General features: G+C 35.5%; 1 protein-coding gene across 1 annotated transcript; it reads right to left on the bottom strand.

The window, feature by feature from the left end:
• Positions 1–48,329: 48,329 nt before the first annotated feature.
• TACR3 (tachykinin receptor 3) lies at positions 48,330–116,630 on the bottom strand (the record flags this gene model as incomplete). Its single annotated transcript, XM_082610915.1, has 5 exons — positions 48,330–48,683; positions 50,107–50,303; positions 88,601–88,751; positions 90,499–90,687; positions 116,086–116,630. The coding sequence occupies 5 exons, from the start codon at positions 116,628–116,630 to the stop codon at positions 48,371–48,373; spliced, it is 1,395 nt and encodes a 464-aa protein (XP_082467041.1). The 3' UTR covers positions 48,330–48,370.
• Positions 116,631–144,179: the final 27,549 nt, after the last annotated feature.

The raw sequence follows: 144,179 nt of genomic DNA, 5'->3' as shown, positions 1-144,179 counted from the left end.
GCCCCTGGAAGCCAAGGGTCACCCACTCCTCCAGGCGCGCGTGAAGCGTGGACTGGCCGCACATTGCTGGAGCGGAGGGGCCATAATAATTTATTTATTAGAATTTTTTGTTGGGGTACAGTTGATTTACAATGTTGTGTTACTTTCTGCTGTACAGCAGAGTGAATCAGTTATACATATACATATATCCATTCTTTTTTAGATTCTTTTCCCATATAGGTGATTACAGAGTATTGAGAAGAGTTCCCTGTGCTATATATAGGTCCTTATTAATCATCTATTTTACTTTATTTTATTTTTTATATATAGTAGTATGTATATGTCAGTCCCAATCTCCCAATTTATCCCTCCCCACCCCTGCTGTCCCCTCTGGTAACCATAGGCTTGTTTTCTACATCTGTGACTCTGTTTTTGTTTTGTAAATAAGTTCATTTGTAAAGTACATAATAATTTTAATTCTGATTTCCAATATATGAGTTGCTATGGTTACACTTAAGAAAGAGTCTTAAAAATACTCTGTGTAGGAGAAGTGAATTCAAATTTTCTTCCAAAACATAGAAGCATTTCCTCCAACAATGAATGAGAGTCCTGTTGCTCTGTATCTTCACCAGTAATTATATTGTCAGTTTTGGGGATCATAGCCATTTTATTATTAATTAATTAATTAATTAATTATGATTATAGAGCAATTACAATATTTATTAAATATCAAGTTGTATTATACAGTTCTATATTTCTGTCATCTGAATTATTTTTTCAAATCGAAATTGGTTTTGGTCTTTTCACTGCTGGGGAAATTTATATGACCTCATGCTTAGTAGTAATTTAATATATACATGTCAGTTTAAATCCTCACAGTCACCATCGTGTGAAGTCCTTTTTTCTCTTTCCCTATCACTTCATGGAGGGTCTTCATCTTCCATTGGATTATTATTATTTTTTAACATCTTTATTGGGGTATAATTGCTTTACAATGGTGTGTTAGTTTCTGCTGTATGGCCATTTTAATAGATGTGTGTGTAGCTGTATCTCATTGTTGTTCTCCTTTGCAGTTCCTAATGACAAATAATAGTGAGCATCTTTTAATATGTTTGTTTGTTGTATGTGTATCTTCTTTGATGAAGTGTCTGCTCAGAGCTTTTGCCTATTTTTAAATTCAGTTGTTTCTGTATTGTTGAGTTTTAAGAGTTTTTTTGTATATTTTGGATTCAAGAGTTCTTTGCAATTTTGGATATAACTCTTTTATCAGATATGTGTTTTGAAAATATTTTCTTCCAGCCTGTGGCTTATTTTCTCATTCTCCTTACAGTGTCTTTTGCAGGGTAGACTTTTAAACTTGATAAAATCTAAAGTCAATTTTTTCTTTCATGGATCATGTTTTTGGTGTATGCAAAACTCATCACCAAACCCAGGGTTATGTAGATTTTCTTCTATGTTTTCTAGAAGTTTTATAGTTGTGCATTCAACATTTAAACCTAAGATTGATTTGGGGTTAATTTTTGTGTACAGTGTAGACTTATAAGTTTTTGACTTGGGCAGCTAGGTATGTAATGGTAACATTTACTAAGATGGAGAAGACTGAGAGTAAAGTCAGTTTGGGGGTTGGAGATCAGAATCAAGAGGTTCAGGTATGTACATGTTATATGACCCCGTTTGACAAACATATGGTTATGTCAAGTAGGAAGCTGCATAGAGAGGAGTCTGATTCTCAGTTGTCCACTCTCAGATGTCCATTCCTAATATCAGGAGGTTCAGGAATCTGGTTTATACCTTAACCAGCACCTTGAACTACATTCTTCCTCACCTCTTCTCCTTCCTAATGTAATTGAGACAAGGTTCCAACTTTCTGTTTTCAAAAATTTTGTTGCTTATATAAAGTATGAATAAGTTAGAGTCTCTCCCATCTGAGTCCTATTTTGGTGCTTAGTATGTGCTAGAGAAGCATTGACTAGTTGGTGAAATTTGACCTTGATGAGCCCTATGGGATAAGAGCAAACCTTCCAGATACTGGGACAGGTTTAACCCAGAGACATAAATCTTTGAAGGTTTGCTGTTTCATCTGCTGGTGAGGGGACAAGAGTGGAAGGATACTCAGTCAAACTTGTCAGGTGCTTTTGGATTACAGTTCTTTTAACACATGAGATTTGCTCTGAGGAATAAAGAGATAACATGTGTAGAGCACGTGGTAAGCTCGCACTAACTGGTTGGTTCTCTCTCCTTCCCCATACATGCAGCAATGTGTGCTCAACATCTGAAGAGCAGTTGTTCAAGTGGAAAAGAGTGGCATAATAGATTTCAGATCAATCTTAGGAGTACAGTGGGAAATGCGAGAAGTACTAAAAGCTTAGCTGCAAAGATACAATGAAAGACGTTTGCTGTAGGCAGCAACTGAATATATGAGGAGAATATTTTGGTACAATCATGGGATTCCTGTGGCTCAATTATGTTAGAAGTAAAGTATAATTTCTGTTTCTATTTATATATTAAAGTAGAAGGATACTATGCTTTAATTAATAAACTTGTAGTACATATTTGTATAGTTGTACTAATGGCTTGGTTTGTCACAACTTCTATTTTTGAGGGGTTATTGGGACAATACAGGTACTTTAACTACAACTTACATTGCTCCATATATACCCATTAGTAGAAATAGTTTGAGAATGAAAAGATAAATTTCTTTTTACCACTCAGTGGAAGAGCATTTAACTGTTAGAACTCATCTCATGTATCCCTGTGGCTTCAATTTTCTTTTATATCTACCACACTCATATTTTTCTTTCCAGCTGAAATCTCTTTTCTGAGTTCCATACCTGTATAGCTATGTACCCACTAAACATCTCCACTTGAATTATTCACAGCCATCTTAAACTTAATCTGTGCAAAATGGAACTAATATTCTTGGTGTTTAAATTTGCTCCTCAGTGTTCCCTGTTTTGCAAATTGCATGACCATTTCCATTCAGTAGCTCCAACTGGAAACTTATGATATATCACTGACTGTTCCCTCTTCTTTAAATCCATCAGTTGTTCCAGTTCTTATTATGCTCTACAAGATTCTGCATAAAATATCCCTTTCTCACTTTTCCAGTTAGAGTAAACTAAACCACTATAACAGGTAGACCTCCAAAACTAAGGCAGTGGAAATTTATTTCTCAGTCTTATAACAGTCCAGGGTTTGTATACCAGGTGAATTCTGCTCTACACTGGGACCCATGCTGATGAACTCAGCAATCTCTAATGCTTGACTTCCAAGGTTGTTCTGAACATTGCCTGGCAATGATGACTCCTGAGAGCAAAAAGTGTAGAAAAGCATGCATGGGGTGTTTTATGGGTAAGGCATGGAAGTGGGACACCGTTAGAAAGAATGTAGCTACATACCACACTTCATTCCAAGGGAACATGGGAAATCTAATGCAGTTGGGCATTCATATATCCAGAAACTATGGGGAAAAAGTGGAGAATGGCTTTGGTGAATCACTAGCAGTCTCAGCTCCATTTGTTGTTCTCTCCTTCTTCATTCCTTGTGGTCCAGAGACATTGTTTTAGTTCCTTGATTGTTCTTTCCTTCCCTAAGGGTTTAGCATATGCCATTCTTTCTGCTTCATAAACTTTCATCCTCTTCTTCACAAGCTGAAAAATATTCAGAATTAAGAGTACTTTATGTACCTGCAGAAAGTTGCTGTCTCCTTTGTAACACTAGGAGAACTTTAATAACTTGTTCAATGACTGTCTGCCATGGTGGAGTGTAAGATTCAGGAGTAAAAGAACTCTCAGTCTTGTTCTCCACTGAATCCCCAGCATCTGGCGCATAGCAGTTGCTTGATACGTATTTCTTGAATGCATACATGGATGGATCAGTGCAAACATAGGTAAGTTTAGGGATAAATGGGAAATAAGCTAATACAACTCCAGTGCAACATCTTTGGTTTTTGCCTATGAATGATAACTGCAAAGGAAGCGTAGGTGGTTGCTGGAAGAAAAATTGAGAAGACTGGTAAAATTTTATATAGTTACAAAGAAAAATGATGAAGGAAGATTAATGAGTAAAACAAAAACTAGTTGGCCAATAATGTCGAGTATTTAATTGTGGTTGAAAATCACAGCTCTGTAGTGGTAACTAACCATTATAGTTTTCTCCAGTACTGTATAGTTTCAGAGACAATGCATTTTAAAGACAATATGGTTAATAATGGCTACAATATATTGATTCAGGTGTGAGCTTAGCACTTTATATGTAATGTTTCATCTAATATTTTCAACATTTTCCTTATTTTATAGATGAGAACACTGAAAATCAGGAAATTTAAGGCTTAAGCACATGCAGTTATCAACTAGAGAAGGTTTGATTTGTACTCAAATCTATCAGTCCTCCAGGATACAGATTTACAAAGCAGGCTGGCAGAGGTGTGACTGTCACAGGAGAGTAACAACAGTGCTGTGAGGATGTCCTTGAAGTGCTGGTTCCTAGGGTCAGTTTGTGTAAAGAAGTTATAAGTTCTCATGGATGCTTAGTGGAAAGAGATAGTGCTAGAGGTGTAAACATAGGTGTGCCAATTATATTTTCAAACTTCAGATGAATTTGGGAAGATGACAAGGCCCAAAATATAGACCTTAATAATGTTTTGTCAGAGGGGAATGGGAGTGAAGTTTGTTAGATGGAATTGGTGGAATAAAAGACTATAATCAGGATACTGAAGGTGTTAAAAGAAAGTGGAGGCTAGTTAATGGCTGGGATGAAAGTAAGAAGCACAGGGTATAGCTGAATTTTTAGGGGCTCAAATAAGGAAGGATTTGGGGATGAATATTAAATGTAATTTGAATGTAATTGCAGTGGGTAAACAGGAGAAAGATGAATGTATCTTCTCACTGTGAAATACAAGGAGAATTAACAGCTTCTGTGGAGGACCTTTATATCATTAGAGGAGAGCCAGGTTATAGTTAGGGCAAGAGGCAGAGGGAATTGTCAAGATGTTGTGTATTATAGAGGAGTTTCTTTAAAATAAGATGGGATACCATGTAGTTCCAGTAAAAAGAGGTGGAAATAGAATCAGCAAGATAACGATAGCTCTGGGAGGGAAAAGATATAAATTAGATGGAGGGGTTTGCAATGTGGATTATAGATCAAAGGCACTAGAAAGGCAAGGAATAGAGAGGAAGTATTCCTCTGTATTGAAAGTAGCTAACTAGCCTCAGGGTTCCAGCTGGGGCTTTGATGGCAAGTTGTTTTGTTGCCACTGTAAATTCAGATCCAAGCATCCTGGGGGAGCTAAAGAACAAGAGGCGAATTGCAAAATAATATGAAGGGCTACTAGAGTGACAAGAAACTAGGATAAAAATAGAGATTTACATTTATCTAGGTTGAATACTTTTGAAAAGGGCGTGGCAATTTGAGGGAAAAATGAGAAAAATAACACAATTTTGGTAGCTCTTATTAAGCCCAATGTGCTTCTCATAATGTATCACCCATTTTCTCCAGCTTTGAGGCATTAGCCGAAATTTTGATAAAACAGGAAAAGTTCTATTTTCTTCAACTGCAAATTTGATTGTAAATTTGTTCCTCCTTATCTTCTAAGTGTACAAACATGCTTAATTTTCATTTAAGTGTAAATAACTCACAAAGGGAAAAATTGGAAAAGATAAAAGAGAGATTAGAAGACAAACTCCCATGAAAACAAAACAAACTTGGAATTCCCTGGTGGCATGGTGGTTAAGAGTCCGCCTGCCAATACAGGAGACACGCATTCCAGCCCTGGTCCAGGAAGATCCCACATGCCACAGAGCAACTAAGCCCATGCACCACAACTACTGAGCCTGTGCTCTAGAGCCCATGGGCCACAACTACTGAAGCCCACATGCCTAGAGCCTGTGCTCTGCAGCAAGAGAAGCCACTGTGATGAGAAGCCCATGCACCTCAACGAAGAGTAGCCCCTGCTTGCCACAACTAGAGAAAGCCTGTGCACAGCAACAAAGACCCAAAGCAGCCAAAAATGAATAAATAAATAATTAAATTTATTTTAAAAAAACAAATTTAAAACTTAGTCTGCTGCCCTGCTTGAATAAAATGTCACAGAACTGGATAAATGTCTAAGAATCAAAGATTAGGTTATATAACCTCTAAAAGGCATTCAAATATTATTTTAATTACCTTTAAATCCTTTTTATCTTTATTTCACAAGGGTTGAGTTTCATATAATTCTTCTACAAATCAGAGAGGTTAATGTACTAAGAGAAGCTGAAAAATCAAACTCTGGGTGTGATCACCCTAGGACACCAATTGGAGCATGCTAATGGTCTGTTCTGCCCTAAATAAGAGTTTGTTTTGCAGGGAAACACATCACTAGGGTCAATTTTTAAAGCAAATCTGATTTAAAACCTATTTGAGAGTTGATATTTCTTCAGGTCCCACTGTGTGTCAGGCTTTGGCCTGCCTATAGAGAGACAACAGCAGAATGAGACCACCAACAGCACCAGGCTGAGAGAAGCAAAACACTGATGGGGAAGAATGACACTAAGCAACCGTGTGGCTGACAGGGTCTTGGTGCTCCAGCCAGGGGTCAGGCCTGAGCCTCTGAGGTGGGAGAACCAAGTTCAGGACATAGGATCACCTCCCAGCCCCATGTAATATCAATCGGCGAGAGATCTCCCAGAGATCTCCATCTCAATGCTAATACCCAGCTCCAATCAACGACCAACAAGCTCCAGTGCTGGATACCCCATGGCAAATAACTAGCAAGACAGGTACACAACCCACCCATTAGGAGAGAGGCTGCCTAAAACCATACTCAGTTCAAAGATACCATAAAACACATCAGCGGATACGGTCCTGCCCACCAGAAAGACAAGATCCAGCATCATCCACCAGAACACAGGCACCAGTCCCATCCACCAGGAAGTGCATACACCCCACTGAACCAACCTTACCCACTGGGGGCAGACACCAAAAACAGCGAGAACTACAAACCTGCAGGCTGTGAAAAGGAGACCCCAAACACAGCAAGTTAAGTAAAATGAGAAGACAGAGAAATATGCAGTAGATGAAGGAGCAAGGTAAAAACCCACCAGACCAAACAAATGAAGAGGAAATAGGCAGTCTACCTGAAAAATAATTCAGAGTAATGATAGTAAAGATGATCCAAAATCTTGGAAATAGAATGGAGAAAATACAAGAAACGTTTAACAAGGACCTAAAGGAAATAAAGAGCAAAGAAACAATGATGAACAACACAATAAATGAAATTAAAAATTCTCTAGAAGGAATCACTAGCAGAATAACTGAGGCCGAAGAAAGGATAAGTGACCTGGAAGGTAAAACAGTGGAAATAACTACTGTAGAAGAGAATAAAAAAAATAAGAATGAAAAGAATTGAGGACTGTCTCAGAGACCTGTGAAGCAACATTAAATGCACCAAAATTCAAATAATAGGGGTCCCAGAAGAAGAAGAGGAAAAAAAGGACTGAAAAAATATTTAAAGGATTATAGTTGAAAACTTCCCTAATATGGGAAAGGAAATAGTCAATCAAGTCCCGGAAGTGCAGAATCCCATACAGGATAAATCCAAGCAGAAACACGACAAGACACATATTAATCAGACTATCAAAAACTAAATACAAAGAAAAAATATTAAAAGCAACAAGGGAAAAGCAGCAAATAACATACAAGGGCATCCCCATAAGGTTATCAGCTAATCTTTCAGCAGAAACTCTGCAAGCCAGAAGGGAGTGGCAGGACATATTTAAAGTGATGAAAGGGAAAAACCTACAACAAAGATTACTCTAACCAGCAAGGATCTCATTCAGATTTGATGGAGAAATTAAAACCTTTACAGACAAGCAAAAGCTAAGAGATTTCACACCACCAAACCAGCCTTACAACAAATGCTAAAGGAACTTCTCTAGGCAGGAAACACTAGAGAAGGAAAAGACGTACAGTAACAACCCCAAACAATTAAGAAAATGGTAATAGGAACATAAATATCGATAATTACCTTAAATGTAAATGGATTAAATACTTCAAAAAAAACATAGACTGACTGAATGTATACAGACACAAGACCGGTATATATGCTATCTACAAGAGACCCACTTCAGACCTAGGGACACATACAGACTGAAAGTGAGGGGATGGAAAAAGATATTCCATGCAAATGGAAATCAGAAGAAAGCTGGAGTAGCAGTTCTCATATCAGATGAAATAGACTTTAAAATAAAGACTATTAGAAGAGATAAAGAAGGACACTACATAATGATCAAGGGATCAATCCAAGAAGAAGATATAACAATTGTAAATATTTATTCATCCAACATAGGAGCACCTCAATGCATAAGGCAAATGTTAACAACCATAAACGGGGAAATCAGCAATAAGACAATAATAGTAGGGGATTTTAACACCCCACTTTCACCAATGGAGAGATCATCCAAAATGAGAGTAAATAAGGAAACACAATCTTTAAATGATACATTAAACAAGATGGACTTAATTGACATTTATAACACATTCCATCCAAAAACAATAGAATACACTTTATTCTCAAGTGCTCATGGAGCATTCTCCAGGATAGATCATATCTTGGGTCACAAATCAAGCCTCGGTAAATTTAGGAAAATTGAAATTGTATCAAGTATCTTTTCCAACCACAACACTATGAGATGAGATATCAATTACAGAAAAAATCTGTAAAAAATAAAAACACATGGAGGCTATACAATACACTACTAAATAAACAAGAGATCACTTAAGAAATCAAAGAGGGAATAAAAAAATACCTAGAAGCAAATGACAGTGAAAAAACGATGACCCAAAACCTATGGGATACAGCAAAAGCATTCCTAAGATGGAAGTTTATAGCAATACAATCCTACCTTAAGAAAGAAGAAACATCTCAAATAAACAACCTAACATTACACCTAAAGCAATTAGACAAAGAAGAACAAAACAACCCAAAAGTTAGCAGAAGGAAAGAGATCATAAAGATCAGATCAGAAATAAATGAAAAAGAAATGAAGGAAACGATAGCAAAGATCAATAAAACTAAAAGCTGGTTCTTTGAGAAGATAAACAAAATTGATAAACCATTAGCCAGACTCATCAAAAAAAAAAAAAGGGAGAAGACTCAAATCAATAGAAGTAGAAATGAAAAAGGGGAAGTAACAACTGACACTGCAGAAATAAAAGCATCCTAAGAGACTACTACAAGTAACTCTATGCCAATAAAATGGGCAATCTGGAAGAAATGGACAAATTCTTAGAAAAGCACAACCTTCCAAGACTGAACCAGGAAGAAATAGAAAATATAAACAGACCAATCACAAGCACTGAAATTGAAACTATGATTAAAAATCTTCCAACAAACAAAAGCCCATGACCAGATGGCTTCACAGGTGAATTCTATGAAACATTTAGAGAAGAGCTAATACCTATCTTTCTCAAACTCTTCCAAAACTTAGCAGAGGGAGGAGCACTCCCAAACTCATTCTACAAGGCCACCATCATCCTGACACCAAAACCAGACAAAGATGTCACAAAAAAAGAAAACTACAGACCAATATCACTGATGAACATAGATGCAAAAATCCTCAAAAAAATACTAGCAAACAGAATCCAACAGCACATTAAAAGGATCATACACCATGATCAAGTGGGGTTTATCCCAGTAATGCTAAGATTCTTCAATATACGCAAATCAATCAATGTGATACACCATATTAACAAATTGAAGGAGAAAAACCATATGATCATCTCAATAGATTCAAAGAAAGCTTTTGAAAAACTCAACACCCATTTATGATAAAAACCCTGCAGAAAGTAGGCATAGAGGGAACTTTCCTCAACATAATAAAGGCCATATATGACAAACCCACAGCCAACATCGTCCTCAATGGTGAAAAACTGAAAGCATTTCCACTAAGAGTAGGAACAAGACAAGGTTGCCCACTCTCACCCCTCTTATTCAACATAGTTTTGGAAGTTTTAACCATAGCAATCAGAGAAGAAAAAGAAATAAAAGGAATCCAAATCAGAAAAGAAGAAGTAAAGCTGTTACTGTTTGCAGATGACATGATACTATACATAGAGAATCCTAAAGATGCTACCAGAAAACTACTAGAGCTAATCAATGAATTTGGTAAAGTAGCAGGATACAAAATTAATGCACAGAAATCTCTTGCATTCCTATACACTAATGATGAAAAATCTGAAAGTGAAATTAAGAAAACACTCCCAGTTACCATTGCAACAAAAAGAATAAAATATCTAGGAATAGACCTACCTAAGGAGAGTAAAGACCTGTATGCAGAAAACTATAAGATCCTGATGAAAGAAATTAAAGGTGATACAAATAGTTGGAGAGATATACCATGTTCTTGGATTGGAAGAATCAACATTGTGAAAATGACTCTACTACCCAAAGCAATCTGCAGATTCAATGCAATCCCTGTCAAACTACCACTGGCACTTTTCACAGAACTAGAACAAAAAATTTCACAATTTGTATGTAAACACAAAAGACTCTGAAACACAAAATACTAGCCAAAGCAATCTTGAGAAAGAAAAATGGAGCTGGAAGAATCAGGCTCCCAGACTTCAGACTACACTACAAAGTTACAGTAATCAAGACAGTATGGTACTGGCACAAAAAGAGAAATATAGATCAATGGAACAGGATAGAAAGCCCAGAGATAAACCCACGCACATATGGTCACCTTATCTTTGATAAAGGAGGCAAGAATATACAGTGGAAAAAGACAGCCTCTTCAATAAGTGGTGCTGGGAAAACTGGACTGCTACATGTAAAAGAATGAAATTAGAACACTCCCTAACACCATACACAAGAATAAACTCAAAGTGGATTAAAGACCTAAATGTAAGGCCAGACACTATCAAACTCTTAGAGGAAAACATAGGCAGAACACTCTATGACATAAATCACAGCAAGATCCTTTTTGACCCACCTCCTAGAATAATAGAAATAAAAACAAAAATAAACACATTGGGCCTAATGAAACTTCAAAGCTTTTGCACAGCAAAGGAAAGCATAAACAAGATGAAAAGACAACCCTCAGAATGGGAGAAAATGTTTGCAAGTAAAGCAACTGACAAAGTATTAATCTCCAAAATTTACAAGCAGCTCATGCAGCTCAATATCAAAGAAACAAACTACTCAATCCAAAAATGGGCAGAAGACCTAAATAGACATTTCTCCAAAGAAGATATACAGACTGCCAACAAACACATGAAAGAATGCTTGACATCATTAATCATTAGAGAAATACAAATCAAAACTACAGTGCGGTATCATCAATAAATGCTGGAGAGGGTGTGGAGAAAAGGGAATCCTCATACACTGTTGGTGGGAATGTAAAATTTTACAGCCACTATGGAGAACAGTATGGAGGTTCCTTAAAAAACTAGAAATAGAACTACCATATGACCAAGCAATCCCAATACTGGGCATATACCCTGAGAAAACTATAATTCAAAGAGTCATGTACCACAATGTTCATTCCACCACATATATGCCATGGAATATTACTCAGCCCTAAAAAGAAACTAAATTGAGTTATTTGTAGTGAGGTGGATGGGCCTAGAGTCTGTCATACAGAGTGAAGTAAGTCAGAAAGAGAAAAACATATAGTGTATGCTAACTCATATATATGGAATCTAAAAAAACAAAAAAATGGTTCTGAAGAACCTAGGGGCATGACCGGAGTAAAGACGCAGATGTAGAGAATGGACTTGAGGACATCAGAAGGGGGAAGGGTAAGCTGGGACGAAGTAAGAGAGTGGCATTTACATATATACACTACCAAACGTTAAATAGATAGCTAGTGGGAAGCAACTGCATAGCACAGGGAGAGCAGCTAGGTGCTTCATGGCCACCTAGAGAGGTGGGATAGGGAAGGTGGGAGGGAGATGCAAGAGGGAGGGGATATGGGGATATGGATATGTATATGGATAGCTGATTCACTTTGTTATACATAAGAAACTAACACAACAATGTAAAGCAATTATACTCCAATAAAGATGTTTAAAAAAAAAAAAACCTCTTTGAGAACATTAGCTGCTTTCTGAGTCTCTTAAGACTCAAACAAACTAGAAAAGCCACATTTATTTTCTCTTTAACTGCCAATAAGCTTATGATATTTCTATTCTGGTCTTTCCAGTGTCCTGTGAGCTTGACAACTCTGGGCAATGGACCCCAATTAGGGCTTAATGAAGCTGATTTCTGCATCCATTTAGGATGAGATTTTGACCTGTGTGGGTGTGGGTGTGAACATCAGTTTATTTCTCTTGCATAAAGAGCCAGTAGAGGGATTCTTGAGTCATATAGTGTGTTTTAACTTTATAAGAAACTCCCAACTGTTTTCCAGAGTGACTATGCCTCATGCATATTCTCCTTTACTTGGATTTTTTTCTCTATACCAATCATATGCTGATAACGAGGACCTCACAAGAATAAGAGAATTATGATAATGAGGACAATGCTGTCTGCAGGATAAGATTAGAAGGGACAGACAGAAGCTTTCCAGAGGTGGGTTCCTTGAGCTGCAAGCAGTATAGCAGTGGAAAATATATGCCCCTCATTTCCAGGTTAGTTCAGACTTCAAGCACGGACATAGCCACTGTTTTTTGGCATCCAAAAGTACTCTGCTAAATTTTCTTTTATAATAAGTAGCACAAGAATTATTATCAAATTATGTACATTGGATTTTTTGTGGTGGAAGACTATATTATTTTTTAACTTAACATCTTTAGGCCTGGTTCAAGATCCTGCAATACACATTTAGCCATAATGAGGGTTTATCTTGGGACTTATTAACTCAAAGTACTCAAAATTCGTAATTATATAAGTATGCTTCATCTATAATAGAGTTCCATTGCATGGAGCTCCTTTAACTCAAATTAATGAACATTTACATAATGCTTAACAGTTTCACCCTTCAAAATAGTCATTTTTGTTATTATCTCTTCTTGTAGGAAAAGTAAAATTTTGGCTCAAGGTAACATCTGCTTGGAAGTCTAGCTGCAGGGGTCTAAGGAGGGCTAAAAGGAGGCCCTGACAAATGAGAGCTAAAGTGTCAATTGTTCACATTGTACTCACATTTATATGATCTTTAAGGGGAAAAGGATGATAATGATTTCTGCTAGATCCAACCAAGTTCATCCATGTAAGACATCAGATTATGGTCTAAGGTACAAAATCAAGGCCATCCCCATGCTTAAATCCTTTACTCAAAGAAAGCCAGCTTTTACTGCAATTTTCTTAAAATTCTCCATGTTCATTTGGGGGTTCAAATCACCTTGTTCTTGCTGTGGTGCTGCCTTCCCCTCTTCTCTCTGGCTAATTCCTTATTTACCATGTTTGATGGCAGAGCCCAAGTTAAGCTTCACAATGAAGCCTTAGCTCCTCTGCAACCTGACCATGTGCTTATTCATATTGTGATCTAACTTTGATTTCTACTTGGTGACATTAAGATTCTGTGTAGTATTGAGCACAAAATAGCTAGTCATTACGTGTACGTTGAGTTCAAGAAAAAAATACCACTTTCAAGACAGTCTCCAGTCTTTCCTCCTTTGCTGAATAACATCAACTTCAAGTTGCAAGAAAACAAACACACAAACAACAACAACAACAAAAGAAAAGGTTGGGGATAAGGTCTATGTCATTTCTACTTCCAAGCTTTGGTGAATGATAAGGGTATTTAATTTAACAGCTTTCTATAATTTGACTCATTATACTTCATAAATATCCCTATTGTATCTTTGAATATCTATGACTAGTCTAGAAAGGTACTGACTAGAAATGAGATAGTATTTGAATCTTTATTCCAACTTCAGGTTTACTATGGCCCCCTTGGCTGCCTAGTTTTTCTCTCTGCCAAAGACTACTGGTAAACTATTGAATACATCTTTCCCTCAATCTCTTTAGATTTACACTAAGTTAAAAAATGACAAAAAGTTAATTTCCTTAGCAATTATCTTCTCATCTTAAAATTACACCTTTTGCAGAATGAAGTTATCCAGGGAAGCACAAGGTAATACGTATCAGCTCAGATCAATATGTAGGCTTATTAGTAACTTTACTAAAAGTTTTAATTTCCTAAATTAAAGTAATAACTTTTAGCTTTCTGTGAAGGAAATAATTATTGAATTAAATTCATTAAATACAAAGAAATAATTGTGTCTGCAGTTACTAAAATTTTAATTTTAAAATGTTAATCTCCATGTAGTAAAACTATAATTGACGAAATCTGCTTAAGAGGCTGTCATATAATTCTTTCTCTTTTAGTAGAAATTGCTTTAGTATATATTTATTATAACACGAATCCTAGTGAAATGCAATAAATTAATCTGCAAAGATCATAAAGTCTTAATTCAATTTGGAGGCATCCTCAGTTAGACGACTGATTAATTAGTATCAGCTCATTGGAGTGAGGAGTTCTGGAATTTAATGCTCTGAATTTTACATGCCTATAATTTTGTGAATTTTGAAACACCTATTTTCTCTGAAACTACTTACTCTAACTTTTATTTCAGATGTTTTTCTGGAGGATAAATTAATTGATATGTTGATAATCTTTGAATATTATTTTCTCCAATAAAACCATTCCCTTGCACTGAAATGTGAGATTGATATTATCATTTTTCCTATTTTAGACATAGATTTCTATCAGAGTTTTCAAAATTTAATGTCCAGATCTCTCAGGAAAGAAAAACAGGAATGGTTGTGTATCAGTTATAATACATTTGGCCTCAAATAACAGAGAACCTGATTAGTAGTGTCTTAAAACATAAGGATCATTTTAAGTCTCTTTAATCAGAAGCTCATACATAAATGGTCCTAAGGTTGGTTCAAAGGTGTATTTGTCTTTCTCTGTGTGACTTATTTTCACTAAGCATAATACCCTCTAGCTCCATCCACATTGTTAATAGCAGAATTTCATTCTTTTTTAAAGACTGAGTAATATTTCATTGTATACATATATACCACATCTTCTTTATCCATCAGTGCTCAACCTGCTGATGAGCACTCAGATTGTTTCCATGTCTTGGCTATTGTAAATAATGCTGCTATGAACATTGAGATTCATGTATCTTTTTGAATTAGTGTTTTTGTTTTCTTTGGATATATTCCCAGGAGTAGAATTACTGGATCATATGGTAGTTCTATTTTTAGTTTTTGAGAAGCCTCCATACTGTTTTCCATTGCAGCTGCACCAATTTACATCCCCACCAACAGTATACAAGGCTTCCCTTTTCTCTACATCCTCACCAGCATTTGTTATTTGTGTTCTTTTTGATGATAGCCATTCTGAAAGGTGGGAGGAGATATCTCATTGTGGTTTTGATTTGCACTTCTCTGATGATTAGTGATGTTGAGCATTTTTTCATGTGCCTGTTGGCCATCTGTATGTCTTCTTCGAAAAAATGTCTATTCAGGTCTTCTGACCACTTTTTAATGATTTGTTTTTGATATTGACATGTATGAGCTGTTCATATATTAACCCCTTATCAGTCATATCATTTGCAAAGATTTTCTCCCTTTCCCTAGGTTGTCTTTTCATTTTGTCAGGTTTTCTTTGTGGTGCAAGAGCTTTTAAGTTTAATTAGGTTTCACTTGTTTATTTTTGCTTTTGTTTCCTTTTGTCTTAGGAGACAGATCCAAAAGAATATTGCTGTGATTTATGTCAAAGAGTGTTCTGCCTATGTTTTCCTTTAGGGGTTTTGAACAAAAGACTCAAGCCAGCATTTCATAAAAGAACAGACCTGTATGACCAATACATTTTTAAAAAGGTACTCAACTTCATTGGTCATTACTAAAATACAAATGAAAACAATAAAGGAGGGCTTCCCTGGTGGTGCAGTGTCCGCCTGCCGATGCAGGGGACGCGGGTTTGTGCCCCGGTCCGGGAAGATCCCACATGCCGTAGAGCAGCTGGGCCCGTGAGCCATGGCCGCTGAGCCTGCGCGTCCGGAGCCTGTGCTCCACAACGGGAGAGGCCACAGCAGTGAGAGGCCCGAGTACCGCAAAAAAAAAAAAATAAATAAATAAATTAAAAAAAAAAATAAAGGACAGCTAATGTGAAAAACAGACAGTCCCAAAGTGGTTGAGGACGTGGAGCAAATGGGACTTCTGTAGACTGCCAGTGAGAATATAAATTACTGCAACCACTTTTGAAAACTGTTTGGCAGTACATACTCAAGCTGAACTTACATATGTCCTACAGCTTTATGATCAAGGTACCTAGAGACAAATATGAGAATATTTCTTTCATTCTTACTCTTTGTAATGTCTCAACACTGTAAATACCCCAATGTTCAACCATAGAACAATGGAGTACTACATATACAGCATTAACCAATTTCAAATCTCATGCAGCAAAAGAAGGTGAGTGGTTGCTTTCAAATGTTACTTAAAGTCTTGAATCCACTGTTGGGTTTTATTTTTGGTGGTGAGCTATTGGACTTGACATAGTCTTATAACATAAAATAGAACACCTTCTGTCATCATATAGTACATCATATGTTATATGTTGGAGGTGGTGTGAAGGAGAATAATTTGGAGGAAAATGCTCAACATCTGACACATGTTTGGTTTAAGTGTTATATATAAAACCATAGAGACAACCATGTTTCATGACAAAATTAATTTCCGTATTAACAAAGTTTGTTAAATACATATTATGATCATTTCTCAATAATGTGAAATACATAGCATTTGCAGCTCAAAAGAGTGAGACAAGTTAAATTGTCTTTCAACTTTTTAAAACTGTGTGTTAATTTGCTTCACTCTTGTGATCCCAAGCATCTATATAAATTTTCAATGTGGCACTACAGCACTATGACTTTTGTATATTTCTACACAATTGTACTGAGGCTTAAACATAGTTTGAGAGACATGATTTAAAATAAACAAGATTACAATTCAGTCAAATAAAGTGTAAAGGGAGCACTGCCTCTCTTACATGCTTCTTATTTACAACTTACTTATTTTGCTATAATTTGAAGAATAGATTTTAACTAGAAGCTAAGGAAGTTATACAGTTTCTATTCAATCCTCTTTAAAAAACTGTCTAAAAAAACTGTCTAGTAATTGAGTAATCTGAGTGAATTAGAATTTTGTAATTCTGATTTTACTTCCTTCTTCTGTGTGTTGTCTCAAGATTTGTTAGAAGCTGACTGAAGCAGACCATGTCTGTTTCATAACCGTTTTTATTATTATGTAGGTCCTACATTATAGGAATTGTTTAGAAACATAAAACTCCTGATATCTAATTTAATTCCCAGGAACCCCCTGTGAAACAGTTATTATTCACATTCTACAGAAGAAAACTAAGATTCAGAAGGATCACACAGCTAGTGGGATTGGAACAATGGCCTGTATTAAGCTGAACTTTATGCTTTAACAACTGCTTTCCTTTGCTTCATTCATTTGTTCTTTTAACCATTATCTATTAATTTCCCATTATGTATCAGGCAAGACCCTGGATACTGGTAAATAAGCCAGTCAAGGTACTTGCTCTCATCAGCTTCCAATCTGGTTCAGGAGACAGATATCAAGTAAATGAGCAAATAAATAAACAAGAAAGATATCAGATAGTAGATGTATGAAGAAAATTAAAATAAGGTGATATGGTGGAGACTGAGAGATCAGGGAATATATCTAAGAAGAAATGTTTTAACTGAGATCTGATTGACAGTAATTAGCCAGCCATGACAAGATCAGAAGGAAACTCATTCCAGGCAGAAAGAACAACTAATTTTATATATTTATTTATTTATTTAGGCTGCATTGGGTCTTCGTTGCTGCACGTGGGCTCTCTCTAGTTGTGGTGAGCGGGGACTACTCTTCATTGTGGTGTGCAAGCTTCTCATTGTGGTGACTTCTATTCTTGTGGCTCATGGGCTCTAGGGCACAGGCTCAGTAGTTGTGGCGCACGGGCTTAGTTGCTCCGCGGCATGTGGGATCTTCCTGGACCAGGTCTGGAACCTGTGTCCCCTGCATTGGCAGGTGGATTCTTAACCACTGCACCACCAGGGGAGCTCAGAACAACTAATTTAAAAGCCCAAAAACAAGAATTCTAGGGAGAGATGAATAATTTAGTTTTGTGGTTGAAAGAGAGTGGGTGATGCATAGCATAAGACAAGATGAATCAAGGAAGAGAGCAGAATCAAACAATTTAAGACTTTGTAAGCCAGGAAAAGAATTTGTATTTTGTTTTAAGTGTGATGGAAAACTACTAGAATTTTTTTAAACTGGCTATTGTGTAAATAATGAATTTTTCATAGTAAGAGTAAAGGCTAAGAGTCCAGATAGGGGGTCACTGTGGTGATATAGGTGAGAGATAATATTAGCTAAATATAGGAGGTAATGCAGATGGAAAGAAACAGACAGTTTTGGGTTACATTTTTGAGACAGAGTTGACAGGACTTTCAAACTGATTAAATCTGGGTAAGAGGGAAAGAAACGAGTAAAAGACAGCTTATTGACTTAAGCAACTTGCTGGATGGTAGCACTATATATTGAAATGTAGATCAGAAGGAGTTAGTTTCGGGGGTATTATGATGACTGCCTATTCATCCTGTGGCTGAAGGAGAGGTCCTATGCCCTAAATCATAGAAGGTAGTCAAATATACAACACTGACACTAGACAGATGACATCGACAAGTTATTAGTCATGTATTCTCACAGCCCAGGGGAAGAGGATAGCACATGCCATGCCAGGCCTAACAGGTGTTTCAGTCAGAGGCACAGTGAACCAGAAGGGAGCGTTTGTCACAGAGATCCGTTCCTTCTTGTAATATGATGAGAGTCTCTGTGGAGTTGTGGGAAATGGAGAGGACATTGGATATTTTTTGTTGGTCCTCATTTAGAGTTTAGTGAAACTGGTAGTGTCTACTGTTCTCTAGCCTCTAGTTATTGTTTAATGTTGACAACAACAACAAATTCCCTGTGGAATCTAAGTCACACAGATACAGTAAATAAGCATGGAGTTTCCTTCCATAGGAAGTTAGTCTCATCTCTCTTTCAGAGATCGATGTAAGAATTTGTGGGTTGGGTCTTATCTTATAAGGTAAGTATTTATCACCTGGGGAGTCACAACAGGCAGAGGTATAGCAGCCAGCACATGGCCTTGCTTTCCTTTCATGTCATACTCCCTCAATGTTTACTCTGGAGCCTTGATAACCTTTTAGTTTCACAAACAAGACAAGTTCCTGCTTCAGAGTGTTTGTATACACTTTTTTCTCTGCTTGAAAAAAGAATCTCCCATTTTTTCTGGATAATCTCAACAGGATCACCTTAGGTTTCTGTTTAAATGTCTCCTTTTCGGGAATCCTCCTGCCCCTCTCAAATGAGGTTTCTCTGCTCTGCATTCTCACTGTGAATTTTTCTTTCACAACTCTTCCATGGTAATAGTTAAATTGCATATCCATGTAATTATTTGAGTACTATCTCCTCCACTTGCCTCTAAGTTCTATGATGTCCTAGTCTCTGTTTTGTTCTTAATGATATTGCAAGTGCTTGGCACAAGTGCTGGTATAATGTGAATGAAAAATAAGTATTTTGATTATTGTCTTCTCAGTCTTAAGTGGAAATGGAAGAGATTCACTCAACAGTAAGGATAAGGACAAAACCCATTCTAAATATTTTTTTTCATTTCACCTTATGCCTAGGATAACTTTTTAAAAAATTGAAGTATAATTAACAACGTGGTGTTAGTTTCAAGTATACAGCAAAGTGATTCAGTTGTATGTATATATCTATTCTTTTTCAGATTCTATTCCATTATATGTTATTACAAGACATTGAGTATAGTTCCCTGTGCTATACAGTAGGTCTTTGTTGTTTATCTACTTTATATATAGTAGTGTATATATGTTAATCCCAAACTCCTAATTTTAGGATAGCTTACTGGAATAATTTTATTGAAAATATTAATATGTACTGCTGAACTTCTGTGCTGAACTTCACCCTTTAAAAAAATCTATTTAAAGTGTGAACTGTAATATTGAATTAAAAAATAATAATTCCAAGGAAGACTACCCTAGTTAATATGATTCTTTATCAAAGTTATTTTATCTATTTATCTCCCATCTCTCTTTGTAGCTATTTTTATATTGCATCTATCTGCTAAATATTAATAAATGACAAATATAAGGAAATTTTATTGGTGATGGAATAGTGCCTCAGAATTATTTCTTTTGTTATTCCATGGACATGAATATTAGTAATCTACTCTTGAGCAGTACAAAAAGTTCTGAGGAAGGGCACTTTGACCCTGGGTCCATTACCTTTACTCCATACGTTGTCCTCACTCCAAATTTAACTCATTCTGAACTTGATGTCATTCCATTCTTGATCTCTGTACCTTTATTGCCTCCACCTTAAGCCCTTTATCTCTTTATTCATACCTGACTCTCATCTTTTCCTTCAATTCATCCCTGACCTTAAGTAGTTAGTCTCAGACATGGAAGAAGCACATCCGTTTTAGATATTAAATGACAATAAAAGAAAGCTGAATATTTTATATTAAAGTCTTCCTGAAACAAAAATGATTGTGTTAATGTTGTTGGGTTAAAATAAAATGTTATGTATCCAGTAGCTCCAACAGCTTGTACAAATAGTGTAAAATAATTAAAACTTTTTTCATTACTTTTATTGATTTAGGAAATACACTGCACACTGAGTTTGAACTAAAATGTTACAGACAGGAAATGCCTTGATCATTTGTAATCAGATTAGTGTCCATTCTTATGACTTTGATGCATGGTTGGAAGAACCTAAGGAGGATGTGAGGAGGGTGCTTTGTGTGAATCTAAATTGATGTTATAAAAGGTAACTGGCTCTGCCTGGCAGAAGTAATTTATTATTTGACATTGTCAAGCCTCAAGATAATTTTAGTGTTGCCTAATGATGTACCATTAGCTTTTTTTACTTTTAACTTTGAAAATAATTTAGCAGTTAGTGGGGGAAAATGTGGATTTTTTAGGTCTCCTTGGCCCTTACACTCTGTTCTCTATGCATGACTTTTTCTTCTCTTTGGAAAAGAGATTTATCCTTCAGGATTCAGTTCAAGCCCCACTTCTCCTGTGAAAGTTATTCTCTATACATTTCTTTTTTCCTCCCAATTTTCCCTGGCAGACAGAGGTGCTCTCCCCAGTCTGTTCCCAAGGCACCTTATACATATATTCTTTAATCATTTGCTATATTGTAGTGAAATTATTTGTTCACAAATGTAACTGAGGCTCAGCATTTTGAGGATTCAACAAGATAGATTCAAAAGAATAGATGCTATATTCATCAACAGTGCCTTAGTCATAGATAAGAATTGTCCAAGGAAAAACATATAGAGAAAACTAATAAAAGAAAATGACTATATTATAACCCTTGTCCAGATTCCATGCTCAATCAATTTCCTGAATAATTGTTTCTCCATGTAGGAAGCTAATATGCTAGTTAGCCAATATTATGATATCTTCTCCAGTTACCTGTAAGATTTACTAATATTACTTAACTAATCTGATTTAGAGTCAATTCTGGGACACCACAGGCTTAGAATAAGAACCAGGACTGACATTTATTCCTTGGAATAACTAGACCTCAGAAGATGTCTCTCCATCTAACTGGTCAGGATCTTCTCTGAAAATACTACATGTTTTGGTGTTTGGTGGTAGTAGTTCATCTACTTCGAAACCACCAAATGCAATGTATACTATCCACACTTTAAATATTACAATATCAGAATGTGTCAAGATTTTTTGTTTCCTAAGATTGTATCAGCATCAGAGACAGACATACCTGGCCTTTACTGTACCAGGTTTATGTGGCTGGATCTCACAAACTACTAGTCAAAGGTGTAGGTAGCTTCTGGAGTCAAATTCCCTGGGCTCAAAGCTTAATTTCACCAACAGCAAGCTGTGTAATTTGGGGAAGATTGCTTAAATATCTGTGTTTTAATTTCTTTATTAAATTAATAAATAAATATGGAAGTACTATTCTACTTCATAAGGCTGTATAAAAAATTAATAAGCTATGCATGATTTAAAAATACAGTCTAAGTGCTTAAATTGGTAATAGAGGGTAAAGCTGATTGAAGATGATGATGAATATTATTTGCTGAAATAAATGTGTTAACTTTAAAACATTTTTTACTAAATTGAACACGATTTTCCCTTGCCTTCACACAAATATTTTCTGTTGAAAACAGACAAAATAAACTGAATAATTTCTAAGTCTACATGGCAAGGAAATCCTTATATCCTTGGTATAATATTATGGGCTATTGTGAATGTTCTATGCCCTAATAGTCTGTATACACTCACATTTTCTGAGGATGATCAAAATGATAAAATGAAAGATTATGGTTGTCTCAACTCTACTCTGAAAAATGAAATTTAATATGATCACTGAGGGGTATTAGCAAAGCAATTATATAATGTTTAGATAATTTTTAGCTGCTTTCACCTCCATCCATACAGGGCTATCCTTAATAGTCAGCACTTCTGTTATCATATGAGGTAGGTGGACTACATTTTATACTTGGCCATGATCTTCATGGACTCTGACAGGCATAAAAGTGAAATGGTTGATTCATGTTTGCTGGAGTTCCTTTGATTCCTGAGAGAAATCACGAGGTGAAATCTAAGAGAAGTTAAGCCATAGAGAGGAAGCAGCTATCTCTTTGGACTTGAGATGGGGTGATAGGTTTTTCAGCCTGAAGAGAACAGCTAGCATGTGTACTTTAGTTGTCATACTCAGGGTCAAAAGAACTTTCAAAGCTGTTGCTTGATTTTGGCTCACTATGAATCTGGAGCTCCAAGTCTGAAAGAAGGTTTCCCATAATCCAAGGACAAAGAAGGATACTTCCTATAAAATCCTTCTTGTATTCATACTTACAAAACCTAAAAACAAAACTTTCTGAAATATTTAAATCTTCTATATTAAAAGTTTTCTTCTTCAACATTTAGACAAGATGTTAAAATATTTGTTAATAACCTAAGAAAGTACAGTACCTTTCAGTATGTAAGCATAAGTGATCGAATTGCAGAACAGAATATTAAAGGAAAACTTCTGCATAGTTGGTGAAAAATAAGTATAATTATTAATTATTTTGTATGCTTATACTCTTAAGGAGTATTTTTACTTATTTTGTGTTTTAACATCCATAGTCAATAGTAAAGGAAGCTAACAATATCTCATTTTTCCATTTGATTCTATACATATGTTTGTGATACATGTGTTTTCAGATGACAGCCATTAAAATCAGATACTGAAATACTCCACTGCCAGGAACACACAATACTTTTCCTCTAGAAATCCATCATTGCAAGAACCAGTGCCTGCTATGTGCTTCCATTCTTCTCTTTTTTAAATTTAAGTTTGTAGTTATATTTATTCTGTCCCTTCTCCACCACTGTGTGTTGAATGTGGGGTGGGACAAATAGCTTGTCATTTTAGATTGTAGATCACAGTACCAGGAATAACCCCATGCAGGTCAGATGAAGAGGGCTACACACCACCTGGATATCCTGATCTTTGAGCTGGATGCCATAACTGGGTGCCATTTCGTGATGTCTTCAATGGGGTGTGTGGGAAGTACATTCTGTGTTGAGCACAAATAGTGCTCATAGACATTTAGTGGTCAGATGGGTCATCTGTGTCTGAGGCTAGATTTCCATCAAAGAGTTATGCTGTTCTCCCATAGTGCAAAGCTGTTGCTGAGGAGTAGCTGCCTAGCCAAGGTCAATATTTCTCTAGCTCCCTTGCATTTAGGTGGTACCACGTATCTAGCTCTTGTCTGTGGAATATAATTGGGAATCAGACATACCCAAACTTGTTTCCCTCATTCTTTGATTCAAGGTAACACACTCACTTTGGAAGCTGAGTTTTGAAGATACCAGTGCCACAGAGGGAAAGAGCTCAGTTCATTGACTCAGCCTGGAGGAGAACCACATCTTCTAAAGTAGGAATTCTATCTTTAAACTTCGTGTGAAAAATAAACTGTTTAAAGATATACATTTTTGGTATCATACATTTAATTGATCATTACGTAAACTAATGCAAATATGTGTTTGATATTTAGAAGTCAAATTCTTCAAATAAATACATTATTTAACTTTTATTTTTTAGTGACTGAATTGACTATGTTTGTGAGGACTATTTTCAATTTTTGTCATTAAATGTATAGCACATCTGATTTTTAAAATGATTGTTCACTTTTAAATTGAGGTAGTTAAGCTATCAACTTTAGCAAATTCATCACAGATCTATGTTTTCTATACTATCACCTTGTTCTTTATATTTTAGAGGACTAAGAAACCATTTGTCCCTCATGTTCTTTCTAAGGCTTTTGAGTTTGCAGACAACTATCTCTTTGTCATTCCCACTATTAGTATTGCAGACCCCAGCTTGGGATAGTGTAAAGGTAGGATAAAAGCAGACCACTGACTTGCCCAGGGGTGGTACAGGATGTCTGGGTGGAGGAGATGCAACATGAAATGATGAGGTGGGATGAGATGGAATTCCTATGCAGCGGCAGGGTCTACTTTGGTGAGTAGGGAGATAAATTTCACAAGTTTTTGGAACACATTAGCCTGAATGACTATTCTTTTTTTTTTTTTTCTGCTGTGCACAATGTTAATCCTAGTGTCTTCCTTTTTTTTTTTTTAACATCTTTATTGGAGTATAATTGCTTTACAATGGTGTGTTAGTTTCTGCTTTATAACAAAGTGAATGAATGACTATTCTTAAGTAAAAAAACAATGTTATTCCTACCTGTACTTTCAAGGCCTTGAAATGAAAGGGTAAAGATTACTGGCTGGGAAGTTATGTTCTTCTCATGCCTTCATTGTGTATGCAGAAAAAGTTTAATTTCAGTCAAATCCCTTCATTCTTTAGTAAGTATCTGTGTTTGTCAAGATTTGCATTTTAGCATCAATTCTTTGAATATATGAAATATTTTGAAGTATGCAAAATTGTTTTTGAGATGCCTGGATTCTTCCCCTAATACCCAACATTTTTGCCTCAGTTTCTCTTGCTTACAACCCTCATACTGCTTTTCACTGATCCAAGGTCCCCACTGGACCCCCACTAGGTCTGTTGCACTTGGTTTCAACTTGCCTAATTCAGGTTCTCAGTATCTTCTTGGGTGCTCAGCATTTGTTGCTATCATCAGTGCATATTTTGAGATCAGTTCATTCATCTGAGCGTCTTGCACACTGTCTCCACCCACTACACTTGTGTATCTAAGTCTTCTTTTTTTTTGGCTGTGCTGTGTGGCTTGCGGGATCTTAGTTCCCCAACCAGGGATCGAACCCATGCCCCCTTCAGTGGAAGCGAGGAGTCCTAACCGCTGGACCGCCAGGGAATTCCCAAGTATCTAAGTCTTAATAGCGCTCTGCTAAAAAAAAGGGCCACGTACTTTTGGGGTCTGCCTTTTAGGAACACAAAGCTGAGGTTTTGCATGTTTCAGTGCTTTCCCTAGCCTGGTGAATAAGCACATGCTCAGGGGTTGAATCCATTTAAAATGCATTCGTCCTCTCAGGCTAACTAGGACTTACCACACAGATCCACTTTTAGGGTATTTGGAGGTTGGAGGAAGAGGAACCCAATAATTGAGACCTCTGGTACAGTTGACAATTCTAATATAGAACATAGGACAATATTCTGATGCCTTTTGATTCATGCACTAGAATCCTTTTCTACATCCTTTCCAATATATTTTAGAATGAACTGTGGGCATCTTGTTATAAACTGAAAAGAACATTTCATTGGTAATAAAACATAAAGTTAATTAAAAGAGGTCTTCATCTCATCCTGCTGAAATCTCAGACCAGGCAGAAGTTCAAATTCTTTAGGAGGAGATTGGGCCATTCATCATTGCTTGTTTGGCTTGTCAGAGTCACAGGAGTTCCTTTGTAATTTATACAGTGCCTTTATAATGTGACATTTTATCTAGACAGTATGTCAATTTCCCCTAATTGTGATATCATTTGACTATCAAAAGCCAAATATTCTAACCTTTAAAAACCTGTAGCAATTGTTTTACAAGTTTGCAAAGCATGGTAACAATAACCTTGAAAAAATAGAGACATTTCTTGTGAATTCAGTTAAAATAGAAAGTTTCACTCTTTTCCTCAGTGTAATACTCTTAAAATTTTTATTACTTGTTCCATGTATGCTTACAAGGGAAAATATGGTTAACACAGAACAATATAACAAAAATCGTAAGCTGTGCTTCTAGTAACCAAGAACATCTACATAATATTTACGTATATTTTATTTACTCAAGGCACTCATAACAGACATCTGCTGTTCTTACTGAACGCCTATCTATGTTTGGGGAATATCCAGCTTATGAAGCAGATCCTGCCTCCTATTTTAGAAACACAAAATCCATTACTCATTTTCAGCTGGCCTTGGAGTTAAGGGCAAGCACATAGCCTAGGCTACACCAATTTAATGCAGCCATCCTGGGCTTTGGATTGAAAGTTATTGAAGCAAAGCAGCAGAGATACAGGAGAACCCACCCTAATGAGGGTGGTACCTCAGTGGCACCAACATCCAATTTCCAGAGGCTGAAGCAGCAGTAGTACTAGCGGCAGCACCGGGTGTCCGGTTTTGGTGATGAAAGTTTTTCAAGTAACAGTGATTGTGCCCAGCAGTTCTGGTGGCCACTCTAATGGTTCTGGGATATTATTTTATATATTGCTAGTGACTACACGGCCCCAGGCTTGTTCTTCCAGCTCTCAAAAGAGAGTTTGTGGGTTACCTAATATGTTTTATAAAATTTGTTTTGACTAAGATTACCTGAGTTAGCTTCTATTGCTTGCAACTAAAGACACTGAATCAGTGGATTATTCTTTTTCTATACATATTTATTGGAGTATAATTGCTTCAGATTATTCTTTATTATATGATTGGAATCATATTTCAAAATGATCCTGAGTCTGGGGTAAATTCTACTTATGGGCTAGGATTTTTTGAAGGAAATTCTTATGTTCAAGTTCAGAGTCTTTTGGGTTCCTGGACTCATTTCCCATGTGCGTGTGTTGGTGGGGGCTGGGTGGGGGTGGGACTTTACACATAACACCAAGCAATTCTCAGACACCAGGAGAGTATCTGAGAATTCAACTCCGTCCTGACACTGTCTACCCAAAGATAATGTCACATTCCACAGGTAAAGGGATCAGTTCTAAAAGACTGATCTCCCCGACCTGAGCACATGCTCCAGCTTCAGTCGCCCCCTGCAAGCCCAAAATGTTACTTGTGCTTCTGACCCACTGGCTACACCCTGGAGGTACCAGCAACCCCCTGCAACTCAGGATGCCAATCACAAGTCCAAGTTGTTTCCTGTCCTTCTAACTGACTAGCTATAAATGAGAAATTCCCATGACCTCCTCCCTTGGTTTTGATTAATTTGCTTGAGCAGCTCACAGAACTCAGAGAAACTTTTTACTTACTAGGTCCCCAGTTTATTATAAAAGGATATAACTCAGGAACAGCCAGATGAAAGAGATGCGTACGGAATGTATGGAGAAAGGGCAGGGAGCTTCCATGTTCTCTCCAAGTACTACTCTCCCAGCACCTCCACATGTTCACCAACCAGAAGCTCCTTTTGGGCTTTTTATGGAGAATTCATTACATAAGCATGATTGATGAAATCTTTGGCTATTGGCAATTGATTCAACCTCCAGCCCTTCCCCACTCCCAGGCGATAAGGAGGTGGGACTCAAAGTTCCAATGCTTTTATTACCTAGTTAGTTCTGGCAACCAGCTCCCATCCTTAGGTGGGGTCCAAAAGATAGCTGATTAACATAACAAAATAACTTTTTTCAGTCTCATCACTTTGGAAATTCCAAGGGTTTTAGGAGCTCTGTGCCAGAAACGGGAATGAAGACCAGATATATATTTATTATAAATCACAATATCACACAGGGTTATGGCCATAATAGAGCAAACATTATAAAAAAGTCAGTTGCATTTGTAAAAGAGGAACCAATCCTTCCACTGTTTTGTAAGTTGCCTGTTGAGACCTGTTCAATCAACTGTTTTTGTGGCTGATTTGATGGATTTTTAAGGATATAAATATAAATATAAAATATCTTTTAATGATATAAATATTGATTTTCCCATTAGACTTTTTGTCCATGAAATCCCTATCCTTTTCAGTTTTTAAAGCAGTTTTATTGATGTATAATTTATACCTATTTAAAGTGTACAGTACATTGCTTTTTAGTATATTTACAGAATTGTGTGACCAACACAATAACCTAATTTTAGAACATTCTCATCATTCCCAAAAGAAACCTGTACCTATAAGCAATCGCTACCCATTTCCATCCCTTCCTCTCCCATTTAGCACTAGGCAACCAGGCAACAGACAATCTACTTTCTTTCTCTATAGATTTATCTATTCTGTTAATTTCATATAACTAGCATTATACAATATGTAGTGTTTTGTGACTGGCTTTTTTCACTTAGCATAATGATTTTGAGGTTTGCCCCTGTTTGTAGCACAAATCAATATTTCACTTCATTTTATAGATTACCAAATAATATTTGACTTTATTGAAATACCATGTTTTGTTTATTAATCAGCCAAAAGGCATTTGGGTTGTTTCCACTTTTTGATTATTATGAATAATGCTGCTATGAATATCTATATACAGGTTTTGTGGGGACATATGTTTTCATTTCTTTTGGGTAGATACCTAGAAGTGGAATGGCTGGAATACCATATTTAGGTATTTACCATACCTAAATATGGTAACTCTATATTTAACATTTTGAGGAATTGCCATAATGTCTTCCACCACAGCTGCACCCTTTTACTTTCAATTCAATTTCAGTTTATCCACATTCTTGCCAAAGTGTGCTATTGTCTACTGCTATTGTTTTTTATTGTTTCCATTGATGGAACAAATTTTCACATATTGAGGTATGGGGAAGTCATTCTGGCTTATACATGGTATGGCTTGAACTTTATGCTAACTGGGACAGCCTGTCTTATGGCTTGTCAAACGTGCATTGCACATCTGCTTTAACCATTAAAGAAAAGAATGAATTTAAAAATCTTTATGGCTCAGACATTCAAAATGGGTGGCCATTGTGGATGTGGTTGCAGACACATTCTTGAATCACTAAGAACTTGAATTTTCTGAACTGTATCAAACTCAAGAACACTACCAGCCATTTTCAAAAAATATCTGCTAGCAGCTGCCAGCTGCAACGTTATGGTCTCAAGCTTTCCCCCTGTAATGGTGTAACTATTTTGGACCACAACCAATACCTGCTTAACAAGCACCCTTACTTCTTGCCAGCTCCAATCCTAATTCTTAACAAACAATTTATGTAACTTTGAACTTTTTGCTTATCTAAGCCTCCCCTATTTGGTAGTGTGGCAGAACACAATTCAAGTGCTTATTGGCTTGAATAAAACTCTTCTATTCCTATTATAGATTGTTTATTATTTGCATCTACACCATCCTAGTAGTTGTGAAGTGGTATCTCATTGTGGTTTTGATTTGCATTTCCCTAATGATTAGTGATGTTGAACATCTTTTCAAACACTCTTTGCCCACTTTTATATCTTTTTTTGGGAAATGTCTATTCAAACCCTTTATCCATTTATAAACCGTGTTGTCTTTTTGTTGAGTTATAGGAGTTCTTTATATATTCTGGATATTAAACCCTTATCAGACATATGATTTGCAAGTATTTCCCCCCATTCTGTAAGTTGTCTTTTCACTTTCTTTTTTTATATTTGAATTTTATTTTATATTATTTTTTTATATAGCAGGTTCTTATTAGTTATCAATTTTATACATATTGGTATGTATATGTCAATCCCAACCTCCCAATTCATCCCACCACCACCACCACCACTACCACCCCCTTCTTTCCCCGCTTGGTGTCCACACATTTGTGCTCTACATCTGTGTCTCTATTTCTGCCTTGCAAACCAGTTCATCTGTACCATTTTTCTAGATTCCACATATATGCGTTAATATACGATATTTGTTTTTCTCTTTCTAACTTACTTCACTCTATATGACAGTCTCTAAGTGTCTTTTCACTTTCTTGATAATGTCCTTTGATGCACAAAAGTATTTAATTTTGCTGAAGTTCATTTTATCTATTTTGTTCCTTTGTTGCTCATGTGTTTGGTGTCATATCTAAGAAATCTTTGCTAATTCCAGTGTTATGAAGATTTACCTCTATGTTTTCTTCTAAGAGTTTTATGCTTTTAGTGCTTATATTTGGGTTATTGATTCATTTTGATTTAATTTTTGTGTATGGTGTGAGGTAAGGGTTCAACTTCATTCTTTTGGGCATGGAAATCCAGTTATCCCAGCTCTACTTGTTAAGGAGGCTATTCTTTCCTCATTGATTTGTCTTAACATTCTTGTCAAAAATCAACTGGCCATAGAAGTATGAGTTTATTTCTGGACTTTTAATTCTATCCCATTGGTCCGAGAAGATATCTATTCTTAGGGCAGTACCACACTTTTTTGGTAACTATAGACTTGCACTAAGTTTTGAAATTGAGAAGTGCGATTGGGGCCCTCCAACTTTGTTCTTCTTTTTCAAGATTGTTTCATCAATGTGAGTCCCCTGCAATTCCATGTGGATTTGAGGATTGACTTTGTCATTTCTTCAAAAGAAGGCTGTTTATAATTTTGTTGAGGATTGCATTGACTCTTCATATTGCTTTGGATGTATTATGTTAATATTATGTTTTCAAGCCATGAACATAGAATGTCTTTTCATTTATTTGTTTGCTTTTAACTTCTTTAAGCAATGTGTTGTAGTTTTCAGTGTACAAAGTTTTCACTTGCTTCATTAATATGCTGCTGGATTCAGTTTGCCAGGATTCTATTGAGGATTTTGTGTCTATAATCATAAGGTACATTAGTCTGTAATTTTCTTGTGGTGTCTTTTCTGGCATTGATATCAGTTTATTGCTGGCCTCATAGGATGAGCTAAGAAATAGTCCTTCCTTTTCTATTTTTTGTAAGAGATTAAGATAAAATGCTATTATTCTTTAAATACTTGGTAGAGTTTACCAGTGAGGTCATCTGGTCCTAGTCTTTTCTTTGTTGAATTTTTTGTTTGTTTTTAAATTGATTCTATTTTTGTTCGTTATAGGTATGTTGAGTTTTTTTTTTTTTACTTTTTTACTAAACATACTCTACTTACAAATGTGTATAGTGCAAGGACTTAACACATATTACAGCTAATTTTAATGATGTTAATTAATCTTTTGTTCTTAAGAGACCCTAAGATAAGTATAAACTCTATTTCATTTATTCTCTTCCTATCAAATGTAATTGATGTTTTTTTATTAGTTTCTGCTTTATAACAAAGTGAATCAGTCATACATATACATCTGTTCCCACATCCCTTGCCTCATGCATCTCGCTCCCTCCCACCCTCCCCATCCCACCCCTCCAGGCGGTCACAAAGCACCGAGCTGATCTCCCTGTGCTATGCGGCTGCTTCCCACTATCTATCTACCATCCGTTTGGTACTGTATATATGTCCATGCCTCTCTTTCGCTTTGTCAGAGCTTACCCTTCCCCCTCCCCATATCCTCAAGTCCATTCTCAAGTAGGTCTGTGTCTTTATTCCTGTTTTACCCCTAGGTTCTTCATGACATTTTTTTTTAATTCCGTATATATGTGTTAGCATACGGTATTTGTCTTTCTCTTTCTGACTTACTTCACTCTGTATGACAGACTCTAGGTCTATCCACCTCATTACAAATAGCTCAGTTTCGTTTCTTTTTATGGCTGAGTAATATTCCATTGTATGTATGTGCCACATTTTCTTTATCCATTCATCCAATGATGGACACTTAGGTTGTTTCCATCTCCGGGCTATTGTGAATAGAGCTGCAATGAACATTTTGGTACATGACTCTTTTTGAATTATGGTTTTCTCAGGGTATGTGCCTAGTAGTGGGATTGCTGGGTTATATGGTAGTTCTATTTTTAGTTTTTTAAGGAACCTCCATACTGTTCTCCATAGTGGCTGTACTAATTCACATTCCCACCAGCAGTGCAAGAGTGTTCCCTTTTCTCCACACCCTCTCCAGCATTTATTGTTTCTAGATTTCTTGATGATGGCCATTCTGACTGGTGTGAGATGATACCTCATTGTGGTTTTGATTTGCATTTCTCTAATGATTAATGATGTTGAGCATTCTTTCATGTGTTTGTTGGCAGTCTGTATATCTTCTTTGGAGAAATGTCTATTTAGGTCTTCTGCCCATTTTTGGATTGGGTTGTTTGTTTTTTTGCTATTGAGCTGCATGAGCTGTTTATAAATTTTGGAGATCAGTCCTTTGACAGTTGCTTCATTTGCAAATATTTTCTCCCATTCTGAGGGTTGTCTTTTGGTCTTGTTTATGGTTTCCTTTGCTGTGCAAAAGCTTTGAAGTTTCATTAGGTCCCATTTGTTTATCTTTGTTTTTATTTCCATTTCTCTAGGAGGTGGGTCCAAAAGGATCTTGCTGTGATTTATGTCTTAGAGTGTTCTGCCTATGTTTTATTCTAAGAGATTGATAGTTTCTGGCCTTACATTTAGGTCTTTAATCCATTTTGAGCATATTTTTGTGTATGGTATTAGGGAATGATCTAATCTCATACATTTACATGTCCCTATCCAGTTTTCCCAGCACTACTTATTGAAGAGGCTGTCCTTTCTCCACTGTACATTCCTGCCTCCTTTATCAAAGATAAGTTGGCCATATGTGCGTGGGTTTATCTCTGGGCTTTCTATCCTGTTCCATTGATCTATCTTTCTGTTTTTGTGCCAGTACCACACTGTCTTGATTACTGTAGCTTTGTAGTATAGTCTGAAGTCAGGGAGCCTGATTCCTCCAGCTCCGTTTTTCGTTCTCAAGATTGCTTTGGCTATTCGGGGTCTTATGTTTTTCCAAACAAATTTTGAAATTTTTTGTTCTAGTTCTGTGAAAAATGCCAGTGGTAGTTTGATAGGGATGGCATTGAATCTGTAGATTGCTTTGGGTAGTAGAGTCATTTTCACAATATTGATTCTTCCAATCCAGGAGCATGGTATATCTCTCCATCTATTTGTATCATCTTTAATTTCTTTCATCAGTGCCTTATAATTTTCTGCATACAGGTCTTTTGTCTCCTTAGGTGGGTTTATTCCTAGATATTTTATTCTTTTTGTTGCAGTGGTAAATGGGAGTGTTTTCTTGATTTCACTTTCAGATTTTTCATCATTAGTGTACAGGAATGCCAGAGATTTCTGTGCATTAATTTTGTATCCTGCTACTTTACCAAATTCATTGATTAGCTCTAGTAGTTTTCTGGTAGCATCTTTAGGATTCTCTATGTATAGTATCATGTCATCTGCAAAGAGTGACAGCTTTACTTCTTCTTTTCTGACTTGGATTCCTTTTATTTCCTTTTCTTCTCTGATTGCTGTGGCTAAAACTTCCAAAACTAGGTTGAATAAGAGTGGTGAGAGTGGGCTGCCTTGTCTTGTTCCTGATCTTAGTGGAAATGGTTTCAGTTTTTCACCATTAAGGACAATGTTGGCTGTGGGTTTGTCATATATGGCCTTTATTATGTTGAGGAAAGTTCCCTCTATGCCTACTTTCTGCAGGGTTTTTATCATAAATGGGTGTTGAATTTTGTCGAAAGCTTTCTCTGCATCTATTGAGATGATCATATGGTTTTTCTCCTTCAATTTGTTAATATGGTGTATCACATTGATTGATTTGTGTATATTGAAGAATCCTTGCATTCCTGGAATAAACTCCACTTGATCATGGTGTATGATCCTTTTAATGTGCTGTTGGATTCTGTTTGCTAGTATTTTTTTGAGGATTTTTGCATCTATGTTCATCAGTGATATTGGCCTGTAGTTTTCTTTCTTTGTGACATCCTTGCCTGGTTTTGGTATCAAGGTGATGGTGGCCTCGTAGAATGAGTTTGGGAGTGTTCCTTCCTCTGAAATTGTTCGGAAGAGTTTGAGAAGGATGGGTGTTAGCTCTTCTCTAAATGTTTGATAGAATTTGCCTGTGAAGCCATCTGGTCCTGGGCTTTTGTTTGTTGGAAGGTTTTTAATCACAGTTTCAATTTCAGTGCTTGTGATTGGTCTATTCATATTTTCTATTTCTTCCTGGTTCAGTCTTGGCAGGTTGTGCATTTCTAAGAATTTGTCCATTTCTTCCAGGTTGTCCATTTTATTGGCATAGAGTTGCTTATAGTAATCTCTCATGATCTTTTGTATTTCTGCAGTGTCAGTTGTTACTTCTCCTTTTTCATTTCTAATTCTATTGATTTGAGTCTTCTCCCTTTTTTTCTTGGTGAGTCTGGCTAATGGCTTGTCAATTATGTTTATCTTCTCAAAGAACCAGCTTTTAGTTTTATTGATCTTTGCTATCGTTTCCTTCATTTCTTTTTCATTTATTTCTGATCTGATCTTTATGATTTCTTTCCTTCTGCTAACTTTGGGGTTTTTTTGTTCTTCTTTCTCTAATTGCTTTAGGTGCAGGGTCAGGTTGTTTACTCGAGATGTTTCCTGTTTCTTAAGGTGGGATTGCATTGCTATAAACTTCCCCTTAGAACTGCTTTTGCTGCATCCCATAGGTTTTGGGTCGTCGTGTCTCCACTGTCATTTGTTTCTAGGTATTTTTTTATTTCTTCTTTGATTTCTTCAGTGATCACTTCGTTATTGAGTATTGTATTGTTTAGCCTCCATGTGTTTGAATTTTTTACAGATCTTTTCCTGTAATTGATGTCTAGTCTCAGAGCATTGTGGTCGGAAAAGATACTTGATACAATTTCAATTTTCTTAAATTTACCAAGGCTTGATTTGTGACCCAAGATATGATCTATCCTGGAGAATGTTCCATGAGCACTTGAGAAAAATGTGTATTCTGTTGTTTTTGGATGGAATGTCCTATAAATATCAATTAAGTCCATCTTGTTTAATGTGTCATTTAAAGCTTGTGTTTCCTTATTTATTTTCATTTTGGATGATCTGTCCATTGGTGAAAGTGGGGTGTTAAAGTCCCCTACTATGAGTGTGTTACTGTCGATTTTCCCTTTTATGGCTGTTAGTATTTGCCTTATGTATTGAGGTGCTCCTATGTTGGGTGCATAAATATTTACAATTGTTATATCTTCTTCTTGGATCGATCCCTTTATCATTATGTAGTGTCCTTCTTTGTCTCTTCTAATAGTCTTTATTTTAAAGTCTATTTTGTCTGATATAAGAATTGCTACTCCAGCTTTCTTTTGATTTCCATTTGCATGGAATATCTTTTTCCATCCCCTTACTTTCAGTCTGTATGTGTCTCTAGGTCTGAAGTGGGTCTCTTGTAGACAGCATATATATGGGTCTTGTTTTTGTATCCATTCAGCCAACCTGTGTCTTTTGGTGGGAGCATTTAGTCCATTTACATTTAAGGTAATTATTGATATGTATGTTCCTATTCCCATTTCCTTATTTGCTTTGGGTTCATTATTGTAGGTGTATTCCTTCTGTTGTGTTTCTTGCCTAGAGAAGTTCCTTTAGCATTTGTTGTAAAGCTGGTTTGGTGGTGCTGAACTCTGTCAGCTTTTGCTTGTCTGTAAACGTTTTAATTTCTCCATCAAATCTGAATGAGATCCTTGCTGGGTAGAGTAATCTTGGTTGCAGGTTTCTCTCCTTCATCACTTTAATTATGTCCTGCCACTCCCTTCTGGCTTGTAGAGTTTCTGCTGAGAGATCAGCTGTTAATCTGATAGGGATTCCCTTGTGTGTTATTTGTTGTTTTTGCCTTGCTGCTTTTAATATGATTTCTTTGTGTTTAATTCTTGACAGTTTGATTAATATGTGTCTTGGCGTATTTCTCCTTGGATTTATTCTGTATGGGACTCTCTGTGCCTCCTGGACTTGATTAACTATTTCCTTTCCCATATTAGGGAAGTTTTCAACTATAATCTCTTCAAATATTTTCTCAGTCCCTTTCTTTTTCTCTTCTTCTTCTGGAACCCCTATAATTCGAATGTTGGTGCGTTTAATGTTGTCCCAGAGATCTCTGAGACTGTCCTCTGTTCTTTTCATTCTTTTTTCTTTATTTTGCTCTGCAGCAGTTATTTCCACTATTTTATCTTCCACCTCACTTATCCGTTCTTCTGCCTCAGTTATTCTGCTATTGATCCCATCTAGAGTATTTTTCATTTCATTTATTGTGTTTTTAATCGATGCTTGATTCATCTTTAGTTCTTCTAGGTCCTTGTTAACTGTTTCTTGCATTTTGTCTATTCTATTGCCAAGATTTTGGATCTTGGAAATAGAATCTTGTATCAGCTTGACTATCATTATTCTGAATTCTTTTTCAGGTAGACTGCCTATTGCCTCTTCATTTGTTAGGTCTGGTAGGTTTTTATCTTGCTCCTTCACCTGCTGTGTGTTTTTCTGTCTTCTCATTTTGCTTATGTTACTGTGTTTGGGGTCTCCTTTTTGCAGGCTGCAGATTCGTAGTTCCCGTTGTTTTTGGTGTCTGTCCCAAGTGGCTAAGGTTGTTTCAGTAGGTTGTGTAGTCTTCCTGGTGGGGGGACTAGTGCCTGTGCTCTGGTGGTTGAGTCTCGATCTTGTCTTTCTGGTGGACAGGTCCACGTCTGGTGGTATGTTTTGGGGTGCCTGTGGCCTTATTATGTTTTTAGGCAGCCTCTCTGCTAATGGGTGGGGCTGTGTTCCTTCCTTGCTAGTTGCTTGGCATAGTGTGACCAGCACTGTAGCTTGCTGGTCGTTGACTGAAGCTGGGTGCTGGTGTTGAGATGGAGATCTCTGGGAGATTTTCGCTGCTTGATATTATGTGGAGCTGGGGGGTCTCTTGTGGACCCGTGTCCTGAAGTTGGCTCTCCCACTTCAGAGGCACAGCACTGACTCCTGGCTGCAGCACCAAGAGCCTTTCATCTACCCGGCTCAGAATAAATGGGAGAAAATGTAGAAAGAAAGAATTAGTAGAAGAAAGAAAGAGAGAGAGAAAGAAAGGAAGAAGGAAAGAAAGGAAGGAAGGAGGGAAGGAAGAAAAAGAAAGGAGAGAGGGAGGGAGGAAGGACGGAAAGAAAGAAAGAAAGGAGGGAGGGAGGGAGGAAAGAAAAAGAAAGAGTGAATGGAAGAAGCGCGGGAGGGAGGGAGGAAGGAAAGAAAGAAAGAAAGACAGGAGGGGGGGAGGGAGGAAGGAAAGAAAAATAAAGAGTGAAAGGAAGAAGGGTGGGAGGGAGGAAGGAAAGAAAGACAGACAGGACGGAGGGAGGGAGGGAGGGAGGAAAGAAAAAGAAAGAGTGAAAGGAAGAAGGGAGGGAGAGAGGGAGGAAGGAAAGAAAGAGAGAAAGAAGGAAAGGAGGGGCGGAGGGAGGGAGGGAGGAAGGGAAGGTAGGAAAAAAGGAAAGAGCAGGTAAAGTAAAATAGAATAAAGTATAAAATATAGTAGCATTATTAAAATTAAAAAGTAATTATTGAAAAAAAAAACGGACAGATAGAATCCTGGGACATATGGTGGAAGCAAAGCTATACAGAGAAAATGTCACACAGAAGCATACACATACACATTCACAAAAAGAGAGCAGGGGGAAAAATCGAAAATCTTGCTCTCAAAGTCCACCTCCTCAATTTGGGATAATTCGTTGTAAAAAGAGGTAAAGGGGGAAAGATCTGGAATCTTGCTCTCAAAGTCCACCTCCTTAATTTGGGATAATTCGTTGTAAAAAGAGGAAAAGGGGGAAAAGTCTTAAATCTTGTCCTCAAAGTCCACCTCCTCAATTTGGGATGATTCGCTGTCCATTCATGCACTCCACAGACGCAGGGCACATCAAGTGGACCGTGGAGCTTTAATCCGCTGCCTCCGAGGCTGCACAGAGAGATTTCCCTTTCTCTTCTCTGCTCTCACAGTGTCTCAGCTTTGGACCTGGCCCCGCCTCTGCGCGTAGGTCGCCGGAGGGCATCCGTTCTTCGCTCAGACAGGACGGGTTTAAAGGAGCCGCTGATTCGGGGGCTCTGGCTCACTCAGGCAGAGGGGAGGGAGGGGCGCGCAGTGTGGGGCGGGCCTGCGGCGGCAGAGGCCGGCGTGATGTTGCACCAGCCCGAGGTGCTCCGTGCGCTTTCCCGGGAAAGCCGTGCCTGGGTGCCGGGACCCCCGCAGTGGCGGGGTGCACAGGCTCCCCGGAAGCGGGGTGGACAGTGACCTGCGCTCGCACACAGGCCTTGTGGCGGCGGCAGCAGCAGCCCCAGCGTCCCACACCCGTCTCCGGGGTCCGCGCCTTTAGCCGCGGCTCGCGCCCGTCTCTGGAGCTTCTTTAAGCAGCTCTCTTAATGCCCTCTCCTCGCGCACCAGGAAACAAAAGGGAAGAAAAAGTCTCTTGCCTCTTCGGCAGCTCCAGACTTTTTCCCCGGACTCCCTCCGGGCTAGCTGTGGTGCACTAACCCCTTCAGGCTCTCTTCCTGCCGCCAGCCCCAGTCCTCTCCCTGTGCTCCGACTGAAACCCGATACTCGAGCCTCAACTCCCAGCCCCGCCCGCCCCGGCGGCAGAGCAGACAAGCCTCTCGGGCTGGTGAGTGCCTGAGGGCACCAATCCTCTGTGTCGGAATCTCTCCGCTTTGCCCTCCACACCCCTGTTGCTGTGCTCTCCTCCGCTACTCCGAAGCTTTCCCCCTCTGCCACCTGCAGTCTCCGCCCGCGAAGGGGCTTGTAGTGTGTGGAAACCTTTCCTCCTTAACGGCTCCCTCCCACTGGTGCAGGTCCCGTCCCTATCCTTTTGTCTCTGTTTATTCTTTTTTCTTTTGTCCTACCCAGGTATGTGGGGAGTTTCTTGCCTTTTGGGGGGTCTGAGGTCTTCTGTCAGCGTTCAGTAGGTGTTCTGTAGGAGTTGTTCCACGTGTAGATGAATTTCTGATGTATCTGTGGGGAGGAAGGTGATCTCCGCGTCTTACTCTTCCGCCATCTTCCTCCGGGGGTATGTTGAGATTTTCTATTTATTCTCGAATAATTTTAGGTAATTTGTGTATTTCTAGGAATTTTTCATTTTAACTAGATTATCAAATTTGTTGATGTGCAACTGTTCATAGTGTTCTCTTATAATCCTTTTTATTTCTGTAAGGTCAGTAGTTATGTCCCTGCCTTCATTCTAATCTTATTTGCATCGTCTCTCTTTTTTCCTTGGCAGTCTAGCTAAAAGTTTGTCAAATTTATTGATTATTTCAAACAACAAACTTTTGGTTTTGTTGATTCTCTCTGTTGTTTCTCTATTCTCCATTTCATTTATTTCCACTCTAATCTTTATCATTTCTTTCCTCTTGGTAGTTTTGGGTTTAGTTTGCTCTTATTTTAATAGTTCCTCAATGTGTAAAGTTGGGTAATTCACTTGAAATATTTCCTCTTTTTTAATGTAGGCATTTATAGCTATAAATTTCCATCTGAGTACTGCCTTCACTGTACCCCATAAATTTTGAAATTTTTTTTTGTTTTCATTCATCTCAGATATTTTCTAATTTCCCTTGTGATTTCTTCTTAATCTTTTGGTTGTTTAAGAACATGTTGTTTAATTTTCACATATTTGTGAATTTTCCAGTTTTCCTTCTGTGGTTGATTTCCAGCTTCATTCCATTGAGGCTGGAGAAGATGATTTGTATGAGTTCAGTCCCTTTAAATTTTGAGACTTATTTTGTGGCATAATTTAAGGCCTTTCCTGGAGAATGTTCTATGTAAACTTGAGAAGAATATCTATTCTACCGCTGTTGGGTGGAGGGTTCTGTACATGTATGTTAGGTCTAGTTGGTTTATAGTGTTTTTCAAGTTCTCTATTTCTTTATTGATTATTTGTCTAGATATTCTGTTTATTATTGAAAGTAGGGTATTAAAGTATCCAACTATTGCTATAGAACTGTTTATTTCTCCCTTCATTTCTGTCAGTTTTTAATTCATATATTTTCGGGCTTTGTTTTTAGGTGCTTATATGTTTATAATTATTATATCTTCTTGATGAGTTGAGCCTTTTATCAATATATAAAATCCTTCTTTGTCTCTTGTAACAATTTTTGACATAAAGTCTATTTTGGTTATTACATACATGAAAGATATTTTTCCATATTGAGTCATTTCTTGTTTTCAAAATTTTCTCTTTATCTGTGGCTTTCAATATTTTCACTTTGCGGTGTCTGCATGTGGATTTTCTTTTGTTTGTACTACTTGCAGTTCACTGATCTCTAATTAATTTATTTTTCAATAAATTAGTAAATAAAGTTGGGAAGTTTTAAATCATTATTTCTTTAAAAATATTTTTTGGACCTATTTCTTTCTCTTCTCTCCTTCTGGTACTCCCATAATGTGTATGTAGGTGTGCTTCATGTTATCTCACTTTTTTTCTGAGACTTTATTTTTCTTCACTTTTTTTGTTTCTATGTTCTTTAGGTTACTTAATCCCTATTGCACTCAGTAAGTTCACTAATTCTGTGTTCTGCCAGCTCAAACATACTGCTGACCCTTCTAGTTAATTTTTCATTTTGTTTATTATACTTTTTAACTATTGAATTTCTATTTGGTTCATAACTTTTATTTCTTTATTGATTTTACCTATCCGTGCTCTTCCTGTCATAATCATCATTACTTGTTCAATTGTAATCCTCAGAATATTTGGGATTTTCTCTTTTGACAGTGCACATTCTTTCTAGTGAAAGGCCACAGGTCCTCTGGGGAAAGGCTTGAATGTATACTTGTGGTTGTGTTGCAAGGTTCTTCCTCAAGGGAAACTGTCTTCCTCTTTCAATGAACTGTGAACATAACTGATGTTGTAATTCTGCAACCCACACAGTTAAATTTTAGGAGTAATTTTTAGTCATATCTGCTCTGTGGTTGCCTAAAATAAGAAGTTATTTTAGGGCCCTCTTATAAGACTGATGGTCTTCCAATAATTACTTGTGATAAAAGTTTAAAGGCCTAAGCTCTTCATTTTCACTGTGTATGTTTTCTAGTGTAGATATTATTAGAAATACTACTACCTCCCCTCCTCAGTCATTGTAATTAATAATCCCACAATAAATAAGTACAGCTGCCATTTAACTTCCCAAAGTCTTGCCTTCAGTAGGCCTTTCATCCCAAGTAACAAAAGGTGATAACTTAATCACAGTGACATTGCATGCCATTGATTATTAATGCCCAACTTTCCATTGATTGGGGGTTCAGATGGTATTCGAGATCAAAGACATAATTAAACTAAACCAGAATCCAAGAAGTCCAGTAAGGAAAAGGTAAATCACATTAGGTATTTCAAGCAGAGGTTTTGGTTCCATAGATGTTAGAAGTCTGAAAGAGCAAAAATCAGGTCTTGATACAATGCAGAAATTCATACTTGCTGTGGAATCTTGGGATACAACAAAGTAAGAGGAGATATTGCTAGACTCTGAGAACTCAGAAGAGGACCTCAGTGGGCTGGTGCTTGGGACTCTGTGAAAGTCATAGACCTTCTGGTGAGGGAATGTAGTGTGGTTGGTATCTGATCATTAAAGGGGCACAGTACAGTTGCTACTGTTATCTTGGAGTGTGCATGGAAAGCTAGTGCTGGGGGTGTTGAAGAAGGTAGAGGTTTGCTGCTGCTGGAATACCACTGACCAGAATTTCTCCCCTTCTACACTCTGAGTCCCTTCTAATGACTCCCATTGCAGAACCTAACAGAAAATCAGGCAATAATGGAGTCTGGAGAGTGTATTTTACAAAATACCAGCCCTGGCATCACAGTGAAGAGTGTACACAGGGGGCTTGATGGTATGAGACAGTAGGAAAGTGTCATCTGACATTGAGAAATGATGGCTTTATGAAGAACTTCAATCTCCACTATACCTTGCATCAAAACTTTTTTATTCACTCATTCATTTAATGATTATTTAATGAGCCCATTCCCTTGTCAAGCTTGTACATCTATTCAGGGGAGTAGATACTAAATATAATGAATAAGTTATATGGTATTCTAAAAAATGATTAATGCTGTGAAAAAATAAAGAGCAAGATGGAAAATTGGGAGGAATAGTTTGGGGTGGGGGCAAGGATTTGCTATTTTAAATAAAGTAATCAGTATTAGCCTCACTGGGCAAAGATTTGAAGAAAATGATGGAGTTTGTCATGCAGTTATCTCGGTGGACAACATTCTAGACAAAAGGGATAGCCAGTTCCAGAGTCCTGAGGTTGTAGCATGCTTGGCATATGCTAAGAAAGAAGTCGATGTAGATGGATCCATGGATCTCAGTGAGCATGGAAGAGAAAAGCAGAAAAACTAAGAAGGGCCACATCACTAGGCCGTTGTAAGGATTTGGGCTTTTATTCTGAGTGAAATGGGAAGCCACGAGAGGGTTTTAAGCAGAGGTGAGAGATGATGTGATGCAGTTTTAAAATAATCTCTCTGGTTGCTTTCTTGAGAATAAACTTTAAGGAGAGCCTGGGGTGGAGGCTATTGCAATAATCTAGGCAGTAAATGATGGCAACTTGGACCATGTTTGTAGCAGTTGATATAGTGTGAGTCAGTAGAACATTGGATATCTTTTAAGAGCTTAGAGGATTTCCCAATGCTTCAGATGGGTGGTGGGCTGGTGAAGATCCCTTGCTCTTTTCTCTCCTTCCTGCTTCTTCAATGAGTTGGTAGGATAGGTTAGGGAATGCTTGTATCTAAATGGGGTTGAGGGACTGAATCAAATAAGATGTCCTTGCAGCTGGTGGAAATGGAGAGTCAGTGTGGGTCATTGCTGCCACCTTACCTGGAATTGTCCCTGAGCACTCTTCCTCAGAGCATGGGGGAGGAGGCCCTGAGAGAGCAGTCAGTGATGCTGCCAAGGAAACCAGAAAGAAAAATTTCTGCTTTTCCTCCGTCATCTATAATCTTCTGAAGTTCAACATTTTTATTCTTCAACCTAAAATGGCTGCACCTTTCCTAAGAAGTGAGTTTAGTTTCACATGTCTGAAGCTACTCGTTCTCTTAACTGGCCATTTCTAACCCTTCACCTGTATAGCTTTCCCTGCTCAGGGCCCATGGCCAGATGGCAAATTTCTAGAACACTTATGCAATCCCTGAGATCTTGTGGGGACTCTGAAAACAGCCCAGGGCTCAGGGATAGGAGACTATAGGCTTCTTATGCCCCTCAAAGAGCTTTGGATGGGGGCAGAATCATATGGGCAACAAGGGTTTCTTTAATCTCCCCATGCACACAATGATACTAGTGATGTTTTTGAACATTTATGTAATGTTTGGCTCTGCCTTATTCATGCAGTAGCTCATTCAGTCCTCACGTTAGCACTTTGAAGAAATTATTATTTTCTCTTTTTTATTGATGAGTGAAATGAAGCTCATTGCAGAGAATCACTTGCCCCAGGTCCCCCAGCTAGCAGATGGTGGGGCTTGGATTTAAACTGCAGTCTGTCCGTTGTTATAGCTCTGATGCCATGGCTCTAAGATGCTCTGCTCTATACTCAGCTACATGCACTTTTCAGTCTATGTTCCAATTAACCTGCTGCTGCATACTACTCAGAGTATTCTTCTGCAGTTTGATACCTTTGCTCTCCATAGATGCTTTTTCCGAATCAAGGTAATTTAGGAAAACTAGACATTTTTATGAAGAAAAATAAAGTAGGAAGCACAATATAGTTTTGAGGGATGGTTAGGTGAGTGTGTTTAGACAAGGTAGGACTTTCCATTACATATGTTTTGCTAACCAGTAGGAAAATATTGACTGCTTTTATTTTTAATATTATTTTTAATGCTTTTAAAGGAAAATAAAAAAGAAATCAAATCTGTTACATATTACCACACATACAAAGGGTAATGAATGTATTAAATCTACTCAGTATAATTATCACAACTTGAAAATACGTTATTCACTAACTACAAACATTATATACATTTATTTCTTATGTACACAGAATTTTTGCCAAGCTATTTTACAACACACAGTTACTGAACTTGTTCAGAACTATTGGACATTATTCTCCATTCCTGCTTAGCCCAAAGGAAAATATTACAACCTGGCCAGTGTCATGCTTGAATTTTCTTAACTTTTGGCACACGGACAAAAATAAGTGGGAACTCAAATTGTTACTGGTAAATGTGAGAAATTGTTATAATTTTCCTGCCTTTGTATTTGATGGAGTAATTTACCAGACACTAATCAGAAGTTTTCTGATGAAATTCTGCATTAACAAAAATCAAATTCAGATTCTGAGCTGGCCAGCATTGATTTTTCACATTTATTTTGTTCTTCTGAGGTATGATACTAAGCTTCTTGGCGTTCTGTGTGCATTGTAAGGGTGGAGTTCACTTTGAAGTGCATAGGATCTCTGTTTATAAGAGACTGGCAGGATCTGGAAAAGAATATGAATTTGGCTGCTGGGTCAGAAATGTCATTGTCATGAAGTTGGGAGATAGAAAAATGCAGCAGCATACTGAGCTTGCTAAAAAAAATACAAGATGTTTGATTGGATTCTATAGTAATCATATTTGCTTTAATTTTTTCTCATTCGGGGAATTTCAAAAACAATTTGTCCAGATGCAAAATAATGAAAATACAATGTTTATTATTTTTGTCTTTAAAAATAGTATTTAAAATGATGCAAGGTTTTTTGAGTCTTTTAGAATTCTCTCAAAATAGTTTGTATTTTTCTGCTGTTGATCTAAGTACAAAAACACCTAGGATGTTTTGACCATCTGCCTGGTATTTCTAGCCACTGTTTGCCTACAAACAGTGAAAAAGATTCACAGTGAAATTGAACATCAGAGGGTAGAGTGAATTTTGGAGGCAAATTCTTCCAAACCCTGACAAATATGAAAATATACTGGCACAGCTTTATTTAATATGACTCCTACTAAAGCTGGTTTCCATGTGTATTATTCTACAGTTCTCAGTGTCAAAATTCAGACAAAAGGACTAAAATCTTATCTCTTTCATTTTTTCATATTGTATTCATTCATTTTATTATTATTGCTTTTCAAATTTTTGAACCTAAAATATTCTGCTTCATAAGGTCTTGGTTTAAGAGTCATGAGTATTGAGTAAATGATGTCAGTTTTCCCTAAAAAGTATTAAAGATACTCTCTGGACCTCAGGTATTTGCATCATGCCAGAAGGATGATACTTGGCAAGCAGAGCAACAACAACAAAAAGAATACAAACAAAACAGCTTATTGGAGCAATATTTTTCCTTAGATGTCCTGCTAAATTATACTGAGTTTCTGTAATGTGTGAAGGCAGGAGTTATGTTTTTCAGATGTATTAAAGTATTTTTTTAACATCTTTATTGGAGTATAATTGCTTTACAATGGTGTGTTAGTTTCTGCTGTATAACACAGTGAATCAGCTATACATATACATATATCCCCATATCTTCTCCCTGTTGCATCTCCCTCCCACCCTCCCTATCCCACCCCTCTAGGTGGTCACAAAGCACCAAGCTGATCTCCCTGTACTATGCAGCTGCTTCTCACTAGCTATCTGTTTTACATTTGGTAGTGTATATATGTCCATGCCACTCTCTCACTTCATCTAAGCTTACCCTTCCCCCTGCCTGTGTCCTCAAGTCCATTCTCGATGTCTGCGTCATTATTCCTGTCCTAAAAGACAATGCTCAGAATGGGAGAAAATATTTGCAAGTGAAGCAACAGACAAAGGATTAATCTCCAAATTTTACAAGCAGCTCATGAAGCTCAATATAAAAAAAACAAACAACCCAATCCAAAAATGGGCAGAAGACCTAAATAGACATTTCTCCAATGAAGATATACAGATTGCCAACAAACACATGTAAGAATGCTCAACATCACTAATCATTAGAGAAATGCAAATCAAAACTACAATGAGGTTATCACCTCACACCAGTCAGAATGGCCATGTCAAAAAATCTACAAACAATAAATGCTAGAGAGGGTGTGGAGAAAAGGGAACCCTCTTGCACTGTTGGTGGGAATATAAGTTGATACAGCCACTATGGAGAACAGTATGGAGGTTCCTTAAAAAACTACAAATAGAACTACCATATGAGCCAGTATTAATGTATTTTGGTGAGGGATGATTACATTGATTTTGGGGGTCAGACTTCACGTTCCTATTCTACAGCTGAATATGATCCCATGTATCTAGAGCATTCATTAATGCTAGTCCCACAATCATTTATAAATTTAAGAAGAAGAAATGCTTGCTTTAAAATATTAGGCTTTTTCTTGACACCTTCACATTATATGATAAGCATTTACATATTTTGGAATGAACACTTAAAATATTGTATTCAATGATTAGGTACTAAATGATAATACATTTGCTTATCTAAAGCTTGCATACAAGCTTCACAGGCTTTATTGAACTGTTTGTGGCAACTCTGTAATGGCCACTACTATTTCAGCATTCAATTTTGAATTTAATTCTTTGAAGTTCTTACATACATTAAACAGACTGTATGTGTATACACAGTTGCATGTATGTGTATGTATGTATGTGTATCTGTTTGTTGGTGTAATCAGAAGAAATTCAGCTTAAACACATATGATGAGGGGTGTGTAGACTTTTTTAACACCTTGTAACAATTTAAATATTTCTGACTTCAGGTCCAAAACAGGGGGTAGGATTGGAAAATTTGATGTTGTAGGAGCAATAGACCGTGATATTCTCTTGAAATAATTGCTTTTATCTTGTTCTTAAAAAAAATAGTCGGTCCTGTATTGATGGAGGCATAAAAATCCAGTAAAGTATTATAGGTAATTATTTTAGCTGGATAGCTTTAAAAATCTAACCGACTATTTTAAAGGAGAAGTCTGTACTATACAACCACATTCTCAGGAGGTTTCTGCTTTCTTGAGCAGGAGTGACAGTATCCCTAATTCAAGAAAAGATGGTTTATAAGCACTGAAGTCTGGAAGATAAATTCTACGCTTAATGGTGTACTTTATTTTGTTATGGGTTTCAGAAATGTGTCAGTATATTTTGGCTTGTAGTAAAACAGATGCTTCTTTAGGACCATTAGCTCATTTCTTTCTGGAGGAATTTCTGAATTATCTAAGCAGACAAAAGGAAGGCTCTCTCTGTGGAAAGGTGTATATTATTCTCATTCGCCTGGTATTAGTTCACATTTATCCAAGTATTGTCCAGCTTTCTATTCTAACAGTTGATTCAGCTTTCTACATCTTACTTGATTTACTTATAGGTACTAATTTACATATAGGCACTACATAAACTTTTTGTCCTAAGGCTTTGTATCTGAATATATTTTCTGATACTTTCCCCTAGTCCTTACTCTTTTTGCAGTGGGGGAAAGGGAGAGAATAAGGGCACTGTACAATTATTAAGTTGACATCCACCTTAAACTTTTTCCTTGGGTTATGCAGGAGAAACACGTTTCCTTTTTGGAGCTAGTAGATGTTCTTGTCTGCTGTCATAACTATGAATTAATATCTTTAATTCTTGCCTAAAAATTGGTAGTCAGAGATTCTTCCCTTCTCCATTAGAAAGCATCTTTAGTGTTTTGTAATCGACCTACCTTTTAAAAAAATTTTTAAATATTTGTGAAAAATAAAATAGGGAGGATCATAAGGATTTGCTTTGTCATTTTAAGGTCCTAACTTTGTTTCTTAGCTTGGCACTTTAATATATGTAATGGTCAAAAAGTAAATAATTATTTTTTTTCTTTTGACGCCACTTTCCCAGATAAAAATGTAAAGAAAATAATATGTACAGATGCCTAATAATTTGATTAGATTTCTTTTTCAGTTACATTTCTTGGAGAAAATATTTAAATCTCAATAAAATGTTATGTTTATTAGTTTATTAGAACTAATTAGAATTAGTTCTCTTTTGCAAAGATTTTCATTAATTTTTACTCCTGGAGGTTAATTTTCCATCATTCTAGTGGTAAAATTAGTCATATAACTTTTTTTTCTGTTTTATAGCTATAGATGAAAACGTTTCATTTTATATAGGTTTTGTTTTAATTCATTCACATAATTATATTTTAAAGGTTCTTTAAACTTTTGGAAAAATCATATGTCACCTTAGTGTCACAAATGTATATTGCAGTTTTTCAATGAGAAAAATGGAACACTCTACAAGTATTTTTCAGTATATTTTTCTGTTACATAAAATAATTCAGTTTTCAAAGAATAAATTTAAAGGCCATTTTACTTTTGAGGGGGCAAATATCTGAATAGTGTCTTTGTTACACTTACATGCTACGTTTCTCAGTTGAAACATAGTTGCCTAAAAATTGCCCTTCTATTTTCAGAGAGTATGTAGGACAGGGCTGACCGACAATCAGGAGGGTGTGGGCCTATGGTGGCACCATGATGGCCTCACCCTACTCTTTCAGCTGAGGAAATGGATTTAGGAATATTCATCCACAGAAGTATAGGGTGAGCTTATGAAACTTGAAGTGGTAGAGGCAGATTTGGAATTCCGGCGGGAGCAGCCGTTGAAGCTTGGGTCTCTTGGAGGCTCTCTCTTCTTCCGACTGGATTTGGTCTTATCCACATCATTGGGGTCAAACACCACTGTCATGGACTCCATCCTGGTCACAGTGTACAGACTGCTTTGCCGAGTCGGGTGAAACCTGGTGGTCTTGAGCTCCAGCTCATCATAGCTAGAAACTTTGATGAAAGGACAACAGCGGAATGCTCTCTTGAAGCCAGCTCGAAATCTGAGGAGAAGCAGGCCATGGGAAGAAAAAGTCATGTTTTCAAGTGGAAATTTCCTTCAACTGGTGCAGAAAGCCCTACTTAATGCAGTTAAGCCAATTCAGTTTTTTAATTTAATTTTCTAGTCAAACTCTTAGAATTTATGCCACAGTATTGGTACTAGTCTTCTACGTTCTTCTTGTTTGAATTGAATCTTAATTTTCCATCAATGAGAAGCAAGTCATCATATAGTAAAAACACAGTATCAGTAATAAATATGCCAAAGAAACAGTGTATGTTTCTTCAATAATTTTATACATTTACATAAGTGAATTAAGTTTGCTGGGTAAGGCACTTAAAAATGACATATTTCAAAATGGCTTCTTACAGAAATAATTACACATTTATAAAGTCTCATTTAATATTAAAATTAATTGCTCATCTGGATGGTTTTTATCTAATCATATATGAAAGTGCAAAATCCTTGGCTTTGTAAACCATTAAATGAGGTTGACTAAAAACAGATGTACTGCTTATGGGGAGGTTTGAATTGATATATGGCTTATGCACTTACTGAAAAAAAGTAAGAATTTAGTAGTTTTTAACAAACTTGAGGAACGGTGTGGTAGAGGTCCAACTGGAAAGCGAGCTTAGGATTTAGGTCATGTAGTTACTTCCATGAAATTCACTTTCTGCTTGTGCTAAACCACATTGGTTTATTAAGGAAATTATTGACCCTATGAAACTTAACCCTTCTCCTCCATGTGCTGACCTTACAACTAAGGTGTTTTTTATCTGGAAACCACAGTTTACCTTTTTATTTCCAGTCTTAAATTTAACTGTGAATATTTCTACTTTTCTTTCCAACTTCACTTTAAAAAATAGCTCCCCCTCCACCAGAGGCTGCACCCTGTCTAACTCGCTGACCTCATTATGCTGGAAGGAGGATTGTCATTCTTTTCCTTAGTGTTGCTTCTGTTGCTCTCACAACACCTTCTATTTTGAAGTCTATTTACAAGTCATCCTTTTTAATAGAGTCCACTCACATATGCCATCATCTCTCCATCTGTGCATTTCTACGAAGTGCCTTCATTTCTTCAAGGACTTGAGCACATTTTCAACTCTCCTCCTTTAATAACAGGGCATTTCTTTTTCTTTGGCAAGTATAATTCTAAAGGGTTTGGAGAGAGAATTTGGCCTATATAAAACCCACCCAGTTAGAACCCCTAAAAGCATTGTTTTGAGGAGGTAATTGTTAAGGTGAGTTATTTCATTAAATAGGGAGGAGTCTAGAAAAATATCTAGCTCTGTGTTCCTCTCAGTGAATTTTTCATTTTTTCCTTCCTTTTGAATTTTAAATGTGCATCAGGGAGCTGGAACAGCATTATATGCTTTCACTGAAGTCAGAAGAGAAAAGGAACTTGCATTTGGTAATCTTGTGTTTACCTCTTATTCAGACAGCAGTAGATGATGGGGTTGTACATGGTTGAGCTCATTGCCAGCCAAAAGCTAGCCAGGTAGACCTGCTGAATATATTTCCACCTATTTAGTTGTTGATAGATTGCGGTGAGGATGAAGTAAATATGATAGGGCAGCCAGCAGATGGCAAATGTCACCACGACAATAATCATCATTTTTACAACCTGGGAAGACAGAAAGAGGTCATTTTTGGCAAATATAAAAGTCATTGTATCTATTAGTTCTAATAGCCTACTGCAAATCATATTTTTCTGCCAATACAGTTAAATACATAGCATGCCTAAGAAATAGTCAATATATTAAAAAATGGCAAGGTAATATAAGGATAGTTACCTAAGGTAAGTTTCAAGAAAGCGTGCTTGTGTCACCTAGTGAACGGGTGGCAATCACTCAAACAGAACCAAATATATTTTAATTGGCTTGAAGAAAATATGTGTTTATAAAACATCAAAAAGCCTGGGGGAGAAAGAAGCAAGAGCTAGGATTTGGCTGTGCTAGCCTGAACTGTAAAATAGTGAAGACATTATATCTAGAGAACTGACTGTTGAGTCACAGTGGAGGTATATCAGGCTGTAGTGGCTGAGCATGTTCTTCAGTATTTATTATAGCCTGAGTATAGCTTATGACTATTTAGATTTCTTTACTCTAATACCATTCTCACTGGGAAACCGTTTGAATGTTACCTTGGTTTCTTTTCTAATCTGATATTGGTAAAGGTTTCTCTGGATAGTGAAAAAGGATATTCACCTTAGTTTGAGAAAATATCACTACTTTTAAATTTGTAAGTAGGCAATTGGCTTATACAACTGGTTTATATACCAATTTCTTTCAGTTTGGTAAGCATGGGTCATTTCCTCTGTTCTACACTTTTGAACCACAATATGTTGGAAAGCTCTAGTCAAAGAATATCAATCTCTATTTCTCCTCCACTAGTCTTTAAATTCCTAAAAGACATAGAGAATGTCTTGATTATATTAACGTCCCCAGCATCTAGCACAGTCTCTAGTGTATTGCTGGAGATAGATAATTATATATAAAATGAATGAATAACAAACGACAGTGTACAATTTGTAACAGGAAGTTGAATGGGAGGATGTTTTGTGTGTCTGTAAATAAGATAAAATCTGTTCCATTGTGTCTATAAGAAAGGTAGACTCAAAGTTATTGAACACCGTGAGCAGCTTCGCCTTCTATGTGAAAGGAAATAATAACAACATCCTCGGATAACTTCATTTAATATTTCCCATTATCAATCTGTCAAGTAAATTTGTTCATACTTCTTTTGGGAATTTGTAAAAAGTTTAGAATAATAAATACTAAACAAAATAATTTTGAGGCTTAACCACAGTCATATTAGAACATCAATCAGATAAAGTCCTGATGTAAACAACCTATGTAGCATCTTGAAACTATGAAAGTACATTATTTAAGTACTGGACTCATTATTTGATTGCAAGTTGGGATTCAGATGAAAGTTGACAAGATTAAAAATCATGAGAAACATGATTCTAGAAATAGGCAAGGCATGAAATGGATCAATGTAGAAGGCAAAGCTTTCCCAAGGGCCTAATCACAGTTAGCATCCAGGTACTTAGTATTAGCTGATGGTAATTGGCCATCAGAGCTGAAAATCCAGGTCAGTAGCTCACAGAATGTCATCACTGGCCCCACCATGCAGTATTTTGATTTCTCCATGTTCTGTCTATTGCATTTTTTTCTGAATAACTGTGTTCAGAATTCTGCATTTTATCTCTCCTATTTTTTATTCATATATTTGTAGAATACAAGTAAGGAGATTATTTGATTATAATTGTACATTTATACAATGTTTCACACATCTAACAACTTATTAATTGGTTTTCAATTGCACTTTAGGAAGCTGAGGAAATGACCAAAAGATTTGATGACTGTGATTCATGGAATCTAAGTTAAAATTTTTAAAACTCAGCCTCTTAAGTCTGTTTTTTCTGCTTACAATTAATAAGATTTATTGAATGTCTATTGGGTCTAAAAAACATAATAGAGAAAAATAATGAGTAGAGAACAAAGTCCTTATCCTGAAGAAGATTATAATATAATGAAAATGCAAAAATGTAAATTAAAACTGCATAAGAATGGGGATGCAAATGTGTAAATAAATTGAAAATATTTATGAGAGAATAAGAGAATTCTTATGTAAGAATGAAACTTACTAGTTTATTATAAGCAGGAATGACTCAATGCATGTTACCTGTAGACTCAGGGAAGTTTAGACTGAATGACATGGATTTGGTTGAGTTTTTTCATTCTTGAATATGTGAATATCCTATTGTTCCTTGAACATTGTACACAAGCTCCTGTCCAAGATTATTCTCCCTGGCTTCTCCCTCTCCCTCTTCCCCCAGTTATTCTCACTGGTTAGCAACCTCATCTCATTCAAACCTTTGCACAGTTGTCACTTCTTTTATGAATCATTTTCTGACCAGCCTATTTAAAATTGCAATCTGTCCTTCCAGCACCCCAAGCCCCTTAGCTTGCTCTTTACTTTCAGTTGGTTGTGTTTATTCTTTACTTTGTGTGTCCTTATGCTAGAACACAAAAAAAGCAAGAATGTTCTGCTTGTTTTCTTTACTTATGTATTTCAGGCATGTAGGCTGGATTTCACACATAATTGGTGTTCAAAGTTTTGAAAAATAAGTAAATGAAACTGAATACAAAAACTAAAAGACATTTAGTTGGTTAAGTGATGTTCACAATTTTACTCTGTCATGAATCACTGGTATCATTTGTCCTCCAACTTTAAAATGAACATGTGTATATAAAATGAACTATTTCCCTTTTCTAGGCAAACAAATTCAGGTAAAGCATATTAGGGCACAAACAGTATTACTGATATATTATTTTGGATGTGTGAAAGCATTGCATTTTGTTCTGAATAAATGTTAAGGGTAAGAAAAATATTTATGACAATGTGAACATGGTACAAGCTACCATGTTAAATGTAGAATCAGCAAATGTACATAAAAGCTTATTTAATTGCTTTTATACAGATTAACCAGTTTCCCTTTGCATGAAACTGTCTTTCAACAATAGCTGAAGAGCTGCAAAGGCTATCAGAGTCTTGTAATGTGACTTCCTACCATCAATGTGGAAGAAGTCTGGAATGTGGGAAAATTAAAGTGCATGTGTAGAAACGGAGTATCAGATAACTTATAATTCACATATACATGGCCTTAAGGACCCTGTTGCAAAACATTTAGAAACCTATTTGAAGATTTTTAGGAAAAATCTAAAAGAACCTAAAAGAAAGGATCTTTTATCGTGAAACAACAGCTATATTTTATTGATTTATTGCTCTCAAATACATTTTAACCATTACCTTGGGTCTCTGCTCATAAAATCTTCTGGAATGATTTCATATATCAAACTTTCAGGCCCCCAGGTTTGATGTAAATACAAAAGTAGGCTCCTGGGTGGACAAAGTTGCCTTGCTTTGTGAAATGCTGAAATCAAGAAATTGTAATCATCTTCCTCATAAAAAGGCGAAGGAAAGAGCACTTTGAAACACAAACCTTGAGCAATGATAGATGTGCAACTGCTCAGTTCCGCTGTGTCTCATGGCTGGACAATGACACTAGCTCAGACAGGCTACATATGCTAAGCAGGAAAGTTGGTGGACTTTCTGAAACTCCTGATATGTTCTGGCAAGATAAGAGACTGGGATAGAGATGACTCAAATGTTTCACCATACCTTAACAAATTTTATTGTAACTTGATACAAAGATTGATCGATGTTGGGTATTTCTTGAAGCTGAAAGACATATCCAGCTTCTGAGGTGATTGGATTTACTCTCCATGGCAACATGGATAGTTGTGGCCATCCATTGTCCTTGGCACAGGGACTTACCAGGTGAGAAAGAAGGGAAGTGGGACAAGGGAGGTAGCTCTTATAGCAACATTGCCTCTTCTTCTTCTTTTTTTTTTTTTTGTTTGTTTGTTTGTTTTGCGGTACGCGGGCCTCTCACTGTTGTGGCCTCTCCCGTTGCGGAGCACAGGCTCCGGACGCGCAGGCTCAGAGGCCATGGCTCACGGGCCCAGCCGCTCCGCGGCACGTGGGATCTTCCCGGACCGGGGCACGAACCCGTGTCCCCTGCATTGGCAGGCGGACTCTCAACCACTGCGTCACCAGAGAAGCCCCACTGCCTCTTCTTAATAGTTTAGAATCCACTTTACTCATACATAGGCAGGATGGAAATGCACATCATAAGTTAGTGAGAATAAGCTTTGGGCACCTTTTCTTCAGGTATCAGGGAAAAATAAATCTTTGGATTTTTATCCTGTACAGGTTAGACTGGAATGCCTGCAGCTGTTCTTATCTATCATATTAAATTAATGCAGGATGGATGATTTTGAGGTTTTAAGTTGTAAGAGAAAAAAGAATCAGTCTAGGAAATTAATTTGCCAGTCTAGGAAATATTGCCAACCTTAAAAATATCTAGGAATTATATTCTTCAAGGGGGAATTTATTCTTTTTAAATGTCTGAATTGGAAATGGTCAACTGTATGTGAGAAGGAACTTCTCGTTTTAATTAAAACCCCAGAGCATGTTTTGAAGAACCATCCCATGGACTATATACCGTACCACTTCTCTGTACCTTTTATCTGCACAAATGTTCTTAAATAACCATTATATCTCCTTAGGTCAAAATTACAGGCCTGCTTATTCTAACTTCATACTAGCAAATTAAAATAATATTCTCAAGAGTAAGATATGGAAAAAAATTAATGACAAGCATCAAAATCTAAAGTACTACTTCTTGGACTATTTAGGTTGGGCTTTTGCTGTTTCAGTTTAAAAGAACATGCTTAAAAATTTCAGTCCCAAGGGAGAAAAAGAGAACTAAGTAGTAACACTTGTGAAAAAAGCTCAGGATAGTCCAGAAGATGAGTTGAATTTTGCCAGTAATTTCAGAATTAGATGTGATTATAGGTGTATTTTGTTAGTGTCATCCAAGAAATTTGACACTGTTGCCAAATCCAACTAGCATGACTATACAATTAACATTCGCTTAGAGCAATACCTATAAGGAGTTATGTCAAGGTGAAACAAATGAGAAAACCCTATGTGTATATACATGGAATGTGGAAAATATTTCTGTGTGAGTGTGTGTGTGTGCAGTATTGTGTTTGGATTCTACTTCTTTACACTTCATTGGTCATGCTTCATTTTTAATGTAATTTCATTTTCCACTGGAAACTTAGAATTTTAAAGTATTGTAAGATTTCAGGTTTATGATGATCTGAAGACATAAAAAGGAATGCAGCCACAAAAAGGAAGACAGGAGGACATTAGAATAAGAAGTCCATTAAGGCAAGAGGAAATAAAGTTTGATGTTACGGGATCATGGTTAAAGGTAAAAACTTATAGAGGCTTATTATGGACTCAATTATGTCCTCACCACCACATTCTTTAAAGTTTACATGGCTTTTTATTTATTAGAAGTTTTTTCTAGATTTATTGAGATATAATTGGCATGTAACATTGTGCAAGTTTAAGGTGTACAAAATAATGATTTGATACATGTATCTATTGTGAGATGATCATCCCAGGTGGGTTAGTTAACACCTTCATTACATCACATAATTACCCTTTGTGTGTGTGTGTGTGTGTTGAGAACATTTAAGATCTACTCTCTTAACATCTGTGAGGCATCCCCAGTGGCTTGTGAGCTGGCTTCCTGATGGAGTCCATGATGGGTTAGTAGGATCCAAGTCCCTTTGATATGTTCAGTTTGGAGCCCTGCCTGCTGTTCTCCCAGCTGCTCTCTGTCCCCTAGTTGTGCAGATCTCCACAGTCCTCTGGATGGAGGGAGACAGAGATGGGTATCTTTGGCAGGGTCGCACACATCCGAGGAAGCCTGGCACTCCCCCGTCACATGCTCTTATTTCCCCCCCAGGGAGAAATCACAGCTGAGAAGGCCCTCTTGGCACTGAGCTGTGTCACCTTGGGGAAGAGGTGATGTGTGTAAAGTCAGTTTGTTCCTCTTACTCTTTCCAGTGCATCCAATCTCAGATTTTTTTGTGCTGGAACTTCTCTGCTGGACTCCTGGACTTCCACAAAGGCTCTCTGATCCGTGGGTGACTGTCTAAATCACTTTTTTCAAGGGACTCCTGGTTCACAGCTAAGCGGGGGCAGAGCTGGTTTACGGGCCACTCAGGGGTTCACAGCCAGACAGAGGTCTGTATGTCTATTATCTGTCTTCCTGTGGGCAAGACTCTCCCAGCTATGGTGCTGGTGATGGAACCAAAGCCAGATGGGGCTGTAGCCAAGTCCTCAGAGGTATGGAGCTGTTTCTGGATCTGTAGCTGAGACCGTGGTAGGTGAGTCAGCCGCCAGGGTGCAGGCCACTCTTCAAAGTGACTCTCCTCATTCTTGGACTGCACTGCAGTTTCACAGTCTCCTACCTGGATCTCCCAGTTTCTACAAAGGCACTCTTGCCCCTGGATAGATGCCAAATTGTTGTTGTTGAGTGGGGCTATGATGAGGGACATCTTATTTGGCCATCTTGCTGATGTCACTCCCCCAGATTAATAGATTGAAGTCCTAATGCTCAGTACCTCAAGCACCTCAGCATGTGACTGTATGTGGAGATAGGGTCTTTAAAGAAGTAATTAAGTTAAAATAAGGTCATTAGGGTGGGACCTAAACCAATATGACTGGTGTTCTTAAAAGAAGAGGTGATTAGAATACAGATACACAGAAGGAAGACCATGTGAAGACAGAGGGTTACAGCCATCTGCAACATAGTGGAGTGATCTTAGAAGAACCCAACCCTTGATGACACCTTGAACTCAGACTTCTAGCTTCCAGAATTGTGAGAAAATATTTCTGTTGTTTAAATTACCAGGCTATGTTATTTTTTTATGGCAGCCTGAGTAGATTAATACAGTGTTTGTAATGCTAAGGAGAGTATATTACATATGGCTTAATTCCTGCAAAGTAGGAGGCAAAATACTATACAAGTTCCCAATGAAAATGGAGACTTCCAGAGAGGTTCTGATTGCCTGGAAATTGCTTTCAGGGAAGTAAAGGATAGACCAGGATCTCTATTTCCATCACTTGAGCCTCTCTTAGATTATATATGGTCCTCCTCACAAGCACTATTTTCCGTGATAATTCCTTTGTAACAGAAATGACAAGCACAGAGAAAGCTTACTTGCTGGGCAAGGTGATAGATTCTTTGTGGTTGTTATACAAGTCAAAAATCCAATTGAATCTGTCACTTGAGCTTAGACTGAAGAGTGGCTCCTTTGATTAAGGCAAAAGGCTTCTTTGTTATCACACTTAGGTATTCACTTCTGAAGGAGCACATCTGGCTTGTTAGTATTTAGAGGAAGATAGTTAAAATAGAAAAGAGCCAGAAAAATATTTCTATGGTTTATAAAACAATAGAAGCAAATTTATCTACCATTATTTCAGCTATTCAAATAAATAAGGCCAACTTCAACAAGAATTAACAAAAAACAAATTGTCACATATTATGAATATTGGGGCCAAGTCATGTTTTCGAGGCTTCTTTTATAGTAGAATAGGGAAGAATGTCAAAATATGGTTTAAAAATGTGGTTTACATTAAAGGTATACATCTAGCTAATAACACAAAAAATGTAATAAAATTATAGTACTCAGAACATATGGACAAAATATATAAATGTATAATTCATAATGAACTACAAGGTGATAGTTTGGTAATGGGACTGGAATTTGAAATTGTTTGGTCAATATCTTCTTCTCTTACTTATTGAGATGGCCTGGGTTGTTACACTGTAACTGGACAGCAATAGAGAGCCCATTCCTGACTTTACATTTCAAATTTCTCTCTCTTAAATTCTGGAAGGTATAGCACAATTTCTCATTCTGTGCTCTACTTAGGGACTTTCTTATCTTGTCCTTCAAAACTTCTATTTCCTTATCTTTCCCTTTACTACCTTTCTGTGCTAGTTTGTGATGACACAGTTTCTGTGCTGGAGTGATGCACTCAGCCACGTAGTTCTAACAGTCATTTTGAGAATCACTAAAGGAAAGTCAAGCTGATAGTTACATTGTCTTTTGAGAGAGGTATGACCAGTGGGTACATTTGAGGGCAGAAGTGGTGTATGAGTCAGTGGAGTCGTGTCCCTCTTTGATTTTAGTAAAAGGCTTAGTGTTTTTTATATTCATTTTAAAACTTTCAAATATATGAATTTATTTAAACTCCACGACAAACCTTAGACCATATAGTTTCTCCATTTTATGGATGAGAGACTTAAAACCAAGGAGGGAGATGATTTCTTAAGATCCCAAAAGCAAGTTCAGAGCTAGGATTACTGGGCCTCTTCATTCTTCATTAGCTAGGGATCATTTTGTATACATTCTGCTTCTAAAGACCCTGAAAAATAGCCTTTGCTTCTTTCCTCACATAGCATTCTCAGGGGATGCTTAAGTGAAGGGTAATCAAAGAATCTTACTCCACTAAGGGACAGCTCAAATGAGATTTATGTGATATGAGATATTTTTCTAAATCTGGAAGGGGAAAGAGTGAGAAAATAAGTTGGAATGGTGGAGTGGCCCGAGAATTTGAGGTTGGAACCTGGCTGATCTAACACTACATGAATAAGGACAGATTTATATGTACTAAAACTATGAAATAGGGACTCAATACTTCAAATATTTTATGTGCTCATATGGTACCACTTACTTCCACATTATTTATTTATGTCAAACACAGTTAAAGACAAATGGAAAAAAAGTATAAATCTTTGACAATATCATATATTCATTATACCTAGAAATCATAAAGCAAGTCTGCTGAAAGGACTGTTTTAGTCTCAAATAAATAGTTACTGTTAGGGTTTAGAATCTTTTGACAGACAGAAGTGGGGGAGAGAGTCAAGAAGATTTCTGTCTCAGTTACCCTTCTGGGGAAGAGGGTGTAAAAGAGGAAAGAGCTGCAATCAACTACCAGGTCGTCTCATCCTTCTCTGTTCTAGAAGTTGCAAGGAGGGATCTGGTATCTTGAGAATGTACCTGGCCAGGTGAAGGGCTGGGCTGACATCATTTGCCAGAACAGCAGATTTTATGCCTTGATATGTGTTTATATATCTTGTCCTTTTAGAAACAGAGTGTTGTTAATAAATTGTGGTCTGAAATGTTGAGCCAGCCAGTGTCTTTTGCAGTTGGCTTTTATCTTAAAGGTGTGCATACTTTAATTGTTTTTTGAAACAGTATAAATCTAGAATGTTTAAGATTACTGTTTTCTATATTTCTATAGAAAATAAGATCAGTCACTGAAAATTAATTTTTTTCTCTACAGTATATGACAAACTAAGAAAACATGGTTTATAAATAAATGTTGTCCTTATTTGTAGTTACCTTGAAATAAATCTACATGATTTGCACATGTTTACCTCTGGAATGCCCTAATCCAATTTCTTTCCCTGTAAAATTTTCTCTCCATCCTTTGGGAGAGTACCTCAAGTTCACCTCTTGGAGTAGCTTCCCTCATTTCTTCATGCAGGTAGGGTTAGATACTTCTTAATTAGACTTAGCATATTATACTTATAACACAGATACATGTTACAGTCGAGCATGTTTCTGTTTTCTTCTGTCTGGATATGGGGACATGCATTATTCATCTTTGTGTCTCCAAAACTTAGCATAGTTCTTGACATTCAATAAATACCTATTGACTGAGGATATTTTAATTTTACTACCCATTTTATGAACACTTTAATTGCAAAAAATATCATTTATCTTTGTCTTACCAGGTTTTTGCCCTATCATGCACATAATAGAATTTCAAAAATATTATTTCAGTGACTAAAAAAACCCACCTTTATATATTTTAAACCGAAATTAAAATCATTATTATTGCCCTTGGCTTTTTTATTTAGCAGGATATTTGGAAAGAATAGCTATGTGAGCCATGTGAAGGTACAGCTCTAAGAAAGAAGTTCAGTTATGTTTGCTTACTTAATCTATTATATCCTTAAATTACAATTGTTCTACAATAATGCCACTTTTCTAAAGAAACCAAGGCCCTAGGCTCTCAAGATACAGTGCTAAATTAAAAAAGAAAAAAAAAAGTTGTCTATTTTCACAGAACTTACATCCTATTAAAGATGTAGTCATTAAATAATAAATACACAAATACATATGAAATTACAAATTATGATGAATTCTATGGGGAAAAAGAATTATATCTAGGTTTATGGAATGCAATGGAAGTTATATTTGTGGAAGTAATATTTAAGCTGGAACCTAGAGGATGTACAGAGAGAAGAATGAAGGGCACATCATTCTATGTCCTGATAATAGTGTGAATGAAGACTGAGAAGTGGGAGAAACTTTGATGTGCTAGAACAGCTAAGAGCAAGTGTCACTGGAACATAGTATGTGAAGAGTGAAGTTTCATAGAATTAGATTGGCAGAGTAAGTGGTAGCAAGATTCTGCAGGATCTCATAGGTTATTTTGGGGGTTCGCAGTTGCTTTGATCTATTTTCTTAACTATATCGGGGAACCACTGAAAAACTCAGCAGACTGCATGAGTTGATTTAGAATTTAAAAACATCATCTTGTACAGCATGGTGACTATTGTTAATAATACTGTACTGTATATTTAAAAGTTGCTAAGACAGTAGATCTTAAAAGTTCCCATAATAAGAAAAAATTATAACTATGTGTGCTGATGGATGTTAACCAGACTTACTGTGGTAATCATATAGCAATATATACAAATATTAAATCATTATGTTGTATACCTAAAACTAATATAATGTTATATTTTAAATTATATCTCAATAAAAAATCTTGGATGCTGAATGGAGAATAAATTTGAGGAGAACAAGTGTAGATCTGGGGAAATGAGTTGGAGAGGTGGTGGTAGTGGACCTAATGGCTGTTGTAATGATAGTATCTTGGAGAATTATTTCAATGGAAGTGGAGAGAAGTACAGAAATGGGAGATGTTTTTAGGGAGGGACTCATTAGGATTTAGTGATGAAATAGATGATAGTGAGAGGGAAAGGGAAGTTTAAAAATGACTCTTTTCAGAATTTATTATCTGGGTGAATGGAAATGCCAACTACTAATATTTGGATGACTGTAGAAAGAGTCTGCTTTTATGACAGACATGGAGACTTAAAGATTAATTTTGTATATTATACTCTAAAAATACCTCAGAAATAGCCAAAACAAGGACATCAAGTATGCAGCTGATTATTGCATAAACTCAGAGCTCATAGAGGAAGTATTGATTTGGAATATATATTTCAGAGTCAGAGATCTATAGATGATATTTAATGTCATGGAAATGAATGAATATAAGAATGAATATAGAAAGATAGGAATGAATATATTCTGTACTATTGGTTCTGTTTCACTGAAGAACCCTGACTACTGCTATGATATCAATTATACTGCACAGCTCCCTATTGTATACTCCATATTTTTGGCCTTCCTAGAAGTAGTCCAATTTCTGAGCACTTTCATTTTTATATAAAAATATATTTGATCTAGGGGAGAATACATTTTTTCTGATCATCTAATCTATTCCTCATCAGTTTAGCTAATGGCATTATGACATTGCTTCATACATTGTTAATTCATTGATTCAGCAAATATTTATTAAGCGTTTTTTAAATATATGCATATATATAGTACTGGCTCAAACAATTATCAAGGCCGAGAACTTCCACAATTTGCCATCTGCAAGATGGAGACCCAGGAAGGCTGGTGGAGAAAATTGATGTCACAACTTAAGCAGTCAGGCAGAGAGCAAATTCACCCTTCTGCTGCTTTTTTGTTGTATTTAGGCTCTCAACAGATGAGATGATTCCACCTACATTGGGGAGGACCATCTGCTTTACTTATTCCACCAATTCAAATGTTAATCTCTTCTGGAAATATCCTCACAGACACACCCAGACATAATATTTAACTAGCTATCTGGGTATCTGATGGCCCAGTCAAGTTGACACATGAAATTAATCATTACAGTAGCATAGGCTTCATTATGCCATTGAATTGAATTTTAGTGTGTTACTAATAGAGAAAGTTAGACACATGTCTGGATTGTTCATTGCATTCTATTTCAATGGTGGCTAAAGAAACTATTTTCATACACAAACTTATTTTTATGATGTGTGATATTATGTCAGTGTAGATTTATTTATACCCTAAGGTAAATATAAGTCAAAACACATATTCTAGAAGCTTTGCTTTCTCCTCTTAATGTCAGCAATGATAAAAAGAAAGAATTTGCTCTTTATTGAAAGGAATAACTCAGAAAAGATAACAATATGTAGGTACATTTAATTTTATAAGACTGTTTAAGAAAGAAGATAATAAATAGATAGATATGTAAATTAATAAATAATAAATAAAATCTCAGAGAGTAAAAGTAAGGGACAAACAGTTGCCTCCTAAGACAGAAGGGAAACTAAAGTTTGTTGAGGCCCTGTTATGTGCAAGGTACTGTGCTTGCATTATATGCATTATATGCTCATTTTAATTAATGCTATTGGCATGTATTGGAGGTGCCCAGCTAACTGTGTTTTAATTAAAGTGAAAGGTCTTGTAGGTAAGAATTTATTTTCTAACAGTGAGTGTTGTCAAGAAGTAGAAGAGGCTGATTCTGGAGGTAAAGGTAAATAGAACATCTCTCTGTACATTAAATTCTATTCAAGTGAATGACTCCACCTTGCTAAGCTAGACCTCTCCTCTAACCTTCTGTTATTTTTTCCCTTGTGATCCTTAGGTGTTTTGCATATCTGTTTGTGTTTTGATATATTTCTTCACTTTTCAATGGTGACATCTTCTTTTTCAACAATTGGAGTTTTAAATTTAAAAAAGATACATTTAGTCTCATGATTTTCATGCCATAATTAAGAGATCTTATCTTTTGTGTTTTAGTCCATGAAGTACAGATTATTCTAAGTGCTCTGCTTCTCTGTCTTGTTTCTAGCAGCTGAGTTCCCTAAGGTTTGTTTTTATTTCCTTTTGCCAAGTCTAGGCCCTGTCTGTCTTTGCCTGTAAAGATAAACTGAGTGTTCTTTTCAGGACTGCAAATCTGACATGACAGAGGGAGCACAGTCTTCTCTCCTATTGGTCAGCTATGTGTCCTCGGAAGATGGAGAAAGACAGTCTAGTCTGCCCCGTGTGGCCCTAGTGGACATATTAGCACTTTCACAGTCTCCAGAATAATGAGGTTGATGCATAAAACCCTGTGCTCTTCTCTCCTTTATTGCACCACCTCTGGCTTCACACACCCCTCTGAGCTCTGCCCACTCTCCTATCACAGTTACTGCTTCACTCAGAAGACTTAGTATGTGGCAGATGAGAAGGTAGAACTCAGGCCACCATCTTCCCCAGATAGGTAACCTGTCTGAATATCTAAAATTTTATGTATTAAAAAGTTCTCTCCATTCTCCTCTCCCCCTCCCCGCCCCCCCTTCCACGGCTGTTCTTTCTGTGAACTTCCCTATCTCTGTAAGTGGCACCACCACCCATCCAGACATTTAGAAGTCATGCTTATTTCTTTGCATCCCCTCATTTTCACTGCCCCATTCAATACCTAGGCAAATCCTGTTGGCCAAGTCACCAAAATATGTCTAAATCTTTTGGTCTTGTCATCTCTATTACTATAATCTCTGAGAAAGCATCATTATCTTTCTCCTGGACTAATACAATAACCACCTAATTGGATTTTGCTGTCAAAACTATTGTTATATTTTAATAGCTAATAATAAAATAATAATTGTCTTAATTAGCTCAGGCTGTATAACAAAATGCCATCAACTGAGTGGCTTCAATAACACACATGCATTTTCTCACAGTTCTGGAGACTGGAAGTTTGAGTTCAGGGTACCGGCATGATTGATTTCTGGTGAAGTTCTGCTTCCTGGTGTGTAGGTGGCCACCATGTGTATTTAAGGAGAGGGAGAGTGAGTGACCTCTCTGGCGTGTCTCCTTACAAGAACACTAATCCTATTGGATCAGGGCCCCATCCTGATGACCACATTTAACTGTAATTATCACTATATAGACCCTATCTTCAAATACAATCATATTAGAGGTTAGAGCTTCAACATATGAATTTAGCAGAGACACAATTCAGTCTTTAGTAATATTAAATGTAAGACATTATAATATCAAGTTCTTATTTGTCAACGTGTTTAGGTCTATTATTTTCTAGAGTTTCCCTTTGAGTTGGTAATTACCTATTGGTATTTTCCAGAAAGTAACATTTTTCTTTTGATATTAGTTTTAATATTTCTATTATATACCATAATTCATTGTTTGGCCTGGGAAGAATAATTCCTGAATTGGAAGAGACACACAACTTATTTAGGGAGTTGTTGAGAGAAATTCCTTCCCTGATATTTTAAAGTATAAGTTTTAAACTTGTTTCTATTTAGTATTGAGGCAAAGAATTTAAATGGCTCATCAAGTGGCTGATCAGTGGTGTGTACATTTAAGCACATAACTTTATGGAATAGTTAGAAGCAAACTTTGAAGTTCATTACACAGTAGTGTACAGCAGTGTCAAGAGCACTGGACTCAAAGACTTTGATTTAAATCTAGGCCTTGATTGTAAATAGCTATGTAACATTGGGTAAATTAAATCTTTCTGAACATCAGTAGCCTTATTAGTAGAGATAAGAACACTCATCATACAAGGGATTGTGAGGATGAAATGGGAATGAGAATGCCAGTCTCATAAAATACTCAGGGCATGCTGAGATATTCATTTTTACTTCATTCCCAAGATCTGACTAACTTATAAGCATATTTTAAATTATTGGTACTGAGGCCGAAGTTGGTTATGAATGTGCTTTTATAAAGGCAATGGAGGGCTATGGTGGTGGGCTGGGGGACAGTGGGTAAAATGAAACTTGGGTACTGGAGAACAAAGGTCTTCTATCAAATTTTGTGGGAGAAGGTATGCAAACAATAGGTGTTTTAAAAACAGCTCTTTTAAAATCATAATTCCTGCTAAACTGAGTTTGTGTGTTTGTGTGATTGTGAATAGAAATAGAGATAGAGATAGAGAGATATGGCATCACTTCATGTTTTCCATTACAGCTTAAAACATAACAAGCCCAATCATTTTATAGTCACAATGGATTTGTCACGTCTTCAACACAGCATATTTCTATAAGATAACAACATAACAGATGTTCCTTGAAAATCTTTCCTATAGGAAAAAAATGAATAAGATTATTACCAGAGGAAGAAAAAGAATAATAAATGTTTTGTTCTTGATTTATATTTTAGTTTTATAACTGGAGAATTAAGAACTTGAAATGTATTTAATAAAATATTAATTGAACAATAAAAAGACCATAAATATTTTTATAAAGTTAAAAAATACCTAGACTCTAATGCCCATTTAACTGTTAACTATAATATTTAGAGCATAAAATTAATCCAAGGCATATAATCTCAGTATCTTTTTTATTGGTATTTAAGATCTCAATTTGTTTGCAAAGTTCATCTGAGAAAAATAAAAATAACCTGTCCATATATTTACTCCTTTAGATGCATGAATAATTTCTGGGAAAGAGAAATATCCTTTACTCTGACAATTCCAGAAATATATTTTAAAACATCAAATTTAAGTCCTCCTCATGATATGTCAGGAAAATTGGTGGTGTTCCAGAAAATTCAATTTTATGGGTTCAGTTAGACCAGTAATGTCAGTGACTTGTGCTAGAGGAAACTCCTGAGAGGTTATTGGGAGACTACTGAATTATAAGTGATTATTTAGACTAATTTATGCATTAGTATAAATTTGTGGGTCACTACAACACATGAAAGATACAACCAAAGAAAAAGGACAGGATATATTATAACTATCTTTCTAATATCAGAAACATCAACATATTGTATAGTTTGTATATACTGTATAGAGTATATAGAGTGTATATTGTGTATAATATATACAGAGTAACTTGAGTGTGTATATGTATATCTATATCTATCTATCTATCTATCTATCTATCTATCTATCTATCTATCTATCTTTTTCCCTAAGAACAACTATAAGCTCTGGAAAAAGTATAAATTACAATAACAACTACAAAACTGTTTTATGGCACTGGAGAGTGGTCAAAAGTATGCTGAAACTGGAGACTACATAACCTGGGTGAGATTCATACATATATAAACTTCTCCAAATTCCTTGGCTTCCCCTGCAATGCACAAGACAAGGCTACGAGCATCTTAGGAGGTGAAAAACAGTTGAAAGGCTGTAAGAGGGGAGAGATTTTAGCAGCTACTCCTCATAAGAGAGACAGAGTTTAGAGTTTGAGTCTCTTCAAACTAGAGTCTCAGTAGACAACTTGGGTTTTCCCACAAGGTCTAGGCCTTAAGATTAAATACTATGCCTAGGATTAAGAAATTAACCTTAAAACTAAGGGCAAAACTAAAATAGATTCATCCTAACGAAGTACCAAACCTATGCAAATTTGAATGATCTACCAGCAACTCAACTGCCTGCTCAGAGAAAGCACAGCATTTTTCAGATGAATGGCACCCTGAGTCTTAACATCATATCTCACAATACCCAGTATACAACTCCAAATTGTCGCACATGCAAAGAAATATAAAAATGTGATCCATAATCAAGAAAAACTGAGTCGGTAGGTTTTGCAATTAATAGATAAGGTTTTTAAATAACTATGAAAAATATGTTAAAGTATTTACAGAAACAGATGGCTTAAAAGATGGAGAATTTCAGGAGATACATGAAAATATTAAAACTGTAAAAAACTCAGATGGAAATCTTAGAACAATATCTGAAGTAATTTAATAAAGTATTAGATGTTTCATTTCAATTCTGACTATGTAAATATTTGATAAGTACTTGATAATGCTTGATTCATTTTGTCAGTATCTCTTATCACTTTGCAAGATTATACTCCTAGAATAAGACATTTCTTTTGTTTCTATTACTACTAGAAGAGAAAGATACTTTTTTAGGACCATTAAACTAGCAAAATCATTGAATTGCTGAGTCCACATTAATTGCTTCTGTTTTTGGCTAGAGTCTATTTTTGCTAGCAACTCACAAAACATGAGAATTGGTGTACAATGCCTTATCAAAAATGAAAACCAGATTTGGAGAGCCAAAATGAGTCATGATCTTTTAATATTAATATTTTATTTGAGTCATAAATATTAGAAGATTGTGAGTCATTTGAGTCATGGTTTAAGACAAATAATCAAATAAAGAAATAGAAAACTCATTCATTTTGAAATATTCTGCCTTTCATAATAAGTATAAGCTTTCATGTGTAAAAATAATCATTTTTAAAGTAATGATTCACTTGAGCCCTTCAGCTTTGCAAAGTCTGTTGGAAGAGATAGTTAAGCAAATGGATGTTTCTTATGTAAAGTTGTAAGTTGCATGCTAGATCTTGCTGTGTGATGTAATGGGAGCACATGGACAAACACTGAATGCAGATTGGGGGTGGAAGTTTCAAAGAGGCTTTCTAGTGGAAGAAGTGCCTGTGATACAGCTTTGAAGACAAATAAGAAACATCCAGGTGAGAGGAGCAGAAAAGGAGTGGGAGAGTGGGGGGAAGAGTGTCTTAGTCACATAAATAAAATATGCAAAGCTCATACCTCACTCTAATACTACAAATAGTTTGACTGACTGGGGATGTAGCGCATGATATAAGATATGCTGATGAAGAAAGTAAGAGAGATGGATTGAAGTGAGATTAGGGAGGGCCAGAGAAACCATTAAAGGATTTTAAGGAGAGTATTAATAAATTCAGATTTTAGAGAGATTACTTTGAAAGCAGTGTAGAATCAATTTTATTTCAATCAGATTTAATGGAGGCAGGAGGATCATTAGTTGATGAGTATATTAATCTAGGTAAGAAATTATGTAGTCTAAACGAATGTAGAGCAGGAGCTTAGGAAAGAAAAAAATATATATTTATATTTGAGTGCTTTTAGAGTTAATTTGAAGGACTTTCTCATTGACTGAGTTTCAGTTGAGGAAAGAGAGATGTTACAGATTATTTCCAGTTTCTTTTATCTGGTCACTCTGTGGATATTAGTAATATTCTATGAAATGGGAAGAAGACTTTCAAAGTCTCGACAAAGACAGTTATTTCATTTTGACACGCTTATTTTGAACTGTCTGTTATACATAGGGTTGGGATGAGAGATGGTTAATAGAATTTTAATCTGGAGCTCAGAGCCTGAGCCTCAGAAGAGAAGTCTAGATATGGGCATAATGTTAATGTCGATTTGGGAGTAATTTTCAAAGATGTTGATGTCATGGAAGTGGATGAAATTATCCAAATAAGACTGTATATGAAAGCTATAAAAATATGAAGAATGGGCCTCCAGGGTAAAGAGTAGCATTGAAGTGGTATAGGAAGAAAAGCCAGAAAAGGATACTAAAGAGGAATATCCTGCAGAGAGAAAGGAGGCAAATTCCATGGAAGGAGAGGCTTCTCAAGTGGTGAGTGATGAAAAGGTATCTACTGTGTCAATCTGACCAAGGACTGAATATATCCAATGAATTTACAACAAAGAAGGCACAGGTATCTTTGTCAAGGGTAGTTTCAGCAGGATGATACTGTGTGTTGGAAGTCACAAAGCATTAACAAGAGGAGCAAAAGATTGGTAAACAAGAGGAGAAAGCAAATATAATCAACACAAGATGGAAGAGATGTGAGTGTGCTTACATTTTGGAAGAAAATTATAGTGAAGTGAAAGAGGTCATGGTTCAGAAGAGAGATGGTTTAATTGAGGGATGACTACTCTTGAGAAGGAGGTGCCAAGGATCTAGAACACAGTTAATGTATTGATGAAAAACATAAGAAGACAGTGATCAGAGGAAGGTAGCAGTAGCTGGATGAGGTGTGCCGACAGTGAGCCTAGTCAGCAGTCTGTGGCCACTTGACCCCCATCCCCACATTGAAGTGAATCCAAATATAATACTGCAGAAGAGCTGTGTTGTTGTGAAAATGTGGAGCTCAGTTGTAAGGAACAATCAGACCTGGAAGAAACCAGTATCAACGTGACTGGGGAAGGATATTCATCAGCTTTAGGGAATCACACTTAAAAAAATAAAATGAAGTGCATATTAAAGTTTTAATCAAAATGAATCATAGGGAAAAATGATCGATGGGAATGTTGTGAGGTCATTTGCTAGATCTACCTGCTCTCAAATTGGAGTATACCTACAATTTTCTTGGATAAAGGATTCAAAATGAATAGATTAATTCTCTGTCCTACTACTTAAAGTTAATATAAATAAAGCTATAAGCTTTTTCCTGCTCAACTAGTATAACTTGGTACTTTAGCTGTATGAAAAAACTGATCCATTCCAGAGAAATGAGAATCTGATCTGTACTGTTAAATCACCCAAAGACAGAGATTCTGTGACTTTCCTCTAAAATTTTAAAATACCATTAATAAATTCATGTGTGGAAAATAGTCCCTTTTGCTTATAACAAAATTTTTTGGTTTGCTATCACAGAATATAACAGAGTAGCCATTGATATGCCTTATATACATTAAGAAATGACCTCATTACAGCAAAATGTCCCTGAACTATGCCTCCCATCTCAGGCTATGAGACTTGAAGATGGTATGGGTATATACATTTACCTTTGAATCATTTGCTCAAAGCTGCCTAAATTCTCAGGTATCTTATAGGAAAAAGATAAGAGAGCAATAGAAATGTAATTGTAAGGCCAAGGATCTCCCATTCATTGTATTATAGATGATCCTTAAGTAAATGTAAGCTGAGTTATTTATTGCCTCAAAACACTGGAGTTTGTGCTCACTGTACTGAATACTTCCTAGTGAAAATATGTGGTCTGATAATGAAATGTTCCAGGAGATGCCTCATGAAATCTTATGTCTAGAAGTTAGATTGTAATGTTCCAGATATTGTAATGATGGAGACCTGGCTTGCATTCTCAGTCAAGTGAAAGAAAAAGTGTCTTCTAGTTCTCCATGAAGACTTGTCTAAAATTGAACACTCTCTCTTGTTCAAACTGGATTAAATGTGGCATACAAACTTATTGTCACCAATCATTAGTTTTCAGTTTCCTTGAGGCACTGTGTATGAAGGGAACTATTATCTAATACTTGATCTTCTGTTTTTTAATCAGCATGGGTAGCATTTGAAGGACCTGTTGTTTATTCTAATTATTACTGGAGTTCCTATTACCTTGGTTTTGCCACTACTATTCTGTCCATTGTTTTCAGTTCTTTTAGGATGCTTTTTTCCTTTACAGATTTAATATGTGAGGCATGTATGTGTTCCTTTAAGGTGTCAGTGAAAATCATTCTTTTCATCTGGGCTTAGGTGGCTGTAGAAAAAGGCTTTAGGAATTTCTATTTCAGGGACTTTATATAATTTTCATTTCAGCTCATGTTGGAGAATGATGAAATAATTAGGCAGAAATAATCTGATGCTAATATCTGAGAGTCCAAAGGTAAGAACTATTTACAGTATATTATTTCACCGATCTAAATATTTCCAAATAAAAACAGGTTAAAAACAGGTTTGGGAGAAATACAAATAATTTTAAAAGTCCATAAGTTTGGAAATACACTGCGTGAAGCACATAGAAGTACAGAGAATCATAGTCCTTTGGGGGATCTACTACTTAAGCAAAGTAGTAGAGGTGAAAGTCTCTCTGAAATCTTTTCAGAAGTGAAATAAAAATGAAAACAGTAGCAGAAATACATCTGAAAAGACTTGGAGCAAGTAATTAGAATCACATGCATAAAGGGTTCATGAGCAACCTGGTGTGACAGAAACAACAATAACAACAACAACATTAGTTTTCTATTTATAATCCTCTCCTGACTTGAAGGAGAGTGAAATTGGGTCTATGGAGAATATTGTGTTTGCTGAGAAGGGTAACGGATGTAAATGGGGATTGCAAGTTTGGAATTATTAGAATCATAGGATCTGGGCTACAGTTTGGATTATAGGAACTGTGCTGATTTGTCTTGAAAAATAATGGGTGAATAGGCTTTCTGAGGCAGAGACATAGATCAAGGAGAGGCTGCAAGAAGGAAAGGTGAAGAGGGAGAAGGAAAGGGGAAGGAGATGAAGAGGGAGAGAGAGACACATAAAATTGCCTGGGAGCTGACCTGTAAAGAAATGCCAAAAGAGTTTTATGTTCTGAGAGGCAAATTCTCCCTTTGGGCTAATGTACAAAATCCTCAGCAAAATTTACATTTGTCATTCAGGATACATGAAAATGAAAAAAAGTGATATATATGAAGATATTTAAAATCTGGGTCATATGAATAATGGTAAATGAAAACAGTAAGTTATTGGGAACTAGCTATCATACAAAATCAAGAGTCAGAATCACTTATAGAGCACTATGTGGGGGGCAGACAGGTGTCATTCTAGGCACTTTTAAGGACTGCACTGTCCCTTGTTGCAAAGATTATGTGAAGATGGAACGGCAAAATAATTTCAAAAGGAACTGTCTCCTCTAAAGCAGGAATGAAGAAAGAGGAGTAAAGGAGAAAGGGGAAATAGAAGGGCTCTCAAAAGCAAACAGCCAACTGGGGATGAGATAAAGGAGTAAAATGTTCAAGTCGAACAAACAGAAAAACAGTTTCCTCTGTTTTCTTTCTGTTTAAGGTTAAGCCTGTTAGAATAAAGTGGAGAGGAACACTACCCTCATTAAAGAGCTGTCTCACTTGCCAGGAAACTTGCATCTTTATAGCAGAGCAGAAATCTTTCTTGGTGCCAGGAAGCCCTTGACTGTATCAACCCCTGTGTCCTAGCTGTCAAGAAAGAGATTATTCATGTATTCTTTGCATTTTAGAAATGATTTTTGTTTTTAGGAAAAATATTTTTAGCTGATGTTACCAGCTGAGGGCCTGGGGTAGAATGGGAGGCTCATGGAAATATTTGCTGGACTAGTAAATCTGTTTTGGAGATATGCACCACTTAAGCCTAAAAATATACTCCCTGCTATCCAACATTCTCTTAACTTAACCTCTCTATTAATTATTTTCTTGACCAGGCAGCTTATATTTGATGTTGATAAAGTTAGTTTTGCAAAACACTGAAGTGTTATTTTCCTCTATGAAAGAAAGGAGGCATTTTTTTCCAGCATAGTTTGATGTTAAGGGAATTTGGAATTTTACAATGAGAAGTATATGCATGGAGGGGCTGTACATCTAAGGAAGAAGAGCTGAAATCTCTCTTCATGGCTATGCAAACCGCAGAGTTACATCTCCACTGGTGACTTCCTAAATTCAGTGCCTGTGGAAGATCTGAAGGGACAAGTGTTCCTGCAGCTGAGACAGGTCTGGCTTTAGCAGCTGTGGGCTTTGTGGGCATGTACATGCAGGGGTTGTGCCAGGCCAGAGCCTGAGCTGCCTCAATAGCTCCCACAGCAGATCCAGGTGCCTGACTACTGCAGTCCTGGAACCTGACCTCAGTAGATCTGCACCGGTGGCCTGGTGAAAACAACACCTGTGAGTCACCAGGAACATCTGCCAGCATACCCAAGGTTAAGGTGGGACTGACAGCAGTGCCAACAACAGTGTACTTTATGAGCCTGCACAAAGCATGAAAGGGGACACAACAGAGCACACTCACAGGTGAACAACCCCAGAAGAGGAATACTCAGAGGATTCTCTCCCAGCGGGAGTACTTCAATCCTGCCTACCTCGCATCACAGATCAGAAACACAGCTAAGAAACATATCTCAGGGCCTCTACTTCAACAACTAGGGAGCACACCATACCCCTGACAGGGCAGTGACAACCACAGAGCAAAGAGGAGGCCCAGCTCAATATCCAGCTCACCCACCAGAGGACAGAAACCAGAAGCAAGAGGAACTGTGATCCTGCAGGCTGTGGAAAGGAGACCATAAACTCAATAAGTTAGAAAAAATGAGATGACAGAGAAATCAGTTGCAGATGAAGGAGCAAGATAAAAACCTACAGAACAACTAAATGAAGAGGAGATAGGCAATCGACCTGAAAAAGAATTCAGAATAATGATAGTAAAGATGATCCAAGATCTCAGAAAAAGAATGGAGGTGTGGACTGAGAAGATGCAACAAATGTTTAATGAAGACCTAGAAGAACTAAAGAACAAACAAACAGAGATGAACAATACAGTAACTGAAATGAAAAATACTCTAGAAGGAATCAATAGCAGAATAACTGAGGCAGAAGAATGGATAAGTGAGCTGGAAGACAAAATGGTGGAAACCACTGCCATGGAACAGAATAAAGAAAAAAGAATGAAAAGAAATGAGGACAGTCTCAGAGACCTCTGCGACAACATCAAACACAAGAACATTTGAATTACAGCAGTCCCAGAAGAAGAAGAGAAAGAGAAAGGGCCTGGGAAAATATTTTGAAAAGATTATAGTCGAAAACTTCCCTAATGTGGAAAAAGAAATAGTCACCCAAGTCCAGGAAGCACAGAGAGTCCCATACAGGATAAACCCAAGTAGGAACATGCTGAGACACGTATTCATCAAACTAACAAAAATTAAATGCAAAGAAAAAATATTAAAAACAACAAGGGAAAGCAACAGATCACATACAAGGGAATCCCCATAAGGTTATCAGATGACTTTTCAGCACAAACTCTGCAAGCCGGGAAGGAGTGTCATGATATGTTTAATGTAATGAAAGGGAAAAACATACAACCAAGAATACTCTACACAGCAAGGCTCTCATTCAGATTCAATGGAGAAATCAAAAGCTTTACAGACAAGCAAAAGCTAAGAGAATTCAGCACCACCAAACCAGCCCTACAACAAATGCTAAAGGAAGTTCTCTAGGCAGGGAAAAAAAAACCTCAAAGAGACCACAACTAGAAACAAGAAAATCACAAATGGGAAAGCTAACTGGTAAAGGCAAACATACAGTCAAGGCAGGAAATCATCCATAAAAAATATAATATTACAATCAGCAACAGTGAGAAGGGAAGTTGGAAATGGGAATTGCATTTGAAATGAAGAGACCAGCAACTTAAACCAACCTTGTATATATATAGACTGCTTTATCAAAACCTCATGGAAAACACAAACCAAAAAACTACAATAGATACACACACAAAAAAGAAAAAGCAGCCCAAACACAACACTAAACATGGTCATCAGATCACAAGTGAAGAGAACAAAAGAGGAAAGGAAGAAAAAACACCTACAAAAACAAACCCAAAACAATTAAGAAATTGGCAATAGAACTACATATCAATAATTACCTTAAATGTAAAAGGATTAAATGCTCAAACCAAAAGACTTAGACTGACTGAATGGATACAAAAACAAGGCCATATATAGGCTGTCTACAATAAACCCACTTCAGACCTAAGGATACATACAGACTGAAAATGAAGGGATGGAAAAAGATATTCCATGCAAATGGAAATCAAAAGAAAGCCAGAGTAGTAATATTCATATCAGACAAAATAGACTTTAAAATAAAGACTGAGGTCTTCCGTGGTGGTGCAGTGGTTGGGGGTCTGCCTGCCAATGCAGGGGACAAGGGTTTGTGCCCTGGTCCAGGAGGATCTCACATGCCGTGGAGCGGCTGGGCCCGTGGGCCATAGCCACTGGGCCTGTGCATCCGGAGCCTGTGCTCTGCAACGGGAGATGCCACAACAGTGAGAGGCCTGTGTACTGCAAAATAAAATAAAATAAAATAAAATAAAGACTGTTACAAGAGACAAGGAAGTCACTACATAATGATCAAGGGATCAATCCAAGAAGAAGATAAGAAATTGTAAATACTTATGTATGCAACATAGGGGCACCTCAATATATAAGGCAAATGCTAACAGCCGTAAAAGGGGAAATCAACAGTAACACAATAATAGTGGGGGACTTTAACACCCCACTTACACCAATGGACAGATCATCCAGACAGAAAATTAATAAGGAAACACAGCCTTAAATGACACATTAGACCAAATAGATTTAATTGATATTTACAGGGCATTCCATTTGAAAGCAACAGAATACACTTTCTTCTCAAGTGTACATGGAACATTCTCCAGGATAGATCACATCTTGGGTCACAGATCAAGCCTTGATAAATTTAAGAAAATTTGAAATCATATCAAGCACCTTGTCTGACCATAACACTATGAGGTTAGAACTCAATTACAGGAAACAATCTATAAAAAGCACAAACACATGGAGGCTAACCAATATGTTATTAAATAACCAATGGGTCACTGAGGAAATCAAAGAGGAAATCAAAAAACACGTAGAGACAAGTGACAATGAAAATATCGATCCTAGATCTATGCGATACAGCAAAAACAGTTCTAAGAGGGAAGTTTATAGCAATACAATCTTACCTTAAGAAACAAGAAATATCTCAAATAAACGACCTAACCTTATACCTAAAGCTACTAGAAAAAGAAGAACAGAGAGAACCCAAAGGTAGTACAAGGAAAGAAATCATAAAGATCAGAAAAGTTAATAGAAGGAAAGAAATAAAGATCAGAGCAGAAATAAATGAAATAGAGACAAAGAAAACAGTAGCAAAGATCAATGAAACTGAAAGCTGGTTCTTTGAGAAGATAAAGAAAATTGATAAACCTTTAGCGAGACTCATTAAGAAAAAAAGAGAGTGGTCTCAAATCAATAAAATTAGAAATGAAAAAGGACAAATTACCACAGAAATACAAAGATCATAAGAGACTACCACAAGCAACTATACACTGATAAATGGGCAACCTAGGAGAAATGGACAAATTCCTAAAAAGGAACAACCTTCCAAGACTGAACCAGAAAGAAATAGAAAATATGAACAGACCAGTCACAAATACTCCAATTGAAAGTGTGATTTAAAAACGTTCAACAAACAAAAGCCCAGAACCAGACGGCTCCACAGGCAAATTCTATCAAACATTTAGAGAAGAGTTAACACATACCCTTCTGAAACTCTTCCAAATATTGCAGAGGCAGAAACACTCCCAAGCTCATTCTACAAGGCCACCATCACCCTGATACCAAAAACAGACAAAGATATCACAAAAAAAGAAAATAACAGGCCGATATCATGGATGAACATAGATGCAAAAATCCTCAACACAATACTAGCAAACAGAATCCAACAACACATTTAAAGGATCATACACCATGATCAAGTGGGATTTATCCCAGGGATGCAAGTATTCTTCAATATATGCAAATCAATGTGATACACCACATTAACAAACTGAAGAATAAAAACCATATAATCATCTTAATAGATGCAGAAAAAGCTTTTGACAACTTTCAACACAGATTTATGATTAAAACTCTCCAGAAAGTGGGCATAGAGGGAACCTACATCAACATAATAAAGGCCATATGTGACAACCCTACAGCTAACATCATACCCAATGGTGAAAAGCTGAAAGTATTTCCTCTAAGATCAGGAACAAGACAAGGATGTCCACTCACCACTTTTATTTGGCATAGTTTTGGAAGTCCTAGCCATGGCTATCAGAGAACAGAAAGAAATAAAAGGAATCCAAACTGGAAAATAAGAACTAAAACTGTCACTGTTTGCAGATGACATGATACTATACATAGAAAATCTTAAAGATGCTACCAGAAAAATACTATAGCTCATCAAGGAATTTGGTAAAGTTGCAGGATACAAAATTTATACACAGAAATCTCTTGCAGTAGTATATACTAACAACAAAAGATCAGAAAGAGAAATTAAGGAAACAATCCCATTTACCATCACATCAATAAAAATAAAATACCTAGGAATAAACCTATCTAAGGAGGCAAAAGAACTGTACTCAGAAAACTATTAGATACTGATGAAAGAAATCAAAGATGATACAAACAGATGGAGAGATATACCATGTTCTTGGATTGGAAGAATCAATAATGTGGAAATGACTATATTACCCAAAGCAATCTACAGATTCCACACAATCCGTATCAAATTACCAATGACATTTTTCACAGAATTAGAACAAAAAAATTACAATTTGTTTGGAAACACAGAAGACCCTGAAAAACCAAAGCAGTCTTGAGAAAGAAGAATGGAGCTGGAGGAATCAGGCTCCCTGACTTCAGACTACACTACAAAGCTACAGTAATTAAAACAGTATGATACTGGCACAAAAACAGAAATATAGATCAATGGAAGAGGATAGAAAATCCAGAGATAAACCCACACACCTATGAACACCTAATCCATGACAAAGGAGGCAAGAATATACAATCGAGAAAAGACAGTCTCTTCAATAAGTGGTGCTGGGAAAACAGGACAGCTAGGTGCAAAAGAATGAAATTAGAACACTCCCTAACACCATATGCAAAAGTAAACTAAAAATGGATTAAAGACCTAAATGTAAGGCTGGATACTATAAAACGCTTAGAGGAAAACATAGCCAGAACACTCTTTGACGTAAATCACAGCAAGATCTTTTTTGATCCACATCCTAGAGTAATGAAACTAAAAACAAAAATAAAATATGGGGCCTAATTAAACTTCTAATTTTTACACAACAAAGGAAACCATAAACAAGATGAAAAGACAACCCTCAGAATGGGAGAAAATATTGGAAAATGAAGCAACTGACAAGGGATTAATCTCCCAAATATACAAGCAGCTCATGCAGCTCAATATCACACAAAAAAAACAACCCAATCAAACAATGGGCAGAAAATCTAAATAAACATTTCTCCAAAGAAGACATACAGGTGGTCAAAAAACGTATGAAAAGATGCTCAAGATCACTCATTACTAGAGAAATACAAATCACAACTACGATGAGGTATTACCTCACATCAGTCAGAATGGCCTTCATCAAAAAATCTACAAGTAATGAATGATGGAGAGGGTGTGGAGAAAAGGAAACCCTCTTTCACTGTTGGTGGGAATGTAAATTGGTACTGCCACTATGGAGAATAGTATGGAGGTTCCTCAAAAAACTAAAAATAGAACTACCATGTGACCCAGCAATCCCACTCCTGGACATATATGCAGAGAAAACCATAATTCAAAAAGATATATGCACCCCAACGTTTATTGCAGCACTATTTATAATAGCCATGATATGGAACAACCTGAATGTCCATCAATAGAGGAATGGATAATGAAGATGTGGTACATACATACGATGGAATATTACTCAGCCATAAAAAGGAATGAAATAATGCTATTTGCAGTGACGTGGATTGACCTAGAGATTGTCATACAGAGTGAAGTAAGTCAGAAAGAGAAAGACAAATATCGCATAATGTGACTTATATGTGGAATCTAAAAAAATGGTACAGATGAACTTATTTGCAAAGCAGAAATAGAGTCACAGATGTAGAAATCAAACTTATGGTTACCAAGGGGGGGTGGTGAGGGGAGTGGGATGAATTGTGAGATTGGGATTGACATACACTACTATATATAAAATGGACAACCTACTGTAATGATAACCTACTGTATAGCACAGGGAACTCTACTCAGTGCTCTGTGGTGACCTAAATGGGAAGGGAATCTGAAAAAGAGTGGATATATGTGTATATATAACTGATTCACTTTGCTGTACAGCAGAACCTGACACAACATTGTAAAGCAGCTATACTCCAATAAAATTTTTTTAAATTAATATAATCATTATCACCAATAATTAACACCCGTTTATTGATCACAAAATACATGTGTTAACGTCTAGCAAACTGATGTAGAAAACCCTTGTAAAAACAAAAGTATATGCATAGTGTAAATTCTTTTTACTAACATGAATTTTTTGTTTACTGGAATACTATATCAATAATCTATAATGGGGAGAGTTCTATATTATTTTACTAGTGGCAGGACTAAGAAATATTTTTATTTAACAAAATATGGAAAACTTTCAAGGACAGTTTCACTTATTCAGCAAAAGATAAGTAGACCTCATTTTTGGTCCTGAGGATATAATATAATCCTGAAGACATGAACTTTTTCCTGAAGATTCAGACTAAAATCTTTCCTCTGTGTGCTGGATCTAGGGGCAGAGTATCAGGTTGGAACTCAGGAAGCCTAATTTCCAGAACTAGTTCTCCGTTTAAAGATTTTTGACCTTTAGCAAGTCACATCACATGACTGCATTTGCTTATGTATAAAATGAGAATGCAGCTGATTCACAAAACTTTATTCTTTCAACCATTTATTAATTCACCATCCAGAAATCATTATGCTACGTACTGAGGAGACAATAGCGAGTACAGCACTTCTCTTGTTCAGTAGTCTACAACAGAGTTGGGAATTTACCTGTGATAAAATGCCCCACATTTCTTAGGGAAATTACCAATCATCATTTTAATTTAACCTAATTTTAAAGTACCTTATTCTTTCCTCCTCTATTTTTTTGTATACTCTAACAGTACTTGAACTTATTTTTAAATGAGGTTTAATTATAAACTGAGGAATTGTAAATGGATATTAAATGATATATTGTTGTTGAGATAAGTGAAATTTCAATTATTCAAACAATCTAGTTAAGACTATTTAAGTCTACATTAAGAACTACTTAAGCAAGGTAAAAGAGCTTGAGTTTCCTGATTTGTTAAAAATGGAAGAAAATAGTTTCCACCAGGCTTACCTCCTGGGGATATTGTGAAGATTAGTACAGTCTATGTATGAGAATACAACTTGTATAATATAAATACTCAGATGTAAAATATCATTCTGAAACCTGGTCCTTTGAGCGAGTTCTCTAAAATAACTCAACTCTAAAAACTTTTGTACAGGATTCAAGTCCAAGTTCTGCCACTTATTCATTTTGTGAGTTTTGAAATTCAATTTCATTTTTATGTAAAACAGAAAAAATCACATAGATACTGTGAGAATTAAATAAAATTCATGTGAAAGTTATTTAGAAACTGTGACTCACTGTAAAATGTAGGTCAGTATTATGTTTAAAAAGATAAATGGCCAGTTTTATACCTCTTTACTTTTCTACCACATGATGTTTTCTTTTCTTCACAGTACTGGCATATATATTCACAGTAAACTGCTTAAAGTAACAGGTACCATTTACTGAGAACGGTTCTATGTGCCAGGAACTTTTTGAAGTACTTAACAAGTATTGCCTCATTTAATCCCTATACAACCACATAGTATATTCATTATTATTATTTTCATTTCAGCTTATAGGGATTGTAACCTCTCTGAGGCTCAGATAGGCTATATTCCCCAAGGTATGTGCCAGAATCAGCATTTGATCTTGGCACACTGAATAAGAGTCTCTGTTCCCAGTCATTACATTAAATTGTCTAAGAGTAACATAAAAGAATGCCATTTGTTTATCCATTCATCAACTCATTCTATATTTCTCTGAATATATATTTTCCACTTCTCTCAAAGTTAATAAATATAATCTAATTCCATAAACAAAAAATCATTTTTAACTAAACAAAATGATTTTATGAATTTTTATATGTAAAAATAAACAAGAATCGCTGAGAAAATTCTGGGAAAAAAAGAGTAAATAGAGGTGAAGAGTTGCCCTATCAGATATTAAAGTACATATAAAGCTTCATTAATTTAACCAGTATGATGATAATGCATGAACAGCTAGATAAAACAAAGTAGAAAGGTGACTGAGTCTCAAACACATTGGAGAACTTAGAATATGATAATTTTATCATTTTAAGTTAGTGTTGGAAAAGATGGGTTACTCAATAAATGGAGGTAGATATAACAGGAGAACATCTAGAAAATAATACTGGAGTCTCATTCCACAACTTACATAAATAAACTTCAGGTACATCTAAATTTTACACAACAAACATATTATGAAACCACTAGAAGAGTTTGATTTAATCTAATCTATCCATATAAAGAGTGATTTTATAAAATCGACAATAATTGATACTATTCTCGCAAGAGCATATTCTGAAGTATTGAGAATTCTAAGATAGTGGTCCAGGTTCATTCTTTTATATGTTGTTGTCCAGTTTTCCCAACACCATTTATTGAAGAGACTGTCCTTTCCCCATTATATATTCTTGGCTCCTTTGTTGTAAATTTCTTGAGCATATATGTGTGGGTTCTTTGCTGGGTTCTATTCTGTTCCATTGATAAATACATTTGTTTTTATGCCAACACCATACTGTTTTAATTACTGTAGCTCTGTAATATAGTTTGAAATCAGGAAGCATGCTGCCTTCAGCTTGGTTTTTCTTTCTCAAGATTGGTTTGGCTATTCAGTGTTTTTATATGGTTCCATACAAATTTTATAATTATTTGTTCTATTTCTGTGAAAAATGCTATTAGAATTTTGATAGGAATTGCATTGAATCTATAGATTGCTTTAGGTACTATGAGCATTTTAACAATATTAATTCTTCCAATCCATGTACACAAAACATCTTTCCATTTGTTTGTGTCTTCTTCAATTGCTTTCATCACTGTCTCATTGTTTTCAGTGTATGGGTGTTTCACCTCCTTGGTTAAGCTTATTCCTAGATATTTTATTCTTTTTGATGCAATTGTAAGTGTTATTGTTTTCTTAATTTCTCTTTCTGATAGTTTGCTATTAGTGTATAGAAATGCAACAAATTTCTCTATGTTGATGGTGTAGCACTTGTTATTGATTTCATATGCTAAACTTAATTTTCCTTTGAGAAATCCACATTGTGTAAACTTGGTTTCAATATTCCCTGCACCTGTAATTGAAGCATGAGAAATATTAATGGGTAATCCATAGAGGAATCTTTTCAAGTGATTGCCACGCACTAAAGGGCTGCAGATATTTCCTCCTAAAGTGCTATCTTTTCTTATATTTTTCAAAAGGAATAAACACTTCCACTTCTCAAGTACTATAGCAAACTAGAAAGGAATACACAGAAACTTTTCTAGGCTTTTCAAAATAATTCCTATCCACTGCCACTTATGGAGAAGATTTAATCAAAGCAAGTGACATTTGTGATCAATGCAAAGCTTAGAGGTAGGCGGTACATCTGATTGCAGGTTGTATCCTCGGTGGGGTAGAATTTAGAGAGAGGGAATGAACAGCTATTAGTTTTCTTTACACTTCACTGCTTCAATTAGAAGTATTTCATGATAATATTATTCATATCTGTTATAAATTTTAGGTGTTTTTTGACTTTGTTTTGATTTTAGTTATTTTCCTTTAAGACAATGGGGTTTTGAAATACCCAGTTGGATAAATTTTCATTAAATCCTGATGAATTAAACTATTTATATAATTTCAGAAGTATAATAAGCAGATATGTTCTAATGGTGTTCTTTGATTTATCAGCCAAAATACAAACTTTTCTCAAAATATCTTAATGAAAAATACTTGGTAAAAAATTTGGAACTTCTATATAAAAGTGCTTACAATATTTATTTTTCTTTGTTGGGGAAATATTGCGTTATACATGACAGAAACTTAAAAATATAATTTCATGGTTTTTGACTTCAATTTCCCTAAAAAATCTACTACTAAAATGTTGGTTTTATACCTGGATGATAATCTACGTTTTTAAAAATATATATATTTATTTATTTTTGGCTGCGTTGGGTCTTTATTGCCGTGTGCAGGTTTTCTATAGTTGCGGCAAGTGGGTGCTACTCTTCGTTGTGGTGCACAGGCTTCTCATTGCACTGGCTTCTCTTGTTGTGGAGCACAGGCTCAAGGCGCATGGGCTTCAGTAGTTGTGGCACATGGGATTAGTTGTTCCGCGGCATGTGGGATCTTCCTGGACCAGGGATCGAACCAATGTCCCCTGCATTGGCAGGCGCATTCTTAACCATTGTGCCATCCAGGGAAGTCCCGATAATATACATTTTTAAAAGAAAGTAGAATACACAAGGTATGTATTTTTAAAGTATGGATATACTTTAAAAGGTATATACGGTTTTATGATTAATAATATGACAAATTATTGGATAAAAATGCCTGGAAATAAGTGGTAATGTGTCATGGAGATGTAGAAATGAGAGAAGGACACAGATAGGTGAGTCATACTGCATTGTATATAAGTTTGTACATCTACATAATGTATTACTATTTGAAGTATAAGCCATATGGATAATACTAAGTATTTTTTATTGCAACATAGTAAGCAAAGTACATAGAGATAAAGAAATTGGTTATGGGGAAAATTAGACAGAAAAATTCTAGTTTATTCTCAAGGTCAGTATTTTGGCAGATTCTCAGTTACCCTGACATTTACCACTGCTGATATTGCACAATAAGTGCTCTCTTAGAAAAATATATACATTTTATATTACTTTATTTGCTACAGCTGGATAGTAAAGGAAGACAACAGTTAAGAAAAAAACTCAGATTAATATCATAACATGTGATGTAAATATTAAAACACAGAAAATATGATATCAAATTCTTGATTCACCTTTTTTAAATGGATATTCTCCAAGAGTAAGGGCTTTATAGGCTAAATCTGAAAAATTTGAAAATAACTGTTTTTTTTTCCCTCCTATGGTTGAGATGTTTTAACATTAGTTAAATGTCATCACAGGAAAATTGCCATTTGCATCTCTTCTTAAATTAATACATAGAAAAAAACAAGCAACTTTAGGTCACTTGGAAACTGATTTTATCCTTAATATAATTTACCTTAACTATAAATCTTGATAAAATCTACAGCTGTCTTAAATAAAAATTCTTTATTAATTAAAAGAAGTAAAATGAGAGTCAGATATAAATATCTGGAAATGAGTTCTACATTCAATTTTACACTGAATTTGATTTTAATTTAAAAATGTTAAAGAAAAGATAATATTGATTTTCAATATAAAAAAAAGTCCTGTTACTGGTTTGGGATATATATATATATATCAGGTCACAAATTTCCTTCATAAGATCATAAAGCAAAACTGCCCACACTCTTGGAATATCCTCATTTCCACAAATCTGATGAATTTTTCTGTTTTTTTTTTTTAAGTAAAAAATGAGAGAGAAAGAGCACCATGCACAGGATGGAAGCTTTTTGCCAGTTTCTTGACTGTGGCAAGATTTTAATCTGCTGCCTTAAAGAACAGCAGTAAGGGGCAAGGGGTTCATGAAATTTTAGGTTCTGATCAGATCTACCATTCTAGAATAGGTCTTTTAAAAACTGCAAATGTATTTTAAATCAGCCTGTGAGTTGAACACTATATATTAAAATCTGACTTTTCATATGCCAACATGTGGTATATTACATAAAGAGAGAAGGTTTCAAGTTTTGCTGTATAATTATTATGACCTTAATAGATAGCTTTAATAATAATTTTCATTTATAGTATTTTAGCTAAGGTTTTAATAGGTAGCCAAAATCTGTGACTATATCTGACAATAAGTAAAATAAAATACACAAAGTTCAGTTTCTTTTTCTATGCACTAAATTATTCTCACACTGGAATGTAAGCATTAATACAATAATGCTCAGAAAAGAGGATAATGTTAGAAGAGCATTCTCTCCTAGAAATTTGTAAAAGTATTATAATTTTAATTTTCAATTTGAATTTTATAGCTATGTACTGAATAGTACATATTTCCTGAAGGAGAGCTTTGGCAAGAATATTAACCAATTACCACCAAAAACAACAGAATTAACCTTAACCAAGGCTTTGGGGATTGTGTGATATTAATTGATATTTTATATTTTTCTACTATCTGAAGATACTGTTATTTAAAGTGCAGGGATTCTGAAGTTAAAGAGGCATTATTATTTCAATATACATATTTAAGTAGACATATTTAAAACCAATGGTACATAGCATACAGGATCTTAAAACTCAGAAAACTTACTGTAAGTTAAGGATACCTTTGGTCCAGTTATGAGGTACACAAAGTGCTTTGAAATTGTAAAATTCATCATATAGGAAAGAGTATATTAGTGTGCTTGCTAACTCTTTTGGAAAGACTGGTTTTACATATGGGACTTAAATGTTAGTCCTACAAATTGCCTCCTAGAGTTTAATAAGCCGCTTGCAGCCATAGAATTTTAATACTGATTTTCAGGTTCAACATTCCAATTTTAATGATGAGCACATATTTCTAGAGGTATTACCTTATTTCTCCAAACTAATATTTAGTCTTTTGACCTGGTACTGGCTAGAACCACTGGTATTATTTTCAAACTATTTATATACTTAGGCAGGACAAATGTAAAGTTTGAGTGAGGGCAGTTACTCTTAAATTATCTGAAAGTTTCATATTAGCTTCAATTTTATACATGCTAGATTCTAAATAACATAGACCTGTAATTTAGTTCTGGATGTTCTTCAGAGAATTTAATCTACAGGGCTTGAAACTGAACACACTTCCTGAAGATTGTGGGAAAAGAGAAATGGAAGGAATGTTTCTCAATAGTTGCAAAGATCCTTTCAGTGATTTGACTAAAATGTCTTAAGCTTTTCTTTATTCTTATTCATGTATATGTGGGGCCTCCGTCAACAACTGCTATCCTTTTATTAGTAGTATGCTGGCTCGGAGTTGTTTATGGAGTTATTTTTCCCAACAGTCATGAGGAGTTCACACTCTTGTAACCAATACTCTTTTAACTCTCAAGTCCAATCTGTTAATATCAAAGATGTATTCTCTAGGAGACGGCATATAATTAAATGGCCCATCCAGGGTAAGATGCATATCTTTGACCTAAGTAGTCATACTAAAATATGAAAAGAGCATGATTACTTGAAATAACTGTATTCCAATCCATACCAGACCATATTTAAATTTTAGATTTAAAAAAAGAAATTAAGAGAAGAGCTGTCTTTATTGTGAAATTTTAAATTTTTGAGCAAAATTGGTGTTTTTTCTGAGATACTGATGGTAATATCAATAAGTGACTGTGAAAGAAATACAAGGACAAAGTGATTTATTATGAGAAGTCCATGTCATAAATGTCATTTTATACTATTTCAGCCCAGACAGAACACAATCTGAGAAAAAGAAATATGGACAAGAACTTTTAAATGTCTTAATTTTTAAAATATTCTAGAAGAGTCACACTCTCAGTTTGAATTGATATTTATACTTTGAAATTATAGAGTAATGAAGTAAAAATGGAATACTTATGCCTTACTCTCATCTGTTATATGGGGGCAAATGCAAAAATATTCCCTCTTTCTTTTGTTCCCTCTGGGATTCAACTCAAAAATAAAAAGAAGCACTCAGATTAAATTTTCATTTCTTCCTAGAAAAATATTATATGAATATGAAGGAAAAGGAACTATAATCTATAATTACTGGACTTAATTTTACTAAAATTAAACAGGGGAAATATTTTAAAAATACTTAAAGTAGTAGGAAAGAAATAAAAGACAAGAAACTAGGTGGGAAATACAGAGACAAATTATTCCGAAAAATAGTACGCAGACCATCACATCAGTTATTTAATGTGATTATGCCTAAAACATAACTGTTAGAAAATACTGCCCCCCCAAAGAGTATCTTGCAACATGAGTAAGACGTTAGATAATGAGGGTCAAAATTATAAGATGATCATGTTACTGAAGTTCTGCTAGTTCTATGATTTTTTTTAATATGGTGAAGACATTGTGCACTGCATTTTAAAAATATTTTATTTATTTATTTATTTATATTTTTATTTTTTTTTGTGATACGTGGACCTCTCACTGTTGTGGCCTCTCCCATTGCAGAGCACAGGCTCCGGACCCGCAGGCTCAGTGGCCATGGCTCACGGGCCCAGCCGCTCCACGACATGTGGGATCCTCCCGGACCGGGCACACACCCACGTCCCCTGCATTGGCAGGCAGACTCTCAACCACCGTGCCACCAGGGAAGCCCTAAAATATTTTATTTTACTGAAGTATAGTTGATTTACAATGTTGTGTTAATTTCTGCTGTACCACAAACTGATTCAGTTATACATATATATATACATTTTTTCATATTATTTTCCAATACGGTTTATCACAGGATATTAAATATAGTTCCCTGTGCTATACAGTAGGACCTTGTTCTTTATCCATTCTAAGTGTAATGGTTTTCATCCACTAACCCCAAACTCCCAGTCCCTCTTCTACCACCCTCCTTGGCAACCACAAGTCTGTTCTCTATGTCTGTGAGTCTGTTTCTGTTTTGTAGATAAGTTCATTTGTGTCATATTTTAGATTCCACACATAAGTGATATCATATGGTATCTGTCTTCCTCTTTCTGACTTTCCTCACTTAGTATGATAATCTCTAAGTCCATCCATGTTGCTGCAAATGGCATTATTTCATTCTTTTTATGGCTGAGTAGTATTCCATTGTATATATGTACCACATCTTCTTTATCCATTCATCTATCAATGGACATTTAAGTTGTTTCCATGTCTTGGCTACTGGAAATAGTGCTACTATGAACATTGGGGTGCATGTATCTTTTCAAATTATAGTTTTCTCCAGATATATGCCCAAGAGTGGGATTATGCACTTCATTTTTAATGAAATAAAATGAAATTATATATATATTTTAGGCTGAAATGACTAAACATATGTGAAAAAATATTTGTTTTCAAATACTGGACATCATGGTAAAATGTTAACCACACATAAGCTTTGTACACTTGTCAATAACAGAGAAAAACATATTAGTGTTAAAATAGAATTCATTTTCTATACCAGATTTTTAAAACCTGATTGACTGTTGTTAAGTGAGTGTTTGTAGGTAAGTGTCCATGTCATAATTGGAATAAACAGTAATTGCCATATCAGTATGTCTCGCTTATCCTTGGAAAAACTTCTCAGACTTGCACTAGGTACTCATCAATTAGAGAGAGGAAAATGGAATAGATGACTTTAAGATTACTTTCAAATGCACAAATTTATTAGAATATCTCACTCATTGAATCACATAATGATAGTCAGAAAAAAACTAAAGGAAAAAAATAATCCTAGTAAAATATCACTATGATAATTTTTATAGGTTTTCTTGTTTAATGTGAATTATTCAAAAATAGGTTTTATCATGTCACCCAATAAGTTGCACAGGGTTTTAATGTAACTTCATCTCTTAATCAGACACCAGATGAGGGTGAGGAGGTGTGGAGAAGGGAAGGAGGGAGGGATAGATAAATGGATATTACAGAATTATAGCACATACTAAGAAAGGTGCCATTCCTGTGATAAATGAAACTTCTGAAAGACTATATAGTACATCAGAGGCATTCTGTTCAATAAAGGACAAAGATAGCTAGAGCTGCAGGAATACAATCCACTGGGACTCCTACAGTGAAATTTCAGAAGTTTCACGTGGTGTAATTAAGAATACTCTGCAAAAGGTAATAAAAAGTCTTTCTGTAAGGAAGTAAGAATATCCCAAACTGATATTGTACATGGTCAGTGGCTTATAGAAGATAAAAGGAGAGTAAAATTAAAAATTGATAAAAAGAAAAAAACAGGAAAAAAGTAGGAGTCAAGCATCAAATCATATTATATTAAAATGTCATAACTAGGTTGCTTCCCTTCTCTTTACACAAATGCTGGATAAATTATATGAAACAGTACCTTCCTTTTAGCCTTTAGCTGCTCATGATACTTGTCACAGGTGTCCCCTGGGATCTCTCCTCCCCAGAGAGTGATTCCAACAATGGTGTATGTGATACCCATGATGAGCAATGGGAAACAGTACACCAGTATAATAACAATAATATGGTAACTGTAAGAAATAAGAAAAATATATGCTGAAGAGCGTATTGGAATGAAATAGTAAGACTTTGAATTCATTCCATTTTAAGTCATAATTGAACATGCCAAAGATTATTCCCAGATTTTCTCTAAGTCCTCATTTCACAAATCCATCACAATACTATGCTATTGTCACTTACAATCATCCAAATGCTACCAGTTGATCTTTGTCAATCTTTACTTCGTGTATGAAAACTATAGCTGAACTGTAGTGCTCATTTAAACTACACACGTTCTCCCTTGCATAGAAGCTCAGGATGAATGCTTTTTCTCTGCCTGGTAGTCATTGAGCTAACCTAATTAAATGTATAATCGGAGGAAAAGAGATGGGACAGATTAAACTGATCAATTGACATATTTTCTCCTATGTAAAACTATTACATATATCCTACAACATCATATTTGAAATAAATCATTATTCATCCAAATGAAGAAAATGTGACTAGATGCTCTGAGTCACACTGGTATTTTTCCAAAGTCATGGTACATTTGATTGCATCATTAAATTTGGTAAATAGTATACAGTTGTGTTAGTCACATCAAAATTATTATACTATAAATTATAACTAAATTTTGGGATTTCATAGCTTTCAATAAAAATTATAAGGATGCAATTAGGGAGGACTAGAAGGGCAACCAAATAACATAATAGCCAAATTAGAATTTGTATAAACTTTTGGGTGGCTTCTACTATCTTACGAAGGCTTTAAAGTAATTAAAGAGTTTGGTATGCTAGTCTTCTCAATCCCAGTTTTTTTTTTTTTATTTTGGTAAAGGGAATCTTAAATCTTCTTGACTTCTGTACCCTGATAGCTTATTAAGTATTAACTTAAAGTCAATGGGGAATTAAGTCAACAAATAATTTAATTTTATTATTTTGATTAAATTAATTTTGTTATCATACAACCTAAGAATTATTAATAGTATATAATGGATAGAATGCAGTCCTCAGTTTAATAACTGCTGCCTGCTTTTCCTTTAATAAGTACTTCTTAATGTTTTTCTTTAAAAATCTGGACTCTGAGTAGAGCAGAGTTTGATAAAATGGCTGCTTTAAAAGATGAGCACTGTATTTGCATCATTTATTATTTTTAAAGGAAAAAATAGTTCACTAAATAAGAATTTTTTGAAATAAAATTTAAATGGTCAGCATAAAAAACAAAATGCAAACAATTGAACAATTATGTTTTTTTATTTGCTTTCCTTAAGGTGGGTTCAAATTATGAAATATCAAATTCTATCATATAGCATTCCTATTTCCTTTCTAACCTAGTGCTTAAGTTTCTTTAATGTTAAAACAAAGGAACACAACCAAGAACCTACTAAAACTTCCTTTCCCTTCAGCCAGGCTTCTTAAAAGAGAAATCTGCACCTTTGGGTTTCAGTTCCTCCCTTCTGGCTCGTTTCTCAGTGGATAACAACCTGGCTTTCCTTTGCACTTTCATTTCCAGTGATCTTATCAGCTCCTCCAGAAACTCTCCAGAGTTACCCCACATAGACGTCTTCACATTTTTCCAGTTAGAAACCTTTGTAACTTATACAAACGAATTGACTATATCATATTGTAGTATAGTATTTTTACGTGTCTCTTTCCCAAGTAATGTGTGAGCCCTTGAGGGAAATGTCTATGGCTTATCTATATAATTGTTGCTCTCAACCTGTAGTTCATTAAGTGTTCAACACATTTAGTTGAAAATTGTAATAGAGCGTTGACTTACATGAAATGTTGTTTGGGACCTTCTGGCCATTGCACATAGCAAAGAGTACGGCCCGGCATGACTTTGGTTTTGGAGTAAAGACACTGAGGGAAGGCAAGTAGAAATGCTAGAATCCAAATGCCTCCAATGACAATCTTGGTTGCAGTGGCAGACAGTCTGGGTTTCAAGGGATCAATAATGGCCATATACCTATATAAAAACAAACAAAACCATTTTGTTGGCTACCTTGTTAGTGGAGTTTAAAATGAGTTTCAGAGGAGTTTCCAGGGCCAGGGTTATCTCTCTTCTGGTAAACAAACTGAAAAAGATTTTGCTTGTATAAAGGCAGCATAGAATAATTATGGCATAGTCTTAGGAATCAGGCAGATCAAGGTTCAAACCCTATCCTCTCACTTATTTAACTTTTTGAACTCCATTATTTTTAAAATAGAAATAAGAACACCCCTCTCTTAGTGGTGAAGTAACGATCCATAGAAATAATCTAAGTGAAAGGGATTGATTATTTGCTGCTGTGCCTAACACATTATCAGAACTCATATGTCTGCTGGATGGAATTGGAAAGATGCGTATTAAGTGCTTAAAAATATGAATTCTGTACCCCAAGACCTCCATTTTTCTTATGTATGTTTAACTTTTTAAAAAGAAAATTCTAGACAACTAATATGGATAATGTCTACATGATTGACAAAATAAGGAATCCCTCAGAAGGATATTGTCAAGATAGCCATTTAAAAGCATCCGTAGACAAGTTCAGGGTTTAGATAAGGATGAATAAATCAAGTTTGACTGAGGCTATGCTTTCCTATTACCTCTAAAATTGAATTCATACTGTATCATATAAATCTCCATAGTATTTATCTATGTAACTATATATAACATAATTGTTATAGGAAAATATGTTTAAGGCTTTAAAATATTTACATATGATTTTTAGAGTGCAACTTCTTTTTTTTTTTTTTTTTCAGTACGCGGGCCTCTCACTGTTGTGGCCTCTCGCGTTGCGGAGCACAGGCTCCGGACGAGCAGGCTCAGCGGCCGTGGCTCACGGGCCCAGCCCCTCCGAGGCATGTGGGATCCTCCCGGACCGGGGCACGAACTCGTGTCCCCTGCATCGGCAGGTGGACTCTCAACCACTGCGCCACCAGGGAAGCCCTAGAGTGCAACTTTTTGAGAAATTAGAAACTGTTTGAATATGGTAACAGAAGTCAAGCTTTATTCACTTGGTAAAATAGTAAGAATATGTCTGGGAGAATTAAATTCCAGTTTTAAATTGGATAAAATGGCTAATTGCCAAATTATGGCTAATACTCAGAGTAGAAAATAACATACACCAAATGAATTATATTTTGGCATTTCTGTCAATAAAACACATTATTTAATTGTATTATTTTTACTATTGGCCATTTTGTGTTTCTCAAATATATTTTTATGTATGAAAATTTTTCATAGGTAATATTTTTATCAAAGAATGAGTATTACTTAAACCAAAAAAAATTAATCTTATGAATGTAACTATTTTTTAAAAAAGGATAATTCATTAACTTGTTTACTGCTCTTTGCTTTTGTAACTATTAGGCAGAATTAGATCTTCAGTAGATATATTGGAACTTATCTACCTACTATTCATAATGTTAACTTTAGTTGTAATTTACTTAAAGGAAGTACTCTTAATTTATTATGTATGACAACTATTAGGCAAAAGTGAATGTTAGATATGAAAAAAATAATCATAAAATGGAACCTTGGTTTAGGGAAATAAAGTGAACCATACAAAGAAAATAAAATACACATGTTTGAAACTGAAAACTGTTTAAAATTCACCTCTCATGCTTATGTTGGTAAAGATAATAATAGCAACATATATTGATTGATAAGCATGACTAGACAACATTGCACACAATATATATACATATATATATATTTAGTATCCAGAAAAGTTCAATAAATCAACTAATATTATCTCTATTTTACAGAAAAGAAAACTGAGGCTTAAAGATTAAGTAGATTGTTTAAAAATGTCCCAAATGGTAAGAATTGGAATTCTAAACCAGTTCTGCCAATCCTCAAAGTTTACGTAGGTACAGATTATGGCTTTGAATATAACCACTCGTGTAAGGAATTGTGGGGGAGAAAGAAAAATATATAAGGTAGATGCCTTGAAGAGAATCAGAAGTCGCATCTTGTCTCTAAATTCAAAAGCATTTATGTGCAATATTAAAGACGAAAGTCAAATATATAAAGGCAGTAATTGTGATTGGTCATTTCTGTTCCCATTGCTATGGACTATAAATCACCATAGCATTTCTCTCATTACATTGAACTGTTGCTCTATGGTGTTTCCAGAGTCAGACATGGTACTTATCAATAAATTTTGTTTTACTGAACTGACTATTCCTCAATCTTATCATAATCTTTGCTTTTTCGCTTGCCTGGAAATTTATGAATGCTATTTGAATATTTAGACAGCTGATTTTTTGAGACTGTAATGAGAAGTTGAGTGATGTGAGCAGGTTTAGAGACTTGTACAGCTACTACAGCATGGACAATTCAAAATAAACTACAAATTTCTTATTGATTCTTTTGTCAATTAGTTTAATGTTAGAGAAATTATTTCCTGACAGGTAGAATATTGTTTTATTTGAATTGTATGGAAACAGTCAATTTATGTTCTCACTAACTAACACTTTAGTGAAAGTAGAAATTTTGAAACTTCAAGCTGACATTTTTGTCATTTCTGGTCTGATCTATTATTCATTCATTCAGCCAACATTTCTTGGATGTCTACTGTAGTATCCCAGATACTGTAGTAATACAACAATGAGAAAAAATGACCTTCACAGAACTCACAGGCTAGTGAAGTAGATAGATACTAATCAAATAATCTCACCAATAAACATAAAATTACAAATATAATAAGTGTTACAAAGGCAATGCTTATGGCTGTGTGAGTGCATTTACTGGGGAAAACATTTAGATTGTGAATCAGTCTTCCCTAAGAAAAGCATTCTGGGTTGAAACTTGAAAGGGTGACTAGGCAACATAGCAGAAGGGTGAGCATTGCAAATATTTCTGGGAGAACAAACAACATGCGAAAAACTCCTGTGTTAATGGTGGGGTTTTATGGGTTGAATTGTGCCCCCTAAAAAAGGTACATTTAAGTCCTAACACCCAATATCACAGAAGGTGACCTTATGTGGAAATAGAGTTTTATATAGGTAATCAAGTTAAAATGAGGTCATTACGATGGGCCCTAATTCAATATAAGGTGTAAAGGAGAACTTTGGAAACAGAGAACCACACAGAGATTGCCACAAGAAGATGGAGGATTGAGTGATGTATCTACAAGCCAAGGAATGCCAAAGACTGCCAGCAATCCATGAGAACTTAGGAAGGAGCAAGGCAGAATTTCCTCAGAGGTTTCAGACGGAGCATGGCCCTTGCCTACACCTTGATTTCAGACTTCTAGCTTCTAGAAATGTGAGACATAAATTTCTGTTGTTACTCAGTTTGTGCTAGTTTGTTACAGTAGCCCTGGGAAACCAATCTGATGGGTAAGTGTGGGTGCATTGTGCACTTGAGGAACTAAGGGCTAATGTAATTGAAATGCTGAAAGTGAAGGGGGAAAGTGATTTGAGACGAAGTTGTAGTTCAGGTTATAGAATTTTGTCCTTTGGAAAGTAATTGAGGTGATTCAATCAGGAGGGGAGAGTAATCAGATTTTAGTCTGGAGAATGGACTGAAGGAGCGAAAGAATGGAAGGAGGGAGATAAGTTACCTCATTATTGTTTTGGTTTGGGTGAGAGATGATTGCTGCTTGGAATAGAGTATTACCACTGGAGATTGAATTACATTAATGATTGAGGAAAATAAAGAAATGTTGAAATATTGTAGAAGGGGAGAGCCAGTTGACCAAAGAGGTAACTAGAACTTCCAGGCACTGCTGAAGACCAATTTGAAATTGGTGATTAGGAATTCACTGTGACATCAACGTTTCCTATTCTGTGACTCTCTCCTGGAATAATAATTTGCTCAACAGTAGGCATGAAGAAAATGGATCCTTAGGGTCAAATAAATACCCTCTGGACCTTGAGAAGAAATGATCAAACCCAGGATACAATCTCTCTCAAATGAGTGTCAGTACTTTATTCTTCCTTTAAAGAAATATATATCTTTGATATGATCACACTAGATTTTCCTGGGTGTTTGTCTAAGCTTCTCATTACCATTCTTCCCCACCAAATAGATTCTCAAATACGTTAGAGTCTCCTTAGTCTGACTGTTTCACAAAGAATAGCTAAGATTGGATTCTTTACTCTTCCAATTAGCATATCACCTAAACAAGTTTTAAAGTCACTTTTTGTTGTCTTTCATAGAGGAAGAAATTCTCAGGAATATCCATCAGAAGCTCACATTAAAATGCCATCTTTTATTAGTTTTCCTTTTCACTCTAATACAGGACCAATGTCCTTTACCATGTACTTCTTTTCCTGACATAATTGAAGGGGTCATCAAAAAGATGATGTCTTTTGCAAGACAGAATTTTTTGACATAACTTTACTACTCTCAGTAAGCCTTTCCATTTTGTAATTGTTCTTGGTATATGGTATAATTTTTCCTTTTGGTAACATTTTTATTAAGCTCTGTTTCTGGATCTTTACATGCTTATATACATTTAAACTTTTTGGTCTAAAGAGAGAGTGCAGTCTTCAGATGTTTAGTTGATTATATTAAGTAATATTTGCCTGAAATAATATAGATTTTACTGTTTTCAAGTTTTCTTCTGGCCACAGTAGACATTGCTTTAGTCTGTAAATTCAGGATCCTATAATCTGAAGTAAGGAGATGAAGCCCTAGGAAGGAGCACTTGGTAAGAGATATGTATACAGTTGGAGACTTAGCCAATTTGCAGCAATCCTGAAAGGCAAGAATGGTAGATATATCCCAAAGGCGCTCTCCTTCTTCCCATCCCCTCCAGAGGTCTCCCATTAGGAAAAGCCAAGAAGAGACCCAAGAGTGAGGGACCCTATTGATACAGTCAGTCTACAGAAGTAGTCAGCCTGGTGGGCAGGGGCAGAAAAAAAAGAGTGGAATAGATAGTGAGTAGATATGAACTGAAAACTGGACATTATCCAGCTCAGATAATAATTTCATGTTTTTCACATGCTAGTTTCCTTGCTGAAGTGATTTTTCTTTTGCTTCATATGTTATTCTAAAGTTCTATGACTGGAAAACTTCTAACCATCCTTTAATTTCCACTCAGATTACACGTTGATCACTGTAGATTCTTTCCCTCTCTCTGTGCAGTTAGTTTTTACCTCCTCAGTGCTGCAACAGCATTATGCTCATAATGATTTTAGCTCATTGGAGATACGATTTATTCTTCTCTATGTTCTGTAGCACCTAACAAAGTATCTATAGTAGTTAACATCATTGTTGAATAGTGACTGCAAATAGCTTTGAATATTTAGACAGATCGATGGGTGAATAATTGTTTACAAATAAAAACTTCAGCGTATACACAATTTTTAAAAGGAATAGTTTTCTTAACTTTGCTAAATGGGAATAATAAACATGGTGTAGAGTATGATTATGAGGTTAAAATGACATTACATAAGACAATGTTTTCAAGAAGACTTAGGTAATATCAGGCACAGTAGACATTCAACCCAAATCACTCTAAAACTATATTGAATAAAATGAAATTAACACTTGAGAATTTAAAAAAAGTTGCTGTGGTAAGCTCGAGACAAAAATGAACAAAGATAACTTATTTAATTTGGTTCTTAGCTAGTTGTGATCAGAGTAGAAAGAAAAATAAGTTCACACCAAAATTCTGATCTAAGGATTAAAAAAACCCCAAAACTTCTTTTGATATTGTTATAACTTTTCAACAGAAACTGTTCCATCAGGGTAGTGCATTATAGGTTATTTCTCTTTCAAATCTCTCCTTTCAGAAGAATTTCTTGTATGGAGAGTACTAAGGTCTTCTATGTAACAACAGTCAGGGCAACTAGTGCTCAGTGGTTCAATGATTAAATAGAAATGTTCAATGTTATACTTGGAGACTCTGTAAGTTCTTTGGGTGCACTAGGAATTAATTTCCTTCAAGTTTGTTTTATATGGCCTATACCATATTAAACTACTTTTTGAAGTGGCCTGTGGCAGTTCCACTCTGTTATCCTTAAAGTCAGAAAGATGATGTTGTCCATCAAGCAGAAGGAGTACCCAATCTTCAGGTATTTAAGTTGTGATGATGTAAATGCTTATTTAACTGTGCAAATGGAAGAAAGAAGGTATAGATAACCTCTAAACTGGGATAATAATATATTCTTGGATATATACTTAGATAATAAATATATTCATAGCATCTAGGATAATGACTGCACATATTTGGCACCTGATACATATTTATTGTATGACTAAATTAATGAATGAATGGAGGTGAATTTTTAAATTGTTTTTCTGTCATTTTCTATCATTGAATTATTTGTGCTCAAATTACCTTAATAAGATATCATGAAAATATAATTAAAGAGAAAAATCAGATATGAAAAAAACAGCAAACAACAGCAACAATAACAACTACAAAACAAGAAAGAAAGAAAAGAAATAAAAAGCATCCAGATTCAACAGGAATACTGTATTTATTACTGACAGTATTCAACAGGAATACTGTCTTTATTACAACGGGAATATTGTCTTTATTACTAATACTGTTTTTATTAGCAGACGAAATGATCTTCCTAAGGAACCCACAAAACCCCAAAACCATTAGAATTAATAAGTTCAGCAAGATCACAGAATACAAGTTCAATGAATTGTATTTCTATATACTAGTTATGAAGAATCTAAAAATGAACTTCAAAAAGTCTATTCAGTAGCACCAAAAATAATTTAATAAATATAGGAAGAAATTTAATAAAAGAATTGAGACATACATTGAAAACTACAGTGCATTGTTAAAACAAATTAAAGAAGACCTCAATAAATGGAGAGACAGTCCATGATCATGGATTGGAAGACTCAATATTGTTAAGCTGACAATGCTTTCCAAGTTGACTGAAAAATTCAACAGAATCCTTATAAAACTTCCTATTCTAATTCCAGAATTTAAAAAACTGATCTTAAAAATAATTTGGAAGTACAGACCTTCTAGAATAGTCAAAAAAATTTGAATAATAAAAACAAAGTTGAAAGACTTATACTTTCCATATTTCAAAATTTATTACAGGGCTACAGTAATCGAGACAGTGTAGTACTGGCATAAAAATAGACATGTAGATTAGTGAAGCAAAAATATCAAGAATCTGGAAATAAACACTTACATTTATGTTCAATTGATTTTTGACAACTGTGCCAAGGCAATTTAATGGGGGTAAATTGTATTTTTTCAACAAACAGTGCTAGGACAATTAGGTATCCACATACAAAAAGATAAATTATTCAGTTATCTCACACCACACATAAAAATAATCTCCAAACGTATCACATATAAATGTGGGATCTAAAACTATAAAACTATCAGAAAAAAACATAGAAGTGAATTTTCACAACCTTGGGATAGCTAATGATTTTTTAGAACTGACTACAAAAGCACAAACAATAAAAGAGAAAAATGATATGTTGTACTTCATGAAGATTAAAAATTTTTGCTTTTCAAATATGCAATGAAGAAAGTAAAATGACAAACCACAGACAAGGAGGAAATATTTGCAAATAATATGTCCAGTAAAGGACTTGTGTTCAAAATACACAATAACTCTCACTATTTAACAAGAAGACATATAACCCAGTTGAAAACAGAGAAAACAATTTGAAGTCTATGCAAAAGACTATATGTGATATAAAATGATTCCATTTATATCAAATTCCAGAAAAGTCAAATCTGTAGCAGGAGAAAATAGCTTAGTGGTTGTCTAGGGCTGCACGTAGAATGGGGAGTGACTACAAAATTGGAAGTGGGGTTTCTTTTTGAGGTAATGGAAATGTTCTAAAATTAAATTGTGTTGATGGTTACGTAACTAAAAACTTACTAAATATCATTAAATCATACACCTAAAATGAGTATATTTTATGGTATGTAAATTATAACTCAATAAAGCTGTTAAAAATAAAATCTTAATAGTAAGAAAACAATCCAATTTAAAAATGGGCAAATGGCTTGAATAGGCACTTCATCAAAGAAGATGCATTAATGACAAATAAGCACATGAAACTTGTCTAATATAAATATCCATTAATGAAATGTGAATTAAAAGTACATCAAGATACACATTAAAATGGCTAAAATTAAAACAAAAATACTGACAATACCAATTGCTGGTGAAGATCTGGAACAAGTAGAACATTCATACACTGTTGGTATGAATACAACATAGTATAGCCACTGTGGAAAGCAGTTCCACAATTTCTTATAAAGTTAAATATACATTTACCAAATGACCCAGTAATCCCACTCCTACTTATTTACTCTAGAGAAATGAAAACTTGTTTTCACACAAAAATCTTTAATGGATGTTTATGATCTATGAATAGATCATAATTGTTCAAAACTAGAAACAACCAAAATATCCTGCAAAGGGTGGATGAACAAATAAACTTTGGTGCCTCCATACAAAGAATACCCTCAGCAATAAAAAACGAGCAAACTTTTGATACACTCAACAACTTAGATCTCAGAGATGTTATGGTGAGTGAAAATAGCCAGTCTCAAAGTTCACATATTGTATGATTACATTAATATGATATTTTCCCGAAAAGACCAGACTACAGTGGAGAAAGATAAATCAGTGCTTCCCAGGTTTTAGGGCAGAGAGCGGGTATGAATACAAAGGTATAGCATGATGGAGTTTGTTTGGAGTAATGAAATTGTTCTGTGTCCTGATGGTGTTGACTGTTGCATGAATAGATTCATGCATTAAAAATCCTAAATCTGTACATCAATTAAAGTCAATTTTAGTATATGTTAACTTAAAAAATAAATAAAGTTATGTAATTAAAATTTACATTTCCACACATCATGGGATCAAATTTGTGACTTCTAATCATATTAGACATTCTTGGTGTTAAAATGTTTGTGTGAAAGGGGTTACCATGTAAACACTAACCAAAGAAAAGATTGGCTAGAGACTGTCATATAGAGTGAAGTAAGTCAGAAAGAGAAAAACAAATATTGTATATTAATGCATATATGTGGAATCTAGAAAAATGGTACAGATGAACTGGTTTGCAAGGCAGAAATAGAGACACAGATGGTAGAGAACAAACATATGGACAGCAAGGGTGGAAAGCTGGGGGTGGGTGGTGGGATGAATTGGGAGATTGAGATTGACATATATATACTAATATGTATAAAATAGATAACTAATAAGAACCTGCTGTATAAAAATAAAATTCAAAAAACATCACAAAAATTAGGCTTTAAGGCATGAGGTGTTACTAAATGTAAAGAGGGACATTTCATAATGATAAAAGGGATAAATTCATAGGAAAGCATAACAGTCCTAGATTTGTATAAATATTGCTTCAAGATATACAAAGCAAAATGGACAAAACTAAAATGAGAAATACATTCCCAATCATAGTTGGACTATCACACTTTTCTCAATAACTGATAGAAGACAAAACAACAACAACAACAACTAGTAAAGATAAAAAAAGATTTGAACATAACAAATGTGATGTAATTATAGAGGAGCATTCATTATGTCAACAATTCTTTCCATTTATTTTGAAACGTATATGTTGCTTGTAGTTCTTCATCTTTTTTTGTTTTTACTGAATGAACCCTTTAGAATGTTCTCCCCTAAAAATTAGCAAATGGAAAAATTAACAAATTAAACATATCCAAATAGAAGATAAATGGAAATTACTACTCAAAGGTAATGAAACTCAGGATGAGTTGTATGGAACAGGTTACAGCAAAGGCAGAACGATTGTCCAGGTTTCTACAAGTAAATTAACAACAGAATAAAAGAGTAATGAGGAAGCATACGAACATTTAGATCTTTCTACAAAGTAAAATTGTGGAAGAATAATTTTGTCCTGCTTTATAGAATGTTACATTTTCCCCTCAGATTATTAAATACACATTTTGGAAATATAGCAGAGGCCTCTCACAATACTGTGAGTTACTTCCAGGAACTGGACCATGATCCCACTGTATATATCAGAGAAACACCCCCTCATGCTTCTAGCAGGATGAAGGGGAAAAGGACTTTTTAAACACATCAGAGACTATTCTTAACACATATGTTTCTCTCCCTTTAAATGGGACAGATGTCTAGAGTAGGTTAGAGTTGACTATTTCCCTTCTTCCAAGTGGAAGGCTGATGCAGCTGGACTGGAATATATCCTTCCCTCAGGACAGTTAGACTCCGATAATACCCCAGCAGATTAAACTCTGACCAACTAGTTTCCTCTGAGGGCAGTCATTGTTAAGAAGAAGTAAAAAACAAACTTATGGTTATCCGGGGGGAAAGAGCAGGGGAGGGATAAATTGGGAGATTAGGATTGATATACATACACTATACTATATGTAAAACAGATAACTAATAAGGACCTACTGTATAGCACAGGGAACTCTACTCAATACTCTGTAATGACCTATACAGAAAAAGAATCTAAAAAAGAGTGGATATATGTATCACTTTGCTGTACAGCAGAAACTAACACAACATTGTAAATCAACTTTACTCCAATAAAATTTTTTTAAAAATAAAGGGAGGGAAAAAAATGGGAAACACTTGTGAAGTTCACAGAACAGAGGCATAGGCTCACTAAATGACTGAGACCTAATTATAGGACTCTAGAATGCTTCCCCTTCTTCCGTACCTCACCACCACATTACTAACAGTCTATTTAGAGCAGTTCCTTTTACCCAGAACATCATGTCCAGCTATCAAAAGACAAAACAAAAAACAAAACCTGAAGAGATGAAGCAAGCATCAGAACCAGGCATAGAAGGGATGTTGGAATTATCATACTGGGTTAATATCCTAAGGGCTAACTGGATTAACTGGATTAATATCCTAAGGGCTCTAACTGATAAAGCAGACAGCATGTAAGAATAGCTGGGCGATGTAAGAAGAGAGATGGAAATCCTAAGAGAGAAAGAACCAAAAGAAGTGCTAGAGTTGAAAAACACTGCAACAGAAATGAAGAATGCCTTTGATGGGTTTATTAGTAGATTGAGCATGACTGAAGAAAGAACCTCTGAGCTAGAGTATATATAAGTAGAATCCATAAATACTGAAAAGCAAAGAAAACAAAGGCTGAAAAAATGGAAGAGAATATCCAAGGACTGTGGGACAACTACAAAAGATTTAACATATGTATAAGGTTCCCAAAAGGTTCCAAAAACCTTAACAGACACCTCACCAAAGAAGATATGCAGATAGTAAATAAGCATACAAAAAGATGCTCCACATCATACATCACCAGGTAAATGCAAATTAAAACAACAATGAGATACCACTACACACCTATAGAATGGTGAAAATCCATAACACCAGGTGCTGGAAATGATGTGAAGCAACAGAAACTCTCATACATTGCTAATGGGAATGCAAAATGGTTCAGCCACTTTGGAAGACAGTTTGGCTGCTTCTTAAAAAACTAAACATACTATTACCATATGATCCAGCAACAGATATGCTCCTTGGTATTTACCAAATAGAGTTGAAGATTCATGTCCACAAAACAAAACAAACAAAAAAAAAACCACACAAAAAACCAAAATAACAACAACAAAAATAAAACAAAACCCTGCACAAAGATGTTTACTGCAGCTTCATTCATAATTACCAAAAACTTGAAAGCAACCAGGATGTTCTTCATTAGATGAATGAATAAATAAACTATGGTATTGGTTTGGCCAAAAAGTTCGTTTGGTTTAAAGTAAAAATAAAAGACACATTTTTCATTTTCACGAATAACTTTATTGAACAATGTATTCACTAACCAAACCAACTGTTTGGCCAACCCAATACATCAGATAATGAAATATTATTCACTGCTAAAAAGAAATCTAGTATCAAGCCATGAAAAAACATCAACAAATCTTAAATCCATATTACTAAGTGAAAGAAGTCAATCTGAAAAGGCTACATACTGTTTGATTCTAACTATGTGATTATGGAAAAGACAAAACTATGGACACAGTAAAAAGATCAGTATTTGCTAGGGGTTCAAGGGAATAGGGTTGAATAGGCAAAGCACAGAGAATTTTCAGGGGAGTGAAAATACTCTGGAGGAGGCAATAATGATGGTTACATGACATTACATATTTGCCTAAATACATTGAATGTACAACACCAAGAGTGAAGCCTAATGTAAACTATGGACTTTGGGTGATTATGATGAGTCAGTTAGGTTCATCAGTGGTAAAAAATGTACCACTCTGGTGGGAGATGTTGATAACAGGGAGGCTATGCAAGTGTGGGGGGCAGAGGATACATAGGAAATCTCTGTACCTTCCCTCAATTTTGCTGTTAACCAAAAATTGCTCTAAAAATAAAGTCTTAGAAAAAAATGTAAAGGTATCATGAGTAGTTTGAATAGTGTTTACTTTATTCTTTCATGTAACATATACAGAGCCAACATGTTTTCTATACCTTGGAAAAGCATTGTACTCCTTTGTGAGTTTGAATCAGCTTCCAACATTTTATCCTTGAACTTTGAAAGTGGTGAAATATCTGAGAGTTTTTTTTTTTCATATGAAGATTTTTGCCAGTTCTCTTCCTCTGGGACATCTTCATCATTTGTCACTATTATTTTCCTCATTCATGTTGATAAATTCACCTTCACTAATTTCCTCTGGCTGCATACTTAGAGTCTCTTGTAAAGTGACTGTCAACATTCCCTTATTCAGCTATTCTTCTTCATCTTCACCTATACTGGATTTGCATTTCACTTTCAGTGTTATCACTTTCTATTTCTTCCTCTTTGTTGGCAAGTCCTTCTCTTGATTAGCCATTTTTCTAAGGTGTCATTTGAGTTTATCATTGAAAGACAATGAGGCAATGCAACTATGTGCTTTGCTGTCTGTACATGAACTGACTAAGATAATCGGTGACCAATCAGTAACAGATTTTGAAAAATAGGAATATGATTGGTCACTGACTATGAAGTACATCTGTTATTTGTGGAGTGATTCATGAGAGCTTAAGAGCTAGAAGCTAATTTTTTACTTTATAATGTGACATGGTAAGAAAAACTTGAGCCATGCTGTTGAGGGGACTGGTGTTATATAAATAAATAATCTTGGTAACTGAAATTTGTTCAAAGCAAGGATTGCGTGTATTGAATTGTGCATGCATAGAATTGGTTATGTGTGTGTGTGTTCTTTGGCATATGTGTTCTATTTTTGAGCTACTAAAACTTAAAATGGTGTCCTTTTATATGTTTCTAAGGAGACCTTATTCAGTTTCATTCTTGTTCATTAAAGACAGTCTCATCAGTGGTTTTGTGACTGGTCAATGGGGATTGTCAGTAATTTCTTACATAGGAAAGCACTGTAATCTGTTATTTAAAAAATATTATCACACTAGTTTATTTGTGAAATACCACAGGCTTCAACATGAAATTTAGCTTATGTAAATCTTTGTTGAAGAGATATTGAAAATATTTTTATTTTAGGAGTAAAACATTTTAAGTTAATGAAAACATGATGTAAGTTTAAGAGTTTTGAATTTATTTTATACCATGTAGTTAACTTAATGGGGAAAACGGCCTTCATATATTTATTTAATTTGAAGGTATAAAAATCAATACATATGGCACTGTGACGTCTTTTAAATTCAGTAAGTTTATTCATCTAAGAATTCTGAATTGTGATTAATAGTACTTATTCAACATAAACACTCAATTTGTGAGTTTTTAATTTCTTCAAAATTGTTTCCTATCCTCATTTGAAAATCTCCTAATCTTTTTCTTTATAGATGATTCAGTTTAATATGATAATCACATATTAGGTTGCATAGGATATCTTAAATGTTTTGTTTTTATTTAAATAGTAACTACTCATAGCCCATTTATTAGGAGATATTTTCTATACTTCTATAAAATAAGGAACTTAAAAAATGCTTCTACATTTCTGTGTTTTTCTGCTCTAACACTATAAATGTGCTTTCCCCTGCTATGTGTTCCCAGTTACCATAGACTCTATATCTATTCTTTATTTACTCAGTTGAGACACAGGTCCTCATGGAACTTGTCCTCGTGGAACTTAGAATCCAGTAGGGCAGACATACAAAAAACAATAAACATTGCAGATGAGCTAATTATATAGTATTTTAGAAGGTGATACATGTGGTAAAGAAAAATTTAAAGCAATTTCAAATAGAGTAGTTAGGGTCCAGAAGTAGTACAGGTAATGAACAATGTGTCTGGAGTAAGAGTGTTTCACACAGAGTGTAAGATCCTGAGGTGGAAACACACTTAGTATATTGATGTAACAGAGGAATCCAGTGATGGTGGAGCAGAGCAGTGGAGTATAAGTAGTAGGAGATAAGGTTGGAGAGTAACAAAGAACCAGTTACTATAAATTCTTATAGACCATTATAGGAACTTTGATTTCTACCCTGAGAGAACTGAGGTGCCATTGGAGGATTTGTAGAGGGGATATATTATCTGACTCATTACAGAATCTCTCTGATTGGTGCATTGAGAACAAACCAAAGGGGAACAAAAGCAGGGATAGGGAAACCAGTTAGGTGAGAAATGATATTGACTTACACTAGGGAGGCAACAATAGGCATCTTAAGGAGTGATTAGATTCTACATATATTTTGAAAGTAAAAGTGATTAGATTTTCTGATTGATTGGACATAGAGTATGAAAGAAGAGGTGAGTGAGAATACTTCCAAGAGTTCTGACCTGAGGTTCAGATTTTTGACCTCAGAAGATTGTAGGAGGAGTAAATTTCAGAGGAAAATCAGGAAATCAGTTTGGAGCATGTAAATTCTGAGATGCTTATTAAACTTTCAGATGTTGAAGTTCAATAGATTATTGGATTTAGGACTCTGGTGGACTACAGCTGAGGGATTCAAGTGAAGATATTAATTACAGTTTCATTAGGATATGGGACATATTTGTCTTGTTTATTCCAGTGTGCCCCGTATCTATACAATGTTAATACTTGTAAGGTACTTAAGAAATAGCTACTGAGTGAATAACTACAAATATAGTGATTTGTGTGCTGGTAAATGTTTAACCACAAGCACTCTAAGGAAAAAAAAAAACACAGAAACAAAACAAAACTCATGACTTCTAGCATTTGCAAATTTCTGTGGTGTAAATACTCCTACCATGATTTCAAGCTACCAAAGTAACATCACTAAATGCAGAGTTGAGAAGAAATGTGCACAATTGATTCCCTCTAACAAGTATAAATCAGCTCCAGAACACAATTGAGCCCTTTGTTGCTTAGTGATAAAATCAGATACACATTTTCCTTACTTACAGGTATGCGTAAAAGAAAAATTTAAATAACCTTGATACTTGGGCAGATTTGAAGGTAAAAAAAATCATAGATGATAATACAAACTCAAAATAGGGGACTTCTTAAGCAAATATTTAAAAACTTTTGTCATATACCAGACTAAATAATAGAAATACTGAGCTAATTTATCCCTGTATCTTTAGGCAGTCTTCTAAATTACTCCACATAGGTATGATATTTTTACATAATTCCCGGGAAAAAGATTTCACAGTTTACAAAATAATCCATTGTAATGTTAGGTACTCTTTAGCCAGAGATGTCTTCATGATTTCTAAATTAGCCTAGAAAGTGTGTTTAAAATGTTGCCATAAAACATCTATCACTAAAAATCTATACAAAGTTTAATCAAGTTGTTCTCTCCTTGAGTCCAAACTCTTTAGCATGTATCTCAGAGTCATTATTAGGTTCTTAAACAGTATTTATTTATTTAATTAATATTTAAAATCTTTTATAGTGATAAAACATACCAAACATAAAATTTACCATTGTAACTATTTTTAAGTGTACAGTTCAGTGGTACATCCACATTATTGTGCAACCATCACCACCATCCATCTTCAGAACTTTAATTAATTAGCAATGTATTTTGTTTCATGTAAAAGAAGTACATTTTGTTGTAGATAATTAGAAAAGGAAAAGTATAAAGGGAAACAAAATTATCCAAAATCTCAGTATTCAGAGAAAATCAAATCTATATCTACCTTATTGCACATATAGAATTATATCAGACTGTTAAATCCATAGTCTAAAAATTCATTGTGTGTTAGAGATCCTGCTGAGTCTAAAGTCGGATTCAGACTCTGACTGTGTCTAATGAAGTGGTGGGGCTTCAAACCCCAGTTGTATATTTTGCACTATTTATCCAACGTACCAGTGAGCAAGCCTCAATAAGAATGGTGTATTCTCAAAGCAGTGAGGCATAGGGAAGTAGGGAAACAATTCCTCATCCTGGACTTATGGTTTAGAGCTGAGGCCTAGGGAGAGAGAGTTGCAAGTAGAAGATGAAGGAACACTGGTCTTGAAGAATTTGTTAATGGAGCAAAAATTAGGGACACGATAATTCCTCCAAATTCTATTTGGAACACAAATAGACATCACAAAAACTTCAGGCAGAGGGCAGTTTGTAATTTATGACTTCTGCAGAATTGGATGCAGTATGCCCAAAACAACTGGAGAAAGGCATGGCTTCTTCCAGAGACACTATTATGCTCTGTACCAAAGTGCTGACATTGCTGTTTCTTTCTTTCTCTCTCTCTTTCTGGCCAGGGTATGGTGAGGAGAATGGAAGTGCTAAGGAGGACTACTGATGAACTCTCATCAGACTTTCCTAGGGATTCTTTGAAATAATTGGAGACTAGCAAGAAATGGTTTATAAGCAAAGGTTATAAAAAGACTTAAAAAATTTGGATATGCATGTTAATGTTAGCACATTTATATACATGTGCCTAGAGACTTGAGAGAGCTGATGTTATATTCAAATGTAATTTTAAAATTTCTACATAGAATTTCATTTTTAGATGCCTCATCATTCATTTCTTTTTGTTGGGCTTTTTAGTTGTTTTCAGTTCTTTGAATTTTGATTTGAAAAATATCTTTGAACATGTCGGAAAATTGAACCCTGAAAGATTTTTGACAATATATACCCAAATGCTAGATTAAACCATATGAAATATTAATTGACATTTTAACCTATTAAAAACTGGCAATTACATATGGTTCAATCTAAAATCATGTGTTAAAATGCCATGTTTACTACAATTTAGCAATCTCTGCCGATTTTAATGGAAAAAAGTTATATCTCATCACTTTAATTTTTATTTGATTACTTTTATGATTCTTTTATTCAGGAATCTGGGTTGTGTGCTTACCATGTGCAAAACAGTATGACAGGCATAAGGATACAATAAAGACTAAGAACAGAGGGAGCTTGTCTTTATGATGTTTATAAGTTTATTAGAGGAAATTATTAATCAAGTATTCTTAATTTAATATATAAAAATGCTATGACTAACATGTGCTAAGAGAATCTACAAAGTGACATTTAATTTAAATTGGGAGGCTTATGGAACGTTTCCCTGTGAAATGAGATTCAAGCTGTTATCTAAATGAGGAGTACATTCAACTAATGAGGAATGGGCAGAAGGGAAGTTGAGACAGAAGGAAAACTGCGTTTAAAGGCTTTATGGCAAAAAGATAGCATCACACATTTAGGGACTTGAAAGAGGATCAGAGTGGCTAGAAGAAAGATAAGGAAGTTGAGGTATAGTATGAGTTGAAGTTGGACAGGTCAAGGAACCAGGCTATACAAGGTATTATTATCTGGATTAAGAATATTCTTCTTCTCATAACAGCAATGGGAAAACATTGTAGCATTAAGTAGGAGTGCAGAAACATCTTCTTATATATACTAAGGTGGATTAAGATTGGATGTGGGGAGACAAATTAGGAGGTGTTTTTATTAGTCCAGGAAAGATATGATAGTAGCTTGGACTAGGGAAGTGGGGGTAGAGTCAGAAAGAAGGTAATAGATTGGGAGCTATTTGAACAACTGAATGGATGCTTGTACTGTTTATTGAAATGGGGAACACTGGAAGAGGAAGAGGTTTGGAGGTAAGATAATGGGTTTGGAGGAGTTTGAGGAGCTTTTCAGACCCCAAGGGGAAACGTCACGTACACGAGCAGAGCTCAAAGATGGTTTAGAGGATTTTAGGCTGGTGATCCACTTACTTTTTGAGTTTTAAAGCATATGTATTTATTATTTCTATCTTATATGTACTTACTGTAATTTAAACAATTAAAGTAAAAATGTTATAGAGTAAGATAAACATCTATATCTTCATAACATATAATGTCCAAGATTTATAATTTGTTCAATAAATTTTAATAACCCTGTATGGTAAATTAAAAATGACATGATAATGTGGCACTATTTTAGTAATTAAAAATATCTTTATGCATGTACATAATGTAATATGTGAGATATACATATCACAAAAAATGAGGGGAGAGTTGAAGTGTGAATGTGAAGATCATAGATAGGCTATATTTGGGGTGTAGGACAATTACAGGTAAATTTAACTTTCTAATATTTCTATTATTAATTTTTTTCAGTGTGCATATAGGATCCTTATAATGCATGAGGGGAAAATAAGTTTAAATAAGAGACTGGTATAGAGGATGGATCAGGATCAGAGATTGGGGACTGGAATGAGAATGATTTGTAGAGCTTTTACCATATGTTACAACTTTGAATTATCTGAATCTCAAGCTATATCCAAAGTTCAGGTGGAAAAAATACTTTTGGAGGAAATACATTTTATCCTTTTTTTGTAGTTTTTTCAATGCAACAAACCAGACCATCTGGAAACTGTGCTCAGATAGAGGTTTTACCCTGAGAACATCATTCACTGAGCTCTGCTTTGGCATATGTCTTTGGCCTACTCAGAGGAATGGTAAGCAAACACCTATGGGAAATTTTCTTTTGCATTTATGACACTGTGGTTGAGGACACTGTCCTCTTAATTACCCATACAAAGAATTTCTTGAAACTCAAATATCAGAAATGCCTAAGCCCTTAAGGAATGTGTATATATTGTTTATATGGACAGTGTAAACAAATTTACTAATTGTATTTCCTTTTATGTTTGTTCACTAAGAAGCTCAGAGACATATTTAAAGCTTAACTTTCATAAATGATTGGGACTCTTTGACCTGAATGTCCATGTTATAACTTCACTCCCATCTTGTTTCTATTTTCTCCCTTTCTATTTTTTTCCAGTTTTAATTTTTCATTCATTTATATTTGTCTACTTTATTGTATGGATTGTTATGTGTCTTCTATAATTCAAAAGAAAACCAATTAGATAATAGAAAAAATGGAAACTGTTCATTCAAAAGTAAAAAATGAAGCTGTGGGTTTGAAAGAGATCACTTAGAAATAGAGAATAAAGTAAAGACAAAATCAGGTCCAGGATTTGGTATTGTGGAACCTATGCATTTAATTACTACATAGAGGCAGAGAATTAGAAATAATTCTAATTATTGAGAATTAATAATGCCATGGAAGAGAGGCTGAGGGGGTAGGAGATGATCAGGACAGTTGGAAGCCAAGAGGCAATAGCCACCTGTGAGGAATACTACTAAAAGGTCAAGGAAGTCGAGGCTTAAAATGCTCACTGGATTTCTCAATAAGGCTCTTTGGGTAGAGTGCTGGAAAAAGAGTTCAGATTTGAATGTCTTGAGAAGCAAATAACAGGTGAAAAATGGAGATATAAAATATAAGCAATCCATAATTTAATGTTTGTTAGACACTTTTATTTCTTCTTTTGTGAATTCTCTGTTTGTTACTTTTGTTCATTTTATATTAGAGATATATATTTTTATTAGTGTTTAAGAATATGTTATATATTCAGCATTTTTTATATACTGTGTCTGTTAAATATGATATAAACTCTTTTTTCTCCTGGTGTTAATGTAACATTGATATCAACTGGAGTTCTGCTAGTTATCTAAGAGACACTTCTGATTTCACCTTACTTTGTGATAATTTTATGTTTCATTCATTCAATTAATACACATTTATTGCTTTCATTATGTACTCAGGATTAATTTTATAAGAATTTTCACTTGAATTTGATAGTTTTAATTGAACTTTCACAGCACACTACAGCAGTAATTTTAGTGGCTGCAAATGGAATATTTTAAAATCCTTGAATAAGAACTACAAATTGTAAAAGGAGCTAAAGATTCATAAAAAATTTTCTAAAATTAATCTTTTCCAAAGCATAGTTTTAGTTACTATTTTGCAAAGAATGCAAATGTAAAGCAGTTTATCTTGGGCTAAGCTCATGCAGTTTATCATCTGGGCTAAATAATGAGTCAAGTCTTATTGTAATAAAGAATATAACTGTATGGGCAGTGGCTCTCCCTAAAGTAGAGAGGAATGAGGAGATTGGCTCAGGCATTAGAATTAAAGACTGATAAAGATGTTTTTTAAAAAAATTTATTTAAGTATTTATAACCATAATGTTTAAAACAATGGTAAAATTTACCACTATACATTTAGATAATTTGTTACCACATTCAGGCCTTATGATTTTTTAAGACTATATATTTTTATCTGTCCATAATAAGCTTCAAAAGAAATAGAGGTTCTATGAATACTTTGCATAACAGCTTTATGAGAAGCAAATTTTTTAAAGTATAGCATATAAGATAAATTTTTATCTATTTGGCTAAACACATAACTTACTTCAGTTAGATTAAATATTTATTTTACTAATTATTTATGTCAGGTGTCCCTGGGTTTGAAGAATATAAAGTATTTTTTGCTGTGTTTGTTAATGCTTTTGAATTATTAAGTAAAACATATTAAATTACTTCCTTAAGGTTTCCAGGTAAAAAACAGTGACTGTCACTTTAAAAATTCTTTAAATATTTTAATCAATACTGGACCCTATGCCCTGAAATTGTCACTTACAATACGTAAATAAGCCTTCCTAGAATTTCTAACTTAACTTAAAATATGTGCTTAGAAAATGGAAGAAAATATTTTCTATTTTCTAATATCCCTGTATGTCAAGTGGGATATGCCATAAATTTTTAAAAAGATAATATTTCTGTTATAAACTGTTCTATTAATTTTCTAACACCTGCATTCTCAATTAAAACATAGGTAATATATATGTAAGATCTGTCATATATACATGTAAGACATGTAGCATAAACAAGTGCTACATTCTAATTTAAACCTGTAGTCACCACAACTCCTTAGGAGCTATAAGAGAGTATAGAGGTTAAGAATAGTACAGGTCCTGTAGTGGACTGCGGTGGTTTGAAGCTCTGCTGAATAATCTTGGAAAAGCTGAGCACCTTTTACATAAATGTTATGTTTAAATGTTACATTTCAAAATGGTAAATTTGGGAAGGATGGTGGAGAGAAACAGCGACTCTTCATTGGCAAATAATTCCAGTGTGTGTGTGTGTATGTGTGTGTGTGTGGTGAAGTAGCCTTACAGGCAAAAAGAACTATGTAGAACTTAAAAGTGATTTCTTGGCCTATAAAAACATAGATTTGCAAGAATTTCTAACAAAGCAAAAGGACAGGATGTTTCAGGATAAGATCAGAACCTATGATAGTAGAGTTATCAATATTACATTAAAAATGTGGAATTAGAAAGCAAGCAATTCTCCCAGTGCAGAATGAGTGCAAAACACTTAAAGGAAAATAACGCCTTTACTCAACAAAATGTGTGACTGTTGGCTTGAGTTTCTCCATTTGTAAAATACAGGTGTTCATTAAGGAAGCATCTACAATACTTTCAAGTCTAAGATTTCTGAGGTCATAGGAGGTTGCAAGTATTTTGCTGCAGCTGAAGGAAAGCCATAAGTGCCTGAGTCAAAGCTGAAGTAGTTTTAAACCTCAGAAGATCTTTTTGATTTTAGGCAGGGAGACACAGTGAGTTCAGTACATTTTCCATTTAGGCTGGGAGGATACAACTCAGTTTACATTAAATGGGATTAGAAAACACACACAATTCAATAATCAAGTGTTAGTATCACAATCTAAATGATGTATTCCTTTATCAGTTAAGACCTAATTAGGGTTTATATAACTTTATGGCTATTTCAATAAAGCATTAATTATATAGGGAAAGATAATTTCTTGAGCATACACTGTTAACTATGGTCTGTATGGGGCAGGGAGTCCATGCAACCATACCCAAAGGCACCATAACTCACCTGAACTTTCTAGGATGGGTCAACCTTGCTAACTTGAATCAATAAAATTACTGCAGATACCACAGGAGTAGTATTTTCAGTTCATGTTTGATAAGACACCAATGCAGAAAGATTCTGTGGACTGGTAAACTATTGAGAATTCTAACTGTTATAGCTGTATACCCTTGGATTCTAAAAATTATCTCTATTTTTGTAATCCATTTTTGTCAGTTGCTCAAAGGAAACTATTTTTTTAAGTTTATTCTTTTTTAAAATTTTATTTATTTATTTTTGGCCACGTTGGATCTTCATTGCTGCCCGCGGGCTTTCTCTAGTTGCGGTGAGTGGGGCTACTCTTTGCTGTGGTGCGCGGGCTTCTTACTGTGGTGGCTTCTCTTGTTGCAGAGCACGGGCTCCAGGCGCACGGGCTTTAGTAGTTGTGGCTCGCAGGCTCAGCAGCTGTGGCTCAGGGGCTCTAGAGTACAGGTTCAGTAGATGTAGCACACGGGCTTTGTTGCTCCGTGGCATGTGGGATCTTCCCGGACCAGGGATCAAACACATGTCCCCTGCTTTGGCAGGTGGATTCTCAATCACTGCACCATCAGGGAAGTCCCAGGAAACTAATTTTTTAATTAACAGTTTAAAAAAGTTTTTCAGTATCTGAACTGAGTATGCTTCAGATTTCATTGCAAATTGTATGCTCCTAAATTTTGAATAGTTTTGGTAATTGAATAATGTTTTCTAGTAAAGAAATAGTAAAGAATAAGTAGTATTCATTGATTTCAAACCAGTGAGTGTGATGAAATAGCATTACATTATCAATGAAAATAACTCCAAGACCATTTCAGATTTTATATAAATATTGGCAGAAAGTGATTGGGAAAATGACCTTTTTTCCCCTCGCAGACTTGAAATACCAAATTCACAAACTAAATTTTCATCATATTTCATAATGTACCATTAATTTCAGTAACATTGTGAGAATTTTATAACCTGATATGCTAATGCCTCTCCTCCAGATCAGAACAAAGAAAAATAAATAAAACAAAAACAAAAAATAAAGATGCTCAAACCAGTTATTTGTAGTGAGGTGAATGGACCTAGAGTCTGGTATACATAGTGAAGTAAGTCATAAAGAGAAAAACAAATACCGTATGCTAACGCACGTATATGGAATCTATAAAAATGGTACTGATGAACCTAGTGGTAGGCCAGGAATAAAGATGCAGATGTTGAGAACGGACTTGACGACACAGCGGGGGAAGGGGAGACTGGGATGCAGTGAGAGAGTAGCATTGACATATATACACTACCAAATGTAAAATAGATAGCTAGTGGGAAGCAGCCTCATAGCACAGGGAGATCAGCTCTGTGCTTTGTGGTGACCTAGAGTCGTGGGATAGGGAGGGTCAGAGGGAGGCTCAAGAGGGAGGAGATATGGTGGTATATGCATACATACAGCTGATTCACTTCGTTGTACAGCAGAAACTAACACAACATTGTAAAGCAATGATACTCCAAAAAAGATGTATTTAAAAAAATGCTCAAACCAAAGAAACATTCCTTTCTATCTTGGTAGAGCAAGATTAGATGCAATTTCACTTGTTCTCCAACTTGGGGCTAATTTTATTTCTTTTTGTACTCACCTCTGTCCCTACAAAAATGAAGGAGTGAGATACTTGTGGAAAATCAGAGATAAAGGGGAAAGGAAGATTGGCAGTTTCAGAGGCTTTTAAAATGTGGTTTTATGCTTACTTATCCTAGTTAGTGGCAGCTAACCACTGCTCCTTCAATTTAACCCCCTGGGCGTGGCATTTGAAATTTGTTTCTAAAACTTTATGTCATCAAGACCTCTGTGCTCACTATTTCAAAATAGTAAACACAGAGGATGGACTTATGGGAAAAAAAGTAGTTTTTTCTTATTTTTTCTCATAATGGTGGCTTAATGTAGTAAGAATTAATATTAAGCCTCATTTTATTTTGAACAAGTTCGTTAATATAGAAAAAAAGTGTTTTCTTCTTTTCACAGATGAGGACATTGTTACTTGAAGTTAAAGTGACTTCAATCCCCTCCCCCCGGCCTCCATGCATCCCCCTTGCAAGCTGCCAATCACAAAATGAAGACTAAAATCAACTGGTGTGTTTCTTTTTTAGCATAATATTGAATTAAAATGTAACTATCAGTAACAGGTAGAGGTTTACCACTGTGTTAACACAGTATGCATAGTCCATAATGTTCAATATGAGAAAGAAAATACTCACAGAAATTTCATAAACTGGAACCTGAGGACAACTGTTGGAGGTCTCTCCAGCTTCTTAAAATTGCTTGAGAATCTCAGAATCCCCACTGTAGATGGGGGGACATTCTAAAAGATTATCTTCAACGGTTATAAAGTGGTGTGCCTCATTTCTTTTTTTTTTTTTTTTGCGGTACGCGGGCCTCTCACTGTTGTGGCCTCTCCCGTTGCGGAGCACAGGCTCTGGACACGCAGGCTCAGTGGCCATGGTTCACAGGCCCAGCTGCTCCGCAGCATGTGGGATCTTCCCAGACCGGGGGACAAACCCGTGTCCCCTGCATCGGCAGGTGGACTCTAAACCACTGCGCCACCAGGGAAGCCCGGTGTGCCTCATTTCTTAACCACTTATTCTTTGGGCTTTTTGTTGCCCATCATCTGAATGATTTGGATGCCATCTTCCAGACACAGGGTTTACCCATCTCATGGCCTTCACAGATTACTGGAAGTGAAATCTACCTGAAACACTGTGGAAACTGCTAGCTGACGGCAATCATTTGGAGGGAGCTTGTTGCCTCTGATGGATCCTCCATAACTGGGAGACCAAACCAGTGTTGGCCTTGGGGCAAGGATGGGGAAGGGGATGGGTGGTGATGAGGACCAGCAAACCAGAGGGAGGAGAAGGGTAACTTATCATTCATTTCTCTGACAGAATAATGACTGACAGAAGGAAGGCCCAAAAGTACATTTTACAGATAACATAATTTTTGTGGCAATTGCTTGAAGCCATCTGAGAAAATGTGCGAGTACTAAGCGTTTCTAGCTGAGTTTGTCCTACTTGGAATGACAGATTTTCCCCATTTCTCTCATTTACCTTCTTCAGTCCTTCTAGATGCCCTTAATGGGGATCAGGGGGATTAGGGTGGGAGTGGGGAGGCCATAGAAGCAGAAACCAGTTCAGCCATTAGAGGACTACCAATGGGTTAGTGACCTCCTTTCTTCAAGAACTTTTAACTGGTCCCTTTCCTTTTATCAAACCCATTTTGTCACCATTTCCTTTGTAACCTTATCCCACCGCCCAGCTCCTATCTCTCCCTCCCCCTCCTTCTCCGTCCCGGGTCTTCTCCTCACCTGTCCACTGCAATGGCCGTCATAGAGTAGATGCTGGCGAACACCGCTGTGATAGGAAAGAAGTTCTGGAAGCGACAGTAGTTGGCGCCGAAGTACCACTCGCTGTGAAGCGCATAGATGAAGTTGACCAAGGTGTTGAAGGCGGCCATGGAGGCGTCGGAGAAAGCCAAGTTCACGAGGAAGTAGTTGGTGACGGTCCGCATGCGCTTGTGGGCCAGGATGATCCAGATGACGATGAGATTCCCGAAGACCGCCACGGCCACTACCACGCCGTATGCTAGGGACCAGAGCACAATGCGCCAAGACGGCTGCACGAACTGGTTGGTGAGGTTGGCCCGGAACTGCGAAGGCGCCGTGGAGGCCGCGGGCAGTCCCAGCGTGGAGGAGGAAGCGGAAAGATTGCCGGCTTGGACTAGCAGTTGCAGCCACTCAGCCTCAGCCTCTCCCTCGGCTGCCCCAGCCTCGAGCGTGGCACTCGGGTTCCCGGCGTCCGCACCCGCTGTTCCCCCGTCCGTCCAGTTCGCGGCTACAGGGAGCGAGACCATAGCGATAGGTCGGCAACCCGGCTCCCCTCACTCATCCACTGCCCGCCCGGGCCGTCTCCCTGGAAGTTCTTCTCTGCTTCCCGGTAGCTTTGCTGCTCAGTGGACCTCAGCCCCGCCCGAAAGCGAGGTAGAAAGGTACCCACAGCCCTTGCTGGTTAAGGGATGCTTTGAACCTGCAGGTGATGGGGAGAAGGGAAGCACTTTCCCCGAGGAGTCTGCGAATCTAGCAGGCTGGAAGGATGAGACAGTCGGAAAAAGATATGCTAAGGGCTGTCGCCCGCGGAGAACTCCGGGGTCGCCCCTGCGCGAGTTCCCGGGCACCGGCCGGAGCGCTGAGGATCGGGGGCTGCTGCGAGCTTTATAGTTTGTTATAGTGCCCTGCTTCCGTGACGTTGTGCGGAACTGACGAGCCCCTTCTCGGGATAAGATTGCCCTCCTTTCCTCCACCCCCGCCCTTTGGGTTTCATTCATTCGCTACTCGGCGGGTTGATACACTGAAGGAAGAGCTGCCCTTTCTCATACGTAATTAAAATCATTACAAGATTGCTTTTCGTCTTTTAACTTCAAGATATTTTGCTGAGGTCCCTGCTTTCAGACATTTACTGTGGACTATTAGTTTCTAAACCAATTAAACCATTCACCCGTAAAGCAAAGGCACGGTCCCCGGAGATTTTTCAGCTAAGGCTAGAGCATGTGTGGGTGCAGCCTGCTGCGGACTGTGGGCACCGAGCGCTTTGTTAGGTGCCACTGGTTTTTGGAATTTCACTCAACTTTCTGCTTGTGTGTTTCTATTCGCCCTTCTCAGATCCCGCTTCTTTTCGTTCCCCCTTCCCAAATCCACCCATTTCCCCTCTTCCTCTAATCTCTATCTCCAGAAATCGGACCCCTCCTCTCCCCCAGGCAGAGAGAGACTATGGTTTTTCTTGGAGGATTCTGCTCAGGTTGGAATGCCATAAAACAATGAGGGTAAATCAGAAATTCCAAGATGTAGATTTTCTTGAAACACAAGGACAAGACTTGAATTTCTTCATTGCTCTGGGATGAAAGTATCCTGTAAGCAATCTAAATACATACACATGGCTATATGGTTTTGGACATTTGGAGCCTTAGTTTTCAGGGCCTGACCATGAGGACACACTGATGAGGATGCAAGAATAACCTTAATTTCCTGGGCAGACAGGCAGGCCTGACTTCTGAGCTTTGGGTGACAGCAGGTGAGCTGGAGTGTTCTGTGGAGTGCAAGCTGGAGCCTGTGCTTAGGTGGATCTCACAGACAATTTATCAAGATGTTCTGGGGCCAAGACTCTCTTTTATTAGTCTCTTGAGAGGCAGGTGAGAAGAGATTTAGGGTTACACGTATTTTAGTAATCCCCCCAAAACACTTGAACTCTTTGAGCTTTGATTTCCTCACTTGAAAATGAAGATTTTTTAAAAATCTAATTTTCAGGGTAATGATGGGGATGAGTAGTTTCAACAGCCGTTCGACAATACCAGGCAGGAGGGAGACCTCAATAAATGTTAGTGCCCTTCTCTCTTGTTACAATGTGCATTTCATCTAAACATTTTCAGGTAAGATGTATTGGAGAGCAAGTTTTATTTGCTTCAAGAGAAAGTAGCTTGTGATTTCTGAACACTGTATTCTTCAGTTTCCCAGTTAAGTACCTATTCTTTAAAAACCTGGATTATTGCATAAGTGGACTTAGGGTGATTGGTAATGAATAATATTTTCCTTCTTATAGTGTTTATGACAAAAAGGTAGTGTACAGAAGTAAGTTTGAGGCAACCTGATAATAATTCTGTGGACACAACCCTACTTCAAAATAAATGCATGCTGAAAATGATAATTATCAAGGTTATTAGTTGCTATTTCTTCCCAGAAAGACCTGCAAAAACATGTGATAAATCATAAGTTAACAGACTCCACACTTCCTGCTTATTAATTCTAAATTAAATCATTTTCTTTTGAAAGGCAAATTACTTCTTTCTGTTAATTCACCATGTTGGGGAATGACTTGAGTTAAAAGTGAAAGCCTCTTTCTTCCTTAATGAAATCAATGGATAATTGTTAAAAAAAATTCCTTTGTATGAAACACACCATTTATCAAGATTACAAAATGGGTCATGGTTTGGTAATTATGCATATTTTGATCAAATATTTACAGTTGTAAAATCAGTTGTGTGGAAATCTATTCAGTTTACACTGCTGTTTTACTTATCCATACAGAGCATTATAAGTTGTGATTTTATCCTTATTGGACTTACACATGAGTAGAAGATATGATAAAAATTGATTGGTGATAGAATTAGAAGAAGTTACAATGAAAGGCATTTAAAGAGTTGTTTTCTTTCAGAGGAAGAGAGGGATCCAGCTCATGGCTTTCCTTTTAGATCTGCCTTACATAGAGAGACTTTCCCTGTGTCCCAATAGAGTAGTTGTTGTTCATGCGTTGCTTCAGTCATTCCTTCAATGTGTATTGAGTGTACTTCCTTCCAAATCTGTACCAAATACTAGGGATGTAGCAATGAGACAACCAGGTACGAACCCTGTCCTCATGGAGCCTGTAGTCTAGTAGTGTTTTTGACATTAAAGCAAGTGTTGAGGGTAGTAAAATAGGAAGATGCAGAGAAAAATGGGAGTATGTAACTAAGTAGGAGGATGTGTGCCTACTGGATTCTGTTAACTTCATGTAAAACACTTCTTTGTGAGGATAAAATGAAGTGCCAAAAAGAAAGATAGACTTAGCAGAAACTTATGCCTTGAAAAATGGGAAGGTTTAGTAGATAACGGTTAAGGAGGAAGTTTCCCAACTAAGAGAATCTGGTGAATAATCTGGCCATAGTAGCTCCAGAATCTGAATCTTGCTCTTATCTGAGCCTACTTTTCTGTTTTCCTAATTCTTTCTCATCCTCTTTCACTTACCGTAAGAGCTCCAAAAGACTTAGCCTTGGACCACTGAGGAAAGGAGCAGGGAGGCTGAGAAAATGTTAACCCACTAGAAGGTAACTTAGAGAGAATTCTATACTCCCACATTTAAAACCTGGGAGTGTGTGTGAGTATGCACCTATGCAAGTGTATGAGGATCCTGGAAAATAAGCCAAGCATGGTATCCTAGGAGACATTAATAGGTTTTAGATAATAGTGTGTAAATCTTGGTTTGACTGAATAATTGTAATACAAATTACGATCATTTATGTGAGTACTTGCAGTTTATTCCTAATGACCAAGAAATGTTTGCTTATTTTATTATGCATAATAGATTACATTTCTTCCAAATATTATTTACTCTCCATATTTTTGCTTAGAATACATACTGGTGATGTGCCCCAGTAATTTGCTAACAATTTATATTAATAGGATGGATGCTGGTCATATATTATTTTTTCCTCTTTTACAACTCAAGGAAACAATATGGCATATTTCACGCTTGTATTTTTATTTTAACAGGCCTCCTAAAAATAAACATATCAGGGTAGAATTTCAGGTAGTGTTGCTGCCTAGTGAAAGAGTTATTTTCAGAAAGAAAAAGTCAAATTTCCAGATTTCTGTCTCTGACAATAATCTTCCGTGTGACAGTTCTCCCACACTTTTAGCTTCAGTATGTTCATTGTTTCCCACTATGTTGATATATTTTTTTCTTTTCACCAGTGTCAGATCCTGATAGTCCACTCTTTGCTGCTTGCTTTATTTTTTTCCTTTATTATTTCATCGTGCCTGCTTTGCAGTTACACTGGGTCATTTCCACCCTCTGAGTTATGGACTCCAATAATCAGGCTGCTGAGTATTGCTGACAATCAACAATCGATCATCTCCACTTAATTGTGTAGATAGCTACTTAGCAATTCTTGCTGTCTACCAGACCCTCTTTCCATGTGGGCCTGTGATCGGTTCTCAGCTATTCTGCAATTCTCTTTCTTCTCCATCTTCCTCTCTATGCTCAGCAAATTATGTTATTTACAGTTTATCTCATAAAAGTAAGACCACCAGCCAAGACCTTCACATTTCTGTGCATTTCATCCATCTTTAAGTCATTTATTATTGTCTCTGTGAAAGTGATTTATCTTCTTTCATCTGTACTACGTGTTCTTTCAACAATTCTTATCCTCTCTCTCTCTCTTGAACACCTCTTTTTTTTTTCTTTAGGATTGAGACATATCCAAGAATGTACACTAAATAGCCCTTTCCTGACCACATTCCATTTTAGTTACCACTTTTCTCTCTCTTCTTTTATTTCTAGATGAGATTTTAAACAAAATAGCTAAATTTAATATTTCCACTTCCTCACACAATATCTTTAAGTAATAAAATTCTTAATGCTCTTTTGTCAGTGCTCTGTCCTATCAATTACCTGCATGTTAAACAGATTTCCACTTTCCATTCTTAACTTTCTTGACCTCTCTGTAACATTAGCATTTGACATTTGCATTAGTTTCCTAGGGCTGTCATAACACATTACCACAAACTGAACGGCTTAAAACAGAATTTATTCTCTCACAGTTTGGGAGGTTGGAAATCTGAAATCAGGATGTAAGCAAGGCTGTTTTTTTTCTGGAAGCTCTGAGAGAGAACCTGTTCCATGTCTCTCTTCTAGTATCTGCTGTTTGCTATCAATCTTCAGTGTTCCTGTGTTTGTAGGTACATTACTCCAATCTCTGCTTGTCATCACATGATATTCTTCTTGTGTATCTTTACATCACCTCCCTGTGTGTTTTTATGTGTCCAAATTACCGTTTTCTTATAAAGACATCAGTCATTGGATTAAGGCCAACCACAAACCAGTATACCTCATCTTAACTTGCTTACATCTGCAAAGACCCTATTTCCAAATTATGTCTTTACCTATATAAAAGATGTTCACTTTATCCCAACACGCTCCAAAGTTTTATGTATTCCAATGTCAACTATAAGTCCAAAATCTTATTTAAATATGAACTCAAAAGGCCCCGAATCTTATCATCTAAATCAGGTATGCGTTAAAACTCTGGGTATAGTCTGTCCTGTGGCAAAATTCCTCTCCATCTGTGGATCTTTGAAACTAGAAAGCAAGTTATCTATTTCCAAAATACAATCATGGGACAGGCATGGAATAAGCATTCCCATTTGAAAAGGGAGATAATGGACGGAATAAAAGAATCACAGGTTTAAAGCAAGTTCACAATCGAGCAAGACAAAATCCATTAGATGTAAGGCATGAGAATTATCTTCTGTGGCTTGATGCTCTGTACTCTGGGTCTGTGGAGGGTCCATCAGTCCCTGCCTCTGGGGCCACCAAGGCCCTATTGGTTCCTGCCTCTGGGCTCTTGGTGGTGGTCCTGCCATCTTAGCTTGAGGTGGTCCCATCCTGTTGGCCCAAGGAGGTGGTAACCCTATTCTCTAGAACTGAGGAGGTGACATCCCTGCTGGCCTCTCAGCCACTTTTGGAGTTGTTCTTCCCTTTTCCTGAAAGGCAACATACATTTACAGCCTAGTATCTCTAGTAATCCATTTCCTTTTTCCTACCTACAGAATTCCAGAAGTCCAACAGCCCTTCTTCATTTCATCCTGTCTCTGTCTGCTTCAGTCCAGGATAGCAGTGTTTCTGCTAAGATGGTTGTTTGGATCCATCACATGCCTAATCTTTCCAGCAAAAGTTTGTCCAGCCACACTCTTGGTGTTTTCTTCAGAGCACAGTATTCTCATCTTTTGCCATATGGACAGGCTGAGAATTTTACAAACTTTCCCAAGTTTTCTAGTTCCTTTTTGCTTAGCATGCCTTCCTCAAGTTATCACTTTCCTCTTGCACTTTATTACAAGCAGCAACTAGAAACCAAGCCTGACCTTCCATGCTTTGCTTAGAAATCTCCTCAGCTAAATATCCAAGTTCATCAGTTACAAGTTCTACTTTCCAAAAGCAAAACACCATTCAACCAAGTTTATAACAAAGATAACATTTCTTCCAGTTTCCAATAACCTATTTCTTATTTTCTTCTGAGATCTCACCAGAATCCCCTTTAACAACTTTATTTCTAACAGTCTCCTCAAGGCAATTTAGGTTTTTACTACCTTACTTTCTTCTGAGGTCTCACCAGAATCCTCTTTTACAACCATATTTCTAATAGTCTCTTAAAGGCAATTTAGGTTTTTACTGCTGTGTACCTCAAAATTCTTCCAGCCTCTATCTACTACCCAATTTCAAAGTCAATTTCACATTTTTTAGTAGTTTTTACAGCCTCACCCCACTTCCTCACAATGTAACCCACAGTATTATTAATTTCTTCATTCTTAACTTTCTCTCCCTCTACAACACCGTGGAACAACTGTCTGCTGCTTTCTCCTTCCTCCCTACATCCAAACAATGTATTTTAAGGCTTCACTTACTCTGCCTACCATTTATTCTTAGTGTTTTCAAAGATTACTTTCTTGATCCTTTGCCTTTATTACTCTATATACTCTCCCTGAGATATCTACTGTATGCAAATGCAAATCTTTGCTACCATTAGTCTTGATGTCTACCAGATCTACTTCTCCATGCTCATATACTCAGCTACCTACTGGACATTTCCCTTCAGCTGTTCTACAGTCACTTCAGACTCTACAGTACCCAAATTGAACTCACCTTCAAGGTCTTAAACCTGTTCTTTCCATTTTTTCCCCATGTTGATAAGGAAATAAATCTGGCTGAATTTAATTCTCCAAACTAGAAACTGGGGAATTATTCTAGATTTTTTTTTGCATCTGTCTTTCTCTCCTTATTCCACAAATCCAATCTCTTACCAACTCCAGTAGAATAGATTCAGCATTCTTAGAAGTTCTTACACCCACAGAAGAAGTAATAGTTATTTAAAGTAGGAAAGTGTCCGCTGGTGGATTCCTACTTTCAGCCTCTATTACTTCATCTGTGGGTTCTGTGACAGGCTCATAATGGATCACTCTTATGAATGGATCACTGCTGATTTTAGTCAGTACTGCTCCTGTCAACTATTCTTTACAATGGCTTAGAGAGATCTTTCTAAACATAAATTAGATCAATCAATTCCCTGCCAAAAATCTTTCAGTGCAAAGCAAAAAGGCCCTTTATTATTAGGTCCCTGTTTGCTTTTTTAACTTCATCTTTTACTTCTCCCTTGCATTGTTCTTCTTTTTAACTATCTAAAACTACTGGCAATTCTTCCAACATATCTTATTCTTTTATACATCATGTTTTCACAGTTTTTGTCCCTCTTCCTAGAATATCTTTTCCCTTCCTATAATTTATCACATGTTTTTTAGATTTCATTTTGATTATTTCCTTTTTCTTGGAGAAGCTTCTTATGATGGGGCAGTCTATAATAGTACCCTGTTTCGGTCATTAGGTTGGCTCTTTTCACAACATCCTGTAATTATTGATTTACCTTTATGTCTTCCCAATTAAACTACAAGATATTTAAGAGCCAAGTATGAACTTTATTCAGATGGCTAGCTTAGAATCTATAACAAGTATATGTTATTGGAATTACTAAATACTTAAAGACCAGCTCTTCTTTCTATATATTATATTAAGTTAACAACCCTAAATTGAATTATTTATGAGCACATTTGATTTATAAAAATATAAATTACCTTTCCAAAATAAAGTTTATTTTATTGGGTTTTTTATTTATAGGTGAAATTTATGTTGTATTGAAAATGGTAATTTTAGAAGCTAGTCCATGTTTTCAATGATGTTAGGAAGAAGTAATTCTGTTTTATGTAGGAAAATACACTGGTACATTTTACTTAAGAAATGATGCACTGGTCTTTTTCCCCCTTATCCCAGAGACTTTGAGGTTAATACTATCTACCATTATCACTAGATTCACAGAAGATCATATTAGATTTTATTTTGATAGTAAGTTCATAATTGTCTCAAGATACTTACATATTCTTGTGCACTTAATAGAATGGCATAATTTTATGAATTCATTTGATTTACACACATACGCACACAGAGTATTTGAATCCCACATTCATTCCTTGTAACAAAATATCATATTAAATATTCACAAAACTTCAGTTTTTGTTCCCCTTTTATATAAAATATATATTGAAAATGAGGATTTTCTTCTATTTCTGGGTAACCTCACTAGAAATATTTCTCTCACACCCTCTAATTGCATATTAGTAGAAAGAAAAAACATGTCATCATACAGAGGACTATGTTAATTTTATATCATAATTAACTTTCCTTGAAAACGTACAATTTTCACAAAACAGAACCTTATATTAACTTTCTTGTTTTACTCATTTTTCTCATTTTGTATCATGATTCAGTTACATAACTCTTATTTCTCTGGTATAATTTTCTTTTTTTTCTTTTCTTTTCTTTTCTCCCTTCCTTCCTTCCTCCCTCCTTCCCTCCCTCCTTCTCTCTCTCTCCCTCTTTCTTTTTTCTTTCTTTTTCTTTCTAACAGGATACAACAAATGCTCATAAGTTTGGATATTTACAAACATCTTTTTTTATAGGCTTTATCTGGAAAGATGATGTTTTTTTCCTGGGTTTATAAAAGACTTGAAACCTCCAGTGGTGTGGCAAGAAGCTACTCAGCATTCACTCAGTCAGAAAATATTTATTGAGCTTCTATTGTATGCTAGGTGCTGTTTTAGGCATAGAAATTGTACAGGACTTATGCTTTGATGCAGCTTGACTGTAGAGTTTTTCTAAATGTACTGTACCTTTTTCTTGGGGACAGATACTATGAAAATATATTACCTTTTAAAGATTGATTTTACATTTAATTTAATTAAAATAACTTATTTATGGAGCATTTATTCTGCAAGGCACTGTAGTGACATAGATATTACTTCATCCTTAAATACTACTAAAGTACAGGAGGTACCTACTTTACAGATGAGAAAACAGAGACTTCAAGAGGTTAATTTGTGCAAGACCACAGAGATGGTAAGTAGAGGGAGAAACTTCACAGTATCCAGAAATTAACTCACTCACAATGTTTGAACAAATTCAACGTTGAAGGTTTTAACATTTATTTAAGGTTTTATTTAAGAAGAGTTTTAAATTAGAGAGTGACAACTCATCTGCTGTATATAGTTATTACAAACCAAGCACTTGGTGGGAAGCAATAAGTAAAAAAACCATGAATCCCTCTCCCCTTCAAATTACCAAGTGCTCTTAATAGCCCTCAAAGCTGGTGTATAAATTATTAAGGAAATAGAATTTGGTATGATATAAAGCAATATATATCAGGAATCTTAATAATAATCTCACTCTTTGAGTTCAATAATTTCACTCCTAGTGATTTTGATGTAAGGAAGTAATCAGAAATTCAGACAAAATTACACAAGGATGTATATTAGAGCTATATTCACAAGGTCAAAAATGTAAAAGGCATACATGTAAAATAATTTTAACATGTCCAAAAAATGAACCCTGGTTTTCAAAGAGGGGCTTTTATCCTGTCATTTAAGAGCATGTTTTAAATATTCCAAAATTAGAGATGATGGTTACACAACTTTGTGAATGTACTAAATACCACTGAACTGTACACTTTAAAATGATTAAAATGGTGGATTTTATGTTTTGTAAATTTTGCCTAAAATTTTAAAACATAAAATTTTATGTTATGTGAATTTTACTTAAAACAGGAAACTCTTCCTAAAAAAAGCTAGAGTCAGAAAAATTCATTATCTCAAAACCAAAATTTATACAAAAGAATCAATTCAAGATGTATTCAAGTGAAATTACTAGACCACTGGATTGGTGGATAAGGAAATAACATTAGATGTAACAGGCAAAATAAACTATCTATAGGTTTAATAAATCATTCTGGTTTCAAAATATTACACAATAACATTGCTTGCTGGAATAGAGTTGAGGTATTCTTAAAAATTCTTAGGGAAGTAAAAGTGTGTTCGAAAAAATTTATCCCATTGATTAATTTCTTTTCAAATATAAAGATAACAGAAAGACAGTTTCAAACATCCAGGGTTTTAAGTATAGCACTGATGAGTGTTTTGTAGAAGACAAACAAAACTCCAACAAATCAACAAACAAACAAGCAAACAGATAATTTCTTTGGAATTAACCCAACCAACAAAGGCAGACTGGAGTAGCCACGGTTTAAAGACTGGGACCATGGACTATAGCATATGGATATGAGCCACAGTGATGACGCAGAAATGATTGATACCCTCACTGCCAATGTTTTTAAACATATACATGTACAACATAGTCACAGATTACATGGGGATTGGCTACTACAATCTGAAGAGAAGGTCACATTATTAAAGTCACCCTTGAGAGTCCTCTATATCACCTATAAAGTATAATATGTACACATACCATATTTCCTAACAAATAAAATAGCTAGTTTTCAAGCTGGAATATATTGTGTCTTCTTCAGTTTAGCACAAAATAAAGTATTAGATTGTATTTAAAGTCCAGATGGTATAAAATGCTCATTTAAACATTAGAATCATACTTGTTTGTACAAAACCTTTACACAGTGAGAGTTGAGAATGACTAAATTGAAGATTCATGTCTCCCATCTCCTCTTCTCCCTGGGATATGCTAACTGAAAGAAATGAGAAGTGTATTATCTGAACAATGTAAATTATTTCTCTCCCTCCTTTCTTTTCTCCCTACATGTCATTCCTTTTTACCTTCTTTATTTTCCAAGTATATTTATTGGAATTTTAGAAAATTAAATGCGTATTCAATATAATTCCATAGAATTATATAGTGATGATAATTTTGCCACCTGCATTTTTACTTTCAAGTAATTTGGAGACAATTTTCCAAAGAAATAAAAACATATTCCTACAAATGAATTACAAAATAGTTCTAGTAACATTAGGATTTGTTTACATTTTTGTGTAAGGGGAGAAAGGGTTATATTCAAGCAAGTATATGTGGTAAGTCAGACATCTGCTGATTATCTGCAGAAACTGGGTTTCCCATGTTTATTCAAGAGATACAGTTGACATAATTAAGAGAAAAATTAATCTTTCAAAACCATTAAAGTATCTATTACTATAAATTTAAGAACTGCTGAATTTGAGGGGGGTGTAGTGGAATAATTCAGCTTCTTTTTAATACTCAAAATAAGAGCTCCTTGGAGATCTCCTATCTGTTAACTGGATCAGAGTTAATCAGTATAATTATAGGATTGCATGATTGGTATGTAATTTCTGTGCCACACATTCATTTAAAGGAGGAATCAGAAATTATTATGTATAGGAGGTGCTGATATCTTTATTCACATATGTTTCATTTATGGCTGGCATAATTTTTCATTTGAAATCTGATCACTGCACAAGCTCCACAAAAATGGAAGTATATTAAGGAGAATATAGGTCAAATTTACTCGTAGTAGTGCACAAAATTTTCTGGATACAAATTTATTCCCAAATGTTCTTAGTTGTCTAAGAAGATTTCTAAGAACATAATCTATAAGCAAATCAGCATTTGACGTGGTTTAATCTAAGTATGGTTTAGATTAAAAATTCAAATATAACTAACTCTCTCAGGTACATATTACATTCTAATCTTTGTACTATTATATGCTGACTAGTGTAGTATTCTACAAGTTATTGATCAAGAGGTGAAAAGAAAGCATATACTGTCAATTATGTATCTTTATTTATTTACAAATTATATATATTGCATGATTGCATGAATATATTACAAACATTTAAAATATTCAAAAATGAAAAGGAAAGATGAGGCCATTGACAATAGTCTTGAAAATATACATGTAGCATCTTAGCATGTAATCTCTACACAAAGTAGCTTTGTTCATAGATATGAAAATTCTCCTTACTTCCATAATTAATTAAAAATGATATTAATGATGCTGCATAGCCATTTCCCTCGCAACCTCTACAAACTAGTTGTTAGCAACCCTGCTACTTCCATGGCTGCCTATACAGTTGGGAGTCAGCAGGTGTATGCAGAAATGGCTGTCCTAGGTTTTATAGTATTGATATACTTTCTAATTGACTGAAACATAGATATTTTCCCTTTTTTCTTCCCATAAAATTCTATCTTCTTCCGTGAGAATGTTTGAAGCTCCTCAGTATTTCAATATCTAAAGATATGATACTTGATACTGAAGTATTTGTAGGTGCTAGTTTTAGTTTATATTTGTAGGAGCTTTTTGTAGATATGAATATTAATTTATGTTGCAAATATTTTCCCACGTGTTCATTTGTCCATTAACTTTTTGCTATCTTTGTTGTAAAGAAAGTTTTAGTGTTTTGGTAGTCAAATTTGACAATCTTTCCTCTGATGATATTGAATTTTGTCCTGGGAAGACGTTTTCTGCTTTAAGGTATTTTCCTTGAATGTTTTTATAGATTGTGTGTGTGTGTGTGTGTGTGTATTTAACATGAATTTGTAGTTTGTCTAGAATGTGATAAATGCTTTGAGATAGAAATCTAATATTTTTTTCGAAACGGACAGCTATTTTTTCCACAACCATTTGTAAAATAGTGTCAAATTTCATCTACAAAATAATAAATACCCTATTTCTCTTATGTTAAATTCTCACATTAACAGAAATCAGTATCTGTATTCACCATTCTGGTCTATTGATCCCATAAGTATTCCTATAGCAAAACCATATGTATATGTTTGTAATAACCTGGTAATTACTTTACTGCCCTATTATTGTTAACTTTCTAAATTAGCTGTTCTTGAACAATTCTCTCTTTTTCAAACTAACTTTAGAATTCACTTTCTAGTTCCATGAGGAGTCCTTTGAGGTTCGTTTGGAATTCTTTTGAATTCATAGACTGTGTTTTGAGGAAATAATATATTTACAATATCAAATTTGTCCATAGAGAAACATGAGAAATCTCTACATTTATTTGTGACTTCTTTTATATCTTTAAACAAAACTTCATGGTTTTATTTTGGGGGGAATGTTATTTGATCTTAACACATTTAATAAGTTTATTACTTGTATTTCTATAATTTTATTTTTATGGATTCAGAAAGACAAAAGGAAAACTTCCTGTTTTAGTTAACTAGCTTGAATCAGAAAGACAATTATATGTATTTATCTGTTAAAAAAATGGGATAAAAATATTCACCTTCACAGGACTTTTAAATGATTGAGATGATATATGAAAACACTGTTACCTACCTGAAAGATGAAGTATAAGTTGATTTAACTATGAGGATTTGAAGGACCAGGACTAGGCTTTGGGTGTATGGAAATGTTAAGCATTTGGTAGTATATATATTAATACATGCAATGTAAATTAATTTGTATGACATATATCACTTTAATTTTGGTTGTCCAAACTTCTATGAAGGACAGATTCTATCTGACTTTTAATTATTTCTCTCTTCATTTCCCATATTAAAGATAATAACTAGGAGTCCAAAAGTTCTAAATATTATGTTAACCCTAAAATAAATAATAAGTGTGAATTTAGACTATTTGCTTGTCAGGAAAGTCAACTTTATCAGTTAGAAATATGGCCTGAACTAACAGAAAGACACAAACAATAATTCCTGTTATACTTTTCTCACATGGAAGAAATTTAGGCTTGAGTACTTGGTAATGTTGAACTCTCTACCAGATAATTCCATAAGAAGACCTAGATCATCTCCATCTTTATGCTCTGCCATTCTTATATGATGATCTCTATTCATGACCACTAGATCTATAGACTTTGTGTTCTCATTCAAGGCAAAAAAAAGTGCAACCTCCCCAAATAAATCAAGCAAAAAGTCAAGTAGCATCTATATGTGTTTATCAATAAAGTAACAGCCTTCTCACTGGAATCCTTCCTTGTGCAAGGCTATGTCACATAGACAACCCTAAGTTTGAAAGGAGACTAAAAAATGAGATTTAGCTTTGCCAACCTCATGGTAGAGACAGGTAATGATAAAGAGGTTTAAAGGGTCTCATAATGTGGTTTTGATCAACCACTCTACGTTTTCAGCCAAGTAAATCTGAGAGGAAATGAGCTATAAAAATAAGATGTTCATTGACTTATGATTTATTATTACAAACGATATTTATTTTCATTATTTTAAATGTACCCTTATTCTTAGTAGGTCAAATGACTACTCACAGAGAGCTTTATGACATTTTTCAAAGAATCACAGATAAATAAAACATTTTTGAAAGGTAGAGGCAACATGGGCCATCATGAATCACATATTAGTACACAATTTCCATAATTTGTTCTTCTCTCAGGTATGACTCATCATCGAAGCTGGGAAATATTTTTTATCTATTAAGAGTAAACTGAATTATATGAAGGATGAAATAAAAAGCACACACATAAATAGATTTTAATGGATAGTTATGAGAGCATTCTAATACTGAGAAACAAGGGAAACTGGAACAAATACTCAGAGTGTCTACTATTTGACAGGCAGTATCGTAGGCACAGTGGATAAACTCTAGCAGTAGAGACATGCTCCCTGCTCCTCTATAGCTTATTATTCAATAGAACAAGTAGGTGAGTAGCTCGGTTTTAGAAACTTACACCCATGATAAATAATCAAGGCCAAATTGTAATGTAAGCATTATTAATCCCCCCCCCTTTTTTTTTTGCGGATGCGGACCTCTCACCATTGTGGTCTCTCCCGTTGCGGAGCACAGGCTCCGGATGCGCAGGCTCAGCGGCCTTGGCTCAACGGGCCTAGCCACTCCACGGCATGTGGGATCTTCCCGGACTGGGGCACTAACCCGTGTCCCCTGCATCGGCAGGCGGACTCTCAACCACTGCGCCACCAGGGAATCCTCCCCTCTTTTTTTAAGGAAAAAAAAATGAGGTTTAGGATTAAAAGTGACTTAGATGATGACATAGAATTTGGAAAGGATCAAATATTAGTCAGATAAACCTGAACACAAATTCACTACCTTCCTCTACACTAGCAACCAGCACTGAGTTTATATTACACTAAAATTTAGTTATTTATATTTTACCCCAGTAAAGTGTTTTTAGTGTTCACTCCACTGATAACAATAGAATACATATTCTTTTAAACTGTGTACAGAATCTTTTTTAAGATGATAGACTATATTTTAAGCCATAACACAAGTTTCAATAAATTTAAAAGAATTCAAGTCATATAGAGTTGTTCTCTGCTCAAAATGGGATTAAAATAGAAGTCAATAACTGAAAGATATGAAAAATTCTAACATATTTATAATTAAATAAGACCGTTAAATAATTCATGATTCCATAAAAGAATCAAACAAGAAATTAGAAAATATTTTCAACTAAATAGAAATTAAGATACAGCATATAAAATTATTTGGGATGCATCTAAAAGAACACTTAGAAATTGGTATCACAAAATGTCGTTACTAGAAAATAAGTTCCCAAATACGTAAACTCAGCTTCCAGCACAAAAAAGTTTTAGAAGAACAAGAACAAAAATCCCAAACTAAGCATAAGAAATGTTAGACTAAAAAACCAGTGAAATAAAAAGAAAAATCTAGTAGAGAAAACCAAAATAACCAAAAGCTGGCTCTTTGAGAATATCAGTAAAGTTGGTAAAGCTCCAGCCTAAATGATTTGGGAAAAAGTGACATGACAAAAGTTATCCGCGTTAGGAATTAAGGAGGCATCAACACTACAATATCTACAGATATTAAAAAAGAAAATAAGTGAATATTATAGACAACCTTATGCCAAAAGATTCTACTACCTAGCTGAGGTGGACAAATCCTTGAAAAACACAAGCTACTAAATCTCACTCAATATGAAACAGATGATCAGAATAGCACTATATTAAATGAATTGGATTCCCACAAAAAAAACTCCAGGTCCAAATGACTTTACTGGTGAATTATACTTAACATTTAAGGAATAAATATTACCAATTTTATGCAAATTATTCTAGAATATTGAAGGGAAACAAGTACACTCCAATTTATTTTATGAGGCCTGTGTTACACTGTTACCAAAGCCATACAATAACGTTACAAGAAAATAAGCTATAGACCAATAACCCTCAAGAAAGTAAGTGAGATATTTTGTAGCAAAATTTGAGCAAATGGAATCCAACAATATATCAAAAGGCTAAAGCATTAATTGCCAAATGGTAGGTATCACAGAAATTCAAGATTGGTTCGACATTCATAAATCAATAAATGTAGTTAACCATATTAACCAACTGAAGAAGAAAAACCAGATGATCATCTTAATAGATACATAAAAAAAATTGACAACACCCTATAACCACTCCTCATATAAACATCTTAACCACTTCCCCAATTTGACAAAGGGAATCTACAAAAAATATACAGATTACCTCATACTTAGTGGTGAAAACCTGAACACTCTTCTTTTAAAATCAGAATCAAGGCACACAGATCCACTCTTATTGCTTCTATTTGATGTTATGCTGGAGGTTCAAACAAAAGGAAAAGAAATAAAAGGCATTGAAATTGGAAAGCAAAAAGACATGATGGCCTATACAGGAAATTTAGTGAAATATATTTTTTAAAAGCTACTAGAATTAAACAAGTTTTGCAAGGAAACTGTATACAAAATAAATATATAAAACAATGACATATCTATATACTAGTAATCAAAAAATCAGAACTCAAGATTAAAAATGTTAAAATAGACTCAAGTATAGAAACACTTCCAGAATTTCAAAGTAAGGACTTCTGAAAATCCGCTCTTCAAAAAAAAAACAATGATAACTGGCAAATTTGTTAAAATCAACTTTTTTAGAGCTCTGGAAATTAATTAAAGGCTTACAAAATGCAAGGACCATTTATTCAAGAAAAATGACTGAATTTCATAAAGAACCTTTCTATCTTCTTTGGAAATGGCAGGGAGGGTTAAGGGAATGTCAAGACATTTTGTTATGTTGCTAAAGACTCTGGGATTACAGAATACATATTAGGAGCATTCATAAATGACTGAAGCAGTGCCTTTCAATAAGATATTAACTTATGTGTAATAGAATGCCTTCCTAAAAGATAATTTCAGATTTTATCCTTATCTTTTATAGGGTATAACTACACAAGCTTGAATGTAAGATATTATTAGTAAGGCTAAATTATATTTACATAAATGACAAAATAATTGTTTAAAATTAAAATTATTAACCAGATCAATTGTTTTGTTTATATAAGCTGTGACTCATATTTGTTGATATAATAATAGTTTTAGGTAGCTAAGATACTTAAACATCAAGTTATTATTTCACTTGTATTAGCCACATAGATACCTATTTTGTCCTCAAGCAAGATAGTTAAATAGTTACTGAAAAATAATATCTTTTATAAAACAGGTAGATGTTTTTAACTGATATATTTCAGTTTTACCATTTAAAACTTTTTTTATTCCATGGTTAGTCTAGCTAGACACTAAAAATTAAGCCAAATTATTTGATATCATAAAAAGCAGCCTAATTTGAATAATGTTATTTGCAGCAACATGGATGGACCTAGAGATTACCATACTAAGTGAAGTAAGTCAGACAGAGAAAGACAAATATCATATGATATCACTTATATGTAGAATCTAAGAAAATGATGCAAATGAACTTATCTGCAAAGCAGAAATAGACTCAGGGATGTAGAAAACAAACTTATGGTTACCAAAGGGGAAAGGAGAGGAGGGAAGGATAAATTAGGAGTTTGGGATTAACAGATACACACTACTGTATATAAAAGAGATAAACAACGACTTACTGTATAGCACAGGGAACTATATTCAATAATTTATACTAACCTAAAAGGGAAAATAATCTGAAAAAGAACATATATATGTGTGTATAAATATATAAAACAGAATGACTTTTCTATACACCTGAAACTAACACAATGTTGTAAATCAACTACAATTTTTAAAAAAGTATACAGAACATAGTAGATGCCAAATAAATGTTAGTTATCAAAAAGAAAAAAAAGCAGCCTGATTTGGAGACTCTGAACCTAACAATTATTATTATTTTTATTTTAAAATAGCTCCCTATAGGTTTGTATTTCAGATCAGCTATTTGAACTTCTGAATGACATAAGCAGAATAGAGTCTTGATTATGTTTGCTCTCTGAGTTCTTATTGCTATAATCTAAAAAGCTGAAGAAGGATGGTCTCACTATATTGAATTTGTAACACATTACATTCTAGGAGCTATGAACTTGGAATTAAAACTCAACTTGACATTTCTAAACTTTATTAAATTTACTATCATTTGGAACATTCTTAGAACAGAACGTTTTCACTGAGTCTATGGCAAACTATTTTAGTTTGGCATTTAGGACTCAATTACTTTGGAAGGCCATTTGCCCACAGAAGTTGACTGATTCATTCATATTCTGTAGCCAAAGATATCAAAGCTTTTTAAAAAATGAACTCCATTCTCACTCCTGTTGTTTATTAAATGCTCTTTATCATTAAACTTATATTTCTGAAAAATAACTTCCTTTGAGATTACTTTTACTCTAGAAATATAGGAAATTCTAATGAACTTAATTAAATTAAATTAGTGACACCATAAGAACTCGATTTTAGTGCCTACTAAGCCTTAGGCAGTATTCAAGCATCCTTAGTGAAATAATTACCCATTTGGTTCCATGTGCTCTATCAATAACTTGATTAGTTATATAGTTGTTTCCATGGCAAGAATTTGGACTAATAAAAGGAAGGATTGGAAAGGCCTAGAGAATGTATGGATAGGAACTGTTTTCTTCGTCTCAGATCTTTGAACAAGTTACTGCCCTTCCGAGCATTACAATACTTTAATTTCAATTTTCTGTGAAAGCAGTCCAAAATTTTTATGACTCTTCTTCAAAAATAAATGACATCATCACATAAACCAAACTTTATGAAGAAATATAATTGATGTCTAAACTGAAAATTAAACCAAAATAGATATTTTCTCTTTCCTGTGATGTGCAGTCAATCTCGTTTTTCATAAAACTCTCTTCAATTACTTTACCTTCCAGTTTCATCTAACCTGCCACCTATTAAAATAATCTCTTATCCTTGTCACTGCCATACAAAAATCTCTGCACTGGCTCCCTGCAAATCAGATTTACCTCTCCTCTCTAGGTTTCTACCTCCTTGATAACACTTTATGTTTTCACTACTCTTCACGCTGGTGCTGATGAAAGGAAAAATTTTTTATGTCTTATCAAGAAAATAATCTTTTGTTACATTTACATAGTCTATATCAGATTTTTTAACTTTTCTTGTGCTATGGACCTCTGAAAGTTTGGTAAGCCTATATCCTTCCTGAAAATATATATTTTTTTGAATTAAGAATTTATTTTTTACAAGCAGTTTTAGGTAAGCAGCAAAATTGAGGGGAAGGTATAGAGATTTACCTATATCCCTTACCCCTACACTTGTATAGCCTCCCCCATTATCATTACCCTCCACCAGAGCAGTACATTTGTTAGAATTGATGAACCTACAGTGACACATCCTAATTACCCTAAGTCAGTGGTTTACATTAGGGTTCACTCTTGGTATTATACATTCTATGGCTTTGGACATATGTATAATGACATGTATCCATTATTATAGTATCATACAGAGTACTTTCACTTCCCTAAAAATCCTCTGTGCTCTACCTATTCACCCCTTTCCCACGCCCTACCCCCAGACAACCACAGATTTTTTTTTTTTTTACTGTTTTGCCTTTTCCAAAATATCATATAGTTGGAATCAGACAGTATGTAGCCTTTTCACATTGGCTTCGTTCACTTAGTAATATGCATTTAAGGTTAGTCCATGTCTTTTCATGACTTATTAGCTCATTTCTTTTTAGCACTGAATAATATTCCATTGTCTGAATGGACCACAGTTTATTTATCCATTCACCTACTGAAAGGTATCTTAGTGGCTTCCAGGTTTTTTGGCAATTATGAATAAAGCTGCTATAAATATCTGAGTGCAGTGTAGACATAAGTTTTCAACTCTTTTGGGGGAAATACTAAGGAGTACAATTGCTGGAGCATACTGTAAGACTATGTTTAGTTTTGTTTGAAATAGTCAAACTGTCTTCCAAGGTGGCTGTACTGTTTTGCATTTCCACCGGCAAAGTGTGAGACTTTCTGTTGCTCCACATCCTCACCAGCATTTGGTGCTGTCAGTGTTCCAGATTTTGACCATCCTTATAGTTGTGTGGTATCTCATTGCTGTTCTAATTTGCATTTCCCTGATGACATATGATGTGGAGCATCTTTTAATATGCTTATTTGCCGTTCGTATATCTTCTTTGGTAAGGTGTCTGTTAATGTCTTGGCCCAATTTTTAACTGGGTTGTTTATTATTTTTGAGTTTTAATTTTCTTTGTATATTTTGGATAACAGTGCTTTATCAGATGTGACTTTTGCAAATATTTTTTCACAGTCTGTGGTTTGTCTTCTAGTTCTCTTGATATTGTCTCTATGTATTCTGCTATTGTTGGATGAAGTAGTTTATAGATGTCAATTTTATCTAGTTGATTGATGATGTTATTGAGTTCAACTACATCTTTACTGATTTTGTGCCTGCTGGAGCTGTCCATTTCAGAGAGAGAGAGGTGTTGAAGTCTCCAGCTATGATAGTAGTTGTATCTATTTCTCTTTGTATTTTTATTAGTTTTGGCCTCACGTGGTTTGATACTCTTTTGTTAGGTGCATACATGCTAAGATTGTTATGTCCTTTGGAGGATTGATCCATTTATCATTTTTTATTATGTAAAGCCCATTTTTATCCCTGATACCTTTCCCTGCATTGAAGTCTGCTCTATTTGAAATTAATATTGCTTCACCTACTTTGTTTTGATTAGCATTAGGTGTATTTTCCTCCATCCATTTACTTGAGATCTGTATGTGTCTATATATTTAAAGTGAGTTTCTTAGAGTTGGTTCTTGTTTTTTTATTCAGTTCTGACAATCTCTGTCTTTAATTGGTGAACTTAGATCATTGACAGCTATGTTAATAATCTACTCTATTTATTCCTGTTTTCTATTTGTTGCCTTTGGTTCTATTTTTGTCTTTCATGTCTTTTTGCTTTTTTTAGTTTTAGTTGAACATTTTATATGACTCCATTTTCTCTCCTTGCTTAGCATATCAGTTGTACTTCCTTTTTTAACCTTTCTTTTTGGTTGGCCTTGAATTTGCAATATATATTTACAGCTAATCCATGTCCAATTTTGAATAACATGAAACCACTTCACAGGTGGTTTGAGTATCTTATAATAACAAAATAGTCTCAATTCCTCCCTCTTATACCTTGTATCCTTAATGCTGTCCATTTCATTTATACACACACACACACACACACACACACACACTATGTATATGTATGCATATATGCATACACATTGAATACATGGGTGGTATCATTATTTTGAACAAATCGTTGTCTTTTTTTTTTTTTTTTTGCGGCACATGGGCCTCTCACTGCTGTGGCCTCTCCCATTGTGGAGCACAGGCTCCGGATGCGCAGGCTCAGTGGCCATGGCTCACAGGCCTAGCCGCTCTGTGGCATGTGGGATCTTCCCAGACTGGGGCATGAACCCATGTCCCCTTCATAGGCAGGCGGACTCAATCACTGAGCCACCAGGGAAGCCCCAAATTGTTGTCTTTTAGATTAATTAAGAATAAGAAAAAAACTTTTATTTTACTTTTACTTAATCTTTCTTCAACCTCTTCCTTTTTTTTATATAAATCCAAGTTCCTCACCTATATTATTTTCCTACTCTCTAAAGAACTTCTTTTAACATTTCTTGCAAGGCAGGTCTACTGGTAACAAATTTCCTCAATTTTTACTTGTGTGAGAAAGTCTATTTCTTCTTCAATCTTGAAGGATAACTTTGCAGGGTACAAAATTCTAAACTGGTACATTTTTTCCCCCCTCAACACTGATATTTTTTCATTCCATTCTCTTGCTGCTTGCATAATTTCTGGGAAGTGGGATTAATTCTTGTCTTTGTTCCTTTATAGGCAAGGAGCTTTTCCCCTCTGGCTTCTTTCAAGATTGTTTCTTTGTGTCTGATTTTCTGTAGTTTGAAAATGATAAGCCTACGTAGTTTTTTTTTTTTAAAGGGAAGTGTGAAGCACTGTTCATACTTCTAAATCTATTTAAGCCTTAAACATCATTCTTGTGAAGCACTTGATGCCAAAAGAGAATACTCATCTAAGTGACCTCACTTTATATTTATTATTTATTTATTTATTTATATATTAGGCCACGCAACTTGCAGAATCTTAGTTCCCCAACCCATGTCCCCTGCAGTGGAAGCATGGAGTCCTAACCACTGGACTGCCATGGAATTCCCAAGCCTAGGTTTAATTTTGACATTTATCTGCTTGGTGTTCTCTGAGCTTCCTGGACCTGTGGTTTGGTGTCTGACATTAATTTGGGGAAATTCTCAGTCATTATTATTTCAAACGATTCTTCTGCTACTTCCTCTCCTCTGGTATTCCCATATGTGTATATAACCCATTTGGAAGTTGTCTCGCAGTCCTTGGATAGTCTGCTGTGTTTTTAAAATATTTGTTCTCTTTGCTTTTCAGCTTTTGATGATTCTATTGATATATCCTCCAGCTCAGAGATTCTTTCCTTAGCTGTGTACAGTTTATTAATAAGCCCATCAAAGTCATTCTTCATTTCTGTTACAGTATTTTGAATTTCTAGCATTTATTTTTGGTTCTTTTTTAAGGCTTTCCACCTCTCTGCTTACGTTGCCCATCTGTTCTTGCATGCTGTCTATTTATCCATTAGAGCCCTTAGGATATTAATCATAGTTGTTTTGAATTCCCAAACTTATATTTTCAACATCCCTGCCATGTCTGCTTCTTATGCCTCTTCTATACCTTCAAATTGTATATATATATATATATATATATATATATATATATTTTTTTTTTTTTTTTTTTTTTTTTTTTTTTTTTTTTGCCTTTTGGTATGCCTTGTAATTTTTCTTGATAATCAGACATGATGTACTGGGTAAACCAAACTTCTGTAATTAGGCTGTTAGTAATGTGGTGGTGAAGTGTTGGGGAGGGGAAGCTTTCTCTATTGCTATGATTAGGTCTTAGTCCTTTATTGAGTCTATACCTCTTGACTGTGAACTTCACAAGTTTTTCCTCCTCCTTAAGAGGAACAGGAGGGCTAAACTAAGCTGGAGTTGAGAGTTTTCTTTCTCCCATGTAGAAGGCTGGAGGTGGCAAGAGTTGGGTATTTTTCCTCTCCTAGATTCGTTGGGTTAGTTAGATTCCACACTTTTTTACATCATCTGGACCAAAGATACAACAGTACTTTAATTTGCTCATAGAATCAAATCAAGTCTTTTTAAAACCTCCTCTCCAGAAATTTAATTCCACATGTACTTCCCCCATTCCTAGCCTGTGACTTAATCCCTTGCTTTACCTGAGAAGACTGACTTTGCCTTACTTGAACTCTTTTTATTTGAGAAGACAGCAAAGTCTTCTCAGAAAGATGAAGCACAGTTGTAGTGTTAAGTGTTTGGGGACAGGAGATCAGTGACCTGGGTTTGGACACTTTAGATAGATTACTAACCCTCTGAATTTCAGTTTCCTTTTCTATAAAATGAGATTGAAATTGTATTTTACCTTATACGATTGATGTCAATAGTGAGATAGGCTTGTAAAGTGCTTGACAAAAACTGAGCACTAAATGTTAATAGCATGTTATGTTAACAGTAATCATAATGATGCAAGTAGTATGATAATCTCCTTCCATTTTATTCAACACACCACTTGTAGATTAATTTTCCTTTGGTACATGTTCTGTCACCCATTCAATGATTCACAAATATTTTATCTCACAGGCACTTCATGAGTCATTGCTCTAGATGCTGGGAACACAGAAATGTATAAGATAGAATTCTTCCGTTGAGTGGATTACAATATATCCCTCATTTTAAGAAAATTTCACTAACCCCTAATTGCCTTCGAAACCGATTCTAAAGGTCTCATATTTAAGGCTATGCACTATATGCCTATTAACTGACAGTTTGACCTCATCTTTTACAACTGCTCCTCTGGACAATAAAATTGAGTTACTTATACCTCAAATGACCTTAAAGCTTTCCCATCTTTAAAGTATCTGCTTTTCATGTGCTCTTTCATCTCTGCCTTAAGATCTACAACCATTCTTCAAGTACTATTTTATCCTTTATTGAACCTTGTAACTAAATACAAACTTTCATTTCTCTGAAACCATACCCCCCCCAGCATCACTGCACATTTCTGATGGCACTTGCCTTATTTAGTCTTCTGACTTAATTATGTAAATACTAGTATTTGTTTTCTGCCTTCCAACTCACATCAGCCATTATTATAAACTCCTCGAGAGCTATAACTGTACCTTTTATATTTTGCCTTTCAACACCTAACAAAATGATTGTACATATAATAGGATAGTACTTTATCATTTGCATAAAAACAAATACATTCAGTTACTGCATTAACGTCATATTAAAAGCAAATATTTCTCGTTTTTGATATGCGCCTATAAAAAAAGGGTTAATTTTCTTCCTACATAAAGTATCTTATTCTTTTTTTTTTCATTTTCGCTAAGAAGTTTATTGAACAACTTATTAACCCTTTTGTTTCACTACCTTCTGCCATTTTCCAGGCAACTTCATAATTCCATCTTCCCAAAACTTTTAATCTTTTTGAGCAAAGAACTTTCCCAGGTGACTTTTACAGTCTTCCAGGGAATTGAAATTTTTTCCATTAAGAGAATTTTGTAAAGACCAAAATAAATGGAAATCCGAAGGTTCAATGTGTGTTGAATACAACGGATGAATCAGAACTTCCCAGCCAAGCTGTAACAGTTTTTGCCTGGTCATCAAAAATACATGCAGTCTCGGGCTTCCCTGGTGGTGCAGTGGTTGAGAGTCCGCCTGCCGATGCAGGGGAAACGGGTTCGTGCCCCGGTCCAGGAAGATCCCACATGCCACGGAGCGGCTGGGCCCGTGAGCCATGGCCGCTGGGCCTGCGCATCCGGAGCCTGTGCTCCGCATTGGGAGAGGCCACAACAGTGAGAGGCCCGCGTACCGCTAAAAACAAAACAAAACAAAACAAACATGTAGTCTTACATTATGCTGATGGAAGATTATGTGTGTTCTGTTGACTAATTCTGGATGCTTTTCGTTGAGTGCTGCTTTCAGTTGGTCTAGTTGGGAGCAGTACTTGTTGGAATTAATCATTTGCTTTTCTGGAAGGAGCTAATAATAGAGGACTCCCTTCTATTCCACCATATACACAATATCACCTTCTTTGGATGAAGACTGGCCTTTGGTGTGGTTGGTGCTGGTTCATTTCACTTGCCCCACGTAAAGTATCCTATTCTTGATGGATGGTAAAGACCACGACTTGCCAACTAACATCCATTCTTCTTTTCTTCCTCAATAACATAATTTCTAGCTGAGTACATAACTAAAGGCTAGATTTCTCAGCCTCTCTTGCTGCTAGGTGAGCTGCTATAACTGCATTCAGGCCAAAGAGGTGTGAACAAAAGTGATGTGTATGACTTCCAGTGCAAGAGAAAGTGGGCATTGTCCCTTGTCCCTGCTCCTTTTTCACTGGTTGAAATGTGGTTGTGCTGAAGCCTCCTGGGAGCATGTAGATGGAAGTGATGAAATAAAATGCATATTTTAAGTCAAGACAAAAAAATTTAAACATAAAATTTTCCTCTGCCCATTTGGATCTCCTCTCCCCAACAGTATGCATTATACATCTGCATTATGCATTAACCAGACCTTCCCAATTGCAGAATACCTGCACAACCATAAAGATCAGTTTTTCTTCTGACACCAGCCATGTAACTCCTTAGAAGGTAACATTCCTTTCTCAATACTGTAAGGGGTCACAGTGACCCACCACTTGCCTTGTATGTGCAGATACCTTTGGTGAACTTTATGCACAATGCCAATATATCATTTCACTTAAAGATAGTGATTGGTACGAAACAGACTGGGCCAGATGACCTGAGGATATACTGGGCCACACCTAATGGAAGTTCTTAGCTTAAATACTTACTTATAACCTTATTAATGTTACTAGCTGTATTACTTGTATTCTGCCTATTTTATAAGATTATTGTTTTTTGAATTACCAAATGTGTGACTGAGCATCCTATAAAAATAATGATGACTAGGTGACTTGAAACAATTGACCAAACATATAGTTCTATAATATCAACCATTGTAATAGTGTAACTCTAGATATAGGAAGAGGGAACCAGTTTCTGGACCATAACAGACTAGTAAAACAGGCAGTCCAGAGGATTTTGGCTACTGTTAACAGGGCCTGGTCCAGTAACAGCACTCTGGTGGCCTATCAATGAAATCCCTGCCTGATCTGGGAATGAGAATCCCTAGTGCCATAAGATAAATTGATCACAAAATTCCTCCCAACCCTTGGTCGAAAATAAGACCGGAAGGGAGGGGATTATAAAATAAAGAATGTTGCCCACCATCTGATTCTATAAGAATCAAGTCATTAGTCACTGCAGTCACTGACCTATAATACACTCTGAAAGGAATTGAGGGCAAAGATTGGGATGCGGTGCTGTGCTCTGGGAAAACTGGCGGAACTGGCCCGTTAGATATTTCCAGGAGAAAATTTTATGAACCCAGTTTCTTGTATCTTCCCATACTTATAAAAGCACTAAAACCATTAACTAAGATATTTGTCCCTTGGGAATAGCAGAACCCTTCTACCAAGGTATGTGTTTGATTGCACATACCCCTTTGCCAAAGTCACATACATACTGGCCTCCCCTCCTTACCTCTTCAGAACAATCCTCAGAGCTTTCTGAAAGACTGTCTTCCAGGTGATAATCATCAGGTTGGCTCTAATAAAATTTTCCATTTCTTTCTTAGATTGACTAGTGATTCCTTTTTTTCGATAGGAGCAATACCAAGGGTTAATGGGAGCAAGATAGAAAGACCCTGCGTGTCTGATCTCAGGCAGTTAGCAAACCAGCTTTGACTTCTTATGCCCAGACTGTTAGGTGAAAGCAAAATTAAGTCCTACTTTGAAGAATTTTCTGTTGTTGTGATTGTCTGTTGTAGCAGCCAAGCCTCTATCATAAATAAAATGACTCGTTAATAACCTTATTTTTAATCTTATATAGTTATTGTATATTGTTTTGAAGAGTAGAGTAGCTTTAGATAAATATGCCAGAATCCTAATACAGAAATTTGAGATTAAATGAGTATTGCATTTTAACTTTTATGTATTTAAAAAAAGAAAATATTTTCAATGCAGAAAGAGATCAGAACAAAAGTATAAAATATGGGGAAAACTTTTCTTTTAACCTTAAGTGAAAATATATTAACATGTCCCAGATATCCAAGACAGATGTTACCACATTTCTTAGGTTATATCTACTTAAAGTAGAATAATAGAGGTTATTATTAATAGTCAGGAAATTAAGGTCATTCTTAGTGAAAATGCTTAGGTTTTAAATCAAGTCAAATTATGTCACTTTACACATAGCAAACATTAATGTATTATACTTAATATGAAAATGACAAGGCAGTGTTGGGGAAGAGGAATTTCCCCCTCTATCCCTTTTGCGTTCTTTTGGCTGGACTAATAACAAAATTGACACAATACAGAATAACAGGAAA

This window comes from Mesoplodon mirus (genome assembly GCF_964341445.2).
Source record: "Mesoplodon mirus genome assembly, chromosome: 2".
Taxonomy (NCBI): domain Eukaryota; kingdom Metazoa; phylum Chordata; class Mammalia; order Artiodactyla; family Ziphiidae; genus Mesoplodon; species Mesoplodon mirus.
Note: the sequence above shows the minus strand (reverse complement) of the source record. Positions and strands in the feature narration are given on the sequence as shown.